The 104,834-nt window shown below is 42.0% G+C and overlaps 2 protein-coding genes and 1 long non-coding RNA gene across 10 annotated transcripts; 1 reads left to right on the plus strand and 2 right to left on the minus strand.

Annotated features, from left to right (window-relative positions):
* Window positions 1-300: 300 nt before the first annotated feature.
* LOC309341376 lies at window positions 301-3,275 on the minus strand. The gene is made up of 2 exons (XR_014156279.1): window positions 636-3,275; window positions 301-397 (listed from the first exon to the last, which is right to left on the minus strand). It is a non-coding gene; the product is annotated as an uncharacterized lncRNA (long non-coding RNA).
* A 128-nt stretch (window positions 3,276-3,403) lies between these two features.
* Window positions 3,404-68,605, plus strand: ZMYM2 (zinc finger MYM-type containing 2). Of its 7 annotated transcripts, XM_081860096.1 has the most exons (25): window positions 3,431-3,581; window positions 13,579-13,694; window positions 16,983-17,479; window positions 17,741-17,834; window positions 26,798-27,083; window positions 29,705-29,870; window positions 30,804-31,016; window positions 40,162-40,312; window positions 41,283-41,398; window positions 49,822-49,938; window positions 51,762-51,912; window positions 53,712-53,884; window positions 54,572-54,737; window positions 55,604-55,638; window positions 56,834-56,963; window positions 57,103-57,218; window positions 58,245-58,419; window positions 59,671-59,796; window positions 62,714-62,808; window positions 63,699-63,867; window positions 64,276-64,427; window positions 65,207-65,321; window positions 65,620-65,871; window positions 66,836-66,959; window positions 67,712-68,605. In XM_081860096.1, the coding sequence occupies exons 3-25, from the start codon at window positions 17,060-17,062 to the stop codon at window positions 67,902-67,904; spliced, it is 3,735 nt and encodes a 1,244-aa protein (XP_081716222.1). In that variant the 5' UTR covers window positions 3,431-3,581; window positions 13,579-13,694; window positions 16,983-17,059; the 3' UTR covers window positions 67,905-68,605. The 7 variants fall into 7 exon arrangements, with proteins under 7 accessions (XP_081716219.1, XP_081716221.1, XP_081716222.1 ...); XM_081860093.1 differs by having other exon boundaries at window positions 3,404-3,526; window positions 16,983-17,834; XM_081860095.1 differs by having other exon boundaries at window positions 3,430-3,581; window positions 16,983-17,834; window positions 66,839-66,959.
* Window positions 68,606-88,591: 19,986 nt separating this feature from the next.
* On the minus strand, window positions 88,592-101,034 carry GJA3 (gap junction protein alpha 3). Of its 2 annotated transcripts, none has more exons than XM_081860493.1 (2): window positions 100,624-101,034; window positions 88,592-93,140 (listed from the first exon to the last, which is right to left on the minus strand). In XM_081860493.1, the coding sequence occupies exon 2, from the start codon at window positions 93,121-93,123 to the stop codon at window positions 91,585-91,587; it is 1,539 nt and encodes a 512-aa protein (XP_081716619.1). In that variant the 5' UTR covers window positions 93,124-93,140; window positions 100,624-101,034; the 3' UTR covers window positions 88,592-91,584. The 2 variants fall into 2 exon arrangements, with proteins under 2 accessions (XP_081716619.1, XP_081716620.1); XM_081860494.1 differs by lacking the exon at window positions 100,624-101,034 and adding an exon at window positions 93,783-93,915.
* Between the last annotated feature and the right edge of the window lie 3,800 nt (window positions 101,035-104,834).

The raw sequence follows: 104,834 nt of genomic DNA on the forward strand, positions 1-104,834 counted from the left end.
GTCTGAAACTACCATCAATCAGAGTAGAGACAGTATTGACTTAGGTGGACCAATAGTCTGAATCAATAGAAGGCAGCTTTGTATGGCAGTGGGTGATATCCAATATAGTTACAGAAGCCGATTGATTTAGTTTGGCCTACCCTGAGTATGACTAACATTGTATAACACTCAATGTATTTATTTATAACTTGCCTCACACTAATTTACATCTTCTGTATGATAAATATAGCCATGGAGTTAATATATGATTTAAAGGAATGGATTACTTAATCCCAACGTTGCAGGTGCCATTTTTTGGGGGGAGGGGGGAGCAAACATCTCTATATATACTTCAGCATCTCTAGAAGTCACTGATGTGCATATGTGGAAGTCATTGGAGATAATACAAAATAAATTCCTTCCAGTAGCACCTTAAAGACCAACTAAGTCAGTTCTTGGTATGAGCTTTCGTGTGCATGCACACTTCTTCAGATACAGTATCTGTATCTGAAGAAGTGTGCATGCACACGAAAGCTCATACCAAGAACTGACTTAGTTGGTCTTTAAGGTGCTACTGGAAGGAATTTGTTTTGTTTTGACTATGGCAGACCAACACGGCTACCTATCTGTAATTGGAGATAATATGACAGTAAGACAAAGTATTTCTTCCCATTCTCTTTTTGTATACAGTGGTGCCTCAGGTTACAGACGCTTCAGGTTACAGACTCTGCTAACCCAGAAATAGTACATCGGGTTAAGAACTTTGCTTCAGGATGAGAACAGAAATCGCGTGGTGGCGGCAGGGCAGCAGCGGGAGGCCCCATTAGCTAAAGTGGTACCTCAGTTTCAGATTAAGAATGGACCTTCAGAACAAATTAAGTTCTTAGCCTGAGGTACCACTGTACAGAGACTCTTGTGGTAGATACTTCTTGCCCCAGTCTTGGTAAAGTTAAAAAAGTATTTCCTGTGGATGATGGAATGCAGCAATACTCAAGTGTGACTCTGAGAATGTTCAACCTCAGACTTTGAGAATGTGCAGCATTGAGTGATTTTAACTAGAATAATTTTTTTCACAAAACTAGTCAACTTAAAAATACTCTAAATCAGTGGTTCCCATTGTGGGTGGTACCACCCCCTGGGGGTGGTGGGATTACCTAGAGGGGCGGTAAGAGGCAAGTGGGTGGCAGGGAGGTGCTGGAGATGTAAATGATTATCAGGCTTTGAAAAGTTGGTATCACTGGATCAAGTTCATAAATTTTGTTGAATTTGTCAACTAAATAATTATTAGATTTTGAATAAATGTGCAATTAATTGTTACTGCTTTGAATTTTATTGTGTTATCATCTTCCTTAGTGGGCTGCCCTTATGAATAATGCTTTTTACAGAAAAAGGAATGAGTTTATGGAACCAAGGGAGCGGTGGCCCAAAAATGTTTGGGAACCATTTCTTTAAATTGTGGGATCCTACCCGCGTTTCTTCAGAAGTGCCTCTGAATCCCAAGTAATGACCCTTAAATAAAACCCAAGGTTTTCAGATTTCAGAGTACAGTATTTAGATTCCTATATGGAGAAAGCAATGGAAATGTTCAGTCCTAAAAAAAAACCAAAAAAACCCCACACAATACAACATAAGTCCTGAAAGATGCTGCGGATAATGACTAAACCAACAAAACTTCTTCCTTTACTGTCTCCACTATCAAACTCCAATTGAAAATAATGTAACAGGAAATGCAGTTATCAAAGCAGATAATCTCATTGTCCAGGCTTTTAATATAGGCCATCAAGTGAAAAATTAAGTTCTCCCCTTCACTATCCATTAGAGTTTATAGACTTTCTGCGACGTTGTTTGCCCACCTAGAAATGCAAGCTTTCGCATTTCCCATTAAATCGGCGGCATCCTATTAATAGTTTCACATACGCATTTGGCTAGACCTGTTGGCCGTTGCCTGCGTCTCTCTTTAGGGCTGGTGGCAGGAGGGAACTAGATATGGTACAGCGACAGCGCCGCGTTCAGCATGCTCGCGTCTGCGGCGCAGGGAAATTAGCCACCGAGGGCAACCGAGCGAACTTAAAACTCTTCGAACTGAGCTCCCGCGCAAGTTACCCAGGGACTTGGCATCGCGAGAAGCTCTTGCATATCTGAGATAGAAATGGGGCCAACAGCTCTTGCCCGCTCCCTTTCCCCCCGTACATAATAAGCCTTTCTCCAGGGAATAAAATACCGTGCTGCTGCGTGTACGTTTGTGGAATCGCTGCAAGGTGGAGAAGACTGTGTGGCGTTGTTTCCCGCCTCTTTCTCCCCGTTTTTGTCGAGGAGAGAGAGGGACAGCCCACGGGGTAGTCGGTGGGTTAACCAACCAGGCAGAAGACTGAGCACGCCCCCGTCCTCGAAGAAGCGGGCGTCAATCCCATGGCTGGGGAACGGGGAACCAACCGCGCAAGGGAAGTGCGCATCCTCCATTTTGGCTGAGGGAGGGTGGGGAGCGTGGTTCTCGGTGCTTTGCCGCCTTGGCGGCTCTGGGTTCGATTTATCCCTTTTAGGGCATTGCCAGAGGTTCCCCCCCGCGCTTTGCTGTGACCCTGAGGCGAGAGGCTCTGAAACCAGGCACCTCATAGAGCCCCATGTTGGTCTGAAGTGGTCCCAAGTTCCCTGCCTGCAGCAGCTTCCGACAAAATGGAGGACGTCACCACCATTACCAACCACCACTACCACCACCAGGAACCGTGCTGGCAGTTGCAAGGGACACAGCTTTCTTTCTCCGGAGTAGGCAGGGGGAGGAAAAAAAAGGGGGGTTGTTCCTCAATGGAGACAGCGATCTTTGCCCTTGGGAAAGAGCTTGGAGACTGAGAGACTGTTTCCATTACTCTGCCCCCTTATGGAAATGGGTCCAGGTTTCCCAGCCCTGCTGTGGGGGCGCGCGCGCGCCTAAAAATGTGGACGAAGCGTGGCAACCATCACCTCCCCACGGAACAGGGTGTTCACACCCGAAGCCACACGGCTCCGCTGCAATTATTGCCCAGAGGGACCGTGGAAGGCAAATTAATGGATTAAACACGCCACCTCCCTCCCTGGCAAATGTCATGCGGAGTAAAAGGGATGCCATCCCGCTTTCATCCAGGGGGAAAAAGAGCACAAACTTCTGCAGGAAAGTACCCGGCAGCAGCAGCAACCTCTGGGGCCCCAAACCCGCCCATCCACCAGGAGAAAGGCAGAGGTGCTGCAGCTGTTGGTGGTGGGCAATGCGATTCGGGTTTAACCTGATGGAACCAAAGAGGGAGGGACCGTAGGCGTGAGTGAGAATCGGATTGACAGGGGCTCGGCCCAACCACCTGCGGCGGGGACGCTGATAGGCGGGAAGCCGCTCCAATGGTTCTGCAGGCAACGTAGCCCTCTTCCTGGGAAGGCCAATAAGCGGGCGCACGAGGCGGCCTTTCCCCGAGCTCGGCTGGTGGGGTTGGTCCCTGCTCCTCCCCTCCGCCAAGCAGCAGCGCTTAGCCCGGGACTGGACCGAGTTAGAGTTGAGGAAGCGTTGGCGGAGCCGCGGAGGGTGCGTGTGACCCGCCGGCGCCGCCGGGGCGAGCTACTTCTCCCCCCCGAGACTGGTGAGGGCCGTGAGAGGCAGCGGCTGAGGTAGAGGAGAGCCGGGTGGCTGGCTGGAGCCCAGCTTGCCCCTTCAGGGTGGGGATCGGAGCAGCCCAGCCGTGCCTCGCAGCAACCCGGGCTAAATGCCCCGCTGCGTGTCGCTCTCGCCTCACGCCAGCAGGGATTGGGGGCGGGGGGAGGGTTGGGGAGGCGGTTGGGGGGGACAGGCAGGAGGAAGCCCCCCTCACTGAGGGGCACTGAGGGCAGAAATGCGGAGGGGGCTGCCTTGGGGGGGTATCTGGGGTGGCGGCGTGGGGAGCGGGGCGGGGGGGGGAGAGAAGGGAAGGATCCATTTTATCACGGCTTCGTTTCCAACCGCCTCGCCCGCGGTTTTGTTTTCAATGCCCTCCGCCCCGCCGGCTCCCCTCCCCCCCTTTCGCGGCGCCCTTCTTTTTGCGCCCAGCGCTGCGCTCCGCGTATCCTCCTCTCTCCCCCCCCCCAGCTCCCGCTTTCTCTCGCGCTCCCCTCCCGTATTGTTTGGCTGGGTCTCCTTAATGGCGGCCGACTGGAGGCGGCAGTGCTGCCGGCCGACTGCAGGGGGGGCCAAACCCGACACCCGGGGCAATTGGCAGGCACGGGCGCCAGGGCAGATCTCGGCGCTGGAGGCGCGCGCGCGGGCTGTTGTTTTTGTGTGTATGTGTATATGCGCGTGTGTTCGTGTGTGTGTGTTTGTTGGGGGGGGGGTGTTCAATCGACTTAACACTCGGTCCCCAGAGAGAGCTCTGAAGGGGGAAAGAGGCGGCGGCTTTGTGTATGTGTTGAGTGGGTGAGGAGAGTCTTCGCTATTGCCTCCTCCTCTCCCACCCCCGCGCCTGTCTAAACTACACCCCCCCCCGCTGCCCTCCAGCAAAGGCTCCCAAGGCTGGGCGCCCTTGGGGAGCAGCGCTGGGGGACAGGGCCAACCCCCCACCCGAGGTGGGGCTGTGGGGGAGGCGCTGGGGCGGGTGGAGCCTGTCTCTGGGGCAATAGGTTTGTATCCCACTGGGAGTCGGGGGCTCTGCTGGAGGGGCTGAAGGATTCAAAGTGGAGGGCCCTGCTGCCAACCCGTTTCTTTGCCCAGGAGGAAGGGCGTCTCCTGGAGGGGAAGATGAGGAGGCGCGCCCACTACCTCGATTAAAACCCGATTTAACCCCCCCTCAACCTCACGCTCCACCAGCACCTCTTCTCCCTAGGCTCCAGGCCAGTTTGGTGCAGCCTTGGCAAGAGCCTCGCAAGGAGAAGGAGCTCCATTGTGAGTGCTATTTATATATTTTTTCTGCCTTGGGGAGGAGCAGGAGGTAGATCATCCTTCTCCCCCCCTTTTTTTGGCACGAGGAGTGGATGGGTGGGGGGGGTTAAGAGGAGGTGCTTCCAGGGTAAAAGGGGGGGGGTTGTTGGGTGCAGCAGCTGCTGCCCTGGAGCAAAGCCCCGGTAATGGCCGTGAGGCGACTCCTCCCCCCGGGGTGGGCTCTGCTGCAGACATCGCTCCTGCAATACCAACACCCGCAAGCAGACGACGGGCTCCTGCCGCTCGCCTTACCCGGCTCGGCAGCGCGGGGGAGGGGAATGGAGAGGGTATCTTTCGAGTGCCCTCTAGAGTTTTGGAGCGTATATTAAAGCGCACATTTAACCAGATTTCGAGTTAATTCCTTCGCAATTCCGAATCCCTGCAACCTTACCTGACTTCTCTGGCCGGCGAGAGGGAGACGACTTAAAATAATCCAGTCCTGAGCGAAGTGTGTTCTGGATCACACGTTTTATTACTCGTTCAGGCGGATTTGCTTAGGCATGGAGGTGGGGAAGAAGATACAGTTGGACACAATGGACATTTTCATGTGTTTCTCTGCTAAGGACAAATGTCTTATTTGCCCCATTTCCCTTTAAATCCTGATGCTATCTGAGAATCCCATCGGTTGTGTCTCGTTTGATTGAATTTTTTCAAGGCTATTGCAAAGTCAGCGAAGAACCATCCTTTTCTTACATTCTGAGATGACTGCAGTTAGCCCCCTTCTCTTCCCCTTAGTAATTTCAGCTCTTTACACTAAGTGGGGAAGTAGCTCTGTGAGGGCAAACCTAATAGAGCAGTTTATGCAGTGACCTATCATCTGGAGACTGAAAGTGATCAATAGTTGCTTGTTAAGGGTCTCTTACTAGAGGCCGCTGCAGGAATCCATTGGTGGCATTTCACTTTTTAGCTTGCAGGAGGCAAACATGGGTATTGCATGATCCAAGATCAGCATTCCTTGTCCATTATTCACATAGAAATTAGGGAGAAAGATCAGGAGGAGTATACTTTATGCAAGTTGTTAGTTTACTCAGAGGATGAGGGGGGTGCTGATTTTTAAGCTGTCTTTAGAGCGACTGGTTTAAGCCTTAGACTTTAAGGGTGCAGATTGACTCACAGTTCTAATTTCTCAAGTTTTTCAAGAGCATGAGGAAGATTGTATGGTAAATAGCTTTGTGCAGACTTTAGTAGAATTGCTGAAATAACCTGTGACAAATTCACATAAATGTGGAAATGAATGTGTATTAATTTGTAATGCCAAACAGGGTTGCAGCCCCCCAACTATTTTCCTGATTTGTGTTTTCTGACAACTTCCAGCAGGATCATAGATACCAAATGATGACTTGAACAAATTATAAATGGTTAATAAATACTTCCCAAGCAGCATAAAAGAAATACCAGAATTGAAGGTGAATGGAAACTTGTTTTGTACAAGTCTTCAGAGAGGAGGTTTGGTCAGTTCTGAAGGGTTTCAGCTGCAGAATTAAACCATAGTACATAGACTTCTTTAAACTGGGGATCTAAGCATGCTTGCTTAAAAATAGGTTATATTGAAAAAGAATAACTTGGATGTATTTCCAAGTAAAACATATTTAGATGAGAGGTGTAGTCAACACACTGCTTATTTCAGAACAATAAAATAGGATAACATATACTAAAGGACTAAAAATTCTAACAGGCAAGACTTGAGTCAATGCCATTTGGCATATGGGACCCATGCATATCTGAGGTGGCTCCCATGTGATCATCTTGTGATAGGTTTGCATAGAAGAGCCATTGGTGTATCTTCACATAGGTGCTGATGATGCAGACATCGTTATTGGTAAATTTTAAAGTATAAATGGTGTTGCATGAATTGGTGCAGTTATGCATACGCCACCAATTTAACTGAGCAAATCAAGTATAGACTGTCTCATGAAAGCTAGTCCTAAGTCTCACTGGGGCAAGCAAGTAAGTGATTGGTACTGGGACATTAATACTATACCTATTCTGTGACAGAAAGGCCTGTTGAATTCAAGTCTTCTGCACTGACAGTTACTTGTGTAGTACAGAAGTTCTTACACTGTAAGTGTCTTGCGACTTAATTATTTTGGTACATTTGATTTTACTAGAATCTTCATTTAAAATGTAATAGATGGCCCCACAAAACACGTTTTTGATAGTTTTAAGATACTTCATTACTGTGTAGTGGGAAATTCCCAACAGGAGTAGTAGTATAAAGAGCTGGCTACATAAAATTAATAGTTGGATAAGGCACTGAATGAAGTGAATAGAAATGCTTAAGATGAATAACTTTGTGTAGATAAAAGTAGCTCTTGGGAAAAATCTGCTTTTTTCACCACTCAATTTTAGGCCCATTTCTAGTATAACATTTGGAGTTTAGAGATAGGGAATTAAAAGTAAATGCAGTGGCATTTCTTTGTAGACATTTTATGTGGAACTGACATTTGCTGCATGCGTCTAGATGTCTATTGGAATCTGTTAAGTTACAGCTCCTGAAAGTTGCATGGATGACAGTCATCCCTGTGAAGACTAAACAGCTTTACTGAAACATGTTTGCCACACACCTTTTAATATGTAAACCACTTTGAGAACTTCTTGTTGGAAAGTAGCATATAAACAAGGGAGAGAGAGAGAAACTAATTTATGGAGGTGTTCAGGGTTATGTTGGAAGTGTATCCTGAGACATCTTGGTTGATAACTTCCATGTCACAAGATAACTACATCTATTTGCCTGGAGGTAACACTTTTTAAAAGGGCCACCTTCAGCTGATTTTGCCTTGTGTATCATTAGGTAATCAAATTTAAACTTGGGAGTGAATAATTATTGCCAATATTTCTAAAATGATTGGCTAGGACTACAGTGATACCAGAGATCATACAAGTTTTCTTGTTGTATTGAGAGTACAAATGTAATGGAGTAGTACAAATATTTTGTGTGTTTTTTCTGTCAATGAATTAACTAGGATTTGCCCGTGAAAACCATTATTTATTTAATTCTTATCTTACTCTTACTCCAAGGATTTAATGCATAGGTCAGTGGTATGGCTCATGCTTTGTACCCAAGTTCTGTCTCTGGCATCTTTGATTAAAGAGAGTCAGATAGCAGGTAATGTCTGCCCTGAGACCCTGGAGAAATGGCAGCAAGTCAAAATGGACAGAATAATCTGATGTGTAAGATACCGTATTTTTTGCTCTATAAGACTCACTTTTTCCCTCCTAAAAAGTAAGGGGAAATGTATGTGCATCTTATGGAGTGAATGCAGTCTGCATTAAGGAGTGAATGCAGTCATCTTATGGAGTGAATGCAGTCTGCACAGCTATCCCAGAAGCCAGAACAGCAAGAGGGATTGCTGCTTTCACTGCGTAGTGATCCCTCTTGCTGTTCTGGTGTCTGAGATTCAGAATATTTTTTTTCTTGTATTCCACCTCCAAAAACTAGGTGTGTCTTGTGGTCTGGTGCATCTTATAGAGCGAATAATACGGTAGATACTTATATTCTGTTTTATCCTCTTAACACTGTGAGGTAGGTTTGGCTGAGGGACACTGACTAGCCCAAGATTCCTCAGTTAGCATCATGGTTTAGCAGGTATTTGAAGACTGCTGGGGATTGAAATCAGGGCTAAAGCTTTCTTTCCACTATGCCACACTGACTGTCTGAAACTTACTGTCACCATATTGTATCGTAGTTGCTGTAGGTATGAAAAGTAGCGGAAATTACACCTCTGGCCACATGAAGCATGTTATGTTTCTTCAAAATTTTAACTGGGCTATATGCTCATTCCTAAAAACACAAATCTGCTTGGTCATCACTTATAACATAAGGCTGAAACTACATTCTAATTTTAAAATGGTACAGTTGTTCCACTGATTACATTGCAAAAAGTAGATTATTATTATTTTAATCAACAAATTGCTCTCTCAGGTTTCATGAACATGAATGCTTAACTTGTAGGAAGTTGCTTAACATTTAAATTCACACACTTTATTACAGCTTTATCCCTGCACTGTATTTCAAATCATATGTAAACTGAATGTATTGGGTAGTTTGCACAAAGATTAAATCTTTTGTGACTTGGTTTATTTCAACATTTAATCACAATCATGTACAGTTAAGATAGTTGGGCAGACTAATTTTAGTTGGGCAACTAATTTTACTTTTTTTAAAAAAAAAACAGAGCTGTAGTCACAAAATGGCAATTTAGGGAAGGTTGAACCTGGTAGAGTGGGTGAGGGAGGTTGCTAAACATGGTATTGGATGGATTTAAATATCTTGTAACCAAGAAGAACTGTTCACACCTAACAGGCTGCATCAGCACAACATAATACTTAGTAGAATGAAACTGTCACACGCACAAAGTGGAAACAAAAAGTGAGCCTACCTGTGGACATGACAAGTTGCATGTTCAGCATGTGGAATATTGACATAATAGAAAACACTTTGAGATTAGCAGGGAGTGCCTGCCACTGCCTAAGAATTCAAAGAAACAAAAGAATAAAATCATGATTTTTAAATGGATGGTGTAACGGCATGATTTAGGGGTGTGTTCATCCACCCAACTCAGGGAACACCTGACTTGACCCTGAATCCATGTGTGGGGTGGTGAAGACACGCCAAAGTGACATTTTGGTCTGCCATCTTGATTCAAAATGGTGGCTGCTGACTAAACATTGACAAAGACTGTTGGCTCCGCCTTGGGAACCCTCACGCCGAATTTGGTGATGGCTGAGGACAGATACAAGCTATTTCCCAAAATATATAATAGATGGTGGGCAGTAAAGCTTAAACAAGGACAGTAGGTCAATCCAGGGCATCAATTGACACACAAAACAGATAATTCAAGAAAATGAGCTACGCTGTAAACTGCTAGTCAAATCTTTCACATGGCAGCATTACTAGTTCCATTTTACAGCTATAACACAAGGATTAAAAAAGGAATTAAACCCAGTGACTCTTACTTCTCTTCAAAAATAGACATGAAAAACAAAGCATCCAATTGAAATGACCAAAAAAACATGCTGAAGAGTGATACTTTTTATTAGTGCCTGACATGTTTCCCACTCAAAAAGACTTTCCATGGAGGCTCTTCTATTAAAAGATAGGACAACAATTAATAAACCATGCTTAAAATATTTTAAAAATGTGAAGCCAAACATTAGATATTTGGGAGCACAGTGCTAGCAGCACGCTGATGGCACATAGCTCTATTTCTTCATAACATTTAAACTGAGAGGCTGCAAGCTCTGGACCATTGCCTTAATGCAGTGGTGGACTGGATGACAGCCAATAAACAGCTGTGGGAAGACAGAGGCTTTGGGTGGTTCCATTGCCCAGACGATAGGAGAGTTACCTGTTCTGGGTTGGGTTGCACTCCCTCTAAAGGAACAGATGCATGGCTTGGGGGTACTTGTAGGTATGTATTTCTCATTCATGGGCCCAAGTGACCCTTAGTTTGGTGTGCCAGCCATGGCTATAACTAGATTGGGATAACTTTGTTATAGTAACCCCAAGACTGGATTACTGCAATGTGCTTTGTGTTAGGGCCTTGTCTGAAAGCTCCAGCTGGTTCAGAATTAAGTGGCCAGACCAGTGTCTCCCAAACAGGTTCCTGGCTGTTTTTGGGACTACATCTCCTATCATTCCTAGCTAGCACCAGTTGTCATGGGAACTGTAGTCCAAAAACAGGTGGAGACCCAAGTTTGGGAAATGCTGGGCCAGCTAGACAGTTGATGGGGACAGGTGGCCAGCAGCAGGTGACACCTAAAAATGTTTGCACTGATTGCCCATATACTACTTGGCTATGTTCAAGGTTTTTGTGTTGATGTACAAAACAACTTGAGCCCAAGGTACCCTAAGGACCACCTGACTTCTTATATCCCATCTTGATCCCTGAGATCACATGGAGGAGTGCTGTTGGTTGTCTCCCGTTTTACAGAGTTCCAGTCAGCCTCAACTAGAAGTTGGGCATTTAGTTTTGGTGGGTCCCATGCTGTGGAACATTTCCAGCAGAGGTTCATCAGACACCTTCACTTTTGACTTCTGAAGAGGGTTTTTGTGTGTGTGTGTGTGCTGCCAGGCCTTGGAAGACTTTGATTAGCCAAGTCACTTGAATGATTATGCTTTTATTCATTTATTTTTTGTTTTAAATGTTTTAAAGTGTACACCTTGTTATATTTTATGATATAGTGGCATAGAAATATAAAATATTTATAATTTTCTCATTAATAAAAAGCAGCACTCTTCAGCATCTTTGAGATTGATTCTCCTATGTCCTCTTGCCATGTCCACTTCAAAGTGATCATGCTAATGAATAAATATCAGTAAAAAGGCTCCAGTACCATCATAAATACCCAGTGTAAGCCCTGTTAAACATAGCAATACTGACTTCTGAACATACATAGGAGTGGAATTCATGAATATAAAATTGCAGGCTGCTTTCTGATAAGGTATGGGTAGATAATTTGAAGTATAAACCGAAATGTATGCCGTTCATCAGCTTTGGCTGATAGCCCAGTGTGCCCCTATTTGGGCAGGGATAGCCTAACTTCTGTCGTCTATGCTCTGGCAACGTCTAAGTTAGTTTACTGCAATGCATTGTATGTGAGGCTACCAAATGGTTTCTAGGCCCAAATCAAAGTGCTCATTTTGACCTAAAAAGCATTAAATGGCTTAGGATTCAACCTAGAAGAGTATAGCAATAATTGACATTGTTTTAATGTTTTGGAAGGTTAAGGCACTTGGGTATTACCACATTTTCTGGTACTACCAATATTTGGGAGCTCAAGCTATATGATGTCACTGTTTTGATGGTTTTCTTGTCTATGTAAATTCCTAATTGGGTCACAATTGTGCAGTGTCCCGTGTATATGTCCTGTTTTTGTGTCCTTTTCTGATGGGAAAAGGTAGATACTGAGTACTTTTAAAAACAACCTGATAGCTGCTTACCCCTTCTGTGTTTTAGTAGCAAATATTAAGTAATAATGCCTTGGTACAGATGGTAGGCACACACTTCTATAATGTGCTTTCAGTGGGGGCAGAGAAGAGATTGAATTCAGCTTTCGGTGTGTATATTTTGGAGAGCATGTGTGTATTGTTGGAACAAGTATGAGTTCTGGGCAATGCTAATGGTTCTTGCAGCATTCTAGATAGCTAGGTGACTGGTGGCTTTCTAACTGTGCCATCATTGTAATACGGTATTCCTTTTTTAACTCTTGAAATGAGTGAATATGGAACTAAATTTGTATTCAAGAATAGATTAAAAAGGTAAAGGGAACCCTGACCATTAGGTCCAGTCATGGCCTACTCTGGGGTTGCGGCGCTCATCTCGCTTTATTGGCCGAGGGAGCCGGCGTTTGTCTGCAGACAACTTCCGGGTCATGTGGCCAGCACGACTAAGCCACTTCTGGCGAACCAGAGCAGTGCACAGAAACGCTGTTTACCTTCCCGCCGGAGCAGTATCTATTTATCTACTTGCACTTTGACGTGCTTTCGAGCTGCTAGGTTGGCAGAAGCTGGGACTGAACAACGGGAGCTCACCCCGTCACGGGGATTCGAACTGCCGACCTTCTGATTGGCAAGTCCTAGGCTCTGTGGTTTAACCCACAGCGCCACCCATGTCCCTTCTAAGAATAGATTAGTGACATTAAAAATTATATTTTCTAGAGCGATAGTACAAAGGAACGGTGAAGGACAAATCTTGTTTGTGACTTCATTGCCCTGCTTAATTTGGTGTACAGCTACATTTAGCAGGAAGAGAAAAAAATAACTTGGTGCTAAGATAGAACTTCAACAGAATATTATATTTGCTCTTACTTTCATGTAGCTGTAGTGTCCTCTAAAGAGAATGGACTTTAAAAATGGAGATGTGAAAGGAATGATCTTTTTATTTACTCATGTCCATGTTTTGGGTATCTTAAGTTGGTGAAAGTTTGATAATAGTGCAAAAGTATATATTTAGTTAATCTATTTTTGACCCAATAGGTCAAAAATTTCTTCTATCTTGGAGTTGCGTATGAATCTCTGTATCTGTCATTATAGAAGTTTTTCTTAACTATAGACAACAGTGGATTTAAGTGCTTTGGGGAGGGCATGGGCTATGTGTTTGTGAGTAGGGGGAAATTCCCTTGAGCTACAACAGAAAGGTTATTAAATGCTTCCCATAATCACAACATATTTCAGTTGATAATATGAGAACAACAATTCCACCTCCCATGCAACATTCCTTTTTCTAGAATGATACTTGGAAGGAACTTCAAAATCAAAACACTTTCTGAAAAGTGAGAATTTTCCCAGTTCAAAATCTAGAAAATTTATCACTGGGGAATTTTAAGGGCCATAACTTAGTTATGTTGGAAGTATTATGCATTAATATTAGTATGTACTCTGCTTTTCTAGGACTCCTTAAGATATCTGTTATTAGAAATATGGTTTGAAATTTGTGGCTGTTCATAAATGTTGCTTTCATGTTTTCTTTCTACATAACAGATGGTACAAACCAAGCCATTTATCAGCAATGTGAATGTTACTTGAGTTTTGTCAAGTAATACATCTCCCATTTGCTTTAGTGAACATGACACAATTCCTGATGGAACTGGGTATATTTTTAAGTTTAGGTTAGTTTTGGGGTTAGGACTGAAATATTGTAAGTTTTCTGAATAATAAACATTCTTAACATGGATCTAATCTGTTTCAGGATACATATTTTCAGAGATCTCCAGTCCCTCTGGAAGAGAAAGCCAGGTTTCCAGCACAAACAAGGCACTGGAGCAACTTTTTAAGCTTAACCTACTGCTACATATTCTTGAATGGGTAAGTGTTTCAGAAGATAATACCTAATCCTCTATAGAAGGATGGTGATTTCAGGCAGACTAAAAAGTGTTTCAAAAGGATCACTCCAGTGTAGATGAATGGGCTACAAATTGGCAGATGAATTTAATGTAAATGCTCGTTGGGAGACAAAAATATACACCAATCTGGTCCAAGCTGGCTGTAAACTCAGAAAAATATTTTTTGATAAGGGAATGTGCATGGAAGAAAGCTCATCAAAATCAAGTTGTGTGCTGTAGTAAGAAAAAAGGCACACTGTTGAATATTTCATAGAAAAATAACAGTGACTAGTATCTTAATACCATTTAAAAAATCTATTACACATTCATGTTTAGCATATGTTGAAAATTTGTGTTGCTGACTCCTTAAAATATTAAAAATATAAAAACTCCAAATGACAGAATCGTAAAGGGTAGCCAGAATCTTGTTTTTTCTTTAGAAAAACTGATTAAGAGTAAAATGAGGCTTATAAAATTATGAACATTGTGATTGGGAGTGTGAATAAGACTCCTCTGTAATAGTATGACTTGAAGTTGCTTTACAGTAGAAACAGGATTGACTGAAGGTGAATTGCTGAACGTTGTTAGATGGAAATAAGATCAATTTATCTCAGACTTATTTTCTAGTACAGCCTGATTAGATTCACACTGCACTGGAAGTTTACTTCACACCTTTGTTCATATTGTTGATGGATTTCTTACTAGCAAACTGTTTGAACAGACGTTTTCTAATGACAAAATGGCTTTTAATTTCCCTTCTATTAAACATTGAAATACTAATTAACAGAAAACCGCAGAAATTAACAGAAAACCTGTACTAAAAATTATTGAACATTAAGAGACTTCTTTAGTTGCCCATACTGGGTAGAATTCAACAACACACTCTTCCAGTCACTCTGTCTGCACATGCAGTTCAGCTCACCACATGAAATGATATTCCCCTTTCTACCACTGCATGCTGTTCTGGGGGTTATTCTGAACCCATCTGAGCCAATGTCATGTGGGGGGAGGAGTGAAGAAGTCCCATTGTGCAAGCAAAAGTCATTGTGCAGGGCTTCTGCTGATGAGGCTGGTTAAGTGAATCCTTCCAATTCATATTACTGTTTTTATTTCTGTGCTAATTTAATTGGGAATAAAGCAAGGTATTCCAGTGATACCTTTTCTCTTTTTTTGTTCAACATTTTATTGGTCATGAATAGAATGACTAATTCAACAGCAGATTCTTTAAAAAATAAATAAATAAAAATCTTACCCCCAAAGTGAATATAATGGATTTATGAGGGAAGCAAAATGTGTAAAAATAAAGCAAAGTACACTGCAAAAAGAAAAGGGACTGGGGAAGGACAACCTTGCGTATGGGTGAAAATGAAACAAAATATTAATATTTGTGTAAAGAATTGTTAAAGAAATCATTAACAAATCACATTGAATGTCTCAGAATTCTCTTTTTTTTATGTGGTACATAAATATGTTTAATGGACACTGCTAGAAAATCCCCAGTCCAGTTCTCAGCATCTTTGCTAATCCAGGAGAATAAGTACATTTGACTAAATTTCAATGTCAAACACTTTCTATTGAGGAAGCCTCATGATCAAGCAAATTAAAGTTGTATAGAAGATATTACTGTTATATACCACACATTATATTTTCTATGTTATAAAACTTTTGAATAAAGTTTTAAAAAAAAATCCCTGAAAGTGACATTTGGTACCCAAGTATTTTAGTAGGTAGAAATGGATAGCCCCTTCAGCTATCTGTTGTAAGATAAATCAAATCTTATCCTCAAAGCTTATATCATAATACAGTGGTGCCTCGCAAGACGAAATTAATCCGTTCCGTGAGGCTCACAGCTTAGCGGATTAGCGCTATTAGCGGTTTAGCGGCTTTTAGCGGATCAGCTGATAAGCGGCTTATCAGTGGATCAGCTGATAAGCGGCTTAGGGCTTAGGAAAGGGGGGGGGAACCCCGCAGGAACTCGCAAGACATTTTCATCTTGCGAAGCAAGCCCATAGGGAAATTCGTTTTGCGAAGCGCCTCCAAAACGGAAAACCCTTTCGTCTAGCGGGTTTTCCGTCTTGCGAGGCGTTCGTCTTGCGGGGCACCACTGTTAAGTCTGTTAGTCTTCAATAGATAATAGTGGTATAACCACAGAACCAGATTCTGAATTCGAAAATGCTAATGTTACTATATTGGAAAGAGGTATGAGTTCTGTTGGCTGTTTAGTAAATAGTGAAAGGTGTGACATTAACTCAAAGATTAGGCATGTAACATCTATCTAGTGGCCTGCAGCGACACATGGGTCTTTGCTGTTTGCAACAGATTTATAAAGCTACCCCTCTGGTTTTGTGTACGTTCACCTTGAGTCATGACCTCATTTTTCAAATATCGAAATCTGATGCTTAGATCTAGATTGAGTCTTAACTTATTAAGTGTCTTGATAAATTTACAGGCCCACATACATAATATGAGCTTAAAGTTGAATTGCCAATTACCACATGTTCAGCAGAGGAATCTTGCCCCATCTTCTTTTTTCTGACCTGCTTTAGAGGTTTAACATGAAAAAAGTCATAGCAAACCTTGGATTGGTACCCTCCACCACAAAAATGCATGTTACCTGGATATTGAAAGTTTCCACTTTAGATTTTGAAGAACCAATTTTCTTTTCCGTTCAAATTTGGTAAATAGTGGTTCATTCTAAAAGTGTCTAGTTCAAAACTAATTACAATTAGAATTGTTTTGATGTAATGGGAAACTGCTTTATGCAAAATGAAAAGTGCAAGCCTTTGGTTTCCTGCCATTGTGTGAATAGAGGGGATGGAAATCATCCTGGTTTGAGGCTTGCTAGAACTAGTGGTAAATCATGATTTCATATTATATCTGAACTAGGCCATTAGATTGCTTTCCATAAATCCTTTGATGTGTGATTTCTCATGTAACATGTTGGTCTCTGAATAGCTGTCATTTGTATAAAGAAGAATTTAAAAAACTTGTCAAAACTGTTGAAAGAATTTTGACATCTACATGTATTCATGAGATGAGTGCATGACTAGAACAAAAAAGGGATCTCTTACGTCAGTGGAACAGAGATACTGACCTCATACATAGAATCTGGAAATTTCTAGATCTAACTGAAAAATGGAGGGAGGGAGGATACACATACCAGCCAGGAAAATAAAACAATTGGAAGTATGCTGCTTTTGGAAAATACTTTCTGAATTAAACAACCAGAACATTGCATTATAGTGAAACTGCTTTTTTTCTTTTATAACAGTTTTTCTGGAAGGTCCACAAGCTGTCTGAAAACTGGCGCTGTCTGAACACCCATCTGAGTTATTGGGGCCTACCACAATGGCAACTGGCCTAGCCAATGTAGGAAACTCTTTCGGCTGTCCATCTAACTCTCTGGTTTCTAGATCTAAGTTCCAGAGTCCTTCCGTAGAAGACGATGATGATGTTGTATTTGTTGAACCTGTGCAACCTCCACAGATTTCTGCAGGGTTGATAACGGATCCTAGAAATGCAGCTTTTAGTTCACCCAATAATGAAGAGCATCACGGAAATGACCCCAAAGCAGTGGTTCCAACAAAAGACCTGAGTTCTCAAAAGGGAAGTATAACTGAAACTATTATTATTGATGATGAAGAAGATACTGAAGCAAATCAGGGGCAAGAGAGAAATGATTCCAGTTTCAGTGAAAGAAGATTTCCAGAGCCTAAAAACAGAGCCACTGAGATGGAATTTTCACCACCCAGTTTTTCAAGAAGTAAGGTAAATTCAGGAATAGGTAATAGTGGTATAACCACAGAACCAGACTCTGAAATTCAAATTGCTAATGTTACTACATTAGAAAGAGGTATGAGCTCTGTGAGTGTTGGCCGTTTAGAAAATACTGAAGGGCGTGACATGAACTTAATGATTACACATGTAACATCACTACAGAATACCAACTTGGGAGATGTATCTAACGGACTGCAGTCAAGTAATTTTGGTGTTAATATACAAACATACACCCCATCTTTAACTTCACAGACCAAGACTGGTGTAGGACCTTTCAATCCTGGTAGAATGAACGTAGCTGGAGATGTCTTTCAGAATGGAGAATCTGCGACTCATCATAACCCTGGTAGGTTGTACCTTTTTATGCAAATAAATATTTCTTCTACAAGTGGCACAACTAATAATACCAGTTACATTGTGGATTATTTTTTCCATTTTTGAGACCATGGTACAGGTTTACAAATCAGGCTTCATTTATCTAATCAAGGTTATTTAAATGGAGTTTTCCCCTGTAATTAGTATGTTTGCTGAGCAAGTGTGCATAATAGCCGGTTACTATAACAATTAAAGCCTATTCTCCTTGGACCATGTAGCCCACATACCTTCTGTGCTACAGAATTATATCTTAATTTGAGACCAAGGTGAGTAGCTGTTGAAGAGATAGGCCCATTGTTTGGTGCGGCTTGCTTATTAGTGAACATAGTGTACTTTCCGGAAGGGATTGTTAGTTACTGGATAGAATAATTATTCTCTATGATAAAAAAGGAAAATATTGTTTCAGTTACTGGAGAAAAATATATTTCACTTGTCAAGAATTTTATTTATTTATTTAAATTTGTATACCACCCTTCCTCCAAAGATCACAGGGTGGTTCAGAACATAAAAATACACAATGAGAACACAAAGTACATAATAAAAACAAGAACAAAAACAGACCAACAACCTCACTCCTTTTCAGAGCTGTAAAACAGTAATGTGATTACTGAAGAAGGAGCAGTCAAAGCATAAAAGTGGCATCTGTTCATAATACAAGATACTTTCAGATAAAACTAATATGGTACAGACATAATAAGGTTTAAAAGTGCCTCTCAAATCCTATAGCGATGTAGTTTCATGGTATCTCTCAGAAATTTTGCTACATTCTCCATAATGGCAGGCCTACAGCTGTTTAGTAGAAAGGAAACCCTGGAGAAGTCAGGGCAATTTAACCTTCCTTTCAGCATGGGGTTTATATATTTATTGCAGATTTTCTGTGTAAAATGGGCAGTAAAATAAAACATGTGCAATGGTTTTGACCTGTTTATACCACAAGGACCGTATCTTTCTGAATAAGGAATTTTCTAGAATCTTCCTTACAGTAGCAGATGGCATGATGTTAAATCTTGCAAGGAAAAAAGCTCTACATTGGTGGAGATTCTGGTTCTTGGTCTCTGGGGCACTCAACACTGAGTGGCCCTCAATCTAACCTGCATAATAGAATGGGAATATGAATGGAGCTAAGCTTCGGGCAGTGGGCACCAACCCCACATAAACAGAGAACAAGGTCATATGGAAAATAATTGAATAAGTAAGGGACTAAGATGCAACCCTGTTTCCTCTCCTTTGTTGGCAATAATTTTTTAGGATTCGCCTGCCTAGTTGGGAGCATTTCACTGGCAGCTCATGGAGGTGTATAATTTCCTAATAAGAAAAAGTAACCTTACACTAATGTTCATTCTGGTTAATTTATTCCAGAGTATAAATTGGGATTGAATCAAAGGCTCCTTTTAGGTCCAGGAAGATTGTATAGAGCTTTGACTTGGATGCCTTAGAATACTTGTCAACGGGACTCAGCTATATAGCTGCAAATAAAACATTTTATGTGTGCTTTATACAATGTGACACTAGATGATGATTGTGAGCCTTATGGAAAATTCAATGTATTTTTTAAAAACACTTTAACAAAAAGCATTTTCAGAGCGGTTTTTATGGGTCTAGATTCTATATGGGTGAGATAGGATGACACAGTGGTCCAGAGTAGTTTACCCTGGCAAAAGACCACCTGCTTTGGGCCTAGTATTGCAAGTTGAGACATCCAAAGTGTAAATTTACCCAATAGATGTTTAGCATATAACTTACCCACTATAGGGAAAAGACTTATTGATCTATAGTTAGATGGTATTATATGGTCTCCCTTTATATATTGGAACTGTTATTGCCCTTGTCCATGCCTGTGGCATGGATCCAGTGTTATTGACCCATGTGAACAGGTTAGCCAGCAAAGGGGTTCACCAGTCAGGTCTAATTTTAGTACTTTGGAGCCTATCACATCTGGACCAGATGCCCTTCCCTTTCTTTAGCAGGACTATTAGCATTTTTTTTTCATCAGGGGAGATTGGGAGCATAGAATGGTGACCTGCCACTCCATCTAGTCGTTCCTTGTGAAAGACACTTGCAAAGTAATGATACTAACTACTAAGCGAAGTGGATGGAGTGGGGAGGTCTTTGGTGTTGAGTTCCTCAGAGACCAAGAAACAGAATTTCCTAGAGCTATTTGAAATTATGAAGCAGATTTTCCCATTGCTTGTTAGTATATTCAGTTCGTTCTCTCTCTCTCTCTCTCTCTCTCTCTCTCTCTCTCTCTCTTTTAGTAAGATACCGCAGTAGATTTTTAGAACTAAAATATTCTGGAAGTAGGCAGCACCCTCAACCTTCCAGTATTGTCAAGAAATATTCTGGATATAAGATTTTAGAGCTCTACATTCCTTGTCAAGCCACTTGTTAGTAAGAGACTCCCTGGATTGTTTCCACACCTTAAATTGTGGTTTTGAAAAATCAGTTAGAGATATTCCTAGATTTTCATATGCTTTGATAGCTTCTTGGGGGTATTCTGGGTTAATTACAGAAACTGCACTCCAGTGTTGTCTTGGTTTTAAATAATGGATGGAATTTATGCAGTCCAAGGAATTCTTGGCAGAATGTCTTATGTTTTCATCAGGAGTTGGGCAGGAAAGGTGTGAGCACAGGACAGTTAAGTTCTATGACCAAGGTCAAAATAAGTGGTCACTTAACAGTGCAAACGCCCACCATGACTCAATCCCCCAATACTGGGGAAACTAGGAAATAGTCAATCACACAGTTAACCCCTTCTTGATATATAGGTGAACTTTCCGGAATTATCAAAACTCAATGAATAATTGAGCAAGACTTTACTGAATTGAATGCAAAAATTGGTGAGGCATATGCCTGCATTGTTCAAGATCTTGTCCTTAGAACAGTAGACAGTTAAAGGCAGGTAGAGAATTACCTTGGTCAAGTCCAAGCACTCTGAGAAGTGCAGAGTCATCATTGCCCACCCTCTCATTAAATTCACCTGCTAAGATTATTTCAGTAGAGGGAATTTGTTGTTGCAAACTGCTTAGATGGCTCTAGTGAAGAAATGGGGAGGGCCTCTCTGTGCAGGGAGATATATCTGCATAGATTTTGGCAAGTGTGCCTTGATTCTAATCAAACTTGAAGGCTTAGATCAGGCATAGGCAAACTTAGCACCCAAATGTTTTTGGGACTACAACTCCCATCATCCCTGACCATCGGTCCTGTTAGCTAGGGATGATTGGAGTTGTAGTCCCAAAAACATCTGGAGGGCCGAGTTTGCCTGTGCCTGGCTTAGATAGTAGAGCTACAGGCTTGAAGGGATGTCAAGTTTAAATCTAAACATAGAGCAGTAAGAGTGGCTAAACTGGCTGGAATCTACTTTTGGGTTTAGTTTGAAGGCTGGCAGTGAATAGGTTTTAAAGCCTTGAATTACTATTGGGGTTTGAGACCAGGTCTCCTGGAGCATAACTACATCAGAGTTCCTTAGATACTCTAGGAATTCACAGTCATTTGCCTTATTTCTCCAGCTTACAATGTTTCATGACAAGAACTTACTGTCTAAGGGTGGAGGAGACTTAAGGAGTCAGTCAACCTCGATAGGTTGTCATATGGAGTTATTATCGCCATGGCATATACAGCCATTTCCCAAGCCCCCATGCTTACCTCCTGATACTGAGGTCCTAGTCCCCTTGGGCCTCAGGGTGTTGTGAGGTGCACTTATGCACATCCACATTCACTTATCTGTAACATGTTCAAAGGAGCATCTTCTGTTACCATTGCTTAGCATCAAAGGAGTTTCTGGACTGATGGGGATCAAGATGTTTTTAAGTAAACAGGTTTTGACCGCTTCTAATCTGTCTGTAATCAGGTGCTGTTCAGAAGTTGTTTATTTCTTAAAGGGTTCTTAAATTGTTATCCATGGAGAACTCCCCTAAAGGCACTTTCATCCAAGATGTTCAGTTCTCGGACGGCAAATTATTAACCGCCTTTTAGATTTTTTAGTGGAGAGGGGCGAAGTTCTCACACAATGGGGTGTCTTCAAGTTAGTAAGATTGGGCAGTAGTGGAACTTTAGCTGCCGTTGAAGATACGAGCTAGAAATACCCAGGGATATAGGATAATGTCTCAATAATGAATAGTGTCACTGGTGGCTTTATTAATACTGGGTGCAGTAGAAACCCTGCAGCAATAAATACAATATGGGATCTTTTTTGCTTAGCTTCAAAATACATTCTCTCCTTCCCTCCCCATTTCCTTTATATGTTGAGTTGAACAGGTTTGAATTTTCAAGAGAGCTGCTATACACCCTGCTCAGGTTGAGAGTGTTAAGCTTAGCTACTTTAGTTATCCATGGATTAAGACAGTTTTTGCATCCCTGTAAAGTTGATAATTTTGTTCATTTATGAATGATAAATAGAGAGGGAGGCCTGGTTACTTTTAACAAGATCTGCTAATGGTTCAACCAGCAGACCTTTGTCCTTTTGCTCTGGCATCACAACCAACTTTTGTGGGGCTTGGTTTTGGGAGTTGTCTGGGTTCTGGTCACTGTTTCTTATACAGTGGTGCCTCACAAGATGAAAAGAATCCGTTCCGCGATTCTCTTCGTCTAGCGGTTTTTTCGTCTTGCGAAGCAAGCCCCTTAGTGGATTAGCGCTATTAGCTGCTTTTAGCGGACTAAGAGGCTATTAGCGGCTTAGGAAAAAAGAATAGATAGAAGTAACTTGGAACACATGAGAAGGGTCACAAGGGGTAGGGAGAACAAAATTTTGCTTCAAGAAGAAAAGAGTGAGGATCCATCTATTTATTTATTTAACAAATTATATATATCTAAGCAGTTTACAGAAAATAAAACATTAGTATTGTCACCAAAACATTAAATTTCAAAACCAAATAGTGGAAGATTACAAAAGAATTGTATATACTATGTGTCAAAAGAAAGATATAAAGATCCCACAAGATCCCTAAGTTACACATGTAGAACCAAACTTGCACAGTGGCATTGAGGTATAATTCTTCTGCTAACTTTTGAGCAGGCGAAAAGGGTTGCTTGCTAAAAACTCTGACCTCCAAATCTGCTCAGCCGCTTTTTTAGTTCTTGAGATTTTACCAATCAAGCTTTGTTTCTCTCTAAGAAAGATCTGAAACTAATGAAAACTTGAGTTTCTGAAGGTGCTTAATTTTTTCACCTGATACACAGTTTCAGACATAAAAGACAAATGCAGCTCTGATCAAAAGAGGTTGCCTGAATATGTTACCGACGCCACTGTAAGTGACTGGTGTTTCAGAATTTTATGAAGCTTGGCCATAAAGCTTCATGTATAAACTGCTTTACAATCATGTGAGATAGGTCTCTTATCACTCCAATATTGTAGACAATTAAATCTGAGTTTGCCTTGTTACCCAATTACATCAATTATCACTACAAGGTTTCTGTACATTAATTTTCTGTAGAAATTGACCGGAAACCTGCTTGTGGATTTTAGCATGTCACAATTCCATGTACAAATTTCTTGCAGTATGTATGTGCACTGAGGTACTTAATAGCACATTCTTCAGTCCATGGATGAACAGGAGCTTATATACAGTATGTGATTTACAGGTGTCAAATGCTATTCTATCTTACCCACTGAAATGGTGAATTATTTTAACTTTAGATGCTATTAGATTTAAACACTGAGGTTCATTCTTTCACAATTTCATAGTGCCTTTGAGCCAATATTAAACATTTTAACATGCTCCCTGACCGCCACCCCAACCTTTAAACATTTTGTGCCAAAGAGATTTCCCATTTTCCATATTAAGTATCATATACAGTCATTTCTACATAGGAGTAAATTAAATAAATTAAAATGAGATATTTTTCATTGTTTTATTTTATTATTTTATTTTATTTTACTGTTGGGAACTGTGGCTAATACTTAAAGATAACCAATTACAGTTTGGTTAATGAAGGACCCATTTCCCACATGCATTTCATTGTTTGGAAGAACTAGCCAGTCTTCTCTCAAGTAGCAGTTTTTGTAAAAGTAATCTTATGAAAATACAGGCAGGCAGGTTGTATATCCACAGCAGTGACTAGAGGATGAATGACTGCTGGGAGCAGCACAGAGAGAAGTGGTGCCATGGTGCACCTAGATGTACCAACAAAACTGGATGCCTACATCTGCCTCACCTGCAATAAAGCATGCCTCTCATATCCTTCTCTATAGCCATAGCGGGAGCTGTAACTCTCCAGTTCAACTTTACCCCCAAAGGCACACTCCTCCAATGTCTCCCGAGTCAGACTGATGCCAACAACCGCAATGAAAATACTGCAGATTCCTGGAGTTCTCGTTCCTTACCTCCTTTTTCTGTGGATGGTTTTCCTCTACTCTAATCATGGTTTATGTAATATCCAAGTTGGCAACTGTTATTAGTGCTTGCACTTGAAACCAGAATGGAAAACCCAAAGTTTTTTGTTTGGAGGACAAGCTCCCCTCCTCATTGTCAATTTTATCCATTTAAGTTCACTCTGGGGTTTTTAATTAGTTAATTACTATAATGTCTTCATACCACTCGGTGAGCAACTTTCCAGATTCCATTGTGGTAATAGACATTGCTGGAACAATGTTGGGTGGTTGACAGACTTTACAGTTATGTACTACAGCTTAAAAGCCATATTAGGACAACCTGCTTATAAAAGTGCAAATCTGCATCTGAACGCAATTACAGATAGCGGATTTTAAGTTTTTAATGTTTGATGTTTTATTATGTTTTATATATTCTGTAAGCTGCCCAGAGTGGTGGTGTTGTTGTTGTTGTTGTTGTAGTAGTAGTAGTAGTAGTAGTAGTAGTAGTAGTTGTTGTTGTTGTTGTTAATTTCTGAACTTCCGGGAAAACTGCCCACCATTATGTGGCCAAAATAGCCCCCCCCCTATAAAAAATGTAAACAACTTCATTAGGTGACAGTAATATGCAGTGTTGGGACACAGAGGCTTGGCCATGGTTAAGTTTCTCCCAAGGTTGGGTTTTTCAGTTGTTCTTATATCGTGACTTTGTAGACTAGTCAGCATTTAGAGGAGTGGTCACAAACCATGGTTAAGAAAGGATGCTGGGATTATTTGTACTGCCAAACAATGGTTGAAAACAAGGTGGGTTTTTCAAACCAAGATTTCTAAGCCAGTAGCAAAACGATTTGGTTTCAGAAATGGTTTCACAAATGGGTGCTGTACATATGCAGATCTTTGCTGAGAACTTTCTAGAGCTAGGTTTTTGGGTGAGCTTTCCCCCCTTCTCTCAGTGTGCATGTTCATGGGAGCATGGTCCCCAACTTCCTGCTCAATACCTTTTGGCAGCGGCATCATTATCAGAGATGATGTCCTTGCTCTTGGGCAAACATTGTCCTTGTTTTCTTATCTATTTCTTGAGTAGTATGTTACTTTTATGTTCTTGGTTTTGTTGTTTGCTGTTCGTTTCAGGGTGCTTCTAGAGCCATTCACTGATTAATGTGATGTGGGTCTAAAAAGGTTTTCATCCACACTGTAGAATATAGGTTTTGTTTCATGAAGGACAATTTCCATAGACAATCTACAGAGATTGTTTTCATGTCACAGGTTAATGATAGAGAAGATGAGTTAGGGTTTTATGATAATGTCCAAAGTCAAGTGCTGAAGTGTGTTATTAAAGAAATACTGATCTATTTGTATATGAGAAGTTTCAGTTCCTTAAGATAATGAAGTCCAGTTACTCCTAATATTTTCAGTTCTTCAAATACAGTATCATGACACAGCTGATCATTTACCAGTTAGTTATTTTATCATCTCCATTTCTAAATGGCAAATTATTGAAATTTCTATAGCACTGTATAAAATATTATGATTGTACACAAAGTTCAAACACAAAATACCATAAAAATTAGATCATATGTTTTGTGTGGAAATTGTTCGATTTGGTTGTGTATGTTTTGATGTTTATGACCATGTCCCTCTAACTTCATTTGCTTAGGTAACTTGCCTTGCTCAATGAAGAAGTGTTACTAACTTGGATAGTTTTTTAAATGATTGATTTGAGTTTCTCAAAAAATGTGTGGGTTCAGTTGAGGAGTTATATAAAACTTGACCAAATAATGTTTCAGCCACTTATAGCATATTCAATTTCCAGTAAGTATTTGGGAGGTTGTGAGATGTCTAATGACAAAAACTGTTAACTCCGTGTTCAAAACTAGTTCCTTTTTAGAAAGTTGCTAGCCCTTGTCCTGATAGCTGAAATTCAAATTCAAAGCTTTTTGATTCCTCCTTGAAAGTGAGGTATACAGCAAATTTGCTTTAAATCTGGAGTGGGGAACCTGAGGCCTGGGTGCTGAATGTGGCCCTCCAGGCCTTTCCATCTGGCCCTTGAAACACTCCTCAAGCTATAACCCTCACTGACCCTGCTTTGTAACCCAAGTGCATGTGCCTGGCTAGAATATGCTCTTGAACTCTGATAATGGTTTTCTGATGGAGGATAGAGAGGTGTGTGAGTGTGTGTAGAAACCAGCGTACTGTACATTTCTTGATCTATTCATTGTGGCCCTGCCTTGTTCCTCAGAAGTGAATGCTGAAAAGGGTTTTCCCCAACTCTGATATCGTCTTCCCCAGCCCCTCTGTTCCATCTTCAAAGTCCTACAGAGTAGGAAAATGTCTTCACGTTCACCGAATTCTCCTGAGCATTGTGTTGGAATTTTGAAGACAAGGGCATTCTATTGCTATTTCCATGGCTAGCAGGTGGTGATCTGTAAATATTTATTATGCAGTATGGGTATCGTTGTGTCCCAACATCTTTTTATGTTACTGACACTTCTTATTTAGCCTTTTGGAAAAACTGAGTGGGTCTCCTTTTACCTACACTGGGAATAGAATATTCTCCTTCACTGTCAAATTGCTTGTCATATTGAGAGGTAATTTTTAAATTTTAACTTTATATATTTTGTCTCTTTAAGATTCCTGGATATCTCAGTCAGCTTCATTTCCAAGGAATCAGAAACAACCAGGTGTGGATTCTCTGTCACCAGTGGCATCGCTCCCAAAACAAGTCTTCCAGCCTCCTACACAACAGCAGCCTTCTAAGCAGGTTAAAGTCACATGTGCTAACTGCAAGAAACCTTTGCAGAAGGGCCAGACTGCATATCAGCGGAAAGGATCAGTTCACCTTTTTTGTTCCACTACCTGCCTTTCATCATTCTCGCATAAACCAGCTCCAAAGAAACTCTGTGTTATGTGCAAAAAGTAAGGGTTAGATCTTACTGCTTGATCCTTGTCAGTGTGATCAGTATTCCTGTTCAATGTTCCAAGAACTCAGTAAAATATTTTATTTTTATTCATTCATTTATTTCATAAAATAAATACACTGTTTGTTAGTTGGTTTTTTTAATATATAAAAAAACCGTCCTCGAAGCAGTTTATCCAGGACATGAATGAGCTACCTTCTTTCAGCTTATTCTTGTTCCTACTTGTCATAAAAACTGATAGGCATTGAGTTGGTTCAGATGTAATGACCAAATCATTAGCCCGTTTTGAAGGGTCTTCTTGATAAAGCAAACTATAGAAGCACAAACCATAATTTGCTCATAGTGGGAGATGGGAAATTGTTGGCTTGAGTGCCCATTCACATTGAGCTAACCATGGATTGGTCATTATTTAGCTAATAAAATTTATATAACGCTTAATCAGCAAAAACCTCTAAGCAATTAACATGAAACAATATAAAATAACTAAAATGAAGGTGGTTTGTATAAAAAGTTTTCTCCTTATCACACACATGTTTAGTCCTTTGTCTGTATAACATAATCCTACGCCAATACGGGACTTGGAAAGAGGAACAAACCTAGTTAAATTTCGTACTACTTAGCATCTTAGTTTTGTTCACTGTTTCCTCTTCTGGAATCCATGAAGAATGCTGTTTGGCACTAATGATGTGGGTGTATAAACAGTTCTGAAAAAGCAAATTATAAAATTAAGCTGAGACTTGTGGGAAGCATGGGTGGAGCATTTTGGCCTAATTTGTACACATTTGTTGAGTTCTAGCAGTGAGGTCTGTGGGTGGTGCCAAGTCCTGCTTTGCTTTGTTAATGAAACATGATTAAATCCAGTGTGTTAATATTCTTGAAGCCCTTTTAAGTTACCCATCTAAACAACATTAACTGCTGCATTGAGACATGTTGCACAGTTAGATAAATTGATTTTGACATCAACTTGTAATTTAAAAATGTATAACTTTGCTTTTAAAGCTGTCAGGTTTACTGAGAGAGAAGAATTGTAACTATCTGTTGATCCATTGGCTGTCTGCAGCTAGGTAGCTGTCTTCCTGTTTTATTAGAGTAAAATCACTTCAGGTTAATAGGGCTTAGCTTATGCATACTTCAGTACAAGAGACCTAAGGTTTGTGAGTATCTTATGAGCAATGAGCAGCTATAGCACAAAAGAATTAAATGTGCTCCCATTCCCTTTTGTTAAACAACAACAAACGTTTGCTTTATGGTGTTTCTGTTTATAATTGATATTTTTGCTTCTCATTGTATTCCACGTGTCTCCAAATAATACTTTTACAAATAAACTTTTCCATTTTCTTCATTGCATTTTCACCACCGTTGAGCACTGATGTAGATATAAGACTAATTCCTTTTAAATTGTGGTTTGTGAAATGGGAGACTCCACCCCCAGCCCCCCAAAGCAATTTATCCCTCTTTTCTGCCACAAGTCATGGCTTTACATTACAGCTTCATCTATGGCAAAATAATTCCATAAACAGATTGAACTACGTTTTCACACTCTAATTTACAAAGAAACGGGATTTGTTCTCCATAGTTTGCATTACGTGTCCATGATATATGAAAATATGTTTTCACTGCAAGATGAGAAGGGGTGTACATATCTCCTGATACTCAAGGAGAAAAGACTAGCTTTTGATATGCTAACCATTATTTGCACTGCTCCTTAGTCTACAGCAGGGATAGCCAATGTGGTACCCTCCAGCAGTTTTGTACATGAACTGTCTGCTCCAGCCAGCATGGTCCGTGATCAGGGTGATGGAAGTTGTTGTCAAAAACATCTGGAGGGCACCAGGTTGGGGAATACTTGTTTAACAAGCAGGAACGAGCTGAAGTAAGCCTTGGGCTTGCATGCTCCTCCCTATTCTCCCTCTCAGCCTAGAAGAACAACTTAAGGATTCCACTTTTAATTGCAATCTGTCAGGTCAGCCATAAAAAACTGGTTAACACAAACTGTGGCTGGCTTTTTAAAAACTAACTTCAAACCACATTTTCTGAAGCTGGCTTTTTAAAATTAAGCATAGTTAATGCTAACCACAAGCAGGGATTTGGATGACACCAAAGTTATGTTTAATTGAAGAAGTGAAAGCATTGTCTTTGGTTGTACAGCTTGTTCCTTCTTGTGTGTTTCACATTAAACCATTTTTATCATGATGTTCAAATGCAGCCAATGGGATGCCCCCCTCCCATTTTGGGTGGTGGGAGGGAGGGGGCTCTTGATAATATCAAATTGTTCCCAGTGTGGTGTAGTTGTTAAGAGTGGTAGACTCGTAATCTGGGGAACCGGGTTTGTGTCTCCGCTCCTCCACATGCAGCTGCTGGGTGACCTTGGGCCAGTCACACTTCTTTGAAGTCTCTCAGCCCCACTCACCTCACAGAGTGTTTGTTGTGGGGGAGGAAGGGAAAGGAGAATGTTAGCCGCTTTGAGACTCCTTCAGGTAGTGATAAAGCAGGATATCAAATCCAAACTCTTCTTCTTCCCAGTTTTTTGTTCAGACTTTTAAATCTTGTACTATCTGTGACTATTGTACTTTATGGTGGCTCCTAATATTTAGAGGACGTTCCCTTTTTATCTTTCAGAGACATAACAACAATGAAAGGTACCATTGTTGCTCAGGTTGATTCAAGTGAGTCCTTCCAGGAGTTTTGCAGTACGTCATGCTTGTCCTTCTATGAAGACAAACAGAATCCCTCAAAAGGAATCTTAAATAAGTCTAGATGCACTATTTGTGGAAAACTAACAGAGGTTTGTTTGTTTCTCCCATCCCTCATTTATACACTAATATAATATTATTTGAGTTTCTCAGGAAATTACTTAGGTAATATTTCTCACCAGTATTTCTTATGTGGGCAGAATTTTCACTTGAGCCACTTGTCATGCTCTTCAGTCTTCTGGAAGCATACAAGTTCTCATATGATAGCTAGGAAATGAAAATTATTTACCTAGCTTTTCCAGGTTGGTTGGTTTGCATTTATGCATCCTTCACAGACTTTGAATTTTCTTAGATTAAGTATTTGATTCTTTTTAGTTACGACTTGTGGTAGTCTCTATCCTTGTCGTTATCATTTGTCATTTTCCTTCTTTGCAAAGATAGAAATAATGCATGTACTGTAATGCGTGGTTCAACTTTGTCAGGGTCTGAGGCAAGGAGGAAATTTGGTGCATTTTGCTCTTTGTGCTTTTAATATACACGTAAAACTCATTTTTCCTCACATTTGTCCATAGTGCAGCTTATTCTGTGAACATTAGTTCTATGGAAAATGGGGTATTTTTCTTAGAAGAGGGTATTAATTTCCAGTCTTTGAAAATTAACTTTTTGAGAGTTACTAAATTTCTGTGGTGATGGAATACATTGTAAAACGGAATATATTTTGCCTTACATGTGAAAGTTTACTAAACACATTTTATTTCGTTCTGGTTTTTTAATACTCAGTCATGTACAGAATACTTACCAATATTTTACCAGTCATATATTTTACAGTCAAATTGTATTTCATGTAGTATCCTCTGTTCCTGTTTTGTTTTTGTTTTTTAAGTTTCAAAAGTACCAAATCCAGCTTGCATTTCTGAAATTGCATTTTCCACATTTTTCAAACAGTTTAATCCAAATTTATGTTGAAAAGCTGTTATCTGGCTAATTATAACTCATTACAGTAAAATTGTTTCCCCCCCTTTTAGATCCGTCATGAGGTTAGCTTTAAAAATATGACACATAAGCTGTGTAGTGACCACTGCTTCAATCGATACCGAATGGCAAATGGCTTAATAATGAATTGTTGTGAGCATTGTGGGGAATACCTGCCAAGTAAAGGAGCAGCAAACAATATCCTTATGGTTGATGGAGAGCCGAAAAGATTCTGTTGCCAAAACTGCGTTAGTGAATATAAACAGGTAACTCTTTATCTTCCATTGTCATTTAGTGATAGCTTATTTAAAATTGTTTAACCAGTTTATTTTGAAACCATACTTGGTATTACAAGTAGTGTACATTTGTTCATCTCGAAGCATATTCCTTATTTTAAAAGTGAAACTGAGGACACGAAACTCCCATATTGGTTGAAGTAGCACCTCCACAATCAACCTTGGCCCTTTTTTCATTCATTTGGATGCCTAGGATATGGCAAACATATTTCCACAATAAAGCTGTATTTCATGTGTTGATCTTAACATACAGGTTTTGGCCCTGTATGTTAGATTTCCACTTGTTTTTAAAAAATTAAGAAAAGATCAGCCAACAAAATATGCCTTCTTCCATATGTTTCTCATTAAGGATCCTTAAAGCACTTGCTGTAACTAGCTGTAGCTACCTGGTTCTTCAGAAGGAGTGGGGTTTGTTTTTTGTCCCATCCCTCCAATTACCGCATATGTGACTGTGATAGCAGACTCTTTGAAGCAACACGACAACTGACAATTTTGTCCAAAGAGCATCAGGAGTAGTGCATATGGGATTTTTCATTCCTTTCTCACAATAACTCCGAATGCCTCCACACTATTTCTCCCAAACCTCTCCCACTGTAGTCGCCAGTCCTGAAGCACAGGTCTTTCTTGAATGCCCTTTGACCTTCCGGGGGGCTTGAGAGGGGCGGGGTGTTCTCCTTGTGCAACTATTCTTGTGCATGTTCTACACTGGATCCAGGCCAATGTATTGTTTCATCAAGGTGCTTTTTAGGTTGCTTCTAAACTGTGGAAGAATTTTCTATTCCTTTCTTGGAACAAGTTAACTATTAGTCTCTTAAAGTGGAGAGGCTTTATACTGAATAAAAAATACTCTATATTCTATCTCATTTTGTATTAGCCTGTCCTGTTCTTAATGTTAAGATGCTACTTATATATATATTTTATAAAATGTAAACAGCACTTCTAGAAACATAACATGGGCCTTGTTGTTTTATTATGCAGCAAAACAAAAGGGTCAAAATAGGTTATTCAAGATACTAAAAATGATAGGCACACACTGAAGCCACGGAGAAACTTGGAGAAGCCTTGAATAAGATTTCATGAAGGAACCCAAAAGATACAAGAATAACATGGGAGTTTCCCACACAATCAATAATGCATTGCTGAAATTCCAAGTGAACATGGAATTGTGATCAAATAACAACTCTGTATCTTATCAGTTTATTGTGACATGTACATTTTTTCACCTGTATAGATATTTCATGCTATTTTTGACATATCATCCCATATGTTTTTTTCCCCAAGAGGGTGAGGTGGTGTGATATATGTAGAGGAAATTACAAAATATTATTTGAATCATTGAAGTTTTTATTTTTGGGACCTATATTTTAGAATTTATTTGGAGATGGATGAACGCTTTAGCATATCAACTTAACTTTATGTAGAAGGCTGTGGGGGCAAATATTTAGCTGCATATAAAACTTGGAACCTGATAAATCTCTCTCCTGTTATGTGCTTGGCCATTAATCTGCAATTAAAGGCCCTTGAATGAGTCTAGTGGTTTCATTCCTCCTTGGGGCCAGTCATAAGCTGTTTGTTGTCCAAGAGTGAGTAGCTTGCATGGGAAGATGATTCTCTGGCTATGGGAGATATTTATAGTCTTCCCATTGCAGGTAAAATGCCTTGGCATTTTGTAGTATGCCTGGCTCCATATGCAGTAGTGCAAGGCCCAGGTGGGGGAGAGTGTATTAGTGGTGTATTGGGGACCCTTCCCATGTGTAGGAAAGGGATGGATCATTCTGTTGGATTGTAAATGGTTTGTTATGGAGAAAGCTAAGTTACTTCTATACTTTAAAAAATAACCAAGAGATTGGTGCTTTGGCTTTAAATTCATAGTTTAGAATGGTTGATAAATTGGTGGCTTTTGGGGTCTGTGTAAGCATAACTTACATATTATTTGGGATTTCACTATAGAAGGATAGAACCATAGTAGTGGACCCTCTGTCTAGCATTTTGTGAACTAGCTTTATTCTGATTTTAAATTACTATAAAGGAATGTAAACTGATTGCATCTTAAGTATTTTTTGACTTAAAAATCAACACAGCTATACCTTATATTAGCAAAAAACTATGGGCACTATAAGTGAGTATTGTTAAATATGTTTAAATATTTTAACATTTAATATTAAAACACAATCGTTTGGAAACATTTGTTTTGAAATTTTTGGTCTGGGCCTAAAGCTTAGCCTAAACGCAATAGGCTATGCAAAACTGCCTTTGCTTTTTGCTACTAAAAAAGTTGTATTAACAAATATTTGGTTTTTATGTAGTAGGAAAACTGATAGACATAATATTTGTACCTACTTAACATTTTGTTTAAATAAATAATTTTTTCCACAAATAACTTTTTTGAAGTAGTTGTTTCAGTTCCCACTCGTTCTGCTCTCTCTCAACATTTTCCTGTGCAATTTTATTATGGTAGTCTTTAGTAACACAGAATTCATGGATAAATAGCTTGAAAGTGCTTACAACTTGACTTTAGAGACCATTATTTTAGTTTGGTTGTTCTTTGAGGACTGACATATTTTCCCACATCATGGGTGCCATGTGAGAAAAGTACTTGGAATATGAAGGCATACTTCCTTCCAAGTGTTCACATGGTTGTACTGGAATGCATGAGGAGAAGGAACGGGTTGCTATGTGGCAGTAGATTTGCATTGGTTACATATCATTTCAAGCTGTCCTGGAACATCTGCAAGCCTAGGAATGCCAATTTGCTGCTTAGCAAAACTTTTCCTTTCACCTTGTGCTTTCAGTATAACCACATCAAAGTGCAGAAGCGAGCAGAATCTTAACATGCTTCTGCCACTATATTTGCTTTAGGAAAGTCCTCCAATACTTTGCTTTATATTCTGTATGGTCTCAGGGACCATCTGAAAATGCATTAGTCCACAGACAAGGGCTTATTTACTTACTGCTCTTCCTCTCTCTCGAGCCCAGAGTGATGCCAGCTTACATGGAGTCAGAACTTTAGCTCTTAGTACAGTGTTTTCTGACTGTCTAGATGGGTAGGCAAACTAAGGCCGGGGGCCGGATCTGGCCCAATCACCTTTTAAATCCGACCCATAGACGGTGCAGGAATCAGCGTATTTTTACATGAGTAGAATGTGTTCTTTTATTTAAAATGCATCTCTGGGTTATTTGTGGGGCAGAGGAATTCTTTCATTATTTTTTCAAAATATAGTCCAGCCCCCCACAGGGTCTGAGGGACAGTGGACCGGCCCCCTGCTGAAAAAGTTTGCTGACCCCTGGTCTAGAACTCTCTGTGGTCTGTCAGAGGCCTTTCACTACCACGCTGCCCAAGATCTCGGAACGTTAAGTCTTGGATGAGACCCTTTATTATAAAAATAAAAATCTGAAGAAACAAATGAAGGTTAAATGTGGAAGACAACACAGTGTTTAAGAAGATGTGAAATGAAGCAAATAAATAAATAAATGAAAGAAGCTCAATTATGATAACATGAGTTCAACTGGCCATCCATTTGTATCATTGATGTCCAGCTATTGTAGGCCTGAAACCACTGCTGCAACATAACAGAAACCTAGGGCTGCATTGGTCTTGCACTATGCGGGGGGGGGGGGGGTTTCTGTGCAACTTTACTGGAGAACTTTGCCAGGTACATTTTGTCTTTTCCCCATATTTGTCCCTGAGAAGAAGCCATGCAGTTGTTAAAGGTCCAGGAGTCTGTTCAGAATCCAGCAGGCCTAGAGGAAAGTAATATCAATTTTATCTCCAAAACTCAAACACACAACACATGCAGACTGCTTCCTTAGCCATTGAATCTAAAAGGAGCAGAAAACATGGGGGGGGGGCGGTTTGGAGAAAAAGGAAATACAGAGAGTGTCTAAAAATTACAGGTTATTAGGTGATTGGTTGGAGAGGCAGTTCCTCCAAGAAGTCCAGGACCTGCATGTGCTGCAGAAGTGATGCTATAAAGATGATTTAACATGCCTTGCTGAATGCATTTCCGTAACACAAGGAACATGTTGCCATTTTATGTCAATCGCTGTGAGGGTTTTGCTGAGTTTGTCCATAGATACTATCGCAATACAGCTGAGCATTCACTCTTTACACTTCAGCTGCTAACCAGTCACTCTTGATGGACATTACGGCTGTGTGTTAATACATGCGTCAGTAAAGGTGTCTGCACTAGATAAGTGAGTGAAGCAGTTTACAGATTTTATTCTGGTATGTGTTTCCAGAATCCAGTCGCATGATCTTTTTGTGTATTTGGAATGACACACACTGCAGTGCACATGGGTTTTCTAATACAAATATTTTTAATACTGTATCTGGCAAAGTAATTCATGAAACTGCACTTAGACCACAAACAGAATATGGCAGTTTAGGCTGCTGTCTGTAATTGACTCGTTTTGTTTGCATTGCTTTATGGTAGCTAAACCTCAATGATTTCTATCTCTTTTTCTTCAGTGGTTGATAATTCAGGGCATGTCCTTTTAGTTTTTGCTCCTTACTTTCTTTGCTGCTACTTTAACTGTTAGCGCTTATCTGTCACGCTTTTCAGAGGAGGTAGTTGTATAGAATCAAACAAGTAAACTTTGTTGCCAAAAGGTAGGCTTTTCATTTTGAGCAAAGGAACATGCAGCAACAGTGAAAAGTGGTAAAAGAAGGAATGCTCTAATGAACATGTCATGTGTCTGCTTGAACGAGTAAATAATATTAATCTTCAAGGCACACAAAACAGCAATGTAACAGAGATGAAAGAGCCTAATTCCTTAATTTACTTGAAATTCAAATACATAGAGTACGTATCTTCTGTAGTCAGATGCTTCTAAAGATGTCAGAATGAGTCTTACAGGAGAGTGGTAACTTTACTTTATTTGCTGTTTAGATCTGTGAACCCTAAAAGTAACACCTGAATTCTTAATTCGTATTCTGCTTGTAGGCTTTTTTTCTACCTTAAGGCATCCCCTTACTTACAAAACTGCTTGTACCTTTGTTTTTCTTTTGTTCCTTTAGTAAGCAACTTTCTCCCTTCCTTTAATCTCACCACGGCTAACTCTTTCTGCTTCCAAAAGCTCTTCTGTGTATAAAACACATTGCTGTATCTAACTTAACTTTCATATGCTTTTTTGCTGTATTTATAAGATTTCTTATCCACCCTTTACCGCAAGATTGCAGTGCGGGTTACAAAAATACAGTTATAAAAACAAGTAAAATTGTTCAAACAAAAAAAAGGGGAACATAGATTCAACAAGAGAAGGTGGGTCCCACAAAACAAAATAAGTTAACTGTGAAAAGGCCATGGAAAAGTGTCTTACTTTCACACAAAGTTCTCTGGTACTTTTTACTACATGGTTCCTATATTAACATCTAAGTCACTGGGAGAGATCATCTGGGGGTGTGAGCTGATTGGTGATTGGGTGTCACCAGTATTTTGATGATTCCTAGTTTTACATCTCCTTTTCATCTAATCCAGCTGAGGTAGTGGGAATTGTGAGCGGTGCTTGGGTTTGTAGTGGCTGAGGGCCAGTAAACTGAAACTTGGTACAGGGAAGACATGAATATTGTTGGGGGGTGGTTTGTCTGCCCAGCTAGGTGGTGCTCAATCTGGTTTGGATGAGGTTTCACTCCCCTCTATATCACAGATAGCTAAGAACCCTCAACTAGCCTTTCAGAAGTGTGCTTAAATGTAAGGTGGTTTACACCAGAAAGGGGCATGCCATACCATTTTGTGGGGGAGGGAATTTCATGATTCTGAAGCCACCACACTAAATACTGTGTTTCTTATAGATGTCAACCTAATGTCAGCAACCACTGGTATAAGGGTCTGTGCTTCCTTAGCCAGTCTTCATTATGGGTGATGATGGGTCGTTCAAAAGGGAAAGGTTGCCCATGAGAGTCATACTATTCTGGATACTAAAGGTCACCAGCACCTTAAATTAGTGTCAGAAACATTATGGTAACCAATGAAGTTGTTTCAGAATAAATGTTATAATCATAGTGGCGCAAATCCATCAATGTACGGACCTATTGAAGTTTCTGGATGGTCTTTGCAGTTCGCCTACCAACCCAGACTGTTAAAAAGCATTTTGGACCACTGGCACATCCCAGGTATCCTGGAACTGAGGGGGACTCAGATGCATTCCAAACTGCAGACATGAGTGATATGACTCCCCCTTCCAGAACAGGCAGTTTCCCAGATTGCTGCTTGTTCAAATTTCCAACCATCATTTCTGCTAGATGGAACTTCAGTTTATTCACCCACATCTGATCCCATTACAAATTGAAGATACTCTTTTAGAGGAGGCCTTCCACATTTCAGATAAAAGGAGGGGACCTGGGTGACTTGTAGCCATTTCATGAAGATAAAAGGTCTAGGGGAAACAACTGAACTGAGGATGCACATTGGTTATTTTCTATGAGGAGAGATTCTGTTGTGCCGGCACTGTATTTTACAGTGGAGTCCATTGGACAGAGCAAGGGAGAAACAGACTTGACCGCAACAGTTGCAGTAGCTGATCAATAAGTTTCTCCTTCCCCTCTGCATGACCTACTTCCACCCCACCCCTATTTGGGTCATCAAAAACATCACCCTCATTCCCTTGGAGTGATGGATCCTGAAACTGATGCTTCACAGCTCCTGTTGGTTTTCCCCAAGGGGTCAGTATAAAAACTGCTTTGCCACATTCTTGCTGTTAAGCACTAGCATTCTGATTCAATCTACAGTTTTGGTTGTAGCAAAATGTTCTCTAGTGGCTAACAAGTCTAAACTCCCTATACAAGCATTTACTATCCCATGGCCCACCAGAAGTTGCTGAGTTGCAACTCCCATCATTCCTGGCCACTGGTTGATGAGGGTTATAGTTTAGCAATATCTGGAGGGCTACGGTTCAGTCACCCATGCCTTATGCCACTGTCTCATTTACATCTTTCAGACAGTTTGGCTTTCCTAGCTGGCCCTGCATGTGTAGTATCTCAGAGAAGACTGCTGGAGGCCATGACTTTCAATCTCCTGCCTTGCAACTTATGTTTGACTTCTAGGACCATATGACTACTTCCCCTGTGTCAGTGGTGCCAATGTGGATCATTGGTTCCCACCCAGTATACTTTGCCAGACTGTGTGATACCTGCAACCTTCATACCAGGCAGACAAGTCACTGTATCCACCAGAAATCTAGGTATCTTGGTCTCTAATGATTGAATTACCTACAAGGAGCCTGTCCCCATAGGGATATTCTCACTGTGACAGGATATATGTTAGCCCCTCAGTAATAAGTCACTTCTAATGGAACATTTCCTCTTAGAGTGCTGTCCTCATGCCCCAAGATTCACTAGGACTGCAGAGGAGCTTTTGCCTTGAGAATGAAAAGCTGCTCTGTCCTTGAAGGCCTCGTCCACCAACCTCTCTGCTTCCCTTTGCTTCTCCAGATCCCAAGAGATCTTGCTCCTTCTTTTTAGTGAAAGACTTGATTTTCAGCTAGAGGATGTACTGTTTAAGGAATGGTTATGGAAACACCCTTTGCACGTTTCAAAGCTGTGTTTCTGTACAAAACACAGTTAAATTCCTATCTTACTTAATACAAAGAAAGCATTTGTCTAGAAAGCAGACGTTTTCCTCCAGGCTATTTAGGCAGCTTCTGTAAATCAACTTTCAGATAGCAAGGCTGCCAGCAGATGGCCTTTTGAGACTGTCAGAACATCCTCAGTACAGATATGAAATCATGGCTGTTCTAGCTAGATTCCCCATTAATCACCAGCAGTACTACAGCGACTGACTAATCTTAAAGGAAGACTTCCTCTTTCATGGGTTGTCTTAAGCAAGCGCAAACTCAGATTAAATGAGTCTGAAACTTTGCTGCGTTTTGTAGAAGAAAGACTAGAACATGTTGATTGGTATTTAAAGAAGACTCAAATAAGATCAAATTTCCCACTGATCAAGTTAAGGTTTAGGTTTGATTGTTCCCTCTCATTTCTCTTGGTGGGAAAAACTTCTTGGGTGGTTTCAGAGTGAAAAGCAGGTTTTAGAGGCTCCTGTTGCAGAGGCAGAAATTACTCACATGGTACTGTGAGTTGCTCCCATAATACTAGATTCCATGGGGCAGGGTACCCAGCATGGTGACTTCAAGTTGTAGCTGGGCTGTAACTCCCACCAGTCTGAAAGCCAGTGTGGTGTAGTGGTTAAGAGCGGTAGTCTCGTAATCTGGGGAACCGGGTTCGTGTCTCCGCTCCTCCACATGCAGCTGCTGGGTGACCTTGGGCCAGTCACACTTCTTTGAAGTCTCTCAGCCCCACTCACCTCACAGAGTGTTTGTTGTGGGGAGGAAGGGAAAGGAGATTGTTAGCCGCTTTGAGACTCCTGAAGGGGAGTGAAAGGCCGGATATTAAATCCAAACTCCTCCTCCTCCAGTCCCAACCAGCTTGATTAGTGATCAGGGATGGCAGCTTTAGTCCAGCAACATCTGGCGGGGTAGCATCCTGGCTACCCCATGGTAGAAAAATGAAGCATGTCTTGTCCCCTGTAGACATTGTTCCCTTACATGCAAGTCAGTCCGTTCATATTGGGTTAATAACTGAATTTCCTCCTAAATAAATTAATTGCCTTTGATCATTTCCTACCTAATTAGCCAGTGGTTATAGTAGATGTTAACTCAGTGTATGACAGTTGTGAAAAGGGCAAATTAAGTTACATAGATTAGGTAGGTGATTAAAAGAAATCTAAACCTGCTTTACATTCACATGGAGACTGCACACATGAACCCAAGTCCTGTCATCCTTGCCCATAAACATTCTGGAATAAAAATAGCATGGGCAGGCCTATATGCAGATTGCTCCACATAAGCAGACACAATTTGCAGATTATGTTGAATGCATGTTAATGAGGTGAAACTGGCATAGATGGGGTGGGTGGGTGGGTGCTATCTCTGTTGTATGTGGGTTCTACATTCTGTGAAATACATGTGGATAGGGATCCTGTCTGTGGTGACTTGGCCTCGCTGTAACAGTAGCTGAGCTTTTGAGAGGATACTAGAAAATTCCTGTATGCCTGTTGTAATAAGACAATCTGATTGAGTCATAACTAATGTTATTTTTACTTTTTCATTATTTGCTTTTTAGAAATATGGCAAATTAACAGCTTGTACTGGTTGCAGAGTTCAGTGCAGGTTTTTTGACATGACACAGTGCATAGGACCTAATGGACATATGGAGCCATACTGCTCAACTGCATGCATGAACACACACAAATCAAAACATGCAAAATCAGAAAGTAAGTGAAAAGGTTGGCGTGTTTTCATCCATGATGATAAAATAATATATTCGAAGTAGGAGACTCTTGTTTCACTTATGCTTTCTATCTGATTTTCCTTTGGGGGGAAAATTATTTTAAATTAGTTGATGCCTAGATTACATTTAGCACGTAAAATAACATTAGCAATGCTTATCGGTCACATACAAAAGCTATAAAGATTGATGCCTTTAGACTTTTAATATTTAGCTACAACTTCTTTATAATGAAAAAAATGTACTCTTAATTCTTCCATTGCATCTATTTTTGTCTTAAATTCATTGTGAAGCTTTTATTTTATGACAGAGGTATATTGTTGGAGTCATGATCAAAGAACACACATTGCTAGCAAAAGTGCAGTCTGTGTTCTTCCTTGCAAAATAGATGGAGAGGGTTAAAAATCAGTTGAATTTGTTTGAAAAAGTGCAAGTACATTTTTTGTAACCCCACCAATATAATACACTGAGGCATGATTTACACAAAAAGTGTTTGTAATTATATCTGTATTTTAAAACAAACTATTTAAGTAGAGCTTTGACATTGGCTTGGTTCAGATGATTATCTGATCATCTTACAATGCCATGATATGAACAAGATAATCATTTGTTCCTCCTTCAACACTGTGAGTAAACTAGGAAGCCTGTAATTAACCATAGATTTTGTTTTCATCAGAACCAAGAAACTATAGTTTCTAGCTTCAGAACACCTGGTGTCTTCCAAAGCTGGTAACTGTAGTCTCCTGGTTCAAGTAAAGTGGGAAAATAGAGATTTCCTGGATTGATTGCTTGAGTAGCAAAGAGGCTGCATTCCCAGCTAAAATACTCAGTTTATTAAGCCAAGATAAGATGATATGAACGCAGCCATTGATGCAGATTTTGAGAAACGCCAACTTGTTATTCATAACATTGTACATTTGCATTTATTTTATTTGTAAACTACATTTTTCTTTTAGGTATGGGGATTGTTTGCCACTTTTGTAAGCGAAACTGTTTACCTCAATATCAAGCCACAATGCCTGATGGAATACTGTACACCTTTTGCAGTTCGAGTTGTGTAGCTAAATTTCAGGTTAGCTGTTGTGTTAAATCTCTTCCTCCCTGGATATGTATTTTTCTGTGCATGCCTGTTAGGTGCTCTTAGTATGTTCATATTAAATAATTTGCTACCTACTCATTGTTAAAAACTACTCTTTATGAATACGCGTTTAAACAAGTGGGGCTTCTAATGTACCTGGTCAAATTTTGGCACTTCTCAGTGATTTCCAGAGTTATGGTGAGAGTTGTTTGAATGTCCATTCCCCTGCACTAAGAAAAGTGAGATTGTAAGCAGGTCACCACCTGCATTGGGACAACCCATGGTTACTTGAACACAAGATCAACTATGACCCTGTGTATTAAACCTAGTTTCAGATAACCACAGGAATTCCTGGGTCATTTCTGCATACTGTAATAGGAAGCATTTATATCATCCCATGTTTAGAAGTTGGTGAGAGACAGGGAGTAAGTTTTAATATCTTATCTCAATGTGAGTGAGAGTTGGGCTTAAGTTCTCCTTGGGCTGCAAGAAAAACCGAATGTTTAATTTGGCATTGACTGGCAACCTATGTAATTGTGCTTCTTTGAGAGATTAAGAATTACACTGCACAGAACAATTGGATTGGTTTCCAATGCACTGTTTTCTGGCTGTTCATCCCATATGAGTGACATTTGAAGCCTCAGCGTACATGTAATAAGGCTGCCATGTATTCACGTTGCATAGTTTTAAGCGACAGAGTTCTGAATACCTTAATCCCCATTCCATTTTAAGTGTTTTTAAATAAGAAAAGAGGGAGCAATTGTTTATGCTACTTGGTAGTGGCCTCCCAGTGGCCTGCTGCTTATTCTTGAATGTTATGCCAGTTTTACTTAAAATAACCAAATGTGCTTGTCTCTACACCATCCAGATTTGATACAAGCCCGTGAGACTTAATGTTGAATGGGCCTCGAGCCTCTGTTGCTTTCCTGACCTTTTGCCTACTTTGTTTTCTGTAAATGAAATAAAAATTGTAAATTTGGAGGATGGCGAAATCATCATTGCAAGATGGTGTCTTAACCCTGATGACCCTTTGTGCCCTGGGATTATTAGTCTTAAGTATGCAATTGTTAGCTATGAATGCTAGAAAAAAGAAAATATTCCCAGATATGATATGCCACATAAGCTGCATGGGAACAGAAAAGATATTTGGACCTACTTTCCCCATCATTTCTGCTTCCCAAAGCTACCCCAGAATGAGATTTAGGAAGCAAAAATATGGATATCAAGGAGTCCAGCACCATGGCAACCCTTGTCTCCTAACCTCACCAGAAATTGGATGAAGTCCTCCAACTCTTTAGAGGTGACATTGCTAAATAGGCAAGCAACTTAGCAGAGATCTCAGTGACAGCAAGCACGGCAATGAAACTCAGCTTCAAGAACAAAGCCGCCATTGAGGTAATGAAACCCCCACAAATTGACTTAAAGCTACAGCTAGAAGACATTCAGGATCAAGATTGCTGCCTGAATATTAGGGCCAGGGGGAATCCATGAGGAACCTGGAGAGCAAAGTTTGCAAGAAACTTATAGCACAGATCTGTCAGCTGCTCCTGAGGTGAATCGTTAACCAGGGGATATAGAAAACCTACACAGTTCACTTTGTTCCAAACAAAAAAAAAGGCAAGAACCCTAGGGATGTTGTAGTGCGTTTTTCCAAATACTTGGTAAAAAATGACTTAATGCAGAGATTTAGAGTTACCATTGTAAGTTAATAGTAATCCAGAATGGAATCTAGAAAGCTTTTATAGCATTTGGAATTGCAGCCTGAATTGGAGCAGTGAACACAAGAAGCTGATGAAGAAAGCAGGGATCCAGATCAAGAGAGCTTTGACCTAGTGGCAAAGAGACAGAAAGGTTTCCCCAAAGAAGAAATGGCCAGAATTTATCCCAGATGGAACCTGCTCAGTTTGGGATTTTATGTGACCATTCTGTTGACATTGCATAAGCAATCATTTTAACTTCAGCATAAAACTTCAGCGCTAACTTCTTTACTGTTAGATCCGTGGAGTGGGGAGTTTTCCCCTTCCCCTTTGATTCCCACTGCATTTGAAACTCATTGAGTTTCAGGGGAAGGGGAAGTTGTAGGTGATGGGTTGTTACTTGTATGGGACTAATGGGTACATGCCAACAATTGTGGGAAGTGGTTAACTACAGGTTCAGTGTATTGCCCCGATAAACAGCAAATACTCTTTTTGAAAAAGACACTTTTTTATAGCAAGAATCCTTTAAACAGGAATGGATGGCCATCGGAGACGATATTCATTTCACACTAAATGAATATTTTGACAGAAGTAAAAAAATACTTAAAGGGAAAAATACATCACCCTCTACTGAAACTCTGCTATATTAATTATTGAAAAAAAATTCACTTTGATATGATGCATACAACTTCCACCAAGAGAAACATGATTACACTTGTTTTTCCAGTTAATAGGACACTTTCTTATAGCCTGCCTCTTGATCTCAGAGATGTGGTCCTTTTGGGTCTACTCCTCCAATATTGGGAAGATGCACACTTTGATCATATTCCTTTGTTCACTTCTTTGATCTGGGAAAATAATCCACTGGAAATGGATTCAGGATTACTACAAGTCAGTAGTTGTTGAAAGGCCACCAAAGGAAATTCTTAAGGCAATGGCCAGAGGAGCATTAATTAATTTAAATTATAGATAAAATATCTCTTCCACAGTTAATCATAGAAAAATGTTAAGCCAACTCCTCTCTATTGAAGAACCTCAAGTGGGCATTAAGAAAACTAAATGTATTTAAACCACCAGATGGCTAAACTGTTGTCTTCTCTAAAACCTTCCAAGACCAATTGGCTTCTTTATTGTTAACATTTTTAAACAAATAAAGCAACAGGCAAATACGAGATACTTTGAAAATTGTTATGATTCCTAAACTTTTGAAGGATTTTAAATCCATTGAACCACATCACCCCGCCCTTTAAATAAGTGCCTGTACTAAACATCCTGGTAAAGAGATGGGCTGTGATCATATCTAACTGTATTCATCATTATTAAAGAATTCACCTGACAACGCTCAGTTGCCTAATGTTGAATGCAATTAATTTTGGACAAAACCATCCATTGCCTATAGCCATTTTAGCCCTGGATGCCACCAAAGAGTTTGTTCACTGGGAGTGGAAATTTTTATTCATTACTTTAAATAAAATGGCAAGTGAAAAGCTTAGCAAGCAATTAAATAAATGGGTAGAACTCAGCTGTTTTCTTCCCACAACTAAAACTGTCTGAGATTCCATATAATTGGATTAACATCCATCAGGTTCTACATGTTTCTGACCTATGACACGATTTGAAAAGTTGATTTATACCACAGATCATTTGGATAAAGGCCTTCTGTCAAAAATGTTGAATATTTTGGTCCAGACCTCAAAAAACCCTCTAACTTCCTTAAAGGCCCTTTGGGGTTGTGTCCTGGGTGCAATAATAGGCAGTACAGTGGTGCCCCGCAAGACGAACGCCTCACAAGACGAAAAACCCGCTAGACGAAAGGGTTTTCCGTTTTGGAGGCGCTTCACAAAACGAATTTCCCTATGGGCTTGCTTCGCAAGACGAAAATGTCTTGCGAGTTCCTGCGGGGTTTTTTCCCTCCCCCCCCCCCTTTTCCTAAGCCCTAAACCGCTTATCAGCTGATCCGCTGATAAGCTGCTTAACAGCTGATCGCTAAAAGCCGCTAAACCGCTAATAGCGCTAATCCGCTAAGCTGTCAATGGGCTTGCTTCGCAAGACGAAAAAACCGCTATACAAAGAGCCTCACGGAACGGATTAATTTCGTCTTGCGAGGCACCACTGTACTCATTGGGAACACATGCAGGGTAAAGCTCGGTTTCTCTCGTCATCTGCTTGAGCACTTTAAAATGCATTAAAAACTTCTGCACTGCTGGTATAAGCACCCACTTCTGTTAAGTAGGATTGCCAAAACAAATGCAGTCAACTATCAAATTATCGGAGATTAGGTTCCCTTTTCTACATGTAGCCCTCCTGCCCAGAGTTCTAGCAATTTTTGGATAAAAATATTTCATAACGCTGAAGTGATTACTCACCTGATAGCAGCAGTTAGATTAACTATAACTAAAATTTGGAGATAGCTAAACACAGGTGTAATGGAAATTGGTTTCAATAATTAGGAGGCCTTCAGATGGAAAAATTAACCAACAAACTACAGTGATAAGACATAAGTTTGACAAGTTTTTTCCTGTTTGATTCAGTTTTATTAGATACGCTATGACAAAAGTACATGGTTAAAGAGTACAAGCCTCTCATGACGATCTGTGGAAAGGTGCTTTATTTGATGGGCACTTTTATTGGAGAATTGAATTTGTTCAGACATGATATGCTGTATTTATCTGTGGGGGTTTATTTGTATGTTTTTTATACTTGAAATTTAATAAAACAAGCTCAGAAAAGGAAAAGGCCCTGTTGATTTTGGTGGGAAAGATTTAGGTGTCTTTAGCAGGAGAGTGACTTGATCTTAATACAGCTTAGCTTTGACTAGATTGTATCCATTTCTTACAAACTTGATAACTTCACTGGTTTTTTAAAACTTTGTCCAAGTTAATAATAAAATGTGTAAGGAGACACCTGATTTAATCTCCAGATTTGACATTGGCCTATTAACATATAAACTGGTCGTTCTTAGAATATTCCAGAAAGAAGTTCCATCAAGTGGAATATACCTTTGCTTATAATACTTAGAATCGGACAAACTCTTGCTTTTCTGAGTCACCAAGACTGAAGCCTCAATTTGCAAATCTGTATCGGTATCTATGTACACACTGATAGTTGATTTCAAAATGGCTAGAATATGTTTGACCTACATCTCTAACTGTACCTGTAACCCTGGCTGCTTCCTTTTTCATGTAAACCAGATGCATCTTTTATCTGAAAACTGAGCAAAACAGTAAAAAGAAACAAACCAGTTTGTGTTCTTGGCCTTCTTGCATGCTATCTGTACCTACTAGACTCACCTTTTAGCTGTGCTTTACTTACTACTTTTTATTTTTTTTAACAATTTAGCCTACATTTCAGTCTACCTCTAAGGGCTCAAGGTAGATTAATTCCCCCTCCCCACATTTGATCCAAACTGTGTATGTGGGTTAGTCTACTCAACCTCTTTTGCTGCTTGCATTGTTGTCCTAACACGGTTCATTTCTTGGGGTGACCTTGTTACGTATACGAAGAAGGAAGAATTGGACAGCTCTCACATGATGTAGCTGGCTAATAATACTGCTTCTTATCCGATGGAAAGGGAAGGCAATCTGCAGGTGTGAACTGCCCTCATTTTCACTGGGTGGATGGAAAATTTACAGGTCAGATACAGTGGTACCTTGGTTTGCATATGTCTTGGTTTGCATACATTTTGAATTACAAACACGTCCAACCCGGAAGTGCATGTCCTGGTTTGCAACCTTTTTTTGGATTGCAACCCATTGGGGGGGGGAATTATGAACAAATTTTTTGGAGGCCCCATTGGCGAAAGCACGCCTTGGGTTACAACCTGTTTTGGTTTACAAACGGACCTCCGGAACGGATTATGGTTGTAAACCAAGGTACCACTGTATATTTTCCAACTTAGCCAACATTATGTCACAGAAGTAGTAGCTAACAATTAGTTTTCTCATGTTATACCTCCAAAGCGAGTAACTTAAGCCAGATCTGCTACACACAAGTATGAGAACTACACATATAGCATTCACTTAATATAGCTGGTTATGCAAGAAACAAAATAGGCAATTTTGGCATTGGCTTTAATTCTCAGTACACTGAATTAAAACTGTTGAGTGTATATAAATGATTCCCATATGGTGTAAACCAGTGGTGGCCAAACTTGGCCCTCCAGCTGTTTTTGGACTACAACTCCCATCACCCCTAGCTAACAAGACCAGTGGTCAGGGATGAAGGGAATTATAGTCACAAAACAGCTGAAGGGCCAAGTTTGGCCACCACTGATGTAAACTATGGAACCCGATTGCATTTTGTGGTGTTCAGACACACTTGCTTCCTGTTGACTCCATTGTTCCGCAATTTGGGATAATTGGGTGTTGCAGGTATGTGCACCATGTTGAGTTTAGCATATCTGTAAGATTAGACGATATGTCAGAATCACATTAATACAAATAAAATTAGGCTTGCAGACCAATCAGACGTGTATCCCAAGAAACCTATCTTTCCAATAACTTTGTGTACCCCACATTCTCCCAGTGGAAATGTTGTGTTAACCTGTGTAGCTATACACCACTTTTCAACTTTATTAACACCTCTCTGCATTCTAAAGCTACCTGTATATATGTCTAGGTGATATCTGAAAGGCTTCAGAGCTTCTGTGGTCCCAAAGGTCCTATCCATGTGGCTTACAGTTTGGCTCAAACATTCAAGCCTCCTGTTGCTCTTCAGTTAAATACACATCCTATTCTGCCATTGATATCACCCACCTCACCCCGCACTATTCCCTCACCACAGTCCAAGTTGATATAAAATTAAAGTAGTAGGTTTTGAGTGGCACCTGAAAGTTAAATCACAAACAGAGCTACTTCTGGAGATAACTGATCTTTAGTGATACTCTGTTTGGATTTTTAAAAGATGTGCTAAATGAAAATTAATTGGGAGTTGGAGCTGGAGACTGAGTCAAAGGAATACACAGGCTGCAGAGACAAATGACATACATTGTGTGCTTTGGTAATGGAGTACTGTCTGCTTGATTCTGCTGTTCACTATCACCACCACCCATCAAATACAGTCTTTATTTGCTCTTATCAATTGGGATGGTCTGAAGACCTTGGGGTAGCCTTTTCTGGAAGATTTGACTTATCTAGATGCTTACTGTGGAAAGGGTTTCTCCCTGTTGCTTCTACCTGTACTTATGGGTGGTTCTGCTCAACCTCTCTCTCCCTTTGTTTTGTCGGCTTTTGAAGGGATGTGGGATGGAGCTTGACTACAGGCCAGGCAGGGTCCGGAAAAGCCTTTTGCTACCTCTCCAGGGGCAGGAGTCATCTTGTTGTCCAGCTAACTCTCCCTGCCTGTGGCTGAAGACAGTTGGGCTCCTTTAGGGTTCTAAATCAACTCTGTGTTTTTCATTAGCCTGCCTTCCCTTTTTGTGAGGTGTTCTCTTCCTGGTCCTCCTCTCCTCTTTGTTGGACGTTGTGCTGATAGGGAGCATGTGTGCGCTTGTGCTGTTGGTCTCTCCCTTCACCTCATCTGTAAGACATCAGGTGGAGCGGCTGTGGCTGGGGGAAGAAGGGCCTCACAGGCCAAATTAGGCCCTTAGGCCTGCCTAACTGTGGTTAGCTCAACCACAGGTTTCATATCTGCTTCTGCACCAGCTGAATTTTCTTCTCTTTACTTCAAGGCCATGTGCTCTTTGGAAAGCATTATAGGAGAAAGAGGCTAGCTAGGCAAAGGATTCATTAGGACCACTCTAGTTGCCCCCAACCCAGAGGGCCTTCTGCCACCAAGTGCCCCGTGTGAAGGGTCTCCAGGAAGTGTTATATTTTAATATTGTTAAAGTGGCTTTTAGTAATCTTTCTTTATGTTTCTTATAAATTTGCTTGGAAGGATTTGTGTCCTAAAAAACAGGATGTAAATAATTGTAATAATTAAGTGCATAGACCTGACTAGTATTTCATTGGCATCTTGTCATAAAGACCTCTGCCTTGACAGTAGTGATTATGATTTAATGCCTCCGTGTGTGTGTGTGTGTGTGTGTGTGTGTGTGTGTGAATGTGTATCTCTGTGTTCATGTGGCAGTGCAACCAAACGGCTTCTGTAGGCTGAGCACAGTGAACGGTTGAGAATGCAATGACATAGTGAGAGGGAGTTAGATCATGAGACGTCACACACTCTTTCTCCACCTTTCTCCATGGGCCTGCCCCATCTCATCTGTCTACTGTTGTCTCCTGATATATTTGTACTAGAGAATGTTGTTCTTCCATCACCACCTGCTGCCTAAAGTTCTCTCTTGCACAGCTTCACTCATTACACCTTTCTCTCCCTTCTTTGCGAAGCCTTTGGTTTAACCTTCCCCAGCTGGACTGAAGCCAAAGAGCACCCAGTGTTCATATTTATCATTGCTTCCCTCTTGTCCCTTTTTGCTGTTGTTGTTTTGGAGGCTCTTTTGACACCTGCTTCTCTATGTAGCTCTGAGTTGTCATGTCCATCGATGACTGTATAAACAGTAAAAGTGAGCTTCAGAAACTTTGTGAATGATCCTATATAGAGGATGTGAAATTTAGCAGAAGCCGTTTCAAGGAAAACCCTCTTCATAATAGCACATATTCTCACTAATTCTTTTTAACAAATGCAGTAATGCACTTCCAGCTCTACAATGCTATGATTCTCACTTTTGTACTGTGTCTTAACAGTGGAGGAATTTGATCTGTATATTTTAAAAATATTTTTCAGACTCTTAGTGTACAGTCTTCAACCAATGGCCAGTTTGTGGCTCCGAGTGATATTCAGTTGAAATGCAATTATTGCAAAAATACTTTCTGCTCAAAGCCTGAAGTGCTGGAATGGGAAGTAAGTAAATTATATCAAAATGGGATATGTACCTCTTGTATTGAACATAAAATGTTGTTGATACTTTATTGATGTATTTAAAATCTTTATAGCCCAACCAAGTCGCTGTTTAATATTTCTTTAATAATCCTAGTTGAATGTTACCAGCCTTTTCATTCTTTAATGTCTTCTAGAGTGACTATGCAAAATTCACTCGTTAGTAGAGATACACTATAATACCTACCAAGGAAAAGGCATTTTCTATAGCTGTGCCTCAGCTATGAAAAACCCTCCCTAAGAAGGCGGACCTAGCATTGCAGACATTTCAGCTCCAGATCTTCCACCCCAATTTTATTTTATTATTCAAATTATGTGTGAGTTGTTGGATTCATGGGGAAACTGTTAGGACAAAAGAAAAGGAATACATTCTTGATGACCAACACATTCCAGACATCTATGGTTCAATTCCAGTTACTGCCAGTTCTTTCTCTCAGGCACACAGTGTCTTGTTTTCTAGTACAGTGGTACCTCGGGATGCAAACGGGATCTGTTCCGGAGCCCCGTTCGCATCCTGAATAGAACGTAAGACGCGTCTGCAAGGGTCGTGTATTGCCGCTTCCGTGCATGTGCGTGACATAATTTTGACCATTGGCGCATGCACAAGCAGCGAAACCCGGAAGTAACGTGCTCCGTTACTTCTGGGTCGCCGTGGAGCGCAACCCGAAAATACTTATCCTGAAGCGTATTTAACCCAAGGCATGACTGTATCTGTTTCTTATAAGTTGTAATTCACCCATGTACAGTGGTGCCTCACAAGACGAAATTAATCCGTTCCGTGAGGCTCTTCGTATAGCGGTTTTTTCGTCTTGCGAAGCAAGCCCATTGACAGCTTAGCGGATTAGCGCTATTAGCGGTTTAGCGGCTTTTAGCGGATCAGCTGATAAGCGGCTTTTCAGCAGATCAGCTGATAAGCGGTTTAGCGGCTTAGGAAAAGGGGGGGGAGGGGGAAAAACCCGCAGGAACTCGCAAGACATTTCGTCTTGCGAAGCAAGCCCATAGGGAAATTCGTTTTGCGAAGCGTCTCCAAAACGGAAAACCCTTTCGTCTAGCGGGTTTTCCGTCTTGCAAGGCGTTCGTCTTGCGGGGCACCACTGTATTCTAAATTATTAGATAGACGGGGAAAAAACCCAATGTAGAAAACAATGCCCTGCTCACATTGCAGCCTTTGGTTTTCCTCCCATGAAAATGTTGTTTGTTTGTGCATGCATGGCTGTACGTAAAATACTTTGTGGTATTCTGAGAGGAGTGTGGATAACTATTTATCCTGCTCCTAGGAAATGGGGTGGAATGGACAAAGACACCCTAGTTCTTCAAACCAGCTGGAGCTCTTACTGCTGCTGGAACTTGCTGTGGGTGTGCAAAGTCTGCTTTGCAAGTTAGCTGCAGAACATTAATTTGAAAATACATAGAAACAGCTCTGCCCTCTGTATTCCTATAGAATGGCTTTTGCTAATCTGGCAACTGTGCCCAGCAAGCAACATTGCCCAATCCTTGGTTAAAAAAAAACACAGTTCTTACTTTTATTAGTCAAACTATAAAAGCCTTAATATGTCATATTCTTGATATTGTTGGATGATTTGACATTTTAAAGAACTAATAGTCAAGCGGATTCTCCTTTGCTTTAAGAAACAAACACATAGCCTTTTTCCTGAAGGGTAAAGTTTCTCGTGAATAAGGATTTCTCTTCTTTGAATAAAATGTCTTAAGCTAATGTAACTTTTTGCCTTTTTTGTTTGCAGTCTTCTAACTTACCCATTTATCTTCTGTGGTATTTTTTCCATTAGAACAAAGTGTATCAGTTCTGCAGTAAAATTTGTTCTGATGATTATAAGAAACTACATTGTATAGTAACATACTGTGAATACTGTCAAGAGGAGAAGACTCTGCATGAAACGGTGAAATTTTCTGGTATCAAGAGACCATTCTGTAGTGAAGGTGTGTTGTGTCTCTCTGGTGCATATTGCTACCAATATTGTCATTTGTAAACGTAGTATTTAAGTATTTCAACATTACAAAAACTCGTGAACCAGTTTGGGATGTGTCTGGGGCCTAACTGAAGGAGCCAGTAGGCTGTAGCCTGCCATTTATTTGATCTGAGGTAGTTTTTGCATCTGATACCTAGACAGACTCATGGCTGAGTAATATCAACATCCAATATCCAATGCTGTCCGCATGGAAGCCAAATGGACTTCCAAGGTTTTGCCTTCTTGTCCTTCCCCCTGCAGCCTTTTGCTTGCCCTCAGTATATTGTGTGGAGGGTCCTTAGGGGCAGATTTGGGGGCGTTGCAAGGAGGACGAAAGAAGCGGGGGGGGGGCTCCTTGTGTGAGCATGAGTCCATTTGTGCAGCATTAGATTCCACCCCCAGTGCACTACTGCTTGAATCAATTGAATTTATTTTTTTGTTTAGATTTTGCACATCTAGTACGTTGCAAAATCTAATATAGACCAGCAAATTGCATCACATGCTACAAAAATGCCTTAACTCTTGTCTATTGCATGTACACACACACACACACACACACACACACACACTGTAGAAACAGCTTCTGATACAGGAAACCTGAGCCTATGTTTTTCCACATTCATTCCCCACCTGCTAGCATTATCTGGGAAATTGGGAAAAGAACAGAGGACAAGACAGGGCTTGCCATTAGGCAGAGTGAGATGGCCAGCTCAGGTGGCAAATGTTTAGGGGACAGTGGCAGGATATTCCTCCTGGTCCCCTGGTTGTAGCCTGCTGTTGGAGGACAGAACTGTTTATGCTGCATGAACTGTCCTTCACCTCAATAGGATTAATTGCTAGTCCAGTCAGCTTCTGTACATGGTATGGTAGGAGCACCATTCTAACTTTAGCCTCAGGCAGCAAATATCTTAGGGTGGCCCTGGGGGTTTGTGCATCTTTTGCAACACAGTACAAAAAAGCTGGCCTTTCTCTGTTGTTGTTGTTGTTGTTGTTGTTTTGGGGGGGACAGCAAGATCAAGGTGGCCTTTAAAAAGTAAGTGGATTTTTAGGTTTCAGTGTATTCTCCTTTTCGGACCATTCAAACCAACCACTATTTGGGAATTTTGCTGAGATGGTATATGAAACAGTCTAAAGCCCTTGAATGTCTTTGCTATTGGATTGTCATATATGGCTAGGAAGCACCTTTATTTAAACCTATAATCTATGCAAAATAAAACCAGGGACGCAATTCTAATGTGTGGATTTGTTCATGGCATCTCCACTAGATGGAGCAGTGAACCACAGAAAAATAAAATAAAAAGTTATACACTTCAACCTCAGCTGAAACCAGATGGACATCTAGAATATGAAATAATGAGCCAGGCAATTTTGTTTTCAGTGATAAAACCCCTGTTTATACAAATCCACTTCAGCCAGGGGCATGGCTAAATTTTGTTTCTTAAGGAAGTATTCTGCTGGAAGAGAATCTTATATAGATATGTTTGGATAAGTTTAATGTAAAAAAAAAAGTCTTATTGAGCAAAAGCTTTTCAGTGTTCATTAGTATTTGATCAATATATTTTATCTTGTATTATTATTCATTTTTCAATACCCTTTCACATCTCAAACTGTACAGAATCATACACAAAAAGAGAATAATGAAAAATAGTTTTAAAAATAATCCAAGCAACAACTAAAGATAGATTTAAATAGAGTGCACATGGACACCCACGGCAGAGGCCCATATCATATAGGTTTCATCAACTGTCTGTGTCATTTTTCTTTTTCCAGGTTGCAAGCTGCTGTACAAACAAGATTTTGCAAGGCGGTTAGGATTACGGTGCGTCACTTGCAATTATTGCTCTCAGCTCTGTAAAAAAGGAGCAACTAAGGAACTTGATGGAGTAGTAAGAGATTTCTGCAGTGAAGAGTGTTGTAGAAAATTTCAAGACTGGTACTATAAGGTAATGCAGTATTCCATAAGTATTCAAAAGCTTTAAAAGAAATGAAGATTGAGAGAAAAACTATCCAAAATATTGTTGATCCAAATGATGCATATAAATAAAGAAGTGCAGCTATATAACATGCTATAATTTGGTTTGCATGATACAGAAAGCCGAACTACGGCTTCCTAAAGGTGTGCCAACATGCAGGCTCCCAGAGAAATGCTCCCAGGCACTTTGCTTTTGCCCGGTCCTTTTTATTGTAGTAATAATAATAATAATAATAATAATAATAATAATAATAATAATATTTCTATATCACCCTTCATCCAAAGATCACAGGGTCATTTACAATATAAAAACACAAAAATACATACCTTAATAACAAACAAACAAAATAGCTTTCCCCCCTCCACACACACACACACACAGTTTAAAAAGCCATCAATTGTTTAATTAGCCTATAGCCTGGGAGAAGAGGAATGTTTTTGCCTGGTTCCTAAAGATATGTATTGAAGGCTCCAGGTAAGCCTCCCTTGGAAGGAATTTCACAGTAGAACTGTGCTGCTTAAAAATATTTCAAAGGTATTACTGTTACTTATTTTCCCTTTTCAGCTGCCCAGTCTAAACACCTTTTAGAATAGTATTTATATCACATGTATGGTAGTAATTCTTTCTCTAGTTAACAACATTGAAATTGTTTTTAAGGCCGCAAGGTGTGACTGTTGCAAAACTCAAGGAACTCTTAGGGAGAAAGTCCAGTGGAGAGGAGAGATGAAACATTTCTGCGATCAGCACTGTCTTCTACGTTTCTACTGTCAACAAAATGAACCTAATATGGCAACACAGAAAGGACCAGAAAACTTACAGTATGGTATGATACTTCCCGTAACTAACAACACAGAATAAAAAAGAGATGATGTACAGTGGTGCCCCACAAGACAAATGCCTCGCAAGACAAAAAACTCGCTAGACAAAAGAGTTTTCCGTCTTTTGAGGTGCTTCGCAAGACGAATTTCCCTATGGGCTTGCTTCGCAAGACGAAACGTCTTGCGAGTTCTTGCGAGTTTCCCCCCTTTTTTCCCCTTTTTCTAAGCCGCTAATAGCCGCTATAGCGCTAAGCCGCTAATAGCCGTGCTTCGCAAGACGAAGAGACTCGCGGAACGGATTAATTTCGTCTTGCGAGGCACCACTGTACTTCAGGAAAGTCAAGCAATATGAGCTTCCAAAAGAGCTCTTTTAAGATAAAGCACTGGAGCCATCTATACAATAACGTGGTGCACACAGATAAGCAGGGATCACCCTAGAGCTCAGCATGTCAGCCTGCATGATCAGTGGACAAAAATGGATAGTCTTTTCAAAAAATGAAAGCAGACACATTTCCCCCCATTCTTAGGAGGATCCCCTGCTACTTGATAGTCGGTTAATTAGCTGAACAATGTTAAGGGCATAAGAAAAGCCTGCTGGGTCAGTCCAGTGGTCCATCTTGTCCAGCATCCTGTTCTTATCATGGCTTACCATGGGAAGCCTCAGTGCAAGAGCTCTTTCCTGCTTGTGAATCCAGCAGCTGGCATTCAGACACACATTGCCTCCAACCATAAAGGCAGAACAATGTTCATCATGGCTGGTATACATTATTACTGTAGTAGTGCAACGAGGTTGAAAACATTGGTATTACCTTTCATAACAACTGCATAAGAAAAATGGCACTATATTAATTTTCTCTTCTCTCATTCATAGATCAGGGCTGTCAAACCCCCCGAACAAAAACCACAGTAAGTAAATTGCAGCTTGTATAGCTGGGTTCATTGTACTTGCATTCCACAAAATATAGGTGGGGATTTGTTTTGGTATTTTGGCTCACAATAAAACTCCTGATAGGCTTATATTGGCCATCTGCCTGTTCAGAGAATCGAGGTCTGTTTTCTGTAGCACAGCTTCTATGGCATGACACTTCTGAGAAGTGTCTTGGGTGGGCCAAGCTGCTGTGGGTTAATGATTATATAGGAAACTTGTGATGATCTTGCAAACTCAGCAGCAATTTAATGCGTACTTTCTTGTATCCAACAATGTTGTTCTGCTTGCAGAACAGAACTTCCCTTCCCTCTCCCCTGAAGCCCCTCAGGCACCCTCAAAATCTGCTCCAGAAGATTGGAGGAGAGGACCTTTGAGCAGTTTTGGGGGGGTGCTTGGGAAGAAGGGAGGGAAGGGTAGTCTCACTGCATGAGTGGAACTCCTCAGGCCCTGTGCTGGATACCACAGATTGATTTTAGAGAGTTACTGATGTAAAAGAGTTTAGGGTGTCCTCCCTACTTGTTGCCAGTTGTATAGAACACTGAATACTCTCCTCCACGTCCACTAGAATGCAGGCTTTATTCTAAAAGGAAAGACCCTTCAGGGCTTGGACTTTGTGGTACCTCCCACTAGACTTGTTACATCTCTTACATCACTATAGAAAATCCATTTTGAGCTCTCAGAAGCAGCCATTTATAGCTTTAAAAAGGTAAAGGTACCCCTGCCCGTACGGGCAGTCTTGCCAGACTCTAGGGTTGTGCGCTCATCTCACTCTATAGGCCGGGAGCCAGCGCTGTCCACAGACACTTCCGTGTCACGTGGCCAGCGTGACAAGCTGCATCTGGCGAGCCAGCGCAGCACACGGAACGCCGTTTACCTTCCCGCTGGTAAGCGGTCCCTATTTATCTACTTGCACCCGGAGGTGCTTTCGAACTGCTAGGTTGGCAGGCGCTGGGACCGAACGACGGGAGTGCACCCCGCTGCAGGGATTCGAACCACCGACCATGAGATCGGCAAGTCCTAGGCGCTGAGGTTTTACCCACAGCGCCACCCGCGTCCCTTATCCTGTATTAAAGAAACTTCAGTGTCAGTTGAGTGGGCTATTGCCCTGCCCTTGTTAGGGGTCTTTCTTTTGTTCTTGGGGGTGCTAATATTGACTGATGTCCTTATTCGCAGGGATCGGCACCACCTCCTTCCCCAACACCAAATAAAGAAATGAAGAACAAAGCAGTTCTTTGCAAACCTCTGACAATGACTAAAGCAACATACTGTAAACCTCACATGCAAACGAAATCTTGTCAGACAGGTAAACTGTTGAGTCAAAGCACGGGCTGTCCAATCGCCTTCTTTTGCAACATTGTTTGTGAGGAATACAATTATAATCTCATGATTGCATGCTACCCTTCTCATGCTAGTCTATAACTGCATACTGTCTTTTGTTTCAGATGATGGCTGGGAAAAAGAATACATCCCTGTACCTGTTCCAGTTCCTGTGTATGTACCTGTTCCTATGCACATGTGTAGTCAAAATGTTCCAGTTCCTACAACGGTTCCTGTTCCAGTAAGCCAGATTTCAGCCTTGTTTTAAAATTTGTAGTATTTTGCATGCCTGGAATATGGTTTAGTAATCCTATATTTTCTTACTGGATTCATCTGTTAAGAAGAGTTGATTGTGCCTCTTAAGAGATGTCATATGCAGCTGCTAGGCTTCAACAGATCACTCTCTTAAATATGCTTATCTCCGCAGGCATCTGTTCTATTGCCGAAATGCATTTATCATTTCAATAAGTTGTACCACACCTTTCTACAGAAAGCTGTGCCCCTCTTATTGCATGCCCATAAACCAGCAGCCTGGTCAGACATGGAGATAAGTGAGGCATACAAGGGTAGGAAAGTAATAAGGAAGCCCTAAGCACGTCAAAGTGCAAGTAGATAAATAGGTACCACTCCGGCGGGAAGGTAAATGGCGTTTCCGTGTGCTGCTCTGGTTCGCCAGAAGCGGCTTAGTCATGCTGGCCACATGACCTGAAAGCTGTACGCCGGCTCCCTCGGCCAATAAAGCGAGATGAGCGCCACAACCCCAGAGTCAGCCACAACTGGACCTAATGGTCAGGGGTCCCTTTACCTTTACCTAACCTGTTTATGGAATTAACCAATTAATGCAGAGCATTCATATCTTTTCCACCACCCTAACACTGATATACTGAAATGTATTCTTGTGTTATCCCTCTAAATGGGGATACCAGAAATAACCTATTTTTATAGGAGTGGTTGAGATTCCGGAGAACGTAGGGCTGTATCCAGTTGTGTCCAGTAGAGACCTCTGTGGGTGGGGAGGTAACACTGCACCAACAGGGCTAATCCAGGGCTTTTTTATTTTTAATGCTGTGCATATATTACTCAGCCTGTTTTCGTGGCCTTCTGCTTATAGTCCCCTGGGTTATTTCTCCTTTTCTGTTTGTCCCTACATTTATATGCCACTGGTTGTTTCTCCTTTGGAAAAATGGCTATGAGGACTTACTCCAGTTCCGCTTTCTTGGTGTTAGCGGTACTTTCGTCACTAATGATTTAATCTTTCCTATGCTAGGTACCAGTTCCTGTTTTTCTGCCCACCACACTGGAGAGCAGCGAGAAGATACTTGAAGCAATAGAAGAACTAAATAACAAAACAAATTCCAGTCCTGTGAAGGCTGAGGAGTCACTGGCTGTAGCAGAAGAGATGCCTGAAAAAGAGGAGAAAGTGGAACCTCAAGAGCTCAAAAGTATGTCTTGGTAACAGGTTTTTTTATTATTGGTTTGGCAAATTTGAATCTGTCCTCAGTGCTTATGTGGTGAACCCACTCCCACTGTGGGTTCAGAGGGGTAAAAAAAAAAAGCCAGGATGGTGTAGACCAGGGATCTGCAACCTTTAAGACAAAAAGAGCCACCTGGACCGAAGGAAAAAAAAACTGGGAGCCGCAAAACCATTGCGACATTTAAAACAGTGGGGAGTGTCGGGGCACACAATGCACCTCCTCCCCTCGCTAGTATCCGCCCCGGAGCCACGGCAAAGGTGTCAAAGAGCCACATGCGGCTCCGGAGCCGCGGGTTGCTGACCCCTGGTGTAGACAGTTCTGTTCCCTGCCCTCCTCTCCATTTGGGGTTTGTGGCTGATATGGCTGGCTATATCAGTTGTGGTGATCTGGATGGGAATAAAATGGTATTATGCAAAGGGCCATGGAAGGTGGACATCCATAGCGCAACTATACCTAGACTTTGGGTGGTCTCCCTCCCTTGGTGACATGGGACTATTTCAACAGGGATGGGTCCCCTTCTGGAAAAGAGGATGCATTGCACTAGAGGCAGGATCAATGGCAGGGTTTGGAGTGCCTATCTGACATCCGCTCACCACCATTGCTGTGGCTTACCGAGAGAGGAAGCGTGGAGGTGGTAGCAAGCTCAGTGCAGTGTCAGTGCACCAGCAGAACTAATCCAGTGCTCCCGCCGGTGCATTTGCGCTGTGTCAACCTCACTGCTTGCCCCCCCTGAGTAAGCTACAGCAGCAGTGGTGACAGGAAAAGTGGCCCTGCTGTGCCCTCCTGACTACTATTGACTGCAGGAGATGCACATGCACTAGGATTTGAGTGACAGCTGACTTGCACTGGCCCTGCGGCTTTCTTCTTCACCCTCTTGATATATATACAGGACTTTCTTGAGATGACAGTCTCCCTCTCTTTCCTCAGTGAACTGTGTGAGCAAAGAGTGATTGTTGTGTGTTCCTTTTCCCAGGCGCAATGCTTTTTCCTAATGGATGCTATATTCTGGAGCTAAGTTTCTAGTCTTAGGCCCTAGGACAGGGTTTAAAGTTTGGCTTGATTGGTATTTTCAATGAATCATTTATATTGTTTTTGGATAATAAATCCTGTTAAATAGAATAAAACCAATATACTGGGTGGTATTCGACTACAATTTACTCAGAGTAGACCCATTGTTCATGTTCACACATTAGTTACATTGCCTTTCTTTAATTGCAGGTGTAATAACTGAGACAAGTGTAATAACTGAGACAGAATTGCCCGACTGTAAAACAGAAACACAGGAAAGCTTGCCTGATATTCCATATGAGCCAGACCTTGACATTGAGGTTGATTTTCCTAGAGGTTTGTACACTCAGTTTTAAAATGGATAGTATTAATGCCAGCATGGGGCCAACTTCTTTAACGCTTGTTTTCATCCCTTCCTCCCCGCATGGATGTCTTGGTTTTATTAATGTGTTAATGGTTTCTGACTCAAAGCCTTTGCAATGGCTTAGAGCAATCTACAAACATGTTGGTCATTTTGTCCTTTTAAAAGAGAGCATAAGTGCACCTGAATGCCTGGATCAGGCCATTGTCTATCTGGTTCAGCATTCTTGGACGTTCTGGTCATCTAGTGTCCTTTGGAAGTTCTCAAGCAAGACATGATGGTGAAAGGTGCAACCCGTTTTTGTCCCTTAATCTGGAATTCAGAGGCACCCTTCCCTTGAAAATGGGTGCAACTGTTACACTTTTCTTACAGTTCTGGCTATAAGCCATTGCTATCCTCTGATTCAGGGATGTCCAACAGGTCGATCGTGATCTACTGGTAGATCCTGGGAGGTTTTGGTAGATCGCGGTCAATCACTAGGTCCCTTTCCTTAGCAGCAGTAAAATCGAATCTGGCCCCGCCCTCCATTGTTGCACAATCTGCAGAACGGAAGACAGAATTTAGTCAGTCAGGCCGTTTGTGTTTCCCCAGCGATTTGTTGAGTGGCTGTTCCTCTTTCTCCCCCAAAAACCCTTTCCTCCTCCCTAAAAAAAGCTCAACACCTTTGACCTGAACCCCGCAAAAATGGGGGTAGATCACTGCCAGTTTTTAATTCTATAAGTAGATTGCAGTCTCTTGGGAGTTGGCCACCCCTGCTCTAATTCATATAAAAGCCATATTCCATGGTCACAGTCACCACATCTTGTTATTATGAGTTCTGCACTGCAGGAAGATATATTTTGTTTGTCTTGAACCTATTGGCCGTCAAACTTGCTTCAGAATTTTCTATCTACACGAGGAGGGACTAGATATCCCTGTCAACTTACAGGCTCTCACCTTGGAGGGTCTCATTATTCTAGCAAACCAATGCTAGACTCCATTTCCTGCTCCCCAACTGCACTGCTCTCTTTTTCTCTCTCATACCAAAAAACAAAGGGAGTAGGAATGAAGTGATAAATTGTTGTCTTACTCAAGCGCTACTGAAGCAACCACTTTTGCCGAAAGCAATAAATGTTATGCTACCAGTGCTTCTCAGAATACTGTCTTCTGCAGGTTTTTCTAGAATAGGGACCAGCACTGATGAATAATGTGTAAAACACTTTTTAAAAAAAAAAATAATATTTATTAAAAATTTTCAAATATAACAGAAAAGAAAAACATCCAAATTTAAGGCCTTGTTTTCAATGTCATCTTTCCAGGACTTCCCCTCCCCTCCCCCTCTTGTATTCCAATTCTTTCAAATAGGTTCAGCAAATTCTTACCCCAAATTTTAAAGTTATTATCATTAACCCAATTTAAAAAATATTTTCCCATCCCCTAAAATCGACCTGTTCCCTTCCACGAGTTCCCCTCTTTAATATACAGTACAGATTAACATAAAAAAATAGAAAAAAGAATAAAATGTAATTTAACACCCTTTGGATTCCAAATTTCCCTCCCCCCTTTCCCGGTTGCGTTCCCAATGTCCGTCAATGTCTACTGTCATCCTGGAGCTCCCACATCTAAGCCATAATCCTTCACCAGTCCGCTTTGCCGTCTTTTTAATAGTCTTTGCCGTCTTTTGGTCCTCTTTGATTTCGAATGTCCAATCTTGGAAGGGGTCTATCTTCCAACTTTGTCCAATTCTTGTTATTCTTGTTGTTCTTGTTGTTCTCTCTTCTCCTCTTTTTTTTTTCCCCCTGCTCTACTGCATAAATGTTCTAATTCCAAAAAGCTTGTAATTCCTCTCCAGAGGCTTTGTTATTCAGGAACAAAACATTATGGCAAGTCCCTTCCATTCTTCAATAAATAAATCCAGTTTCCCAGGAGATAAAAAGTCCAATTCAAATTCCATGCCAGCAATACTTGTAATGACCCACAGCTCCTCTAGAGGGATTATAATAACTCAGTTTCCTTCCCAATCACACCCACCAGCCAAAGTAACTTATTATTCCTTGTTTTAAACAGTTTATATCCAATTTATAACAAATGTAACCAGCAAAGTCCTCGTAACAAAGTTCTCTTTTTGTTCTTCAGTTTTGGCAGCTCCTTTGACAGCTGTCAAAACCTCTATTTCTCCTCTCCCGGCGCTCTCACGGATCGCTCCCGGGGTTTCCGGGGCGGGGGGGGGGGTTGTATTTTAATTCACATTCCACTTTTCTCCTCCAGCCCAGCTTATAATTTTCCATCGCGAAATTAGTAACTTTATCAAAAAAAAGGTTGCACTCGATCTTAGTTGTCAGGTCCTTTGCTTTAGCTCCTCTACAACAGGGGGGAGGCTGACTTCCTTTTTGCACCTCCCCCGCTCGCTCCGAATTTAAGAAAAAATTTGTTCCCCTTTTTAATCCAAGTTCCAATTACTCACGGGTTATTCTTTTAAATCCAGATTTTCAATGGAAGAAGTCAGCGCTCTCCGCCAAATGGCATGCGGCTTCGCTCGGCAGGGGAAGCGGAGGACTCACAGCACCACCACCCCCCCGTCACCCGCTCCATAGCCTTTAAAAAGGCTCCTTCGCGTGGTCGGGGGGGGGCGCAAACGGTGCCCGCCGAGTCACCATGCCCATGGGTTTCAGCGCCCATGTTTTTGAGGGTCCCCGCGTCGCCGGCGCGGTAGAACCCAGCCCCTGCCGAGCAGGCTCCCTCTGGAGCTCGGAGGGAGTCTGCCATTCGGCGATGGCGCCAACCCGGAAGTCGAATAATGTGTAAAACACATTGTACAATAATTAAGGCTTCTGTCAGTTATGTGCACCCGATACAACAGTTTTAGGTTACATGACATTTAACTGCATTAATATCCTTCCAATATATGTACAGCAACAGAGGAACTTGACACAGAAAGTGAATTTTTGCTGCCACCTGTCTTTGGAGAGGAATACGAGGAACAGCCAAGACCTCGAACTAAGAAGAAGGTACGCATATAGTTTTTGTCACTGAAGTGTATTCCAAACTTATATTCATTACATGGGAAATGGAAGATATGGCTGTGACCTTTTGTATAGTAGGATCCTGAAATAGCCTTACCATGAATGAAGGTGAAGCATTTCATTAGGTGACAGTCGTGTGCTATTGAAGTTTTTTTTGGGGGGGTGGCACTGAGAAGGTCTCTTGAACTAAACCTACTGAAATGAAAGGGAGCTGTGTAAACAGCACGATAGTCATTTTATGCCACTTCTTTTGATACAGTGGAGCTTCCTTAAGATAATGCCTTTCTAAATGGACCATGCTTCAAGTTAAATCAGGGAAGATCTCCATTTAGATTTTCCTCCTCAAGCAACAACACCCCTAAGAGTAATTCTTAAAGTAACACAAATGTTTGGAGTTCTCACACATGTCTTACCTATCTTTCCAAAGTTAACAGTTATTTAACAATCTAAAATTTTAATACTGCCTTTTAGACATAATGTTGAATAAAATTATTCCCAACTCCAGAATGTAGTTTACCTTTCTCAAGCTTGTTGCCTCTGAAAACAATGCTGTAAAGTGCCTTTACACTGGTGGCCCTAATTAAACAATAATTGCATCATCATCATCATCATTATTTATTGCATAATTAAAACTAACTTTGGATCTTAGTGCAGAACAGTTATTGAAAGGGATTATATTATAGGGAACCATTATGCTGATTTGAGCTCAGTAAAGTGCAAGTATTACTTGGGTGTTTTTGGTTTTTTTTAAAAAAAAAACTTGATGGCTGGTATTTATGACTTTCTTGGCTTTCATTTGCCCATAGTAGAGTGCAGAAGTGGTGTAAATTCAATGTTTATAAGCAGTAATGTTTACAGATCTGTTTTAATGGCAGGGAGCGAAGAGAAAAGCAGTGTCAGAGTACCACTCTCAGGATGATAGCTCTGAGAATTCAGAGTGCAGTTTCCCCTTCAAGTATGCGTATGGTGTAAATGCGTGGAAACACTGGGTAAAAACTAGGAATCTAGATGAAGATCTGCCAGTATTAGATGAGCTGAATTCAAGTAAGTATTTCCTACTTAGCTATAAGTCTCAGGTCTGGCAGGCAGGCAGGCAGTGGGTTGAGCTTAGACAGTGGGTTGAGATTAGATCGGGGTTCGAATTCTGTTTTACCATGTTTTGTTGGGGTGGCTTTGGGCAAGTTGCTCTCAGCTTGAGTGCCTGATCTGTGAAACAGGGTCATAGCAAGATATTACAAATAATAACTACGAGTACCAAATAGTTAAGCATTATAAAAGTGTTAATGGAAATTGCCAGTTTTAGTGACAAAATTCTCTTGTCTGAGATGGGCTTCTTCAATAGTGTTTGCATTTGCTTTTGTATGCGTTTTATCTATTTCCTGTATTCTGCTAGATGCTGTGTTTTATGACATGGAGTTTGCGTTACATGATTCTCAATATTTTGCGCTACAGCTAAAACAGTGAAATTGAAAGAAGATATCGTGTTGCATACATCTGCTGAGCTAAACTTTGGGTTGGCACACTTCGTTAATGAGATCCGAAGACCAAATGGGGAAAACTATGCACCTGACAGCATCTATTATTTGTGTCTTGGGATTCAGGAAGTGAGTCATTTTAACAACAGTGTAATCTGTATGGGAGAGATATGATAATCTTGAATGAAAGACTGGCAGTGGCAAAATAAGGAATTATCTGTTGAAATACTTTCTAAAAGTAAACGTGGCCAAAGTGGAACTGGCTGAAGTGGAAAACAAATACTTTTTGCTTTCTTTCAACCCAAAACCGTTCCCTTCCCCTTCTGGGTCTCTCTCCACGCCCCCCACAATTAAATATGTTTTTTGTAACTAATGCTGCTAGGTGTCTTGGTCTGTAGAATAAATTGGTTGTTGTATCCAAAGCTTCCATGAGTGCAATTCTAGTCACGAAAAGCATGCTCCTAGCACCCAGTAACAGAAGTCCAGAGGATAATTATCTCCTCTCTTAGTTCAAAGGCCTTTGCATTCCTGGAAGAACCTCTGTGAACGGAAGGGAATGGAAGCTATTAATCCAACCTAATATTTGACAAGCCTGTTAATTACTAAACTGAGACAAATGTGTTAAACTTGAGGTGCTATCATAAGCAAGAAGGGTTAGCATAAAATACAGCAGCTTAAAATATATAAAAATATTCAGACCTTCAAACACTTTTAACCATATCCTTTTCTGTAATTTTAAATTACTTTGTGTACTACTCAGGAATTCATTTTTGGAGGGAGAGTGGTTTGTAAAACTTAAAATGAATAAATGGCCTGCTTTCATATGTATATATAAGGAATAGTTTTTGCTTTTTTTTTTTTTTTTGTCTTGGTCTACTAAATATTTTGCTTTTCCTCTTTTCCTGTAGTATTTGAACGGAAGCAATAGAAAGGATAATATCTTCTTGGATCCAGATTATCAAACATTTGAGCAGGAAATAAATAAAATACTCAGATGCTGGCAACCAAGCATACTTCCAGACGGTAACTGTTCTTGTCTTGGTCATTATCCTCTTTTCTTTCTGAATTCATGCTCCTTAAGCAAGTTCAGTGCAATTAAAACTCTGTGTTTTAAGTTCCATGAAGCTGATTGTCAGTCGTAGATATATGTAAACTTCAATTGATTTGTTAGACTGAAGAGGTGGGACTGTGAATTTTTAATTTGTAGCAGATATTTCTGAGAGATATAACTGATAATTCAGTTTAGCACGTTTTTCTTTTGTTAAATTCCATTGGTTCATTTACAGAATACTCATCCCCTTCCCCCCCCTTCTCCTACCAGGTTCAATTTTTTCTCGGGTTGAAGAAGACTATCTGTGGAGGATAAAGCAGTTAGGATCCCATTCTCCAGTTGCTCTTCTAAATACACTGTTCTACTTCAACACCAAGTATTTTGGCCTGAAAACAGTGGAGCAGCACTTAAGACTTTCCTTTGGCACCGTTTATAGACACTGGAAGAAAAATCCCCTAACAATGGATAGCAAAGCTTGTCTGAGATACCAGGTTTCCTCCTTATGTGGAACGGATAACGAAGGTACCATAGCATTCTGAAGTGAATATGGTGGCAGCATCCATATTTGGCCCAATCGAAAGGGCCACTGGGCTACTTACTTGGCTCTATAAATTTCTACAGGCTTCTAAATTTCCACAACCTGCCCTGGGACCCTGTGGTGGAGGGTGGGTAAGAAATCAACAGCAACAGCGCCATCTCTCTCAGAAAGACCTGAGACAGTGGCTGACCTCTAGCTAAAGGGGAGAGGTCTGCTTCTGGGAAGAGGGCAGATTGCACACTCATCTGCCATAAGCAGTCAGGCCAGTAGTGTAACTAGCTCTGTATTGTCTCCACTGGTTAGCGCTGCGCCTCCAGAGTTTCTGACCAGGTGTCTTTCTCAGTTGTGCCTCCTTGAAGCCAAACCATGTGGCACTCCCACAAAGCTGTGGCAAAGAAACCACAGCCACACTTAAAGGACAGATGTTATGGATTTTATTCAAGGCAGGTTCACTGCATTGTGTTTTCTCTTTTATATTCTACCCCATCGTGTATCACATAGAACACCTCGCTCTTCCCCATTCTTTGCATAGCATTGAGAAAGAGCAGCTGTAAACTGAGGGCTGCTCACTCACTACTTACCAGCTGAGGAAATGTAGCTATGATTCCTTATGGCAGGGGTGGGGTACCACCAGCCCACACTGCTTTGGGATCCATCCTCTGGCCTTCTGTCTGCAGCTTCACCCCTTCAAGAGAAAGTTAGAGTTACCGATTTATTGGGGGGGGATAATCTGTGGGGTGGCAGCTGGCGAGGGAATGCTTAACCCTAACCTTCTCGCTCTCCACATACCTCCACCTTCCAAATCACATAGCCATTTGTGGGGCAGGGCTGTTAGGTTTAGATGGAAAGGTTCAACTTTCCAGGACTGTAGCCTTTGGGCTTGCACTCCATTCATTCCATTCTGATACTATTTTATCTCTTCTTCTTTTTTCTTTTCTTCTGTTCTAGAAGATAAAATTACTACTGGAAAAAGGAAGCATGAAGATGATGAGCCGGTATTTGAACAAACTGAGAACACAGCGGATCCCTCTAGATGCCCTGTGAAAATGTTTGAATGCTACTTATCTAAGAGGTATTGAAATAACAATAGCGGTGAAGCCTGTGTATATGTAAATCTGTTTCTTATCGCTTCTATTCTCTTTCTTAACAGAGATAATTATGCTTTCTCATAAGAAAGATACAGCATAACGCAAACATAATTCTTCCTTATTTCTTTAAAAACAATATGATCTGTAACGGCAGTGGCCTCTTCGTCTGCATGAATGTTTGGACTGTTTCCATTTGGGTTGTCTCACAAGACCCCCTCTTTTTTCCAGGTCTTTTCCCTCTGTTTCTTTTGAGTTGGTGGGCTACACCAAAATAGTTTTATTTGTACCCATGTCTGCCTTGCTTCTGCTGAAAAGCCAATAGGGGGAGCACTAGGCATGTATCTAAACATTCATGATAAGATTCAGATTGTTAAAGGAAGAATGGACAGGACAACAGTAGAAAAGTCTGAATATGATCATCCTTGGGCTGTTTGCAGTAGTAAACCTCAGTTGCTTGTTTCTCAGTGGGTTTGGGGATGATAAATACTGATTTTATGAACTTTTCCATAGTGTGACTTGTGTTAAGGTACTAGCTTTTGCATGTTACATGAAGTCACTACTTAACTAGCTGCTCTTCTGCTCTAACAGAAGTGTGTGGAAAACCGTAGTTGTACCCTGACAGCATATGAATGAATGTCTATGTGGATAGGCTGCGTTGTTGTTGTTGTTGTTGTTGTTGTTGTTGTTGTTGTTGTTGTTGTTGTTGTTTTCATCTTGTCCTCTTCTCACCTTTCAGCCCGCCCAATCTCAGTCAGAGAATGGATGTGTTCTATTTGCAGCCAGCCTACCCGGTTCCCTCAGACAGCACGGTCTGGTACACCTCCACCTCAGTGGATCGCAATACATTGGAAAACATGCTCGTACGGGTTCTTTTAGTAAAAGATATTTATGATAAAGACAATTACGAACTGGATGAAGACATAGATTAAACACTTTCCAAACTCTCTGTGGGGGAAAAGGAAAACACAACAGCATTAGCTAGTCAAGCTGCTAGACTTTTATTATGGAAAAAAAGTAAAACATTTCAAGTTTACTCTTTGTTTAACACGTTTTGTAGCAGTATACCCTCAGCTGGGTATTACCATGTAAATAATCTGTGAGCGAATGTGGCCATTATTCTCCATAGTGGTTTTAGGATACTTAACAAACACATTCATCTTTTTTTTTTAATTATTATTTATTTGGTTAGGTATGTTTGTAACTTTTTACATTGCAAAACATGAATGAGAATGTGCCATGTGTATTTCTTTCTCTCTTTTATTCTTTTTTAGTCATAGTAAGCAACATCCATATTGCACAACTTCACTGCTGCAGAGCTTCCTTGAAAAAGACGTTTGGGCTCTTATTGGGTTCTGAAATCAGGTAGTTGTGTATGGGTAGCACTACTAAAGTTTAGAACTTGCTGTGTCTTTCAGAATTTTTTAAAGAAATTGTAAACTAATAGGTTTTTTACTCTTAGTTACTGAAGCCTTACGAGGTTATGTAGAGAGGTTCCATCTTATGTACCAAAAATAGACGAAAGAGAATGCTGTCGATGTTGATGTACTGTAATGTGAATCTATCCTGGTGAAACAACTTTTTCTTTTCTTTTGGTTGCCCTTATTAAAAAGATCTTAGTATCCTTTCCTTATCTGCGACTCTGAATTTGCCCTTACAATTACAGTACATGTTGCATAAGAGCACAAAGTGAAAACATAAAGGCCGTTTAGACATACCTTGCCGTTGGGGAATATACACAGTTTAACAACTTTCCTGTTTATTCTTTCCTAACCTGGCTACATTAAAATGCAGCCATTTTAAAACAAACTTGCCAGGGTAACCCAAGTGATTCTCCTGTAGTGGAGGAAGGGGATCCTGTGTGGGTTGTCACTGCCCGCGTCCACTGGCAGGAAATCAAATTTCTGAGAGGGTACAGGGCAGTTCTTCACCAGTTCAGCTTCCTGCCAGCTCCTTTGCAGGTTGCTCTTGCTGGCAGCTCCAGACATACCAAAAGAGAGAAAGCAGGGTTGCCCTGCCCCCTGGTTTATGCTCTCGAAAGTTTAACCTCCTGCCAGTGGAGAGGTAGGCGGGGATAACCCACACAGGAGCCTCTTCCTCCCTACAAAGAAGGGACTTATCACAGTAAGTACCAACGCTTGCTTTCGTTAGACTACATTTCCCATCTTCCCTGGCCATTGGCCATGCTGCCTGGGTGTGATGGGAACTATAGTACAGCAACATCTGGAGGACTCCGCATTGGCCAGCCACGATCCTTGCCGTCCTTCGGTGTAAATATTCTCAGGGTAGATTGCGTAATAAAAAAGAAAACAAACACAACAAGATAGTACCAAAATTTAAAAAGCCTAAACAGTGGGTTAAAAAACGACAGCAATACAAATATTGCTGTTCAACCCTCAAAATCCTGGGAAAATAAAATATTGTTGGCACCAGAAGGATAGCAAAAGAGGTGTCAGGCAAGGGTCTGGAGTGTGAACTACATAAACGGGGCACCACCACTGAGCTGATGGTAGTACTTTACTAGATAAGATGGTTGCACACTGTGATCGAAAGCCTTTGCTTTTTGTACTTGCAAATCCATTATTCCCAGCCTGTACAAATAATGGACCTAAGCAATTGGAATTTTTCTTGCTCAGGTGCAAGTTATACAGGTGACTGTTGTACAATTCTAGGTTCTTCTGCACGCTGTACAGCAGTGCAGTTTGGCTTTGGCAAGGATCTACACACAAGCATCTTGCATGAGCCAAAAGCACTGCTGATTTTTCAGAGGTCGGTAGGTGTGATAATTTGTAAGTTCTGGCTGCATCCTGTGGCACAATGTTGAACCCCTCGCCGGAAGATCCAGGGGTGGCTTTTCAGTCAGCATAAAGTGCTGCAATGGGATGGGGTGGATCCCGCTGCACACCTGACATTGTGTGCAGCTCTTTGGTTCCTTGTCTTTGTATGATATTCCTGCAGATACCTTTTGAATAAAGAGACCTTGATATTCCACCTGCATGCAAGTAGATTTTAATGAATGCTTTGCTTTGGGTTGGAATAACGACTGGTTCCACCTTCTCAAAATGGTGTGTCTTACCGGAGGTTTGCTTTGGTGCAAGAGGAGCACATACCATGCAAAGACTACCATGCAAAGGAAAAGAGTATTATCCTGCTGTACTTGTCCTACAAGGTACAATGGCTCATGTAACTTGAAGGTATTCTTTATTGCACTTTTGAATGCCTGGAAATACAGTATCCCAAATACAGAATCACAGCCTTAAGGTAAGAGGTGTACGCTGTGTACAACACAGTACTATTAATACTATTAATACACAGTACTATTAATTAGCCTTAAGTGGATTTGGTTGTTTCCTCAGTTGGCCCTTGTTGACCCTTAAGTTATTCCTAAGGCTTAAAATAAATCATAGGATCATAGAATTGTAGAGTTGGAAGGGATCACAAGAGTCATCTAGTCCAACCCCTCAATACAGGAATCTTTTGCCCAATGTTTTTCAAAGCAGAGAAGACATAGAGGCTCAGTAACAGGTGGTGAGTCTTCATAAATGACTTGGATGAAGGAATTGCGGGGATGTTCATCACGTTTGCAGATGACACCAAACTAGGAGGGGTAACTAATGCCGCAGAAGACAGAATCAGCATTCAAAATGATCTTAACAGATTGGAGAACAGGGCAAAACAAAATGAATTTCAATAGGGACAAATGTAAGATTCTGTAATTAGGCAGGAAGAACCAGATGCACAACTATAGGATGGGGGACACCTGGCGTACAAGCAGTACATGTGAAAAGGGTCTTGGTCGACCACAAGCTTAACATGAGTCAACAGTGTGATGCAGCAGCAAAAAAAAAAAAAAAAAAAGCTAATGCTAATCTAGGCTGCATCTTGTAACTTGAAGCAATGGCTTCAAGTTACAAAAAAGGAGATTCTGACTAAACATTTGGAAAAACTTACTGACAGTAAGATGTTTGACAGTGGAACAGGCTCCCTTGGAGGTTTTTAAGCAGAAGCTGGATCTGCCATGGATGCTTTAACTGAGATTCCTGCAATGCAGGCGGTTGGACTAGATGACCCTTGGGTCCCTTCCAACTCTTAAGTTTATATGAGAGCAAGGAAGAGATGTTTATTAAAGCAGAGAAGACATACAGGCTCAGTAACAGGTGATGAGTCACAGCATCTGTTACGCTCAGGCTAGCTGGCAGGAAAGGAAAGGCTAGTCAAGCTAGAAGCAGTGGTCCAGGTTTATGGAGTCCAAGATCAGGGCAAGGTATTCAGAACTGCAAGGAAGCAACAGAATTGTCCCAATGGGTTGGCACACCCACTCACCAAGCTTTCAAAGACTGGCAAGGCGTTCTTATTCGTGAGACTTGTGCCTTGCAAGACTGCTGAACATGTAGATGGTCACTGTATCTACCAGGTCCTGGGCAACCTCCCCTAAGAGTGGACTGACTCCTCCCCTTGGATTCTGTTTCTGTGCCCCTTCCTCGGAAAGGAGAGGTGGGGGTCCCGCTTCCCCAGCCAGTGCAGCTGCATCCTGGAAGGGGGAAGTGTTCCCCTCCAGCCTATGTCCCCCAACCCCAGCCCCATTCATCACACTGTCATCCACCTATTCCCCCTCCTTGTCCATCTTAGGCCAGCCAAATCACTCCTGAGCCCGGCAACACTTTAGGACTTAAAAGTATATTCAGACCAAACCTCTTAAACTATTGAAATACCATTGTAATGGGAGGGTTTTTCTTTTCTTTTCAAAATACAACCTTGCAATAAGCTCAGGGACACCTTTCATTCTAGAAATTAATATTGCCAGTAATAAGCTGTACAGTTACTATTGCTTGACAGCAGCAAGCAGCACGCTGTTTGTTATGTCTGCATCATCTACGGTCTTGTTTATGTAAAGAAACAAGTGATAAATTCTCTTTGCAACTTTTTCTCTAGGGTGGTTCTGCTTTGGCTAGATGTTTGTGTCAAACTCCAATTGAGGCAATGTGAGCTAAAATACAGATGGAACGAAGTATTCATGGTTTTAAGTTGCCCATTATCCTGTGCTGGTTTGCTACAAACCATATGTATATACTGCTTTTAAACATTGGTTTGATCATGCATATGCTTGATTAGGGCCCCATTGTTCCTGATTAACAGTGGTAGAGATGCCTTATGAAAACCTGCATTCAGGTGTATGAAGATGCCCTATAGATACCTACAAAGAGATGCAGCTCTATTCATAGCGACATCAATAGAGAGGCTTCCAAAACTGACTTTCAGCAACATCTACATATTACTTTTGTGTTTTTGTTTTTAAAGATACCTAGGCTCAGTTGTGCAGGTTTTTCTTGGCTGAAACTTCTGTTGCACTCTAAAGACTGGAACCTACATTTAGGTCTGAGTGTTTAAATAAACCAAAAGCATAGGAGTTGTGCGCATTTTATGGTATGCTTCCTAAAGCAATTCAGCAGTATGTCAGTCTTAGAAGTCATGTGCCTAAACACACCCCTTTTTGTTTTTAGATATGGGAATACTTGGTTGGGAGAGCACTCCATTGTCTTGAAAACACACATAGCTTTCTTCTGGTTTAGTTGTAGTGTTCCTGATCTCATAGCCACAGCCTCTCCATCTCCTGTCTTTTATTTCCTTTAGGCATGTTAGATCTGCATCAACGCTAACCAGTTTCATAACCAGGGTTTTCAGATCCAGTTCAAACCCTGGTTTCACACTGGTTACATAGGAAAATCTGGTTGGCATTAGCCATGGTTGGTGATGATGCAGACATAATGCTTCACCGTGGTTAAAATAAAGGCAGTGGAGTAAGGATTCATGAGAGGGAATGGGGAGGGAACATGTTAAACCAGCAGCATGGTCAGGAGATCAGGAATGTGATATACATTTACATTAATTTATACTTAATAATTGGTTAAGTTATCAGTCTGAGAGTTGCTAGGTTTGGGAAATAGGAAGGCTGAACAAAATAAATATCTTTGATGATGAAGTGATTGTGCTATACAGGATAATCAGGACTATTGCTGATACACAGATTTCTGCTTATAACTGCTCATGTATATAATATGGTGTCTTTTTTCTCTCCACTGTCATCAAATCTTGCCTGTGTTTCTTTATTCCAGTTTTATTGTCTAATTTTTTAATAAAATTTATTTTGCTCCTCGAAAGAAGGCTTGGCGACTTAATGATTGCAATGAAATTAATATTCGGTTCCATAAAATGCCTCAAAAGATTTTAAAACCAATTTGATCCTACCCTTATATTAAAATTGGCTATCACACCAACACACTCTAGAGCCCAGAGGTGGAAAATGTGTGGCCCTCAGATGTTGAACTACAACTCCCATCATCCCTGAACATGGGCCATGCTGGCTGGGGCTGATGGGAGCTGGAGCCACAAGAACATCTGGAGCTCAGCAGGTTCTCTGCTGCTCTAGCACCTATTTGATACCTCAGAGTATCTGCTTTCTGTGGTATTTAGAAAGCCTTTGGGTGACTGTGCTTACACGAGTTAGGCCATATTGCTGCCAGTTTCCGTGCTATGGAAGTGCTCTCCATATAACAGAGATGGGGAAGCTGTGGCCCTCTATGTGCTGTTGGACTGAAATCCCCACCATTCCCTGACCATTGGCTATGCTAAGTGGGGCAGATGGGAACTGGGAATCCAATAATATCTAGAGGGCCAGCAGGGAGTTGTGGTGCTCTGCCCTTGAACTTTTGGCAGTGGCGTTGCGACTGCTTACCCAGTGCAGGTGGAACAGGGGAGTGGTGAGGTCTGGGCTGGTCTAATGCTGGATTGGCTCCGCTGGCATGCATATACACTGCCCAAGCCTCACCACTGCCCTGCTAAGAAGGGACACTGCTGCCAGAAGGCCAGGTTCATAGCTCCCCTCCCTGCCAGTTGCTCCTGGTGTTCCCGTTCCCTGCCTATACTACGGTATGCTGCTGCATCTCACATAGGCATCTGCTGCCACAAGCCCAAAGTGGCGAGAGACAGCGGCACAGTAGATACCTGTGTCCCACTCTGTGGCATCTGACTCTGCCAGCAGACAATTCCAGGCTTGGAGTTCTTTCCTCCATGAGACCCTCCTGTGTGACCCAGAGATTCCACAGCAGAGCAGCTAAGACTGGTGGGGAGGGAGTTTGCCGCCACCCCTTGTAACTCCTGTCCGTTTTCTTCCTTGGTTGAAATATTTGTTCAGTCAGCAGGATATCCAAATAAAAAAAGAAATGGTTTAATGGCTAATTAAAGCAAATACGGCAGCTGTTGTCAGAGCTGCGCCATTCTGGGTCACTGGCTCTTACTGAGATGGCGGTGCAGGGAGCTCAGCCTAGTGTGGCGTGTCATGGCAGGAGCGCTGGAATGGCTCTGTGGCCCCACACCACACTGATCAAGCAAAGGTGGCCTCCACCCCAACCCTGGGCTGCCTCACCAGCTGCTACCCTCCAGATCAATAAGGAGGCCCATGAGAGTGTTTAGGTGGTCCCTCCCTGGCCTTTCCACCTGTCCAGCCATTGCCAAGCCAGAACCCATTCCGTGGAATTGGAGCATTTTGCCAAAATATGCATCACTTAAAACTTGCTGACGTTTGCCATTTTACTTCCCATTCACCCAGCTTAGAAAAGTCCTGTTGGACCCCCCCTTGCGATCCATTTTGGCACATGTATTGTGTCAATTTGTCGTGAGCTCCTTGGAAGAAAGGCAGGCTTTAAATACAAAATTTAAAAAAGGCTTTCCGTTCTAGGCTTGTGCAATCAGTTGTCCAACAAAGTACAAAGTCACCTGCACTTACGTTGGCCTCACAACCCCATTATGTAGCTTCCTTCATTGCACAAAGGTAAATTGCACAGCTCTTTGGATCCTGGCCAATGATTGTCCTAAGCTTTTGAAAATTCAATTTGTTGCCTGGCTAGGTTGATTGGGCTAATTCAAAAGCCATCGGGGGGATGGAGGAGAGAAAAGGGGGTCCTGGAGTTAGACAGGTCAGGGGAGATTGAAGATCCCTATCAAGCGGTGCTGACTAGACTCCCATTTCCCCCCACTATTCATGTGGAGCTGGGATGGTACTCTGAGCACACAGCCGTGAGTGTGACAGCAATTTGCTCCCCTGCATTTTTTTGTCTTTGTTCAATCCTTGTCCTTTGGGCTAGTATAATAAAAGTGCTTTAGTAAGCAGGGTCAAATGGGATGTGCCAGTTGCAAACGTGAAATGGGACTATAGGCTGTGATTATGGGCTCTAATGTCTGATGAATCCTCCTTAATCACATGATATGAACTAATGTCACCATTTTATTATAAAACAACAATTGTGCTCGGCTACGGGAGGGAATAGAATGGATGACAGCTGCATTTTTAAACGTTTTGTTTAAGCAAGTACAGCGTGGCTGGTTTAGACAACAAGGAAAAATGAAGTTGAAATAACTGCAGATATTTTTAGTTGAAGGTTCATATTTTTAGGGCTGCTTTTTGTGCCCGTTGCTGTCGACCCAAACTCCCTTTAGAGCTTTTTGATGAGGAACTGTGGAGTTGCGAAACTGAAATTCAAGTATTAAAATGTCTTGCTAGTTCGCTTAACTTGTATGTTTGAAATGTTTTTGCATACTGTACAGTGTTGCTTTTTTATAAAACAAAAACCTGGTGCTACACTATAGATCAGGAGTGGCCAACTCCCAAGAGACTGTGATCTACTACTCTCAGAATTAAAAACTGGTGGTGATCTACCCCCTTTATGGGGGGGTTCAGGTCAAAATTGTTGAGCTTTTTTTTTGTGTGTGTGTGTGCTGTGTATTTTTAAGATGGCAAAGATATATGAGCTACAATTTTTTCTGTGCATTGACATGGCTTTCTTTATCCTGATCACTCTCGTTTTTGAGAGCCAATTCACCCACATGCATTTTCATGGCTCGCCAACTGACAGGGTGAGGAAGAAATGCCATTCAATTAGCATTTAAAAGCGATTTTACAAAATTCACATTTTCTGAAACAGTATGTGAACAGAAACAAAGCTATTCTGCAAAATTCTCATCTGGATTTCGCAATGCAGTTCTCCAGACAAGTAATGTGTACAAAAAATGTGTACACAATGATTAAGTGTGCATATAAATGCATATGTTAGAGAAAATAGCAAATAAATATGCATTTTTTTTGGGGGGGTTGTTTTGCAAAAATGTCTACACCATGCAAAATTGCATATAGAAATGTGTACAGTAGGAGCAGTTCACAAAAATGCTGATTACTTTCCATTAAAAAAAAATAGCAAAGTGATTTAGAAATGTGGAGAACTGAACTGAAGTTCGGAAAAATGAGAAATGGAGAGAACAGAAACTGGCATATCTGCTTTTCCCTACCTGCTGATGAGCTAAAAGTGAGGCTTTGCATGTTAGCTAGCATGATAAGTCATAAATTATGAGGCAACAAATGTCGCATATGAACTGGCTCTCTATCTCTAGTGGTGCATTTAGCCTCACTAGAAGGTAAACCTGCTAATCACATAAATAAATGGTAATTGCGTTCACAGACTAAGGCTGGAAGTGACCCCCACTAGAAGGGCGGGTGGGAATAGCTAGTTCAGTTCCATCGTTCTGCCCACCTGTGGTGTGCTTTAAATCCCCTATCTTATCCCTAATTTATAGGGAATGGGCAGGGCAAAAACTAGGTTGTTTCACCATAATGTCTAGTTGTGTTAGGGATTGCCAACCTCTTTGGGCAATGGGAGGTTCTGGCAGGCGCCCCTGGGTTATGCCCTAGAAAACATGACCATGCATAAACTTACAAAATAATCACGACTAATATTATTTGATGCCTGCTTGCTTTTGTAAACTTTTGATTTATTTTTTGGAAACAAAACAACACACAGGTAGAAGAAAACCAGTAGTTATCATGGCTTGGTCAAGACATAGCCCTAAACTATCCTGGCTTGGATAAGGCAAGAACAAATCCTAGTTTGCTGATTCGGATACAATGACCAGCTATAGTCTGCGGAAAATGAAGCAGTAACAACTTCTCTGAAAGACCCGGGGAAGGAGGAAGAGCATACATGTTGAAAGTTGCTTCCATTCTCCCTCTTGTAGGTTTTCCCATTCCTGCAAATTAATTATGCTGCTAAAATGCCCAAGAAAGTCAATTAAAATAACAGGGTTTCATTTTCTGTCTCTGACAGCTCTACAATTCTGGCTCTATTATTCTGCCTGGTTAAGGTGGATTGTTTCAAGCCATCATCACTGATGTAATTCCAGGGGTGGCCAGAAGTTGTAGTCCAGCAACATCTGGAGAGGGACGCGGGTGGCACTGTAGGTTAAACCACAGAGCCTAGGGCTTGCCGATCAGAAGGTTGGCGGTTTGAATCCTTGTGACAGGGTGAGCTCCCGTTGCTCGGTCCCTGCTCCTGCCAACCTAGCAGTTGGAAAGCACATCAAAATGCAAGTAGATAAATAGGTACCGCTCCAGCAGGAAGGTAAACGGCGTTTCCTTGCACTGCTCTGGTTCGCCAGAAGCGGCTTAGTCATGCTGGCCACATGACCCGGAAGCTGTACGCCGGCTCCCTCGACCAATAAAGCAAGATGAGCGCTGCAACCCCAGAGTCGGCCACAACTGGACCTAATGGTCAGGGGTCCCTTTACCTTTACTAACATCTAGAGAACATCAGGCTGAAGAAGGCTACACTAAGTTTTTCATTCCAACAGCTGGCCGAGAGAGAGGGAAGTGGTGCATTTGATTCAGTGGATCCCTTCTATTATTCTATTATTCAGAAAGTAAGTATGAGGTGCTTTCTACCTCCATTTTGTCCTAAGGAAAAGCTTAACCTGTTATATGTTGTGCATTGCAGACTGCTGTTAAGGAGGAAACAGCAGGGCTGGGAAGGAACCATAGCTCAGCGGTAGAGCACCTGCCTTGCATGGAGAAAGGCTCAAGTTCAATCCCCATCATGTCCAGCCAGGTAGGGCTGGCAATTCCCACTGCCTGAAGAGCCCTGAAGAGCTGTTGCCAGTCAGTATATCGGGGCCGGCCCACCCATGAGGCAAGGTGAGCTGACCGTCTCAGGTGGCACAATCCAAAGGAATAGCAGATCTAGCCTCCAAGGAATGCATCACCAACTGTGGTGCACTCCTTGGAAGCCAGATCCTCCCCCTCCTTAGCAGGCCCCTCCCTCCAGTATCGCCTCTATAGCAGCCTCTTGGCAAATAGGAAGCGCTGCTGGTTTCCTCCCACCTTTGCTCGTGGTGTAAAGTACGTTTCCGAGCACAATTCAAAGTGTTGGTGCTGACCTTTAAAGCCCTAAACGGCCTCGGCCCTGTATACCTGAAGGAGCGTCTCCACCCCCATCTTTCAGCCCGGATGCTGAGGTCCAGCGCCGAGGGCCTTCTGGTGGTTCCCTCACTGCGAGAAGTGAAGCTGCAGGGAACCAGGCAGAGGGCCTTCAGATGTGAAGGAAATAAGCAGCTATCCTATCTTTAAAAGATATCTGAAGGCAGCCCTGTTCAGGGAAGTTCTTAATATTTAATGCTGTACTGTTTTTAACACTTGATTGGGAGCCACCCAGAGTGGCTGGGGAAACTCAGCCAGATGGGCGGCGTACAAATAATAAATTATTATTATTATTATTATTATTATTATTATTCCCACCCTTGTTTCTGATGTAGATCTTCACCCACACCTTCTTTGTTGGGGGCGGGGCACGAGGATTTTGTGGTTCCCCTCAGGTGCCAAAATGTCTTGGGCAGTATAGACAGAAGTGAGCTGGATGAGCTAGATGAAACAATGGTGTGCAAGGCAGATTTCTCTGTTGCTAAAAAGCTGGCAACCTTATTCAAAATCCCTCTTATATATTGATTTTTAAAAAATTATTACATCCCTGTTAACAACAACCATGCTATATATAGGAAAGCAGACGTGGAAAACTTGTAAAAAATTTTCATCATCTATGCAGAGTTAGGGCCCAGTTAGATGTGCGACCAAAGACCCATCTGCCTCCATTCACATATAAAGCAGGGTACAGTGGTGCCTCGCAAGACGAAATTAATCCGTTCCGTGAGGCTCTTCGTATAGCGGTTTTTTCGTCTTGCGAAGCAAGCCCATTGACAGCTTAGCGGTTTATCGGCTTTTAGCAGATCAGCTGATAAGCGGCTTATCAGCAGATCAGCTGATAAGCGGCTTAGGGCTTATGAAAAGGGGGGGAAAGGGGGAAAAACCCCGCAGGAACTCGCAAGACATTTTTGTCTTGTGAAGCAAGCCCATAGGGAAATTCGTTTTGCGAAGCGCCTCCAAAACGGAAAACCCTTTCGTCTAGCGGGTTTTCCGTCTTGCGAGGCGTTCGTCTTGCGGGGCACCACTGTATATGGTTTTTAATTGGGAAAAAAAGGCTGGAGAGGAGCTAAACTAAGATGGGAAACATATTTCAGCCAAATGTCTGCCTGTGCTTGTGGGAAGGCCAAAGGGGACTGTGACTGGAGCAGTGGATGGGACTCTTATCTTTGCACATTAGGCTAAATCTCAACCACACAAAAGTCACACACGTCCTCTATTTTTCATTCAGGCAAGCAGGAGGCTTTTGCACAGTCCGAAGAACCATTACTAGCAGGACAAGAGTACTGAGGGAGGATGTGAAATCTAATCAATGCTAGGTGTGACCAGGGGAGAGTCCTGAGGGCTGGGCAGAGAGGCCTGGGGGGGGCATTTGTAGCCCCTGGAGCTGAGATTCCCCATCCTTGAGCTAAACCTCACCTGCACCTCTGTCCTTACTCCCACCAGTTTCATTGGTTTCTTTTCCTCCAAGCCTGACTTAGTTGGGGTAGCAGACCTAAGGCTAGTATCTGAAGCAAAGGTGCTGTTAGGTTATCGGTGAACATATCAGACGACACAGTGATTCTTCAAACAGCTCTTGTTTATTCACAGGCCAGAACAGAACTGAACTGAAGGGTTCAGCCAGCCTGCTTATATAGAGCTCCACTACAAGGCAACTGTAACAACTTTCTGTAACTATCCAATCACTGAACGTCATTTTCGATCCCTTATTTGCATATGTGGACCTGAGTGAAAACTATCTACAGTATCCCCCTGCTGGCCCAGGGTGAGAACTTCAGTACATAACAGGTGCAATGGGAGATAGGGTAGGGACTGGTCCAGGGCTCCTCACCTGTGCAACCTTGTTGATTTAACTTTAGTCCCCTACCTCTGCTGGCCTACTTTACACAGGACAATCCTCTGTTTGAAGGAGTCCTCTCTTTGAAGGGCTGTCTGGTCCAAGTCTAGTTTAAAGAGCAAGTTCTGTAATAAGGGAGACCTGTAAGCACCTCAAAGTTGCCCATCAACAATTGGTGGCTGAACAGCAGACTCTGTGTGCACACAGCACACCTTCCCCATTAGGGTGAGCAGTACTAAGTGATAGTATTTCCTGCCCCCCTAAATTTGCATCTATATGCACAAATTAGCATATGCACTTTTTATGCAAATATGTCTCCTGTCCTCTTCTTCGGCATTGTGCACAAAGAACCAATACAGCCCTTTGATTTGTAGCATTTCTTGGACTGCTTTCAATGATGTTTGACTTTTTACAAACTGTCTGAGATACGATGTGCACTCTGCACATCAAACAATGTTTTTATTGTTTTCTCATTGAAGGCCAGAGAGAGAGAGAGAGAGAGAGAGAGAATATATGTATATGCCCGTGCACACCCAAATATTATTTGGCACGGAAGTTGTTTCAGTTAGTGTTAAATCACTTAAGCTGTGTCTTTTTAGCCCTATGCATACTGGAGAAAGTATGCATAGACTTTGCATTCATTATTTTTGGCACAGGACAAAACGTTGCACTCTGTAAGAAGCATCGTGCTTTGGCCCAAACAGGGCCTGTACCATGGCAAAATGAGTGTCAGCTGTGAGGCATGTGGTAGGGCTACATTTTGAAGAAAAGATAATGCAAGGAAATTTTAACCTCTCTTTCTTAGTACAGTGGTACCTCGGGTTAAGTACTTAATTTGTTCCGGAGGTCAGTTCTTAACCTGAAACTGTTCTTAACCTGAAGCACCACTTTAGCTAATGAGGCCTCCTGCTGCTGCCGCGCTGCCAGAACACGATTTCTGTTCTCATCCTGAAGCAAAGTTCTTAACCCGAGGTACTACTTCCGGGTTAGCGGAGTCTGTAACCTGAAGCGTATGTAATCTGAGGTACCACTGTAGTGTGTGTTTGTGTGTCAGTGCAGGTGGAAAAGTGAAGTGGCTTGTATAAAGAAGAAGAAGAAGGAAATGAAAAAAATGTGTTTCCTGTACTTCTAATGAGGAATAATCCATGCTGCATTCATAATAAAAACAATAATTGATAATTATTAGTGTTTGTGTAGACCAACATGCACAGCATCGTGCATAAGAACACAAGCAGAGCAGTGCTGGATCAGGCCAGTGGTCCATCTAATCCAGTATCTTGTTCTCTCAGTGGCCAACCAGTTGCCTTTAGGAAACTTGCAAACAACTGACATTCTGAAGCACTACTGCCTCTGACTGTGACATTATGGCTGGTAGCAACTGATAGCCTTATCCTCTGTAAATTTTTCTAGTCCTCTTTTGAAGCCATCTAATTTGGTTATTTCTATATTCGTAATTGCATATAAAATTCAAAAGCATTAGTTTTGAAACACAGACTAAGGAAGTGAAGGCAGAAAGTTCTCAGGAGTCTGGAAATGAAGATAATTCCCTTCTGCCAGGAGGAGGCAGGCGTAATATTAATTCCTTTTTCAGGGTAATGTGTTCATTTAATGTTGCATGAACTGAGAAGAATGTAGCATAATTCTTTTAAGCTGCCGTGGTTTTGACATCTCCCAGCCTGTGAAAATAACTAGCTAACACAAATATTTTCAGTTGAGTTGGCCTGTCATTTCCCACAACTTTTCGCAGCTGTGACTTTTCCCCAGTTGAGCTCCGGTTGCTGACGTCTGCGGTTTGTGCAAAATACAGTCCGCTATCACAACACATACACCCTCCAGGTCTCTGGCAATTCAAACACATTCACCTTTAGTCTTTGCTCAAAGCAGCAAAACGTTATTTCTGCTTTTAATTCTATTTGAACATTTCACACTACAAAGCATGGACTCCTAGTTCCTGTGTGTGCTGTTTTTTCTTATTTTGCTTGGGGTGACCTTTCTCATGGGCATCTTGAAAATGGGTTTATTTCAGGACGTTTTCATCACTTCTAAAATGAAGAACTGAATCTATAAAATTGTGCAGCTTTTAAAACAACAGCCACCACCACGTCCCACGTAATTTGTGACTCTTAATATGTGGTGCTGTCTAACACAAGGAATGGTTTTTGTTTGTTTGAAAGGACACAAGTGATGGATGCAAGTTAAGACTCATTTTCCTGGGATTTAGCTGTGGGTGAAGCGGAAAATCCAGGCTGTACTGAAGCTGAAACTTAGTTCTTCCCTGCCTGCTCTTGTTTTGTTCTGCAGGGTAAAACATTTCCAACACTGCTGTTCCTTTAAAAGAATTGTCTTTGCAAACCTGTCTTGCTCAAAGCTTTGGACTGGTCAAAGTTCAGGACAAAGTCTGCTCATCTCTGGCTGCAGGGACATGAACAAAAAGCTTCCTTAATTAAATGTGAATTGTTTCTGAATACTGGTTGTATGAAAGGAAGCCAATGTCTTAGCCATGGGCATAGTTGGATTTGTGTTGGTTTGGGCAGGACACCCACCTGTCATCATCTTCTGCCTGGCTCTGTCTAGCAGATTCGGAATGAAATGTCTCCCCAACAGTTGTCTTCAATTACTTTCTTTGGACCCCAAGTGCTCAGAAAAATCTGTCAAAATCTTCAATCATTTGAAAACTAGGGAGCTAAATAAAAAATTAACACCCGGGAGTACCTTTCATGCGGTTAATGAGTATATTTTGTAAAATTACAACAAACACAGCTTTTTTCATTTTATTTTAAAAATCTAAACTAAAACATGTTTTCTTGGATTTGCTAAAACCTTTTCAGCACTTCCTTCTCAATTTCCTCCTTTTCCCCCAATGCATTTTTTCTGTGCACAACTCAGTTAGCGTGGCCTATTTAGATGTTCCCCTGTCACTGTCAACCTTAGGCAGGTCTTCACTCTCACAAGGTACTGAATGACTGCTTTACTAGTGCATGGCTGAGCAAGAGAGATGGAGCAGAGCCTTTTTTGTAGTGGGTTAAAGATTTTTATTTATTTACTTGATTTAGGAGGGTGGTCAGCCCATGGTCTTAGCACAGAGTCTTTGGCCTGCACAAGGGAACTGCATGCCCCTACAAATGCTCTGGAGCCAGCATAGGCAAACTCAGCCCTCCAGATGTTTCTGGGTTAGCAGAGTCTGTAACCTGAAGCGTCAGTAACCCGAGGTACCACTGTATTGCTATTTTCAGGTGGGATTCGATCACATGCCAGCAAGCTCAGCTTGCACAATTATACGTAGAAGTTAGGAGACACAGCTGCTATGGAAAACAGTGTGCTTGTCTGCCCTTCTTTATTATGTGTAAGTGGTTGCCCTACATTCTGACATAATTTTTGCACTCTGGGGGTTCATTGGGGAGGCAATTGCAGCTTAGTTCTTTTCCATGCCTGTATCATGGAAAGTGAGGGAAGGAAATTCCTTGTGGGTTCCTCTCACACATTCTGACTTCTGGTTTGTGGTGTGGGAATAAATGATATGACAATAGCTCCCACACAATAACCTCAGAGCAGGCCCTTTTATTGTCTTCCTGCACTGGAAGCAACAACAGTAAGTTACTTCCTAGAGTTCTCTCTATGTCAGACAACCTCAACCTGAGAGGAGTAGTTGGTCACAGCCATACAGCACATGACTTCCCGTGGAATCCTGGGAGCTGTAGTTTAAGGGTGCTGGGAGTTGTGGCCCTGTGAAGGATAAACTATGGCTCCCGAGATTTTCTGGGGCAAGCTATCTGCTTTAAATGTGCTTTAAATGTACAGTGGTACCTCGGGTTAAGTACTTAATTCGTTCCGGAGGTCCGTTCTTAACCTGAAACTGTTCTTAACCTGAAGCATCACTTTAGCTAATGGGGCCTTCCGCTGCTGCTGTGCCGCCAGAGCACGATTTCTGTTCATCCTGAAGCAAAGCTCTTAACCCAAGGTACTATTTCTGGGTTAGCGGAGTCTGTAACCTGAAGCGTATGTAACCTGAAGCGTATGTAACCTGAGGTACCACTGTATGCTGTAGAGGTGACCATGATGTAAAGCTCTAAGAAAGTTGTTTGTGCTACTTGAAGAAGAAGAAACAGCAGCTGCAGCAACCAATGGGATGGGTGTGTGGAAATGTCATTTATAAGAGACAGCGTTATGGTACAAAAGTTTATTTAGTAACAGTTTTGTAAACATTTGAGGTAAATGAACATGGACACCAACTGGTTCTCACATAATTAATCTACAAGGCACTTCTTCAAAGACAGCACTTGGAACAGTTTGATGCTTTTGGCGTGATTACAAGTCCCTGACTCCCCAGAAAACTGTCTCCTTCCTTGTTGGGAGGTTCGGTGATGTCGAAGGACACGTGTACTTCGAGCGACCTTCTGATGCAATTCGATTCTCCAGTGGAAATACATTGCGTTAAGAGGGAATATATCCTCTGCTTCAAAATTGCACACACTTATTTCAAATGCAGTAAGCCCGCAATTTACACAGGGGTTACATTCTGGAGGTTGCACCTAAAGCCAGAATCATATATAGTCAAAACCCATTGGAGTCAATGACGAGTGGGATTACTAAAAAGACTAAAAGTCTCCCCCCCCCGACACCTGCCCCCTTTTATTTTTTACTTTTTTACCCCAGTGCATAAAGCTGAATGTGTTAACCATGCGTAAATTGTGGGCTTACTGTATGCCAACAGTTGTGAAATGCCAGAAATCAAAGAGTATCATAACTAAACATTTTTAAAAAAAAATCCAAACCTGCATAGCCGTGTCTGTCTCATGGGAATAATTTATACTTATGCATAAGGTTTCACAAGAAATATCTCTGTGAACAAATAAAACTGGCATGTTGTTCATAGCAAGGAAACAAAATCTTCCACATGGGAACAATGCAGAGATTCTAAAACAAAAACAAGAACCCAGGAGGGGGCTGTTGCTTCAAATGATGGTGGCAACTTGTCCCGTAACAGCTGGACCCTGAACACACATATACGTTCCATTAATTGCAAATAAACTTTCACATATGGGCTTCAACACTTATCACGAAATTCCCACACAGGGGACTTGTGGGAAGGCACATGTAAATCACAACTTGAGATGCATGCATCCTAACGATTAACACAGCATTATTGGTGCTTTAGAGAGGTGCACAGGCAGAGAAAGACAGCCCTTGCTTCCAAGGAGCTTACAATCTAAAATAATGGGGAAGCGGAGGTGGGGGGTGGGAAGCAGACGAGAAGGGAGAGACAAAGGTGGGAATTATGTTATGCTCTACATGGGATATTCCCATTATGGTCTGCTTGTGGAATTAACACAAATTCCTTCAGGAAAATTCAGTGTCTGGATTTTGTCCTGTTAGGCTGTGATCCTGAGCACACTGATAAACCAGCTACATATGTCCATTCAAAGGCAGCATTCAGACACAACATAGGATGCCTTTTCTCTGTAACCAGGCCTTTGCCCTTTAACTATCTGTGGCCTTTTGGAAGTGGGTGGGGTGTTTTTAATGCATATCTAGCCCCCCCAGGTTTTAATGTATCTATGGTGGGGGGTGTTTGTTTGTTTGTTTGTTTGTTTGTTTGTAAGTCATGTTGGGTTGCCTCATGCAAGATAAAGCAACCCACACACTTAATAAAATAACAAATGGATAACGGTCTACATGTCACAGAGGTGGATCTAAATAACAGATAGCCCTGAATAACTGTAGTATGACATGAAGGGGCAGAGGCAACTTCAAGGGGAGAAGTAGCAGGAGGGATGGGGTGGGTGAGTGCTGAACATTCCTCTACATGTTCTGCCCCCCTCGTCTCCTCTGTTCACTTATTCCCAACTTATTCTCTATTGTCTTGGAGCCTACGTGGGGGGTGGGGGGTGGCTGGACTGGTGGACTTACTTGGGAACATCTGCTTGGCATTCAGAAGATTCCAGGCTCAACCCCTGATATGTCCAGGTACGACAGGGAATGTCCCCTTTCTGAAAACCTGGACACTGCTGCCAATCAGTGTAGACAATACTGATCTAGATGGACTCGGCATAAGGAAGCTTCCTATGCTGCCATCTTTCCTGGTTTGAATCTGCCGCCATCTTGCTACTTTACCTGTGTTGGGTGCAACCAATCTTCTAAAACACGGCTGTGCTTCTGTCGTGAAGAGTTTGACCTAAGAACCGCTTCACGTGGGATTCCCATTATTGCTCAAATTGTAGGCAGCTTGCAATGACAATTTGTGGTCGGGCTGGGCATCCCCATTTACAGCAAATGACACATACAGATGGTTCAGTAGGGCTCAGATGAACACCATAATATGGATAGAGTTGTCTATCCAGCTACACATTCCCATGAACAACACACTGAAAAGAATTTCCTTGCTGCTTAGGGCAATGAAGTTTCTCTCAGACAGTTACCATCCCCAACACCTCTGTATGTGGGAAAACATATGTAATGATGTACATGTTTGGAAAAAAAACACTCTTTATGAATACACATGACTGGAGGGGCAGCTTCCTGCTGTGAAACAAACACATGTGAGATACAGTTTTTGTACATGACTCTTCTGTTTAGGGCGGGAAAACCCACTGTGTGAAGGGGCAATAATTTAAGGTAAACTTCAGGAAAGCGAATGATGAACAGAGCACACATTTCACAAGGAAGAGAATCCAGAGTACCTAAAAATACGTATATTTAAATACCCACCAGGATTTAAAAGTCAATAACATAATCAGCACACTAATAAGCAAAAAGAGATCAAACTGAAAAAGGTCCTAAAATACTGTTTCTATATCTATCTATCTATCATCTATCTGTTACTGACCAATTTTTTTGGCTAATATGCTCCAAATCTCCCTTTCCTCTTTATAGTTTTGCCAAAACATGTTACAAGATATTTCAGTGACCTGAATTAACTTGTGTCTTACAAGATGTTAAAATGGGCTGTATCTTTTTTTCCTTCCATGTGTAGCTTCATTAACTTTGTGGGTAGCCTGGTGCCGATCTAAGGACTCCCTTGGCTTCTGATCAAAGCGGGCACAACTTTTTTTGTCTCTCCACTACAAAATTGGGTAGGAGGAGGGCTGTGTGCTGATTAAAGGCTCCCTTGGAGGGAGATATTCCCACTGTCCATAGTAATTCTTAACCATTCTGTTGCTGTTGGTGAACTAAAACAAACAAACCCAAACCCTTCTACATATTATTACATTGCTTTTCCCATGCTTGATCACCTGGGAGAAATGTCCCAATGGGGAAATCCCACCAATACATGGAGTACCAATGATGTTTATTAGCATAACTCGCAAGGGCGAATAGGGAGCAGGGGATTTCCTATATTTCTTTGACAGGAAGGGGAGCAGGGTGTGAGAAATTTGGCAGTGGCAAAGACATGAGTTGGCCAACATTGCATATACTTCCAGTAATAGGATATTTTTAAGTCTTACAGCTTCACTCTATGCCTGAGTATGTTGGTTTGCATCCAGTGGAAATTACCTGCAGGAAGGTCTACAAAGCTCGGTAGTGGAATAACACAGTTTTTAGACCAGGGCTAGGGAACCTGTGGCTCTGCAGATGTTGTTTGACTCCAACAATCACCATTCCCGGTTACTGGCCCTATTGGCTGGGGGAGTCCAAAAACATCTGGACCTACAGAGGTTTCCCAAGCCCTGTTCCAGCAATTATATATAAAATAATTTAAGTTCCATTGAAGTAGATACAGTTTAAGGAAAGCAAAATCTGTGCAGGATTATGGCCTGTGCCTCCAGTATGCTGCTTATGAATGCTGTACTTGTCAATGGGATTTAAAAAGCTAGAGAGAGACAGTTTCAAAACAACATATGAGCATATGAATGTTACTTTTTCATTTGATTAATTGGAACACTCAGCTTCTTAAAAGTCACATGTGAAAACACCCTTATAAACATACTACTTTGAGAAACCTCTTCCAATATTGAGCCCCTCCCCCCAAAAGCTACAAGAGTTAATTGTCACCATACTCTCTGTTTTGTTTTAATGACAAAAAAAACAAGGTAAATGAACATATTTACAACAGGATATGTTGTTTTTCCCAGCATATGTTTCTTGAACTAATTGCTTTCTAAGTTGGTTGAAATATATTAATTGAGGTGTTTTCTTGGTATTCATGAACTGAACACTTGCTCCTATTCTGCTTTTGGTTCTTACTTGTGCTAATACTCTATGGCCTATGTAGATGTTATCTCAGTAAAAAGTAAGAAATATTGGTATCTGATGCCAAAGCATTTCTCTATATCCTTCCAAGAGAGATGGAATTTATTTTTGTGAATTTAGAACAAGGCCTAGTTTGCAGTCCTACAACACTCCCCTGGGAGAAATCATATTGAACTCAGTGGGTCTTACTTTTGAGTTAGAATGCATAGGACATAGTATATTAAAAAGCTTAGCATACAAAGCAATCTTTTAAGTAAGGCTTGGCCCATGTGGCCAAAGCAAGAAATAAATGATGCTATAATAAGTTTTCATTATTATTATTATTATTATTATTATTATTATTATTATTATTTTGCAGATACCTTTAACATTGCTTGGAATGTGGGCAGCACAGGGAATTATCAGGGAGCCTAGGAAATTGTGAGTCAAATTCCATTCCAAGCTGTTAATTTACTCCTTTCCTGGATGCCTTCCTAGATCAAGAACAGCACTCATTAAATAGAAAACCAGACTAACTTTGGAAAAATCACTCTATTCCTTGAGATACATGCATACAGTGTGTACAAAGAACATTGAAGCAACTATCTTTCCCCCTTTTCATTTATTTATTGAAATAAGATATATGGTGCTACCTTGGCAATTCGTTTTGTGTTACATTTCAGACAATATAGTATAAAAAGAAGAGGCAAACTGAGTACAATTCTGTTCTCATTTCTGCTTAGACAAGCCTGTTGACTTACTGCTGGCGTCAGCAACACTGCATATGCAACCCAGGGAGCAGAATGTCATCTATCATGATATATTAAGGCACTGCTTAGATGCCTTTAAAAGGGGATTAGACAAATCCACGCAGAATGGACCTATCAATGGCTATTAGTCATGATGGCTATAGGGATACATCCAGATTCAGAGGCATCAGGGAACGCAATTTGATGGTGGACCAACCGGGAGTGAGCATCTGATTGGTTGCTTTGGGAAGCAGCATGCTAGACTAGATAAACTTTTGGTCTGATCCAGACATTCCGGGCCGTATCCAATGCTGCCGTTCCACTGGCACAGCAGATTTCCAGGTCTGCAAAAGATCATTCCCCTCCTCTCCCCTGCAGCCCCTCCAGAGCAGTTTTGGGTACAGGCAGAGAAAGGAGTGGAAGGGGAAATCCCACGTGATCGGAACCCCCACACACACACACACTGTTGGATACAACCCAATGTCTTTAAATCTTCCTCTGATTTAGGTTGCAATCGTATATTGGCTTACTTGGAAATAAGCCTCATTGAACTCAGTGAGACTTACTTCTGAGCATGCATGTGCCACGTTGCACTGTTAATTGATAGGACAGTGCACTTCACTTTATGTCTTCAGAAAAGGACATCTTTAGTCTGGAATAAATAGATTCAGATAGTGGAAGACAAGTTGCCGCTTAGTCAAATAGACATCAACATTTCTAGACAATAAAGTGGTTGAATGTGATTTAAATATATGAGAAAAGCAAACATGTGCTTAAGAAATACCAGATAAAGCAGTTTTACACTGTACATTAGGCTATGATCCAGAAAAAGTCAGTTGCGCTTAGGTCCTGTTGAGATCGATGAGGCTAGTTGCAAATAACAAGACCAATGGATTTCAAAGCTACTCAAGCACAATCAACTTTCTGTGGTACAGGGCCTAATTTTTCATTTTGGACATTTTTTTACGCTGGAAATCAAACAGAAGCCAATTCCCATTTGTGAAGATGACCAGAGTCAATACAAAGACACAATAAAGATAAAACTAAAGAGCTAAGTGCACTGCCACATTAATTTGAAATACATAGGTTATTTTTAAAATCTTCAGGTGTGCACTGTAGTTTTAGTCTTTCAATTTCACTGTTTATTACTTTTGCCAAATACATTTTACAACAGCAGACCCCCCCCAAAAAAATCTCTTTTTAGGTTGAGATTGTAATCTGCTGCTTATTTTACTCACTCCACTGAAATCAAGTGTTAATGCCTCTTTTTTAGCTCAGTTGTGCCCTCACTATTTCCCCCAACTAGTTAAAAAATAATTAGCCACCTAAAATGCACAGTCCTAGTTCATCCTATAATTTTGTTCACAATAAGCATAAAATACTGGAACGGTTTCTTTGCTTTTCTGGGTTAAAAGCCAAAGTGTGCCATATCTTAAGATGTGTGTGCTTTACGTTCTTGTTCTTGCATTTATAGTTTCAGAAGTAATTTCAAGAAAGGCAACCAAAGGTTTAAAAATACATAGATTTAAAATGTGTCTTCATGGTTTGGAAACACTTGTGTAGAATTTCAAGCTTGACACTTCCTCACAGAGTAAGAGCCAAAAAGAAAAGAATGGAAATAAATGAAAAAAATGAACACTTCAGCCTACAGCAGGTGGTCAGTACAGACCCAATAGAAACTGACAATTTGTGAAGAGCAGAAAGCTGCCTTAAATTAACTGAAGACACCTAAACCTGCTTTTGTTTTAATTGTGGCTCTTTGACCATGAAGGGGAAAGATGATCTGCAGTTACCTTCAGGGCTGACCCTATCATTAGGCAGAGTGAGGCAACAGCCTCAGGTGGCTGATGCTAAGGAGCAGCAGGGCCTTCTATTGGAGGTTAGAGATGTGTGTGCCACACAGTCTTTCCTGCATCCCTTAAACTAGTTTGCTGCCCTAAGATGTTGGGGAGGATGTTATCCCATTGGCACCATTTTAGTAAGATTCAACTGCTAGTCTAGTCAACTTCTGTATGTAGAGTGGGAAATGGGACCATCTTGTCCTTTGCCTCAGGCAGCAAAATGGCTTGGACTGGCTTTGGTGAGCTTCAGGTTTATGGAAGTGAGGTGAACGGGAAGAAGAAACCCTCTGCTTACTAGAACTAAATGTGAGCCTCTGAAAGGAACTGGAACTGTGATGAGGGGCAGAATGAGATGACAGATGACGACAAGGACTAAGCATTGCTTGTTGGGATATGTGATTACAACATGATGTCCTCATTTGCTGCTAGCACCTATAATCTACGAAGGCCTCTTTTCCTCTCACGTGATCTGGCTGCTATTGGTCCCTTGGCCGGTGGGCTGCGCTTTCGCCACCCCCAACCTATTACAAAACGTTGATGTTTGTCCCGCCCCCGCCCTCACCACCACTACAACCCACAGAGTGCAAGAACTGCAAGCTTCAAAGTTTGGGATCTTGGCCTCCCCTATCCCCTTGTCCTGGGGTTAAGCCTCCCTACCCCCAGAATAGTTCCCCTTTACACTTTGCTACCTTCGTCTTCTTATTCCTCCCGGCGTAGGGGATCCAGTTACACGGTCAAGTCATCAGACCTGGCTCTGCTGCTGCTGGATTTACTAGCCCTGCTCAAGCGACGCGTGTCTATGAGCAGCGGTGGGTCGTGCATCTCCACCAAGGTGCAGGCAGCCGACATCGAGGACCCTTCCTCTTCACCCTCTCCATCCCACTTGCTGCCACTTCCACCACTCAGGCTGGTACTCAGGCTGCTGCTGTTGGCGGCAGCCACAGGCGACAGAGAAGGTGGAGGCGGCGGGTGCTCTCTGGGCTCCCCTTGCTCCGGGTGAGGTTGTCGGAGGCTACTGGGGGTGGAGGAGGCAGCTGAGCTGGAGCCTGCAAGTTTCCTCTGCTGCTCGACGGCCAAATTGGCCCAGTTGTGCTCATCAGCCAGCGCTTGGCTACTGAAGTAGGAGTTGTTGACGGGCGAAGGTGAAGGGATAGATGACGTGGTTGCGACTGGGGTGGAGACTGCCGTGTGCCTGAGGGCTTTGTGCCTGTCCTCGCCGGCCAAAGGACCCCCTGGGTAGCCAGTCAGAGAGGTTGCAACAGAGGCTGGCTGGGGCCTGGAGGTAACGTCCGCGTAGTGTGGCAACTCAGCTTGCTGATAAACCAGCGGGGTGATGGTACGAGTTTCAGGCATGGTGATGGAGGTCGCGGTTGGTGGTGCTGCAGGTACCGGCAAGGCTGCGTGGGAGGCAGGTTTGGAGTCCTCCACTTCTGAGGCTGGCGTGATGGGGGTGAAGGTGGGTGCTGCATGGCTGCGTCTACTGGTCATGCCCTGCTTGAATTTTTTCCATCCCAAGTGGTACATCTCAAACATGTTGAGTAGCAGAGAGAGGCAGGCCACCGCCAGCATGAAGATGATGAAGATGGTCTTCTCCGTGGGCCGCGAAATGAAACAATCTACAATGTTCGGGCAGGGCCAGCGGCCGCAACGGTAGAGTGGCTTCAACTCAAAACCGTAAAGGAAGTACTGGCCCAAGATAAAGGCTATTTCAAAGAGAGTTTTGAAGATAATGTTGAAAACGTAGGTGCGCAACAGGGCACCTGCCATGCGAATCCTGCCATGCTCATCGCGGACAGGTAGTTTCTCCTCTTTCTGCTTTGGCGGCTGCTTGTCGTTGCTGCCGCTGCTGTTCTCGCTGCCGCTGCCAACTTCCGCTTTTGATCCTTGCAGGAGGCGGCTTGCTTCCCTGCCGTTTCCGGTTTTCCTAATCTCTTCTTCCTTCTCTTTTTTCTTTTCCTCCATGCGCACAATGTGGAGCACGTGACCCAGGTAGATGAGGGTCGGGGTGGAGACAAAGATGATCTGCAGCACCCAGAAGCGGATGTGGGAGATGGGGAAGGCTTCGTCATAGCAGACGTTCTCACAACCAGGTTGCTGGGTGTTGCATGTAAAATCTGATTGTTCATCTCCCCAGACCTCCTCAGCAGCCGCCCCCAGCACCAAAATCCTGAAGATAAACAGTACCGTCAGCCAAACTTTGCCAATAACTGTGGAGTGCTCTTGCGCATTCTCTAATAGTCTCCCCAGAAAGTTCCAGTCACCCATTGTTTCAGCTCTCTAACCTACAATAAGAACATTATGGCAGCATTATTACCAAAAATATAAAAAAAATCCCTGATAAACTGGTAAGCAATTCCCCCTCAAACCACACTCAGGCATTTCTGTGCAAGGCAGTCTTTTCACAATAATGCATTATTATCATCAGTAAGAGTGGTGAAAAAACATATAATCTAGGATATTAGGTTGAAAAACAATAAAGTCATGATTTGTAGCTTTCAGTTACAAAGGGACCATAGCACAGAAAATAGGTAAACATATAACGAAGGGCAAATTATCACTCATAGTAGCTCAGGAGGTGGGTGGTAGTTGGAAATCACTACAGCCGAACCTTCACATATAAAAATAACTCTGCAAAAATGCTTTGCAAAAACACACATACGTTTAAATATATATATTGAATTTGCAATTAGCTCACCTTCGCCATCTAGTGTCACATTTGTATAGTGCACTTAAAACGTTATATTTGCAGCTGTACAGCAGAGTCCTATGTACACAGTAACTAATATGGGCCTGGAGTGCCCAGACAGACACATTTTATCAGAGTGATCTTAAAAGCACAATTCTCAGTATCAAAGTATTTTAACTTGAGTGCATCTCCACCCCCCCAGCTTGTCGTCAGTAGTACATTCCAGAAACATTTTTACCATGTGATCAGCAGTATGTCTAGATGGAAGTCTTTTGGGAACTAAGGCTGGAGCTCTTCACAGAATTGCATCTTTGAACTTGCACATGAGCCCTTCAGGCCTCCCGATTAGGCCCTGGAACGCATGAGCTAATTGTTGGCTATACTCAGAATGGTGTTTTGCTAACAGTAGATTCTGTACTCAATTCAACAATTTGTTTCAAGAAGGGCCGGCAATAAAAAGTTGCTGTGTAGAGCAGTGGTTTTCAACCAGTGTGCCGTGGCACCCTGGGGTGCCTTGAATGGTGGTCAGGGGTGCTGTGGGCAACACTGCCTTCTGTCCCTCTTTCCTTCCCTCCCTCCTCTGATGCCCTCTTGCATCTCTGCCTCCCAAAGACTTGCACAGCTGTTTGTTGCAACAGCCCTGGCTACAAGCTCCCCAGGCGAATGCTGCCTCTGGGGCTCGCCAGGGGGTGCTGGTTGCCAGGAGCTGAGGCAGCCTCGGAGTAAGCAAGCAAGCAGGCAAGGGAGCCCAGCTAGCCAGTCCACCAGCCCTTGCTGTTGGGAATGGACAGACAAGTTCCAGGGGCAGTGTGAGGAGGCACCTGTATTTCAGACATGGGGGGCAGCTCTGAGACCAGGGGTGGCAGCAGCGGCTGCCCAGAGGACTCTCAAGGAGAGGGAAGAGGAGGCTGAGTGAACACTTCACAAGGGAGGGTGTTCGAAAAGGGGAGAGGGGCTGCCAGCTCTGCAGGCAAGGGGTGATATAACTGGGCTCCTGAGCCCCACAGGGGTGCCACAGAAAGAATGTAGTTGGTCAAGGGGGCTGTGAACTCAAAAAGGTTGAAAACCTCTGGTATAGAGTTTTCAATGTTCCAGCCAACCAGCTGTATGCCCCTTTCCAGAATACTCAATTCCACCAGCCCTATATTTCTGTTTCCCGCCCCAACAGTCAGCCAGCTTTCCATTGGCACTGAAAGTGTTGCATCATTATTTAGCTGGGGTTTTTTTTGGGGGGGGGGTTCCCTTCCCTCACTGCAGATTTCTTTTAAGTTGGGTAGTGGGTTGTTGTTGTTGTTGTTGTTGTTTTTTGTAGTTCTGCAAACTTTCGTGTTCCTCCAATCCTCTTGTGCAGTTTTGGCTGCATGAGCTAAATGAGCTCTCACTATCAGCATACAGGATTACTATTGCAGCAAAAATGGTGATCAGCACAACATGTCTGTAAATCTTTAGATGATGCCCACTTCATTCCCTCTGTGCATGAGTTATATCACAGCTGTCTCAGATATAAAGGCTGCTCTTCTCTTGACATGGAAAACACTTCATTTGCTTTCAGTTCCAATTTCCAGCAGTAGACATTCCTGCTTCCCTGTTGCCCCCCAAAGTCAGTCCCGAGTGCTGGGGGACCCAGTGCTGGTCAGAGCTGATGGGAGCTGCCATTGTAGGTTGGCAAGAACCCGCAGCAGCAAAGGGACAATGGAGGACCCTCCATTGCTTAAGCTGCTCACACAACAGCATATAAATAATAGCACAAAACCTACACATAGATACGATGAGCCCACTCACATTTCTTTGTTATTCTATATGCTAGGAAACCGCTGACTAGCTTCAGCTTTTTTAAATGTATATTTATCTATCTATCACATTTGAACCTTATCTTTTCCACAGTCTTGTGAAGTAAGCTGAACTGAGAGATAGCTGTGGTGCGCAAATGAGTTCTCTGAGTGAGCAAGGATTGAGCATTGTCTTCCTACTCCAATAGTATGTGTGTGTGTGTGTGTGTGTGTGTGTGTGTGTGTGCGCGCACACACACACACACACACACACACACAGTAAAAACACAGACATGTGGAATCAGTACACGGGGATCGCCTGCTAACTGCTCGGATCTCCTGCTCTGACTGCAGCTAGCCGAAATGCTTTCCTTGTGGAAAGGTGTTAGTGCGCAAAACATCCAAGCCTAACTTCCAGACTTGTCAACCTGGTGCCCTCCAGTGTGATCCAAAACATTGGTGAATTGCTGGCACTCCTCTGCTTCTGTTTCAGCTGAACCATAATCACAAAATGGTCAGGTTTAAACAGGGGAAAGCCTATGTGGACATCACACCTGGAGGGGTTATATCGTAGCTGACTCTTGACAGTAGTCAGAGCAGCTTGAATTGTCAACTGATTAAATAGAAATACATTTATGTATTGCAGAATGCCATTGAGGGTTGAAGATCCTGAGAGGAATAGCTACAAGAAGGCTCATAAATTGATAAGCAAAAGCTACACTTGTTGTTAATTTATCTATTTCATAAAATTTATACACCGTCTGATTGTAAAAAATAAATAAATCCTCAAAGCATTTTACAAAAAGATAAAATAATATTTTTTAAAAAATACAAGACTTTGAAACATACAAAGAGTTAAAATGCTAAAACATATTAAAATGCACATCAGGATTTCTAAGCATCTGGATAAGCTTGCCTAAACGAGAATGTTTTTAAGAGGGATGTTTTAAATATTTTCTTTTTTCATGACTCTGGAAATATGGGATTTTAAAATATTCCTCACTATAAAGCGCATCAGAGGCAAAAATAATAATAATCAAACATAAACAAAGTTCCAGGCCCATCAGTTCTGCAGGCAATCCTGGTTTGAAAGGTGTATTTGTATTGATTTCAGCAGAACACTGCTTCAACTATTTATTATTGTTATAAGAGAAATCATATCAATCTCATTCAAAATACATAAACAGGAAAGAAAAGCCATTCTTGAGTTTCTTTATCATAGCATTTGTCATAGAGAAGAGGAAGCTGGCTCAGAACAAACTGCGCTCCAGGAGTACTTCATCTTTGCTTATTATAATCCTAATATTTAATTGGGGAACTTAAAAAACCCCCTGCAATTAAAGCTTCACTTTAGGAATCAATTAGACAATCAAAGCTTTATTAATTTTACATGTATCAAATGACAGTACTTTCTTTTGAAGAAATCTACAAATATGTATATATTATTCTTTTAAACGTTTAATAGCATTTAGTCAAATCAGGGTTTCTCTCCAAATACATTAAAAGCTGTGAAATGAGCCTGAAAGTATGCCTCATACTAATGTTTAACAGCACAATCCTAACCACGTCTACTTAGAAGTAAGTCCTATTGAATTCTGGTGGGGCTTACTCCCAGGTAAATGGGGTTAGGATTGCAGCATTAATGCCAGTGGCACAATCTGTATCGGTTCCATGACACTTGTTCAGTCATTATTCCCTCTCTGTAACGTCCAGAAAGCAGGATGATCAGAACAAAAACAGGCACAATCTGACTAAATGGTCTTCAGCATCCTCTCTCAGATCCCCTCCAGCAAATCTAACGGATTCCTCCTCCTCGGAAGGAAGGAACAAAGTGGTTCTTTTGGTAGAGACTGGCTTCAATTCCAAACGAATTCTATATAGAGATGGGGGAAATATGTGACTCTGCAGATGCTTTTGGACTTCCTCGCCCAAGCCAGCATGGTGGCCAGGGGTAATGGGATTTGTAGTCCATCTATATCTGGAGGACCACAGGTTCTCCAGTTCTGGTGCAATGGAAATCTCAAGAGCTTATGGGGGAAAGACCACAGGACACCAGTGGCTGATTAGACCTCCTCCGTGTGCATCTTCTTGTAACAGTATCAAGAGTCTCTATGAAGTTAGTGATGGTGGATGACCCACTCATTTCTAGAATTCAGCCTGTTTGTTCTCATGAGCCCCTGGTGAGAACTGCCACCAACACCTTCAGGGGCTTAGCTTCGGGAGGAGAAAGACACGTGTCTGTCCCGAGGTCCGAAATATTTAAATATATTTAGATTGTGGTTCAAACTCACAGGGGCAGCCTCCTCTGAAGTCCTACCGAAGTGAAATTTAAATCAATCTAAACCGATTCGATTTCACTGACTCCGCCAAACCAAATCATCTTATAGTGTTTTAAAGTGGGCGGTGGGTTCCGGTTGCTTAAGAGCCAAATTGTTAATAATCAAAACGCTATTAATTCATTTTGTTGTATTTAGCGTCAAGTGATTGAAAACATCGATTCCCTGGCTCCCTCCAACCAACGCCTTAAAAGAACACAAACTCGTCCTATCTTAATCCGGAATTAGAAAATCGGATTTCACAAATATTCCGCACCAAGCAGTATTCATGACACCGGGGAAAGTGGGCGAGGGAGCCTTAAAGGAGCCAGCAATTTAACTTATGCTGGGAAAGGAAACGCTCAAGTCACGCGCAGGCGGATCCACGCATGTTTACAGAGTAAGTCCCACGGAGTCAAGGGGCTGGAGTGTGAGTTCGAGGAGACAATCCCAAACAGGCTCCTTTGCAAGAACGGCCACCGCTTCCGTGGAACTTGCTGCCAGGTAGATGCGTTTAGGATCGCACGCAATGATTTTGCACCTTGGCATCAGCATCTCGCGGTGCTCTGATTGTTTCGTTAGAGGGAAGATGCGCTGCATCCAACGGAGCTCATGACACCAGCCTAATAACCTCAACTTTTGGATACTCTGAAATAAGCCCGACAGATTTTTTTACTGGGGCTTTTTCACTTAGTAAAATGTGCGGAGGATTGTCCCGCAAGACACGCCAGGAATTAAGGACTTACCTCCCGAGTAACCGAGACCTCACGACTAGCTGAATTCCTGGCATTTCTCGGGTGCCCCTGAGAACGTGGTTCCTGTTCCCACAAACACTGACACGCGGTTCCAAGACGTTCTCACGTTTCCCTACATTACACTGAGCGCCGATGGGGTGCACATTTGGTTTGCAACTTTGGCTCATGTGAACAAGGCTTCTAAATTCTAATTGTTAATTTTTAAAAATAAAAATAAAAATGTGCCGATTCTAATTGCAAGTTCGTTTCCTAGCGATACTTCAAACGCCTCCCGATGGTTAAAAGGTCTATTATAGACTTTCCCACTGCATTTTAGCAATAATTTTGGGGTGACACATAAAACTGGTTTGGGGTGGGGGCTGCGATCAGGCGGACGATCGGATTCTGGAGGAAAATTAACTACTAGTCCTGTGTGATCTCGGAATATTCCCTGCTATTTCACACCCGTGTATAAAAGTGCAAAGCAACTCGATTTCCCCTGCCCGATTTGCTGAACTGTCCACGCAGTCCTATATTTGTGTGCTCAGAAGCAAGACCTGCTGCGCTCAGTGGTACTTATCCCGAAGTAAATGGGTCCAGGATTGCAGCGAAGCCCGGGAACCAGCAAAAACTCTGAACCACGATTTACCTCTACGGTGCCCTTTTCTTGCAAACTCGGAGCAACAGGACATGCCTCGCTCCTCATCCTCCGGTCTACCTTTCACACGATCCGAAGAATCCACTACCGTGTTTGGGCTTCGAGTCTGCTCGGGTATCTCTGACCTTGGGAAGCCTCTTTCCGTGGCATCTTATCTTCTGCCAACTAGTCGCAAATAAGCGAAGCAAATTAATTAGCAGGGCTTAATCTGAGTTCATCCTGCAGAGGGTAGACTCCTGTTTGGTACATATTCATACGACTTATTTCCGGGTGGACAATTCTATTGACTTATTTCCGAATTCATGTTGAGCAGGACTGAGCCCTCGGCGCGAGTACTACGGGCAACACCTTAAAGTAACGGAAACGTTTTACCGTCTGCCCTTGCACTGATAAACAGCACGCCATCCTGAAGAGCATCCAGCACGTCCACTAAATAAAAAGTGCACATTTTAAAGGAAACGGTAAGTCGCAGTTAAAAATCAGAATTCCGTGCCAGACTTGAATTTAAAATTTATGGTGTACATTCTCTCCCCCCCCCTTAAATTCAATAAATTAATTTACTACTAGTAGTAGTGTCCAGGCACAGAACAATAGAAGGACAATACGCAGCTCCCTGCCTCGAGGAACTTACACTTCCAAATCTTACAAATTTCTACAGCGAGAAAAACAAGAAAGGGGGGGGGGGCAAAGAAGGGCAACGGGGTGAATCACTGATGACCCTGGAAAACTCTTCTCACATGTTGCGTTTCGTTCGGTATATACTTTTAAGCAAGGCAAAGCAGGGGAAAAACTCGATATTCCCGAGGTTGTCATTATCACACCAAGGGGAAGCAAATTACACAACTTTGGACCAAAGCATCACTACTGCTATGCAACCCGCCGCCTGCCAAGATATGTGTGTGACAGATAAACACACACACACTGCCTTGTAACTATAGGAATTGTTTCTGAGACTGCAGTGAAATGGCAATGTTATCGGTGGGGTATTCATTTAGTCATGTACGATTTCTTAATCAAATAAGACACAGCAAAGCAAGCACCTGTCTTATCTAGTGGTTAAAGAAGCGACTGTCAGTGCAAAACACACACACACAAACCTAAAGCACTTAAGCGCTTGCAAACAAAACAAAAAAGAAACGAAGAGCAGCTTTTAGCAATCAAACAGGAAAAGGATAGAAATCAAATCCTCTCCCCTTACCCACCCCCATGAGCTACAGGAGAAGGCTGAACCGCGCCTGCCTTGGAGGCGACCCGAGCGCATCTCCTAGCCCCAAAGCAGGCGCAGCGCAGGAGCTTCCAGCAGCAGAGCGGGCGCTCCCACAGCTGCCACACACACACCACGCTCGCAACCGAGCCCCTTATTATAAGCGGCTGAGTGCAAAGCGGGACAGCACTCCCCCCCCCGCTTCCATTTGCAGCAGCAGAGGGAAGAAGTCCACGTTGCTAGTCCTCAAGGAGGTGGCCAGGCCAGGCTGCACTTCGGAGCGGCCTTCGCTGCAGGGGAGGCTGTGGCGCCGAGCAGGTCCCTTCCCTTCCCTTCCCCGCCCCGGTCTCCCGCACCCGCGCGCGCCCTCCTTCTCCCGCTCTGCCCCGCGGCGCTTACCCCAAACTCTGGAGCGCAGCCGGCGGGCCAAGCTCACCAAAGTCCTTCTCGGCACATGGGAGTCAAAGGGCAGCCTGGCTCGAGGGGAGAGAGGAAGAAGAGCCAGAAGGGGAGGGAAGAAGGGGGAAAGGCAGAAGTCCTGTTATTCTCTCTCTCTCTTCCCCCCTCCCCCTAAAAAATATTTAATAATAAGAATAACGACGACAATAATAATAATAATAAGGATAAAATAAAAAAAGAACGCTTAAAAAAAGGGTGGGAAATCTGTCCGGTGTGGAAGTTTAATGGCGCTTGGTAACGTGGGGCTCCCAGAGAGAGGGAGAGAGACCAGGGTCTCCCCCTCAGCCATCGCCGCTGTCACGTCGGATGAGCAAGGCCTGGCTGAACCCGCCAAGTTAGCGCCGGGGGAGAGGCTGGGCCCCGGCCAAGCCACGCCTCTCCGCCGGCCCAAGCGCGGCCCTTGTGGGCGCGGGGCGGGCGAGGCGTCGCTCGGCAGGGCTAGGCCTCGGAGGCTCCCGCCAAAGAGGAGCAGGCCCACGGTTTCAGGGCCGCGTCTGGAGCAGGAGGCAAGGGAGGGATAGGTTTCGTGTCTGTGAGGGCAAGGGATTCCGCCGTTTTAAGTTTTTTCTGTAGGTTTATTTCATTTTATAGCATTTATTTATTGAGCTAGTTATTGCTCTTCTGTGGTGTGTTTATGGAAGGGTGTGGGACCTCTGGTGTGGGGCACCTGCAGAGGTAGTTTGCCCACTTTTTGGTCCCCCCTCTGCCACTCGGCTGTCACCTGTGGCTCCTAGAAGCTGTCAGCATGTGACATCGGCCACACTCTGGAAAGCGGCTTTGGCTGGGTGGCTAAACCAGGTCTCAAAACCCTCGGGGAGTTAGGGACTTCCCCTGCAAGTGGCTCTGGTGGATTGAGCGGATGAGACCAATGGTGGGTCCCATGGTCAAGAAGGCGGTTTCTGCACATGTTGTAGAGGGAAGTGAGGGGCAGATGGGGCTCGTCAACCTGGGAATCCAAGGAGAGGGAAAACTCTGACCCTAAACCTCCGCTGCTTCTTTGGGAGAAGAAAAATCTAAGCAGCAAACCCTACGAAATTCCAGAGTGGAGTCCCTAAGGCGGTTGGATGCACCTTGTACGCCTCCTTCTGGCAATTCCAGCAGCCAAGCTGGTGCCAAGCCTATTGTTCTGCTTTCCTTTGGACCACATCGGTAAGAATGAGTCTTCACCCTCGGAGGCATACTCCATTGTCTCTCGAGACAGACGGATGTCGACAGTACATTTCTATACCGCCCAATATCCAAGGATCACAGGGCGGTTTACAATCTAAAAGCACAAAAATATATAACATAGTAACAAACTAATAATACTAACCCCCCAGTTTAAAAGGTCATAGACCAGGCACCCCCAAACTTAGTCTTCTAGATCTTTTGGGACTACAGTTCCCACCATCCCTAGCTAACAGGACCAGTGGTCAGGGATGATGGGAATTGTAGTCCCAAAACATCTGGAGAGCTGAGTTTGGGGATGCCTGCCATAGATTGTTTAATTAGCCAGAGGCCTGGGAGAAGAGGGATGTTCTTCACCAGCACTTAAAGATATGCAGCAAAGGCGCCAGGCAAGCCTCCTTGGGGAGAGCATGCTTCAAGCAGGGAGCCACCACAGAAAAGACCTGGTAAGGGAGTCCACCCTAAGCAGTTCATTCCCAGGTGGGGATTAAATAACAAGTGAGACCAATTATATGAGAATCAAGGCACCTCTTTATTTCTCTGTGGGCACTTCAGGAACTGGAGATCTCCCTGCCCCCAACACAGCATAAAGTTTTTATATATGTTTCAAACAAAGAGCTTTAAGCTAAGCTAACTGATTACAATATGCTGCAACATGAGTCTGCATATTATACCCATCTCTAATTATAAACACGACACACTTGTCTAGTCTAGTTATTTGGCTTTTTTGTTACTTTTCCTTTCATTACACTTTGCTTCTTGCTATATCTCTTAGCAAGAGATATCTTTTATCCAACCTCTCCCATTCATCTTGTGAATGTCAAGTCATATAAACAGTGGCAGGCGTTCTACACGCCCTGACTTCTTTTGCTTCCATAGAATTGTTAGTTGTATGGGACCCCAAGGGTCATCTAGTCCAACCCCCTGCAATGCAATGCTAAATTTAGAGCACAGTTTCAAAACTATTCCTCCACAGCTCCATTCCCATGTTGCTACCCTCCGGACCTCTTGTGGAAGATGCACACAAAGAAGGACCTCGGTGGATGATCTCATAGTCCAGGTAGGTTCATATGGGGAGAGGCAGTCCTTGAGGTATTGTGATGCTGAGCCATTTGGCATTATAAGTCAAAAACAGCACTTTGAATTGGGCCCAGAAACTAATATTCATCCAGTGCAGTCACTGTGTAAGCAGTGGGATTGAGAAAGCTAGAAGGGAAGTGTCTTAATCACTTATCTGAGTGCTCATTTGTTTTTGGTCAGCCTTATCCAGAGTTCAATGTAGTGGCAACAGCTTTGCTGTGACCCACTTGTGGGTCCTGACCCACTGGTTGAAGACCTCTGATCTAGATGCTGCTAGATTGGGAGGCACAAATGACCCTGGATACATTCTACAGAGACATGTTCTCCCCTGTCTGCTCCTGCTTCTGGGGAGTGTCCCTTGAGATAAGGTAATAAGGCAGGAGCCAGATTCTCAAACCCTGCCTTGTATCTGGTGGGATTTCTTTGGTCACAAGGGCCTTTTGTATGTTGCTGGACAGTCTTCAATACATCACCTTCCACAGCGTGCACTTTGATGAAATATCTCACTTCCGTCTTGTGGAATGAAGAGCCAAAGGAGGGTTTAACCACAGTGGTGGTTTCTTTATGTAGGTGGGGGAAACCGTTAGTCAACATGAGGGTGTCTGGACAGGGTTGGGAAGGTGAGGAGAAGTGAATCAGAACCTTGTCAGAAGTAGTACTGAAGAGGGGAGTACGAGTCCCACCTCAATCCCAACTTTTTCCAGAGTGTATTGGGAGCCTAGCCATGGATGTCCTGTCTTGGGTGTGTTCTAGTAAGCCCCTTCTGTTCAGTGAGTCTTCATCCCTAGTGTGTTTGACACTGAAGCCTATGGCTTTTGGAATTAATATAGATTGCGAATGGTGCTCATAAACAGCAGGTGGCAGTATGACAATTCAAAACACTTAGGCCCTGTTCTAAAGGTTGCAAAACTGTCAGAATCAAGCCAATAGCTGGAAGAGAAACATAGCCAGATGTTTAAAGAAGTGTGATGTTATAATTTTGAAATGGGAAAAGACTTGGTAAAACTACATGTATTAATCTGCGGCCAAATAAATAAGTGAATAAGTAAGTTGTGGTTATGATTGATTTCGGTTGTCAGACTACCCCACCTACAAATTGCAAACAATTTCTTTTACAAATGCAGACAAAGTTCAACTGTTGAGAAAGACTTAGAGAAGGATAATAAGAACTTTTTCATATTATTAATTTTAGTGCAATAATTGTACAGTTTTAACTCAATTGATTCTCTCTCCCCTCTTTTAAAATAATAGGATCGAGGGAGGGATATCACATTACCCATGCCTCACATAGTTTGGGGTGATACTTAATCAGTTTCACCCTAACATGGACAGCTATTACAATTGTCAATACTGTCTTTTGGCTAGAAATAATTAACAATGGTGCTAATTGATATTTGTGTAGCATGTTGAAGGCATTTCACATGCATGAAGACCATGTGAAAGGATCATTTAAAAAAAGAATTGTTCAAGGCACACTATGTAGTCTTTGTGGATAAGTAAGCAGAGTATAGGCATAGCAAGTTTGGGTGGTTTCTGCAAGTTTACATAAGATGTTTGTACAGAATGAAATCTGATATTTGAAACGAGGTGGCAAGTCAGCTCAGCACAACTCACTAAGGGCTGTGAGAATCTTGAGATTCAGTTTCCTTCTTTTTTAAAAAAGCAACTTTCTATTCCTTGTGATTGTGGCAGCAAAGTGTAATGATTGCATGTTTGAAAGGTTCAAACAAAAAGTCCTGTTTCAAATGTCACAGATTCTAAGTGTCAATATATTCTTATCATGAATAAATGTTGTAGCTGTTGTTGCATGCCACCCCAGTGGTGCGAGATTCCAGGGGTTCCAGGCGTTCACCCAGGGATTGTGTTTCCTTTAGGAAATGAAACAGTGGAGACTGTGGTGTCTT

The sequence above is a fragment of the Podarcis erhardii genome, assembly GCF_964252035.2.
Source record: "Podarcis erhardii genome assembly, chromosome: 4".
Lineage (NCBI taxonomy): Eukaryota > Metazoa > Chordata > Lepidosauria > Squamata > Lacertidae > Podarcis > Podarcis erhardii.

Coding starts and splice junctions, on each gene's coding strand:
- ZMYM2 (XM_081860093.1), top strand. CDS start 17,060: ATGGCAACTGGCCTAGCCAATGTAGGAAACTCTTTCGGCTGTCCATCT. Junction 59,797..62,713: donor TGAGGTTGATTTTCCTAGAG/GTTTGTACACTC, acceptor ATATATGTACAG/CAACAGAGGAACTTGACACA. Junction 66,960..67,711: donor GAATGCTACTTATCTAAGAG/GTATTGAAATAA, acceptor CTCACCTTTCAG/CCCGCCCAATCTCAGTCAGA.
- GJA3 (XM_081860493.1), bottom strand. CDS start 93,123: ATGGGTGACTGGAACTTTCTGGGGAGACTATTAGAGAATGCGCAAGAG.